This window comes from Hoplias malabaricus, chromosome 17 (assembly GCF_029633855.1).
Source record: "Hoplias malabaricus isolate fHopMal1 chromosome 17, fHopMal1.hap1, whole genome shotgun sequence".
NCBI lineage: Eukaryota > Metazoa > Chordata > Actinopteri > Characiformes > Erythrinidae > Hoplias > Hoplias malabaricus.
This window is the reverse complement of record NC_089816.1, coordinates 11,120,264-11,244,050: the sequence shown is the minus strand read 5'-3', so window position 1 is coordinate 11,244,050 and position 123,787 is coordinate 11,120,264. Positions and strand designations below refer to the sequence as shown.

At 40.7% G+C, this 123,787-nt stretch overlaps 3 protein-coding genes across 3 annotated transcripts; 2 read left to right on the top strand and 1 right to left on the bottom strand.

Moving 5' to 3' along the window:
* Positions 1–37,583: 37,583 nt before the first annotated feature.
* ppargc1b (peroxisome proliferator-activated receptor gamma, coactivator 1 beta) lies at positions 37,584–85,073 on the top strand. The gene is made up of 12 exons (XM_066649723.1): positions 37,584–37,699; positions 70,078–70,263; positions 71,056–71,268; positions 74,529–74,642; positions 76,919–77,834; positions 78,858–78,903; positions 79,360–79,424; positions 80,157–80,625; positions 80,999–81,068; positions 81,187–81,305; positions 81,404–81,528; positions 82,132–85,073. Exons 1-12 carry the CDS (start codon positions 37,619–37,621, stop codon positions 82,221–82,223), a joined length of 2,496 nt encoding a protein of 831 aa, XP_066505820.1. The 5' UTR covers positions 37,584–37,618; the 3' UTR covers positions 82,224–85,073.
* A 3,145-nt stretch (positions 85,074–88,218) lies between these two features.
* On the bottom strand, positions 88,219–104,816 carry pde6a (phosphodiesterase 6A, cGMP-specific, rod, alpha). Its single transcript, XM_066649598.1, has 22 exons — positions 104,340–104,816; positions 101,735–101,887; positions 101,345–101,434; positions 101,116–101,256; positions 100,785–100,859; positions 100,602–100,666; positions 99,387–99,453; positions 99,119–99,166; positions 98,531–98,680; positions 98,155–98,298; positions 96,742–96,807; positions 96,507–96,653; positions 96,158–96,265; positions 95,044–95,153; positions 94,563–94,650; positions 94,283–94,383; positions 93,991–94,098; positions 93,060–93,123; positions 91,822–91,896; positions 91,312–91,395; positions 89,795–89,963; positions 88,219–89,188 (listed from the first exon to the last, which is right to left on the bottom strand). Exons 1-22 carry the CDS (start codon positions 104,814–104,816, stop codon positions 89,142–89,144), a joined length of 2,577 nt encoding a protein of 858 aa, XP_066505695.1. The 3' UTR covers positions 88,219–89,141.
* A 1,176-nt stretch (positions 104,817–105,992) lies between these two features.
* slc26a2 (solute carrier family 26 member 2) lies at positions 105,993–114,947 on the top strand. Its single transcript, XM_066649682.1, has 4 exons — positions 105,993–106,139; positions 108,065–108,669; positions 110,467–111,206; positions 111,380–114,947. Exons 2-4 carry the CDS (start codon positions 108,088–108,090, stop codon positions 112,155–112,157), a joined length of 2,100 nt encoding a protein of 699 aa, XP_066505779.1. The 5' UTR covers positions 105,993–106,139; positions 108,065–108,087; the 3' UTR covers positions 112,158–114,947.
* Positions 114,948–123,787: the final 8,840 nt, after the last annotated feature.

Here is a 123,787-nt window from a genome sequence, read left to right as displayed (position 1 = left end):
TACCACAAAACGTTATGCATTTCCTTGTATGATGAAATGTCTTTGAGTATTTGCTCACTCTCATCGTACTGTACTCACCTGTAAAAACTGTTGACACAGAGGCAGCAGAGTCATAATGCAAGTTTTAGCTTACAGCTACAGTTTAACAGAACAGGAAGTGGTTTGTCTCAACAGGAAACATATATTTTTTTACATTCTGTGGTAACATACTTCGAAATACATAAGTGCTGCACACTTGCTTTATTGCATTTTCTCTTTGAACTATGCAATTATCTTTATATTATAAAGCACAGATGGTAAACCTTTTTTATATTTGTAAATCTTGAAACGTTTTTACATAACCAATTTAAATCTGCCTTCACTCATTATAATTATAACAAACTGATTTGTTACTTTTCCTTTAAGACTGGTAACTGCAATTGATCACTATTATTTTCTTATTTATAGTGAAAAAATAGACCAACAGGCAATGTAGCATGTTATCATTGTAATTTAAATGTATACTGCCTTTGTCTTTTCAAAAGGAACAGGAGTCATTTACCCAATGTGATTTAAATTAGGCCGCAGTGCTAGTGCTAACAGTTTAACATCAGATAAACTTAATTGTATTATATATTTAGAATAGTTTTTGTTATTTTTGCTCAGTGGAAGTTGTGGATTATTTTGGCTCTTTGAGGTAAGAGGCCGGAGAAATGTTTTCTCATGTCAGCTATTAGTAAGATATTAGTTAGCTTAGCCGCACTACTTCACATGTCCCACCCTGTGTTTATCTGACAGCTGTTTAGCCACAAGCAACAAGTGTAAGGGTGATGATTTTCTGGACTCCTTGAAAATTAACTATGCAGTGAAAAGTGACTTTCAAATGACAAAAAAAAAAAAAAAATTCAGTCATAGACACTGGGGTCCCAAGGCTCTTCTCCCACAAATTTTTGTTCTTACCTTTCATTCCTATTCCCAGCAGCATGAAATGTGTAAATGTTTACAGCCATTCTGCAGTCTACAGACAGATTTTTTTTTTGGTAGCACTGATTTACCAATTAAGGGTGGCATGGTGGCGCAGCAGGTAGTGTCGCATTCACACAGCTCTAGGGCCCTGGAGGTTGTGGGTTCGATTCACGCTCTGGGTGACTGTCTGTGAGGAGTTGGTGTGTTCTCCCTGTGTCCGTGTGGGTTTCCTTTAGACAGTCCAAAAACACACGTTGGTAGGTGAATTGGTGACTCAAAAGTGTCCGTAGGTGTGAGTGTGTGAGTGAATGTGTGTGTGTGTCTGCGTTGCGGTGTATTCCTGCCTTGCGCCCAATGATTCCAGGTTGGCTCTGGACCCACGGCGACCCTGAACAGGATAAGCGGTTACAGATAATAAATGAATGAATAAATGAATGAATGAATGATTTACCAATTTATACAGTACACATATATTGCATATACACTACAATTTACATATATGTGTATCACACCAACAGTCTGCTAACTGAAACACCTAGCATGTTCCTAAGCTACACACTGAAGTGTAACTGGAATTATATGCAATACATTTTGTTATGGCTCTAATTTTAACATCTGCAGTTTTACTGTGAAAACCTAGTATAATTTTTCATCCCAAGAAGGCAATAGGTTTTGATTGTAGTACAAGCTTAACAGAAATGTATGTACAGTAAGAAACAACCCGGTCTCACACATACTCATGATTTAGTCACATATATAGGAGACTGCAATTGGTGACATAGTTGCATATTTTCAGCATTTTATGCGACAATATCACAATTGTGAATGGGTAATTACCAAACAAACCGTCATACCAGTGCCCTGTGTTATGTGACAGTAACACGACAACTCTTCCTCATTACAGGCATCATTACCATCCATTAATACCACGGTCATGTTTTTATTTATGGAAAATATAACGTTACTAATTCATTATTTGCTAAAATATCGAAGCAAATGATGGCTAGAGAAATGTCCTTTTCAGTATTAAATTTTTGAAAATTATTCAAAATTATGTTAAATGAAAGACATGTTCTTGTTAGAGTGAAAGCTAAAATAGGACACCAATAATAAGCATTGCTTAGGAGAAATAGTATAATAAAATACTTTTATTTATAAATACCTTTGTTGGAATAACAACCTATGATGTGTAATTCACATTATACCTTTTTCTATGTTATGAGTAATGACGCCCGTAATGAGGAAGAGTTTTGGTGTTACTGTTGCATAGTGTTTTTATGGTTATTACCCATACACTTATGATTGTGATATTGACTCATGTCATGAATTGCACTCTCGTATATATGTGACTATATCACAAGTAGGAGTGAGGCCTGGTTATAAGAAAATGGAAATGGAAGAATAACTGACAACATAGGTTCGCTTGACTGGTATAGTTTTATGCAGAAAATTGAACTTTTTATAACTAAATATAACTAATTTATAAATGTAAAAAAAAAGAATGAATTAATTAAGCAATGTCAGTTTCCTTGTGTATTTTTTTATACATAAAATTAAGTCTCAGGTTAAGAAAAAAAATGCTTAAACAAATTAAACTTTTGCAACAGCGTCCAAGCTACTACACACCATGTAACTTAAACATGGATGTGTGTGGCTACCTACCATAGACTCAATCGAAAGATATGGAGAATGTATGGGTGAATAAATAATTGAGACAATATTAATATCTGAAAGACACTGCGTATAATGTATCAGATTATATAGATTAATTACAGGGGCCTCAAACTGCAGCATTATTTTCATTTCCTGTTCATGAAGAGGCACACTGCTGAGTTCAAGAAACTTGAGCCCAGCAGATAATATGACTACTGCTCTTCCCAAAGATCCACTTGTTTATTCATTTATTTTACTTCTTTATTTGAGTTGGCATCTTAATTATGAGTCACAAAGCATACGGCGACTGCTTGGAGACATGGCCAAAGCATAGATGATTACCCCATCAGTAGCTTGTCCAGGCCGCTCACTAGATCAATATTACACAGCCTTTGGTGATTGCTTAGCCCTCTGAGTCTTTCAGTCACATGTTTCTGTCATGTTCCACAGCAGGTTCTGAGCGATTCATTGGTCAGATTGAGGTATGTGTTCTGTGCCATTGTTCCACAGCTCTCAAGGGAAATGATGTGAGTAGGGCTTCTCTCTCTCTCTCTCTCTCTCTCTCTCTCTCTCTCCTACACCTGCCCCTGTTCCTGTCTCTTTCCATCATTCTCTCCTTGTCTCTTTCTTTCTGTCATCTGTACTCTCTCTCAACCTGATTCTCTTACTCACTCCATCTCTTGTCTGTATTTATATTTCGTTCCCTTGCTCTTCTACTTTTTCTGCTTCTTTGTATTTCCAGATCTCTTTTAATTTGCTTACTCCCTCTACTTCATTTTCTCTCACCTTTTGACTCCCTCACCCTTTTACTCTCACCTTATCATCTCCTTCAAATTTTCTCTCTTTTACCTGCCTATCTCTTATTTCTATCAGTATTTATTTCCCTCCTTCCTCTTCTCGTTCCTTTTCATTGTCTCATTATCTCTCGCTCAAGCCCTCTTCCTACACCTTTCTCCTTCTTTCCATGTGTGTGGTGTGCTGAGACACACACACACACACACACACACACACACACACACACACACACAGAGAGAGAGAGAGAGAGAGATGTGCTCATCACTGCTGAGCGTTTAATCCCAGGAGATGGAGCAGCCTCCTCCCCCCCAGGAGCCGAATAAAGGATGGCTGGCTCAGCGCCTTGCTGCCCACTCGTCACACACAGCCGCAGGCCCCCAGCAGAGCACACACACCAGCTCTCAGGAGCCCAAGCCGAGCAAGGACAGGGCACTGTGTTCTCATGCTGTAATCTGGCCTTAAGGGAGGGAATATGGTAAAACCCTCATTGAGCATGTGCACTAATCAGAATCACTGTGCAGCAGACAATTACCTGTGGAAGGGTAAAGCACCCATATAAACCAATGTCATACTCACAGGTCTACCCCAAGTCTACAGTACATGAACAATGTCTTAGCAGGTTTTGATTATGCTGGACTGAATGTGTAGCCTTGGAATGTATTTAGATGTTACGATGTAAACAAGTTTATTCTAAGAGGTTTGGCATGACATTTTAGAGAAATTCACATTCAGACCTATGGATAATTTTTGAGTCACCTATACACCTACCAACATGCATTTTTGGACTGTGGGAGGAAACCCACGTGGACACAGGGAGAACATACCAAACTCCTTTCAGACAGTCACCTGGAGATCTCTGGAGCTGTGTGACTGCAACACTACCTGCTGTGCCACTGTGCCATGCCACCTTATTCTGTTCTAAAATATTTCTTTAATTGCATTCATAGCAGGGAGAACATGCAATGAATTCAAATATTACCTCAGGAATATTTCTACTACATTTATTGTCCTTTACATACAGGTAATTCTAAAAACGCCCAACGGTAAATTCATTATTTCATTTTTTTTTTGTCTGTAACTGCTTATACAATTCAGGTTTATGGTGAGTCCTACCTGGAATCAGCAGATACAAGGCAGTAACACACCTTGAATGAGCCACCAGTCACACACTCACACATTCACAGCTGTGGACAATATCAGACAACCAATCCACCTACCGGTATGTGTTTTTAGACTGTAAGGAAACCCATGCAGACACAGGGAGAAGACACAGCACACAGATAGTCGCCCAAGGTGGGGCGGAACTGTTGCAACTCTCTGCTACCCCAAAAGTTAATTAAAATTGCAGATTTAGAATATGCAAGTCTAGCTGAGATTATCTTAACTTAAAATGGCGTGAAGTATGATCTTTGTATAGTAGCAGCTGGTGGAGCACAAGCAACTATTGCATGTTAGTTACATGGTCCCATTGCATCAGTGCAAAACTAAAGAAGTAAAACTCAGACTCCAGAAATATCTTGACTGGTGGACTACTTTTAGGTTAAGGGGAAAAGTGTGTACAGCTACTGATAATACATTATAACTCTCTGCCTAAGAAACCTCAAATCAAATCCACTGCAAGAATACAATCACTAACAGAACAAAACCTTGAAAATAATAATAATAAAAAACCCTTTACATCATAAAGAACAGTTTAAATGTATGTGAGTGCAATGTTTTGACACCATGTAAAACAGGTAGTAGCAGGTACTAAAGGCAGCAAATTATTTATAAGGAAAAACAGTAAAAATAAAGAAACATGATTTTATCCTGACAATGACAAATCTCTTTAAGGTATAGTATATCTATGATGCGTAATGTACCCATTGGTGGGTGCCAGCGTCATCATCCCAAGCATGTGTTCAGTTTGATTTGTAAGCTTTGATGGTGCAGGATTGAAAGACTTGGAAAATATTATTTATGAAATGTAAAAACACGGCTGAAATGCTGCAAGTTAAACACATTGCCAAACTCACATTTTTTTGCCTTCTATCCCTGTGTGCTAATCTGCTAAGCAAGCCTGCAGATGTTACCCTGCCCCAGCTGCTGCTGAGTATAATCCCAGAGTGGATTCTGCTGTGACATCAGATACCAGCTCACATGCCATGCAGCACTGGCCATATTTTGAGGGGCAGCAGGGTCATTGCTGTGTCCTACTGTAAACTGCAGATACCTCTGACACTATCTCAGTACAGTTTCTCAGCAAAAGGCCGTTCTCCAGCGAACTGTAACCCAGGAAAAATCAGAGTTAATGTTTGATGGTGCCATTGTTGGACCTGTTTAACTCCACTGTGCCCTTCATGCGTACATTAGTTAGCTCTGTCGCCCTTTTCTCTGTATTTGCTTACAGCTGCAGCTCGGCGTGAGGCAAACCATTAACAGAAAGCTGCACTCTGTTAGCCAGATAATTCAGACTCACTTAATCTGTCTGCTAGAATGTTTAAAGATTATTTCCCTGAGATAAGTCTGACCTCCAGTGTGCAAAGTCACCTGTAAGGCATGTTTACAATTAGCTTTTCAATGGGTGTTTTAACTCAGATGATGACTAGCCTGAAGCTATTCATGCCTAACATGAGTTAGCAAGCTTAGCTATCATTAACCTTCCATTGATTGAATGGCTGAGTAACAATTAGAACACTATTCAAGCCAATGTTTTTTTGGTCTAAACCTCATCATTCCTAGACAACATTCTGCCCAAGTGAGACAAGCTGTGAGGAGATAGTAATTTGGCAAATACGCTAGTTGTGTACATGTGCTCATTCAAATATACTAGGTAGTTTTTCTCCCCTTTGATGCAACATCAGCTTCTGCTGTTGGAAAGTATCTGTGAGGATTTGATGGCATTCAGCCATGAGAGTATTACTGAGGTGATGATTAGTTTTAGATCACAAAAGCCATTTAGCTACACAGTCTGATACTGGGGGCTTTTTACTCTATCAGCAGGCACTTGGCATCGACAATAGTCAACTTACATGCAGCTGCTTCAGAGCATCAGAGCATCCCAAAATATGTCATGCTGGAACAGAGATATACTGCACAAATGCACATAATATATATAGTTTATAGTTCTATTGTCTGAGCTGTGAGCTGCACACTGCAATATTCTCAATTACAGCTTGTATCTGAGCTTCATTTTGTTTGATGTTATCACTCTCTAAAACATTTATTCTACAAAGTGAGAGATTCTAATTCAAATTTCAAAGAGTGGACAGCTGTGTCTGTTTCACTTGTATTAGCACCTCATACACAGCCATATCAGTATCACTGAAGTGCTGAGAAATCCCCACCTCCCAAATGATGCCTGCTCCATAACAGCTTGTGAATTAAAGAACAGGAAGATAAGGGGTGAACAAGTATGCAGAGCAACAGATGGACTACAGTCTATAATTTTAAAACTACATAGTACATCTCTATTTGTGTGTATTGTGACTGATTGTGTGTATCATGGAAGAGTGTGCATTTCAGTTGTACATTCTGAAGAGATGACTCACTCCTTTTTCCTCCAGAGACAGAGAAGGCAGTTGGGGTGGTGCTGCAGGTTTGAGAGAGACATCCTGCTGCACGTGTGGCCTGCTGAGAGCTGAGCAGTGTGCATTCTGACCGCCGGCTATTTCTGCTCACTCTATTGATGGGGATGACCCTGAAGCCATGGCCTGAAGCAGTGCTGCTCAATAATACATTAGCGTGCTCTTACAGAAGTGGTGCAGGTACACTAGCAGAGCGTTTGAAATGAGTGCGGGTTTTCAAAGCCCACTCTCATGTAACCACGCCTCATCCATTTCCCCGTTTCCCTACCCCTGTTTTTCTTTTTCCTTTTTTATTTGTACAGGCTGCTAGCTGTTCTATCCATTAGTCATCTGCATTTAGGCTAGTGTTAGGCTCTCTGGAGCTGTGAGTCAGTGCCGCCTACACATGCACATACACATACACACACACACACACACACACACACACAAAGAGGAAGGTCTACTTGTCTGAAAAAAAAAAACAGCTGTGGAGTGGCAAATATTATTCATAACCAGAGACAGAAATGCTGGAGTTTGAAACCTCAGTTACACTGTCAACAATTTCTAACACATTTTCTACAATAAATATAATATTTTCTTAAATTAAAGTATGCTATTGTACTTTCTTTTTTTAATTCTGGGAGTTGGCATACTGTCTTTACCTCAGTTCTTACTATATCATTTACAGTAAAGCCAAACACCAAATGGTTTTTCAAGGGATTTCTGTAGGAATTCCAGAAACAGGAATTTCAAAATCATCTTGAACCTTTTGTGTAATTTTGTCAGAATAGCTATATGAATTCAGTCTATTTATCATCTTGACGTATCCATAAAATCACTCATTCATTCATTCATTCATTCATTCATTCATGTTCTGTAACCCCTTATCCAGTTCAGGGTCACGGTGGGTCCTCCGACACACACCCTCACACATTCTCACACACACACACACACACACACACACACACACACACACCTATGGACACTTTTGAGTCGCCAATCCACCTACCAACATGTGTTTTTTGGACCGTGGGAGGAGACTGGAGCACCCGGAGGGAACCCATGCGGACAAGTGGCTTTAAAATAACTATTAGTTTTTAGACTTGGCTTATGCAAATAGCTTATGCAAATTACCCTCCAGGACCCCCAGTCTTTGTTAAACCTTAGTCTGTGACTAAAAAAGCATTGTCCTTATATGTGAAAGACTGTCAGCCTTTTGGATTTTGAATGAGACCAGCCACAAATAACTGACTGGGTTTTCTTGTTTCATGGTTTGTGTGTTGGCAGCTCCTGCAGATTAATGTTCTGTTGTGTGATTAATGTCCCCAAATTAAATAGCAAGTGCAATAAAAAGGTGACTCTTTTTTTCAGAATTTATGCCCATTAAAGTCTTTTCAGAGTCTTCTAGTGTATGGTTTGCATATGTTCCTGTAAAACGAACTATCCCAGCATTCCCTACAAGTACAGGAGTAAAACTGGAAAACAATTACCAGAGCTTAATGTCAGACTTCACTCTTGAGCTTGTTGTCGGCTCAGTTCAGTGAAATACTGACACAGAGATGTTCCTACTTGACAAACACTATAAAGACCTTGCAATGTCGCATATGCTGTGGTTGTGGTAAGTCCACACAGAACTACTGGGCCTGAATATGCATTGGGTCTAGTTACAGCCGTGCTCAGCAGGGAGACCAATATGGATTAGTGGGTTGTATAGTGGATTGTTTAAAGGCAATGTAATGTGGCTGAAACGAGTGGGGTGGGCTCCATGTGTAAACTAATTAATTATAGGCATGTGATTTGTCAGCTTAATCGGTATCATTTCACATTCCACAATATTAACCCAAGACATGAAAGAGCTCTTGAAAAACACATATGAATAAAAATGGAAATATATTACAAATAATAGAGAAGTGAGATTCTAACTGTAAAGTACATTATGTTTATGATGGTCTATATTTAAGAGGAATAAAAATAAGTAGATTATTGAAAGCTACAGCATTTACAGGCTGAAGACTCTAGAAGTTAGGTCTGCGTTGCTGGGTTTGACTGGATAGTATTCAGTGCTCTAGTACACTGCTCACACCAAAATTACTTCTGAATTTAAGGGTATTAAAGAATAGATACCTTTAGAATAGAATAAAAAACTTTGCTTCATTGACCACATCTACTTTTTTGGGAACGCTAGAGTTAATGTTGAAAGATTTCTGTAAGAAATAAATGGCATTCAGAATTTTGTGAGGTCAGATACTGATGTTGATTTATTTTGTAAATTACTTTTCAGCTCTGTCAGTCCAGAGGACACAGCTCCACAACCCTTCTTGCCAGTTCTCATGGCTTAGGCTCATGTGTAGCTGCTCCAAAGCATCACATTTCATTTAATACTTTTTGTAATATCATTAAAAGAGGTGTTAATATAGGCTCTGTGCATTTAATTATAAATTGTTTCCCATGTGAGTTTTCCTCTTCGTCTTGGTTTGGACTGACCTAATTTAGCCAATAAATCTTCAATGCCTTTAAACTGTTACTAGTATTTACCCGCACTGGTGGCTGTTGCCAAAGAAACATAGTAACAATAGACACACATACCTCTGTGAAACAAAATATAAGAATTCCTCACCAAGGTGGGCATTAATATGTTTGTTGAGTGGTCCTCAGAGCAGGTTTGTGAGAATGCTAGGTGGCGCCATAACATGCAGCTCTGAGTGCTGGCCCTAAGCATGTGTGTAACAGGATCAGCTGCTCTCCATGTTTACACCAGGCACATGTATGTGAGAGTTGCTCTGGGGGAGATATGGTATATGTCATGCATAAACATATGCTGGAAGCCTCTGTACCTGCTCACTTCCGATATGCGATTCACATCTGCCTGCCTTCTGCCCTCGACAAATCAGCTCCGCAAAACTGCTAATGTTTTATGTGACCTTTAGTTTCTGATATGGCCATAAGTCACAATGACTTGCAGTATGGGTGTATGCATGTATGAGGGAGAATGCAAGGCTGTGGGCTGTAGGACCTGACACATTCTGGACCCCGCAGGGCTCTAATGAGACGTGGAGAAGTGTAGAGGTGTAGAGTATAGAGGCAAGTGTTTAGGGGGCTGAGGGTGCTGCGGTGACACTGCTCTTGCCTGATTGGACACAGCTGAGCAAAAGCAGAGAAGCACTGTTCTGGAAAAGTGTTAGACTCCTCCAGAAAAGCAAAGGAAAGGACACAAATATCTCCATGGTGCTCTCTCTCTCTCTCTCTCTCTCTCTCTCTCTCTCTCTCTCTCTCTCTCTCTCTCTCTCCCTCTGTCTCTGTCTCTGTCTCAACCCAAATTCTTCTGAATCCTCTTTTGAAATAAACCTGTCACTGCAGATTCCTCAGAACATCAACACACTTGCTGCAGAATCTCAAAATACTGCAGCCAGTGTGTGGAAGATTTGTGTGGATGTCAGTGAGAGATTTTGTAAAAAAAAAAACTCCTTTGGGTTCTCTTAGACACAACTATGATTTCAGTTTCAGGTGGAAAACTGTCCTATAAATCTTCACACAGTCTATGAGCAATGCATACATGCAAGAGAAAAAATGCAGAAGTGTCTCCAGTTCAGAGTGGAAGCCTGAGTATGTGATCTTTGCTGTACTGTGTATTCTAGCTGTGTGTGTGGTGAGTTAAAATGCAGTGAGCTATCCCTCCACACACACACACACACACACATATTTAACAAATTATTCAGAAACCAAATCTATTCTTTTCTCATTTACAGCCCATCTATACCCCACCCCCCTCAGCCCACCACCTAACCTCACCAACTTCTGTCTCCTGTCTCAATCTCCTCTCCTCTTTTTACCTCTCTCTCTGTCCCTCTTCCCTCTCTTGGCCAGTGATATAGTAAGCTTTATTTTGGGTGCTGCTGAGGTAGGAATGAGGTGAAATCTAAGGGGAGCTGAGGTTCACCTCTGAGAGTTGTATTTCCACCATTCCAGAGAGGACACTGCGATCCCTGGCTTCTTTGTGACATGATGCTATTTCTAGAGCCAATCACATGGCCACAATAGGCCACCATGTCTGTGTGTGTGTGTGTGTGTGTGTGTGTGTGTACAAGTGTGTGTGTGTGTGTGTGCGTGGTTGCTCCTTCACTGCTCTGTTTAATAACTGCCAGAATGGTGCTCCTGCACTTTGATATGTTCAAACGTTAAACAAATCCTGCTTGTGACATGCAGAATACCCCCCCCACACACACACACACATATTCACACACCATTAACAGTGAAGCTGAGAGTTCTTAGTGTTCTCTCTGCTGGATGAACAGGGTTCTCTGTGATATGTGATGTGTTCTCAGCTTGCTCTGACTTCAGAGAGAAGTGAACTCCTCAAATTACCAACCAGAATGCTGTTTTATGAGCTAATCTAATGAGCCTGCATCTGTCAGAGACACCTGCTTGTGTGTGTGTGTGTGTGTGTGTGTGTGTGTGTGTGTGTGTGTGTGTGTCTGTGTCTGTGTTCAACATACCGTATTTGTTTGTTTATACGTGGCCCAACACTGAATGGCCCCGATTTTGATTCCTAGATACAACATTATTCTGGAAAATATGGGATTGTTTATTGTAAAATGCAATAAAAACAAGCATCTGGGATTTGTTATTTTAACTGAAGAACAGTTTTCACACAACTTGAAAATATAAAAAATAATATAATATTTGATGTCTACAAACACTACAAAAATAAGCAATAGGGTAAATTCAAAATTTGTGGTAATATATATATATATATATATATATATATATATATATATATATATGTGCTGGGTCTGGAGCCTCACCTGGAATCACCTGGAGTCCTTCACAGGGCGACACTCACACACTCACACCTATGGACACTTTTGAGTCGCCAATCCATGGTTTTTGGACTGTGGGAGGATACCGGAACACCTGGAGGAAACCCACAAGGACACAGGGAGAACACACCACACTCCTCAAAGACAGTCACCCAGAGCAGGGCTCGAACCCACAACCTCTAGGTCCCTGGACATAACACTCTTAGATTGCTTCTTCTTTGCTTGTTTTCTATAACTTTGCAAATTCTCTCATTCTTTTCCTCTCTCAACTTGTCATTCTCTCATTCTTCTCCATGTATTTTTGTAGCTTGATCTGTCACAGCTGAATCCCCCCTGCACATGCACCCAGAGGTGGAAAAGCGAATGAAAATATAAAAAGTTCTGGCACCCCTAAGGATGAGTTGAGGCCATATACAAAAACTCATTTCTCGTAGGTGGCTCAGCTTTAGAACTGACTATGTCTCACCTCTGCACCAGCAGAGAGGGTCAAAACGGCAGCCCAACACAAGCACAGCTGCCTGAGACGACCAGCCGTCAACACACACTGCTCACTGCCACCTGCAAAGGGTTAAAGAGCATGCGAGGAGGTTTGCTTTCCACGATATGATCCTTGTGTGTATGTTAAACAAATAAAGCCGGACTTAACCTTTGCACGCAGTTATGAAAACAAGTAACCGTGGCGCTTTTTGTGGAGTCAAGAGGGGGCCGTGGGTGGCGGGGGTTGTGGAGAGATGGGGGAGTGATCACATGAGCCCGGTGAAGGAACACCACACTTTTGTTTTGAATTCCGGTGTTCCAACTGTCCAAATATCCTTGGAAGCGAGGCCCAAGCTTTTTCTGGAAGCACAATTCCAAGACAAGGTAAAGTAGAAGTGTGACATATCCAAAGACCGGGGCTGAAGAACTGGGCGGGGCCTTGGGAAGATCAGCCAAAAGGAGGCCTTGTTCTATTGAGTACTATTACCTCCATTGTACCAGAGAGTGCATCCTGCCCACAGACTAGACTGGATATCTAACACCAACAGTCTACAGGAAAAGACAGAGCAGACTCTATTTTTTGTGAAATGCTAGATCCTTTAATATATGTAACAGGATGCTATGGCTGTTCTACCAGTCAGTTGTGGCCTGTGCCATCTTCCCCTTAGCACTGTTTCTGTGTAGAAGGAGAAGGCACCAGATGCAAACAGTCTATGTAAATCTTTTTATCTGCCTATCTATTTATATGTGTATCTGTGTATATATGTAGATTCAGCAGTGTCATCCTTTTCCACATTGTTCTAACAAGTCTGGCTTTTCTGAATTAATTAACTCTTTAAATTCCTTTTAATTCTCAAGCCTATCACATTCTTCTCTCACATATTTAAGGAGCCTCTCAAGGGGTCTTTTGCCAATTCATTCAAGGGACTATATCCCCAAAGAACAATTGTCACTTTTCAGTTTCTTCAATTTGTCTCGACACTGCTGCAATGACCTCTGGAAGCCTTGCTCTCGCATTAGCTCAGACAGATCTGTATATTTTTTCTCATTCCTTGTTGCACCACCTAATTCTGGCTGGATTTTTTGTCGGCCATAAATTCAAGGAAAGATACCAGAGTTGGCCAGTGGAAAAGCAAAAGAGCCATGCCGAGTCGAGTAGAGTCATGTAAGTTTCATGTAGTGGAAAAGCGCCAAAAGTACCTGACTTTTCTGGAATCATCTTATCCCCAGCCCATATTTAGAGACTAGGCTACTTCTGTTTGTGTTTTTGAAGTTGATGTAGGAAGCACGAAAAATGGACAAGCATAAAGACCTGCATGTACAATCCGTGATAGTCATATTGTTTTAGTAGGGTGTCCCCAGCAATGGTTAATGTCTAAAGAAGACACCACGTACTGTGCATTCAAGCCTTCACCAGTTCATTCATTGGTCATGGTTGGCTACCTGGTGGACCAATTTTGTTGGACACTATCCTTTATATAGGAGGTATAATGATATATTTTATATTTACGTGTACTTAAATAAGCATGTTTCATTCTAAAGAATAAAGAAAGGTCGGACGTTGTCATGTTAAAATGAACAATGACTGTTTTTGGCCACACCAACGCCAGAAGTGGACCTCAGAGAAGAGCTAGGATAGGCTAGCAGAAAATTGCAGGTTATCTGCCCTTTGTCTTGTCTTGGTCTCTGCTGCCTACACAGAACCTTCAGATGTGCATTTATCCCCTGGGGTAACGTCAGCTTTCCTAAACAATTCATTTCATTAGCTAAATATATTTTTCATTCGTCTGGGTGTGCTTCTTAAACATGCATATTATGCCTATGTATATTCCTAAATATATGTAATCTCATTTAAATAGCATTCATTATTTGAAGTCATTTCCCCTCTCACTGAGGTTCTGTGTAACACATGGCCTGAGGTGGTTGTTTGCCTTCCCCAAGTGGAGAAACCAATAAGCAGGTGACATGGAGGTGTGAAATGACCGTTCTTGTTCCATAAAGGTCTCACTGTCCAAGCAGAAACACGTCTGAGAGGTGGGCTGGAAATAATTCTCACTTATCACAGGCTCTCAATTTCCATTTCAGTGTTTACAGCCCTTCCCTTTAAAGCATTGTGTTTTAAAGTAGAGCTCATTTGACTTTAAGACTTCATGGCAATGGAATGTATATTGATTCCTAACGGGGAAGCTGAAATGTAGAAGAGCATAAATGGCCTTGAAACAGCCTTGCTCCGTAATTAGATGGGAGCTTATCACCTCCACCATTTTCTCGTTGTTCCCATATCCCAGCACAGCCATTGATCTGTGGCCCAGAGTCTCACTGCCCTGGAGTTGGCGCTGCAATGTTCCTTCATTGACCTACAAGTAAGTCCCACTCAGCTCTCATCCCTAGGGAAAGCTGGAAGAGGATCTTCAGAGATGCAGAGGGTGTCGTCAAATGGAGATCCCAGCCCTGACCTGCTCACAAACTCTTGGCTGTGTGTCACTTGCATACCTCTCAGATGTAAATGGTGCTTGGAGGTCACCCTGACAAAGCCGCTGACTCCTGGATATGGAGCAACACCCCTGGAATGTTGTGGCACTGATGTGGAACTAACCGTCCACCAGACTCTGTTTGCCCTTGAGTTCCTCTGGTTGAGTCTGCTGACGAATGTTTTCCTTGCTGGGCTCAAAGAACTGACCAGTATGACCTTTGACCTACTCAGTCCTACTAAGAGTCCTAAGTGAATAACTATGTTCGAGCACACTGTGCCTTGAACAGTTTATAATTTGCTACTAAAATAGGTGTCATATTCCAACACTTGGGCACTACACCTATTGGAGCTATTTTTGGTTTACACCTGGCAGGTCTTGTGCCCTTGACACAAGCCAAAGTCTCCGTTGGATGGGCCTTGTTTAAATAAGTTAGAGCTGCTATTCTAACTCTGGTGCACACCAGATAAAGGGATGAAAGTTTTGTCTACTTCTACACAAACATTTTGCATATATGAAAACACAAGGTGAATAGACATCTAGCCTAAGGTTTATTATACATTAATTATAAAGAAAACAATGTAACCAAGTTATGAGATTGAATATTAGAAGACTAGAATCCACCAAGGTACAAACTTTATCTTGCATCTTTTTTTCTTCTGTTTTCTGCTCCTCATGTTACTGCATCAAAATGTCTGTATCATGGAAAACCAATCTTCCCTCCTTTATTTAAAAGAGAAGATTTTTATGTAAACATTGTTTCAAATTACAGCATTCAGCCCCCTGTGGGTTTAACCCTAATTTAGAGACTAAGCTGCAAAAACCGCTGTTGTAATGTCATAAAAAACCCACATTTACATGTATTTACCTATTCCCACCAGTAAACAGAAGAACAGTGAGCAACTCTGTCAGAAAGACCTTTGAGATGCCCCAGTTACTACAAACAACAGTTTTATGAACTCCGCTTCTGCTTTGAAGTGCAGAATTATAGTATGAAGCATTCCCCTAAGATCTCACAACTTATCACTGGGATGATTTATCCCAGGCTAGATAAGATAATTAATGCAAACATTCCAAATCATAGTTGTGCTGTGAAGAGGGCAGAAGGCCTGGACTTAAGAGTCTTCAATTCCTTGCAAATGGACTCTGTACGTTTTGCTCAGCACATCAGTCCTGCCATAGATGGAGAGAGGAAATAGAGTCTAAAAGAGAAATCGGGTTGGGACTCACTGTATGTGGCTGGCAGGAGGGGGAGGGGCATAATTCATGTTTCAGTGAAGGCAGTGAAGGCAGAATCTCATCCATGGGGCACTACTGCCATCACCCCCACAACTACCACCCAAGCAGCAGCAGCTTGTTGAGAAACTATAGTAAAACAGAGTCTGGAGAAAAAATTGTAAACTGTTTCAAGTAATGACAAACTGTGAGAGAGTCTTAAGAGGTATTAAATGCTTTGGGTGTTTTTTCCCCCCTACCACTACAACCCGTATGATTAAGTACATTTTTCTTGAACTGAGCATTTCACATTGAACCACAGTGAATGTTTTTATATAAATATTTTATAGAAATGTAGAAAAAATGGTGGATATCTACATTAAATCCACATTGATGGATATAAGCAAGCTTTCTTCTACAAAGAGTGACACAGTGAACAGAAAGCAAAGCTATGTGTAACCTAGTAAGGAGCTGTAGAAAAACTGTGGAGTGAAGATTTAGGTTCTGGTCACAACACACAAACCAGAGTAAAAAAAAACTCTCCTGGGATTTAGGTAGCTTACTTGTACTTGTGTGGGCTGGGCAGGTCTTATGTCTCTCTGGATTGAGACTGATAAGATTTACTGCTCGTCAGAGAGAGGTCAGTGATCCACAATACACAAAGGTCAGCAGGTTCATAGTCCAGGACTAGCTTAAAAAACCCCAAATGCAATAACAACAGCAGCATTAAATCAACATATGTTTACCAGTTTTGAGCAGTTCTAATGTTCCTGGGAACAAGCTGAGTACATCATCTGGAAAGACTTCACTCTCCATGATTGCTGGAGTTGTTGAAGAGTGACCAGTTACAATGAAAAGATTAAGTCAATGAATAACAACACCATCCCATAGCTAGCACTGAAGTTCAGTGACGTACCTCACAGAGAAAGAGAAAGAGCAGTGCTCAGGTAAAACTACATGTAAATATAGATACGTGACCCTATATTACATTTAAGGGTGTGTCATGTGGATGTTTGTTGGTATTTTCTTCATAGGACGCTGGTTAACTATTATAAAACAAGAACAGGTCTTTATTTGATAGGCTAATCTTAATACTAACAAAACATGCAGCCAGCACAATCATAACTATGCCCATTTCCTGCCTGGCACACATGCTCCTAACCTTTCACCCTATTCTAGTAGTAATCTAATCCTTATCTCAGTCTTCCTGGGAAAGTATTTGCCAGTAAATTCGAACTGATTAGTGTTCCACGAAGCTTGAAGCTAACACATAGAAGTCAAAGGGTTTCTTGAAAAAACTGTGTGCCGATCTTCATTGTACCATTATTTTAATGGTCAACTTGAGTGGCAGGAAGCTTGGCCACACACTCCTCAGGGACTTCACTGGGACAATTTAAGCATATTCTGGTCAAATTCTGTGGTACCACAACACAGGCCAGTGTTCTCAAGTTCTCCATACTATCAGTGTGACAGTAATAACAGGAAAGGGACACAAACACACTTCTATTGAACAGCTAGCCCATTGTGTAGCAGTGTGACATTTCATCCCTTCTGACAACATCAACCTCAACTCTCTGTAGAAGTAAAAATCCTACTGTAGTAGTTCCAACTCCTTGTCCTGCTTGTCCTGTAGTCACCTTCCTCTGCGTGCTGAATTGTTTTGTCTGCTCCTAATGCTGAGTTCATGAATAGTGTGATCTCAGAATTTACCAACATTCAACTCCCACGTCAGCGCATCAATTAAATCCCAACATGTTTGGGATTATAAACCAACACTTGTTTGGCTGATTTTTATCTTTCAAGGAATTTGCACTCAGGCAGGCAGAGTATATCAGACCCCTGACGTCTCAGAGCTTTCAATATGTTACATCAACATGACAGTGCTTACAGTACAAAGAATCACAAAAATTCATAAAAAAAAATCAACAGTGCCTCATAAATTTTACAGTTAAGTTAGGTCTTCAGTTCAGAGAATTACCTCAGTCACAGGCAAATTAAAAAAAAAGCACCCACACCTCTGCAGTAATGCTAGTGGCAGTGTTTGAGCTAGGCTAATTACGATTAATATGAATAACCGGCACGGCGCAATATCACACAACTCCAGGGCCTTGGGGTGAAATTCCACCTCAGGTGACTGCCTGTGAAGTCTTTGGTGTGTTCTCCCTGTGTCTCTATGGGTTTCCTCCAGGTGCTACGGTTTCTTTCCACAGTCCAAAAACACATGATGGTAGGTGGACTGGCAATTCAAAGTTGCTGATGGATGTAAGTGGGTGATGCCCTGTGGGGTACTGAATTTTACCCAACTGAAATAACAAGAAAGAAGTGCATTCATAAACAAGATATAACTTTTTTATTTCACAGAAATCATTACGTGTAAATCCACTAAACTCACACAGCAGCCTGAAACTCTTTAGCTAATTGAGGGTGTCCATTATTTTTTTTCCCCCAACATCAGACTGTTGAGGTTGCAGGAGTGCTCGGACATGGGAAGTAGGACTTGCTGAGTGGGAAAATTCAGAGCAGAATGAGAAGCATTACCACTGCAGCACTCTACTGGCTTCTTGTTAATACAGTGACTGTTAAGATCAGGTGTATTAAAGAGACAACACCAAAACATGAAGGTTGACAGTACTGGACAGAACTGGCCTGTTATTGGTAACATTATCACAGAACAATTCATAGAAAAAAACTAAATCCGCTTCAGTTTTTGTTGTGTATGGCATCTTGTGATTGTCTGGTCTGATGGAGGAGTACTAGTCTGTAAACTCCTAAGACTTCCTCCTTGGTTTATGAATCAAGTTCAGTTCCTCCTCTGCAGGAATGTGTGTCACAGCCTTCAGCGAGGCCATGAATGCTCTGCATATTCTTCATGGCCCAATTGAGCTTCCCTGTTGGTCTCTGGAGGGAAAGTCCTAGTTTTCATATCTACATGGCTCCTTTGTTCCTAAACACAGAATTCGGCAAAATTATACAAACAGAGTCATCGGATTTAGTGTGATGCATTATTACAGCAGTGTACATGGTGTGGGTTTAAAGGCTTCTAAGTGTTTGGCCATTCTGCATGGTCATGCACTTTATATTCTTTGTGCTAGTGCCTTCTGGAAGCTGCTGTTTTTCAGCAGAAGGTCAGTAGGAGTGCTCCAGTGGAGAGGAGTCTTTCATTGGGAGTATGTATTCAGGGTTACAGCAGATGACTAATCCTTATTTTCACAAGCCCCTTCCTTTCTTCTGTCTCATTGGTATACTCTGCCTTATCCCACACTGCCTCTGTGCTCTCTGTGTCCCTTGTTTCTCTTCATCTTTTTCCCAAACCCTCAGTGTATGCCAATGGATATTCGCCTATTTTACTTCAAACTCTTTTATTTCATCTGACCACTTTAATTGCCACAGTTGTGTAGATGTTAATCATGAGGTAAAAGCATGTAAATGAAGGAAAGTAGAAAACACTGATGCAAGAGCACCTTTAGAGGGCAGTGGTGAGTAACATGTTTATTTGTCTATCCTGGATCTGTAAGCCACAAATATTTTACAGTTTTTTGTGGTTGTGACAGGCCTATGTTTTTGTAAATGAGATGGGTCATTGTGAAGAACCTTCTTGTAATTTAATAGCTGTATACTAAAAAAATAAAAATTTCTAGTATCCCAGGCTAAGCCTTCTTTGAATGCATAACTTTTAAGAACTCAGATTTGTAAACCTAAGCCAAGAGCCATTGCAGAACCTGTTTTTGAAAGTGCTTTTAAAGATGGGAAATGAGGACATGAAGAGCTGTAGTAAAACCCTTAACACATTAGCATGTGCATGGTGATGACTGGGAGATCCTCCGCCAACAGTTATATGCGCATTGAAGCCCCTCGCCCTGAGGGCTGTGTTCACATTAAGCAGATCCAGTAAGCTGGTGTTCTGGTGAGCTTCCAACAACAGCTGTTTGAGAGAGAGAGAGAGAGAGAGAGAGAGAGAGAGAGAGAGAGAGAGAGAGAGAGAGAGAGAGAGTCTGAGGCAAAATTAGACAGTAGAGTTTCATTAGACCCATTTTACATAGTTATTTGACATTTTTAGCCCTAACTAGGTTGCAGAAAGGTTCTTCTTGACCCTCTAGCTCTCCGGTGAGGGTCTGGGGTCACTCATACAGTGACCTGGTGCCTTTATGTATGTAGCACTGGACAGCCAGTAGTTTGACATTTGAGCCAGCAGAAAGCGAGGCATTTGTTTCGATCTGTGTCCTGGCTGTCTGGCACAAGAGGGTGTGTTGCATCAGTTGCATTTTTGAAGTACTACAGCTTACTGGAATTTGTGTGTGTATGTGTGTGTGTGTGTGTGTGTGTGTGTGAGAGGGTGTATCCGAGCATGTGTTTATGTGCATACGTGTATGTGGACATGTAAGTAGATTCTGATACACATACCGCATCATCCATGTGCACATATATTTATGTGAAAATGATACTGAATGATAAACATTCATTCATTCATTCATTGTCTGTAAGCTCTTATCCAATTTAGGGTCACGGTGGGTCAGGAGACTATCCAGAATCACTGGGCACTATGTGGGAACACACCCTGGAAGGAGCACCAACAGGGTGACACACATTCACACCTATGGACAATTGTTAAATCTTTGAGCTGTGGGAGGAAACCGAAGCATCGTGCTCAGAGATGTTGAGATTAGGAATCTGGGGCAGCCTTTCATTTTTTGAAAAGGACCAGACATTTCTTTGTTTGCAGATGTTCTTCTTTTTGTCCATTTCCTGTTCTCAGTCATGAGTTTTTGACAGCTCCACATCCGTTCAGACACATATGGTTGAGCTATGTTATAACTGTGGAAGGAGGGACTGAAACCCCTTTTGATTTTTTTCAGATCTGAAGCAAGTGTGGAGCTTGAATTTCTTGTGGTTCTCTACGGTTTAACTGCTGTTTATCTGATGGTGACAGTGTGGAGTTTGGGTGGTCTACCAGGTCTTGCTGGTTGTTTGGAGCCCTTCACTCTAAATATTTTGGTTGTTTTGTTGTATTGTAAACTATCATTTCTAAAGAATAATCTGAAAATTAGTAATTTGTGCTTAATGGCGCCCAATGTTGACTCCCAATGTTGCTTAGAGTCCCCAAACTTTGACCAAAAGTCAGAGGATTTCCCTTCGATTGTAGTGATTGTGTTTATTTATAGACATTGTGTTATTCAGCTGTTAGCATTATATGAGTGAATGGAAATATCCCACTGAGAAAGTTTAACATGGCTGAGTGTGTACATGTTCATGTGTGTGTGCACATGTGTGGAATATCTACAGTCCACAGAGCATGTCAGCATGGAAGTGACTGCTGAAACAGCTGTATTTGGCCTGACAAAGCTCATCTTGGAGCTAGTCACATGGGAAGGCAATTTTGATTCAAAATATCAGTTGTGAGGCTCACAAGTCAAAATGAGGAATGAGGAGGACTTCATTCATTCATCACTTCTTCTAGTTTCTTTTGCTTTTATAATTTTCCTTCTGCAGTGAGAAAGGCTAGGCGAACACACTTCGGGTGTTCAGGCAAAGCTGTCTTCAAAGCACCGCTCTCAATCTTTTTCTGCACAAAGGAAAAGGGGAAAGGAAAAGGAATAAGTCAACTGACTCTCTTTCATTGCCCATTTTTTCTTTTACACAAGTAGCTGTTTGTAAAGCCAGAGTCTGTCTAATGCTATAGAAAACACCTCATGGCCTCTTTCACTATAAACCGGTGCCCAACTTTTGCTATTTCCCTTTCATGTAAATGCACCGTAATGTAGCCGATTTAAACGGCTACAAAAGACACTTCCACCCGACTCTTTGATGCAGACTTTGTGGGAGAGAAAATAAATTCATCTTCAGGGAAGGAGGCTAATCTGTATAGGGCCACTTATGCAACAGAGTTATGAAAGACCCTGTATTTCCCCCATTTTGTGGGCTGCGTGTGCTGTGAAAGGGTCACGTTTGCGTGTAAAACAGCTCTTGCTGAAAGTGTGGCACTGGCCTTGTGCAGGGAGCTGCAGGAAAGATGCTGCTAGTTTATATTTAGCTTTTTTCCCCTTTATGAGAGTGAGGTGGAATGGAGTGAGCACCAGTAGTTGTATAATCTTCATATGACTAACCACTGCAGCACAACAGACACAGCATTCCTCACAGAGCCGAGATACAGACACACACACACTTCTTACTTTTTATACAATGCCAAGCTGTGGCACATGTTCATATGTATCATATATTTATGAAAGTGTAATGTAATAATAAAATATCCCACACACATATAATCATAACATAATAATAATTCTAATATATCTTACATGTTATATTTTATATTTTAGAATGTAATATTTAATATTTCCTGTAGCTTGTGTGCAAGAGATTACATTTATATAATGGTTGTCTTTTATAACGTGAAAACCTTTACATAATAATATGTAATAATAATATAGTCAAATATACAGTAGTATGTAGATTCATTTTAAATACTATTATACTATTAAATACTTCATTTTAATACATTTATACTGCAATTTTAGTTCTTCTTTAAGGTTCCAAAAAGATTGACATGTAAATATCAAAATGAAATAAGACATTCCTGAATCTTATTGCTAATGCTAAATTAACCACTGTTAAAAAAATGAACCAAAACATTTAATATTTGGGACATTCTTGCCCTGAAAATATAACAAACACACACACATACACACACACACACACACACACACACACACACACACACACATATACATATGGCCTAACTGTCCATGCAAAACTGTTCATAATCATAAAAATGGCCCTGTGCATAATTCTATTACCCAGGGGTTGGCCGTTAAAGGACTGTGTTTCTGTGATAAGCGAGCTTCCTTATCACATCCTCTGTCTCTGTCTGTCTCTCTGGGCACAGATGCACCTCGCTGCTGATGATGGTTGTGGCAGTGTTTAGAGAAAGAAAGGAATAGAGGGGCTATTGCCAGCATTTCCATAATTATTATTATGTCCTATTGGGACTGGCATGTATGCAGTCAATCATTGGCCATTGTGTGGGAACGGTGAGAGCAGCATGGCTGTAACCTGCAGGTCCAGAGCTAAATGTGCTGCTGTGGAGAGTGACCCCTCTCTGGGGGTGTCATATATACCTAAACTTCTGTCATAGCTCTTTAACAGATCTACACTCAGTACTTCCTCGTGGAGTGAAAGACAAACATTTGGGCTGTGCTCCAAACATGCTCCAGGGTTCCTGTGATGCACTGAGAAATAAAAACAAAACACCCACTATCCTTTTTCTCTCTCAGGAACACCTCTGTTACCCGTCTTTGCCAGATCAGGAGTAGTCATTGAACACCCACGCAATGCACTGAACAACGCCAGTGGTCCGGTGGTTTGTAAACATTCTGCTCTGGATTGTAGTGGATATACTGTATGTGTTTACAGACCCCTGTGCATGTGTGAGGGCACATGCCCATCTGTATCTGAGTGAATACATGTGAGTGTATGGTAGTGGTGGGGGAGGGCAGCAGTTTCTGACACTGTATGACCATTGTAGTTTATTAGAACACACTGTATTATAGAATAAAATGGTATTGTATTGTTGATGTAATGGTAATTATTCCATGTATTTGAAATTTATGAAAGTATTCATAAGCTGAAGCAGTGTCATATATCAATGTCTATCCAAAGAATTCAAGGAGTTTTCTGTCAATACTATATTTCTTGTGATATTTTGAGACTGTTTTATCACTAAGATTTAACTGCTACTACTCGTGACGGCTACCCACCACTTCTTTTCGAACTGCAACAAACACAACTCACCTGAGAAGCTTAACAATTCAGAGGCTTGTTGGGATTACCAGGGATTGAACTAGTGACCATCTCCTGACCATAGGCCCAGTGCTTTGATTGCTGAGTATAGAACATAATTTTGTCGATTTTTGTTAGAGGTGTTACCCTGTCATCAGTAATATTTTACCTAATATTTTACATTTTGCCTGAATTTTACCTGACAACAGTAACTCAATTATGCCAGGGCACTGCTTTAACAGCCAATGTGTTTCTTCAATGTATCAATAGTTGTTAGCCATTAAGTCTTGCCAGGGAGGGTTGTCAGGACAGGAGTCTGGTTTTTTTTCTTGTTCCTCCTTCCCAGTGCTACTGCCCATAAATCAGAGTCTCTCGGGGAACGCCCAAACGGCACAGGGCTGGGACGTAGAGAAACTGCTAGAGCTCCCGTAGAATCTGGCCTAGTTTGCCTGGGTTGCATCTGGCAGTGCACTCAGCATTTCAGCAGGTGGGCTGTCAGCACACACTCCAGACCTCTCCCATGCACTGATATCACTAAATCCCACGCTAAACAAAGGCCCAGCTGAGACCTGAACTGGCCCGACGCCCCATGCCTTTACAACAGCAAGATTCTGAAGTCAGGAACAAGAGTCAAATGGCACTTGGGCACAAAGGAAAACTCCACACCTCTTGTGAACTGAGATGAAGTTGGTCTGAAATCTGCCTCAATATTGCCTAAGGTTGTAATATCAATAAGTGTTTCTCAATATGTACATTACAAATATCAGTATTGACCTAAGAAGACAGGCTTCTCATTTTAATAATTCTTTGCTACAATCTTTCATACTCAGTTATGAGTCATTCTGTTTCCATTAGGATTGACCTCAGTTTAAACACCCATGCAGGCATAAATAGGCCTGCATATGGGCCTGATACCATCTCAATATTAAAGGTTTAACATGTTTGAAGGTTCATAAAATATAAACACACTTGTGAAATGTTGTCACTACAGGGAGGGCTCCCATTTCACTACTTATTACTCACTAGCAGCTCAACAGAGTGTCATGCCACTAATTGTGTTTTTCCCCTGCATGGTAATTACACTAGTCTAATCAACTCTAGACTATTCTAGGTTCTGAAATGCAGACACCCAGCACAAACTAGCCATTTGTAAAATCTCCAAGCTATAGTAGTGATCACAACTGTTCTTATCCTACTCACAACAACAGCTCAAATGCCCTTTCAGTTGGTGACCTGTGAAAAAATGCAGCATGAGCTGGAGTGTGCAATAAGGAACAAAAAACCTCAATCTGTCCAATTTGTCTGAACTGAAGCTAAGTTGTGTTCATCCTCAAAAAAAAAAAAAAAACCTTGCAACGTCTCTGGTTTCACCTGTGGTAGTGGAAAATAAACCAGGCACCATATACCAAATAGGAACTGAGTAGAGTCGAGTTGTCTAGGTACCATGCACTGAGAAAATTCCATAAGGGACTAAGGAGCCTCTGCATTATTGAATTGTATTTTTTTACTTATGAAAAGCTTGTTCAGGAATAGTTTGTCCAGCTTAAGAGCCATGACATAGACTATTTTTGAGTATACAATATGGCAAGATGTCTTCACAGATAGTCCTCTTTACTAGCCTGTTGGAGATATGAATCTGCTGGACCACGATCATCTTCCAGCCCTGACCTGCAGCCGTTCTTCATGTGAGAGTCAGGTCATCAGGTCAGAAAGCCATTAGACAGATTACAGTTCAGCATCTGAAGTAAAGACAGTCAGTCTCTGGTTGTTCTCAAAAGTGGTGGCCTTGACTATACCCATTCCGGGACAAAGAGTGGTTTACACAATCAGGTTACATTGTGCTAGACACTGTAACTGTAACCTGGCACAGAAGGAGACAGGAATGTGCCAGAGGAGACACTCAGGCTGGTCTGTACTTCTATAAGCTTCAATAAAAATTGCGCCACACAATGTATGCAGAAAAATGACCTTTGTTAAATTAAGACTTCCATTGTTGGTGTGGTCTCCGCTGTACTCTGTGTGGGCTAGTTGCGTCAATCACATTGCAGTAGGTGGGCATTTAACATGGGTGATTTTGTACTGTGAATAATCACATTTCTCTTGTGCTGCTGTTTGCACAAATGCGGATGACTATCACTGTGTTCTATTCTGTTATGAAAACTTTTTATGTTCTTACTAAGGCATAAGCTGGTAAATCTTTGAGGGGTCTTTGTCGATTCAGTCCCTGGCTGAATGGTGAACAACATTGGCGGGAAATGAAGTCCACCAAATTAGGAAACAAAGGCAGGAATCTCACATATGCAGCAATGTACACACTCTCAGTAGCTACTGCGATATGGTCACTCTTCTGCATTGTACACAACCCCACAGGTCACTTGCCCAAAGGCGGCTCCAGCAGTGAGGCCTCCGGCCTTTGTCCAAACCACTGCCTTGTTTTGATGTGCACCGAAGTAACATTGAATTCCAGGTCATGTCAAAGATAAAAGTGAAATTATGGAGGGTGTTGTTCGTAGTTTTGATAAGGTGTGTGTGTGTGTGTAGGCCGTTACATAAATAAGATGAGGTTAGAACCCAAATAAATATTGTCTAATAAACATTTCCTTGAAGGAGCGTGTAAAACATTCGTGAATATGTTGCTTTTTCCCACTTTGGTTTCAGCACTGTACCATCAGTGTGGTGTGAACTTTGTTTTCTAGGGGAGGAGTACTGACACTGTGCACCAATAACTCCAGCTTTTCTGAATAAACATAGAAACAAACATAAAACATAAAATTCGTCAGACGTATGAGTAATCGTCTGCACATGACAGTTTGTGGGTGGAATGATCCTTGAATTTTATAAGCTATTATTTATAGGCTACAAAAAACAATGCATAAATCAAAACCGAGGGGTTTGTTAAGATTTGTTCAAAGACTGCAGTATTAGACACTGCCTTGAACAAATCATAAAATGATGAGCTCATAATATGACAAGTCTAAACTTAGCAATGAGCATTATTATGCGAGTAGTATTGCCTGGTCTTAAAGGGGACATCTACAACTGAGGTGAAACACAGTTCTCTCTGGTGGTTTACATTCAGAAGTTCCGTGACTGTTGTGTGTACGTGGCTGAAGTTGAACTAGACTGTAAGATTTTATTCACTGTTTGAATTGGTTTTTTAGCACTTTCCATAATGTAGTTAGCCGTCTCCCGAGTTTGGAGACATTTAGACCTGAAAGAATCTGAAACAGCAAAATGAAGTAAATATTACCCACTTATGGAGAAGGAATATAGCAATATCCTCATCTTGGTTTGTGCACACATTTCATCATATACAGTTCTCTCCATTGTATAAAAAACTCCAGATGCATTTGCTCTACCAAGAGCAGAGAGAGATAAAGCCGAGCATACCAGGCCATACTCGTTTACAGACACTGGGTGTTTGTAAATACATTAGACCAGATTTGAGCAAGCAGACTGACTCGAGAGCAGCAAATGTTGCGGAAACATCTATTGAATTTCATAAAACATGTTTTTGATTAGAATTGTGAATGTCGCATTTAAGAAACTGAGTAAGGGTTGTGTCATGTTTAGAGCTGGATAACTTTAGTTGTTTAACTACTGAAATGGTGACAATCTGCCACAGCTACTCTGCAGCTACATTCACTTGTTCAGAAAATCGTGATTAGATACACTAGGGAAGCCTGTTAAGTGCAGGTAGAAACAAGACTCTGTAGGCAATTGGAAGAAGGGCTGGTCACCACTGATCTAATGTAGTATGAACATGCTTGTCCATCTGATCTCAACAAGCTGTGTTTAAACACTTCCAGTCCTTAAATCCAAATAACGCTCCACGCCATAAATTCTTTCCAAAATTAATCTTTCTCATACCAGTGTGATGAGAAGTGATTTGGTGCTGAAATCTGTGGCTTGGAGTTTGAGGGTGATGATGACTCAGGAGGGAGTGATGCTTAGAAAATCTCTTGTGGTTATGCTTCTTGGTTAAACTGGGGTTTTGACTGGTTGATGTAAATATGAATTTTGAATGTCATACATACACTGATCAACCATAACATTATGGCCATCTCCCTGTTTCTACACTCAGTAGTGTCTCTGAGTTCCAATGACCATACAGGAGCACTCTGTAGTTTTATAATTGCTCTGTTAACGTAATTTCCCCATTTTCACCCTGGTCTTCCATGGTCAGGGCCCCCACAAGACCACCACAGACCTTGGGGTTGTGGATCAGTCTCGCTGCATGTGTGATGATGTCTTAATGTGTGTTGTGCTTGTATGGGTGGGGCAGACACAGCAGTGATACTCGAGTTTTCAAACAATGTGTCCACTCACTATCTACTCTGTTGGACACACCTACCTCAATGGTCCACATTGTTGATGTAAAATCAGAGACAGTAGCTCGTCTGTTGATGCACAGTTGGTGTTGGTCGTCTTCTAGTCCATCATCAGTGAACACTGGACTATTTTATAGTTAGTGGAATAATATGCCTTCCAAATCATACCTGCTCTGTGGGCTCCTGAACATTGAAGAACAGGGTGTAAAGGGGAAAGCAATGTATACAAAGCAACAGATGTACTCCTGTGGACAATGGAGCAGAGAGAATGGAAAGTGAGTTTAGAAATAAGGAGGTGGTCATTATGTAAAGGCTGACTGGTGTATAGTAATGGCATTGTAGGTTTCTACGTTTTTGATTATATATATTCAGGTTTATTGGATGTCTACCATATATTCTTCTCTATGTAGTTGTTGCCAGTTCCACAACAGTCACCCAGTCACATAATGTTTCCCAGCTGTGAGGGCGAAGGCTAATAATGCTTCCACACAAGTGTCACCATATCTTCTACTGACCCAGAGAGTGAGGTCAAATACTTTCTTGATCCTAGAGTGAAGGTGATGTGTCATAGCAGCGCAGTAGAGAAAAGATTAGCATAAAGTAACCTAACATAATTAGAGATAAACTAATGATGTAGGAGCTGTATAGGAGTGCAACAGGTAGTGTCGCACTCACACAGCTCCAGGGACCTGGAGGTTGTGGGTTCAATTCCCACTCCAAGTGACTGTCTGTGAGGAGTGTGGTGTGTTCTCCCTGTGTCCGTGTGGGTTTCCTCCGGGTGCTCTGCTTTCCTCCCACCGTCCAAAAACGCACATAGGTGTGTGTGTGCGGGGGGGTAGGCTCTGGACCCACCGCGACCCTGGACTGGATAAGCGGCTACAGATAATGAATGAATGAATGTTCCGTGTATCGCATAATAATTGTTACTGAATACTGATATGACATATTATTAAAATATTGAGAGTGAAGGCAAACTTAAGTGGTCTGTTTGAATGGGCCAGTGACAGAAGTGGGTGGGCCTAGGCTCCCAATCATAGGAACACCACTGAGCATTAGTTCATTTCACACTAATTAATTTATTTTTTACTATATGCGCTAGCCAACCTGCAGCACACCAGGGAATGTACATCCTCTGATATCACGTACAAACTTTCCTCAAATCTCGGATGATCTCTGGCGCTGATCTTTGTGTGAGCGATCTGAGTGTGTGGATTCTCTCTAGTGTGCACCTTCAGTAATCCAGAGTTGTCTTAGTTTTTTTCCCGTTTGAAAATAAACATATTAAACAGCAGAGAGCAAAAAACAGATGGCAGTGTGGAGAAATATAAATATAAATCAACTCAGTCTCCCCCTCCTCTTGCTCTGTTTCTCGTTCTATATCCACCGTATATCGGTTTCTCTGTCTATATCTCTTCAGTGTATTTACTCTACACTAGCCACTCTCTGTACAAATATCTCTTCATCTCTCCCTCTGTATACTGTGGATTTAATTTTCTTTCTGTCCTTCAATATATTTAGTATATCAAACTTTCTATCTCTGTATATATACACTATACAGTTCTCTCTCTTTATGTATATATATATCTCACACACACTTTATATTATGGATCTCTCTCTCTCTCTCTCTCTCTCTCTCTCTCTCTCTCTCTCTTTCTCTCTCAGTGTCCCGCCATATATTCGGCACATCAACCTTTCTATCTCTGTACTCTGTCTCACAAACACACACACACACACGCTGGCAGCTCCCGCCTTTTTCACTCTCTCTCCACCTCTCTGTCCTTCAGTGGGGGCTGTGGGGGGTATTAAACATGAGCACGCGAAGTGTCCAGCGATAGACCCTTGTTTCCGTGTCCGAAGAAAGCTTGTGTAAAGACCAGATGACTTTGAGAGGCTCCAGTGACCTGTCTGACCGTTCATTTATTTAACGAGCGTGACAGACGCGCGCGCGCGCGCCGACTCGGCTCTCGATCCTCGGCCAGCGCTGTGAGCACGAGTCATGTGACGGGCGCGCACGTGTTGGCTCGAGGAAGCTGCTTTTCAGCACTACACTACACTACACACTAGCTCGACTCTACTCCACACACACACACACACACACACACACCCTCTCTCTAGCCTCTCAGAGAGCAGCACGCGCCAGCCAATCAGAGTATGGCTCGCTACGCATGCTTTGCATATCAGTAGTACGCCTTGCTTCTCGTCCAATCACAGCGCGGCTTGCTTGTTAGCCCCGCCCCCAGTTAAATATGTTGTGAAGGCGCCGTATCATAGTGACACTGTGTAACTAACTTGTCCTGTGAAGTTAAAGTTCACCTTCCAGGACACAGGGAAGAACACGCGTTTCTGCAGTAAACGGTTCATTTCTCTCAGAGCTAGCTCAGCTTGTCCTTCAGAGGCTGATACTGTAATGCTCACAGGGCTCAAGGTGAGGGTAAACAACACCCCCCTGTACCCTTAACATGTTTTCATTACACTGAGTAGACCTTTCAAATACAACAGTGTGCACACTGACAAAACAAAGCCTTGTATCTCCATTTTTATCATTATAATGTTTATTTGTTGTATTTTTTCTCATGTAAAAATGATGTAAAATGGAGTCTTCTTACAATTCATTTAATAGAAAATTCAGATGCATTTTTCTTTTTATCTAAATTTATTTGTTTTCGATGTAAAATCCCTCACTCACTCACTTTCCCACTCTTGTACTGACACACATTCACACTCACTCACTCAAATACATCCTCACACACATTCACTCACTCAGTCACTCTCATTTAGCAAAATGCTCCACAGGCGAAACAGATTTTAAAAATAATTTGGAGTAATTTAATCTTTTATTATTTGTGTCCTTTATCAAACATTATGTTACACAGTGAATTTCCACCAAAGTGAAAAACTTACAGCCTTTATTCTAACAGAGACAGTATACTCTTAACAGTGGGAGAGCTCACTGTCCCAAATAAAAGAGATGTAATAAAGATATACATACAAGTATAAAGTTTCAGAAATTTCCTTCCTGCCCTCAATCTTTCAAAGTGGAGTGGTACCTGTGAGAAATTGTGTGTCAAAAAAATTCCCCACAGACTATTTTGTCTGAATTACCATTACTTTAAATGACAGCAGACTATTGTAAGTTCACAGGTATAAATCATTTTAAGTGTTTGCAAAAAGAGCCTGCCTGCAAACAGCCTCTCACTTTAGAGCACATGCACATGAGCTTAAGGTGATACCAAAAACCTTCAGGACTGGGCTGTTGAACTGTTCCACTGCATTGACTGTGGAACTTAGCCAGTAGAGTGATCCAACATCATTACCAAATTCCACTCTTGCTCTTGTGGCATAGAGCTGCCACATTCAGTAATTATAAAAGGTGTGAACCCAATGATTTGGCCTTAACCAAGTAGATTTGTTGTAGATGCTTCAGGCCACCTCTGTTACCTCCCAGGTTGTTTGTGATGCTGAGCTCAGCACTATGTTCTTGTTTCACAACAATGTTTGAAAAACCAAAGTTTGTTTTTGACACAGCTCCTGTTTTGACTTTGTTCCTTGATAGTTTGTAGAAGCAGGTTCCAGATGCAAAACCCACATGTTGACAGAATAAATGCTGGCCCTTTTACTAGTTCTCCTGAACCAGTGGTACAGAGACAAACAGCAGAAAACAGCCAATTATCCATCTCCTAAAATGGGAGAACCATGTATTTACAGTGCTGTTGTTCCTCCACAGTACACTCTGGGCACAGATAAACTCATACGAATAGTTTGTAGTCTGTATATTTTTGTTTTATATTAAGAGGTTTCTGAATTTGAGAAGGGCAGCACATTGTCTGTGAGGAGTTTGGGGTGTTCTCCATGTGTCTGTGTGGGTCTCCTCCGGTTGCTCTGGTTTCCTTCCACAATCACAAAGCATATGTCAATGGTCAATTATCTGTGTGGAAATTGCTCACAGGTGTGAATGTGTGGGTGACTGCGTGGTGCCATGTGATGTACTGGCACCATGTCCATTGTGTGTTCCTGCCTTGTGGCTAGTGATACTGGGCTCTGGGATCTGGACCCATTGTGACCCAGAACAGGTTTAAGTGAATCAATGAGTGAAGTTGAGGGCTAAAGTATTAAGACCTATAAGGGTTACAGACTGTACTGCACATGATCAGCAAACCTGCCAAGCATACAGTGATAGCATTGCACCACTGTGGGTTTTATTTACCGCAATACAAATGGATGTCCATTTAAAATGTCTTTAAAGGCCTGTAACATCCTGTTATAGAGTTTCAGATAATCTATATATGCATTTTAAATTTGCCAGACAACATGATTCCAGACACAGTGCCGCTATTTACAGCTGGTATTTTAAGTGTTGTCAGCATCTGAACGTACTGTGTACTGTACATTACCATTAAGCACAAAAAATTCATAAATTCATAAAATCAGGGGGGAAAAGCCATCACAGTCTACAGACTGAAGCTTCACACACTAAATATAATGTAATTATTTTCAGTACTGAATGTGTCCACACTTTGTCTTATTACAGATGCAGTACAAGTCAGAACAGTAAGATAGATTACTTTTTATTAAAACAGACAGGAAAATGTTTCCCACTTTACATTTGCATCACATTCCAAGTACTTTCCAATAGCTGTTCCTGAAGGACGCAAGCTTTGAGTACAATTCATCTGATGATGACATTTTTGGTGGTCTTCCAGATCTAGCGCTGTAGTTAGGAGTTTTTTAATCATTTTTTTAGATGAATAATTTCACTTCTTTTCCTTTGACTTCAGTTTTCCTTGTGCTGTTCCTTATGTATTTTCAATCTAATCTCCAAAGAAACATCCTCAGTCCTCTCATTTGCACATGGACTGGAATTTTAAATAAAGAAAGTGCTTCATTCATTATTCCACATGAAGCTGTACTGGGGACTGGAGACAGCAACAAACAAAATTTGCAAAACCATAAGCTGTGATTTAGTTTTTGTTCCCAGTGTCTTTATTCAATCATCATGTGACCAGGAAAATCCCAGATAGGTTCTGCACTTTTGCAACCAGATATTGTCATTCTGAAAGAAGACTTAACATTTCCCTTTTTTCTTAGAACAGGAACAGCATTGGTATTCATCACCTAAATTAGCCTTCAGTGTTGGACTTGGCAATTCACTGCTGGTAAGTGGAGAGGGGATGATCGGGGAGGATGGAAACTTCTCTTTGATAGATGTCGTCTCTCAACTTCGGTGCCTTCGTTCTAGAGCCTCTATTAAACCTCTTCAATCTGACAAGCACTTCTCCAGTTGAATGGGGTCTTAAATTGGCTGTGATAAAAGATCACAAAGCAGCACACTCTAACCCCAGCTCTTGACCATAAGGTAACAACAAAGTGTACTTTACTTAGTGTGTGGGCATCAGCTTTGGAAAACAAAGTGTGAATCATATTGACTGTTGCCAATGGGCGACCAGGCCCGGACAACACTATTGACCTCGACGAGCCGAGGCCTCCTAGGCTAATCAATAAGATAATGTGACTGATGAAATGGGGTATTCCACTGATTGATACTTACAGACAGGGTTGAGTTCTCTACTCCAGCAGCTGTCCACCACTCACTCCACTAACCTTTCACACCCGAGTAGCAGGTGGCATGTATAAGTAACACTCACTCAGGGGGGTTCTGGTGCAGTGGGCTGTAAAAAAGATCTTGAATTCCTGTCGGTCACTGGCCCTTTGTTCTCTTTAATTCAGTTGCATCAGCCAAAATATGTCATCCAATCCCTCAGCCCTTATGACTGATCTGCTTTATTATTGTTTCTCTACAGCTCGAGGACCAACAGTTCTCATGGTCCAGTTATGTCACAACAAGGAGATTAAAGTTCATCTGCATCATTCAGAGGTCAAAAGCCATCAGATCAGGTATTTCACGAGACCCACAGGCAGTGCTTGACAGTGTTTAAGCGTCTGTCATTGAAATACATTAGCAGCCACCTGAAACAGAGTTCAGTTTGTTAAATAGTGAAATTGGTAACAAACTGATTTTTTTTTCAGGGCATAACAGAAACCATTGATTTAGTACAAAAACAAACCAGCACATTATTTATCTTCAAATACCCAGCCATCAGATATTTATTATAGACCATTCCTATTTGCATATGTATGTGCCTTAAATTATTTTTATTTAGATAGATATTCACTCTTCTAATCATTATATTGGGCGGCACGGTGGCGCAGCAGGTAGTGTCACACCTGCTCCGGGTGACTGTCTGTGAGGAGTTCTGTGTGTTCTCCCTGTGTCCGCATGGGTTTCCTCCGGGTGCTCCGGTTTCCTCCCACAGTGCAAAAACACACGTTGGTAGGTGGATCAGCCACTCAAACGTGTGAATGTGTGTGTGTGTCTGTGTTGCCCTGTGAAGGACTGGCGCCCCCTCCGGGGTGTATTCCCGCCTTGCGCCCAATGATTCCAGGTAGGCTCTGGATCCACCGTGACCCTGAACTGGATAAGCGGTTACAGATAATGAATGAATGAACGAATGAGTAATCATTATATGATGGTGCATTTCTTCTTCTTCTTCTTCTTCTTCTTCTTATTATTATTATTAGTAGTAGTAGTAGTAATAGAAGTTCTACTACTACTGCTACTACAAATAATAATGTGTTCACTCGGCATCTGTATTTGTTTGCTCTGTTTGCTCTCAGAGTCCAAAAACACTCATTGATAGGCTATTCAAAATTGTCCATAGGTGTGAGTGAATGTGTAAGTGTGTGCTGCCCTGTTATGGACAGGTGAAGTCCAGGGTGTGTTCCTGCCTTGTACCCAGTAAATCTAGGTACGCTCTGGACACACTGTGACCTTGAACATGATCAATGGTTATGGAAAATTAATGAATAAATGAGCGAATCATTCATTCAATCCATAGTTGATTGATTAATTCATTTGTTCATTCATTCATTTGTTCATTTGTTTATTCATTCATTTCTTTTAATGGTGGTAGGAACCTGTAAAATATGTACAACAGAAACACAGCGTTGTGTCTCCTGAGGTTTTATTTGGAATATTAACAATGATAAAATTGTCCTAAATCTGAAATTTGCTTTCTTTGGGAGCTATTTTGACCATTGGTTGTGTATCAGGCTGTGTTTTTGAAACCTGAGATTTAATTTAGAGGAATTAAACTCCTCAAACATCTGGTTCCTATGACCACAACTAGAATGGAGCAATTTTTAAAACCACTTTGAAAACTTATTTATAACATATTTTGTGAAATTAGTGGAATTCCCTCTTAAGCCACCCTGGATTACTACATTAAATATCTTTCATTTCAATTCGATCCTTTGTAGCAGACAAAAATATAATATTTTCTAAAAACTGAAATGACAGGGCGGCATGGTGGTGCAGCAGGTAGTGTCGCAGTCACACAGCTTCAGGGACCTGGATGTTGTGGGTTCGATTACTGCTCCGGGTGACTGTCTGTGAGGAGTGTGGTGAGTTCTCCCTGTGTCTGCGTGGTTTTCCTCCGGGTGACCGTCTGTGAGGAATGTGGTGTGTTCTCCCCGTGTCCGCGTGGGTTTCCTCTGGGTGCTCTGGTTTCCTCCCACAGTCCAAAAACACAAATTGGTAGGTGGATTGGCGACTCCAAAAGTGTCCGTAGGAGTGAGTGTGTGAGTGAATGTGTGTGTCTGTGTTGCCCTGTCAAGGACTGGCGCCCCCTCCAGGGTGTATTCCTGCCTTGCGCCCAATGATTCCAGGTAGGCTCCAGGTGACCCTGAATTGGATAAGCGGTTACAGATAATGAATGAATGAACTGAAATGACAGGAAATTATATAAAATGAAGATTTTGGCAACGGCCCCTTAAAATCCCTTAAAGCATGGTGTCCTGCCAGTGAACACCTTTCTCCTACACTTACAGAATGTTATAACTTTCCTAACTTGTTTGGCCAAATTAATTAGTGTCTATAATAAAGTTGTAATATGCTAGGGATTTTGTGCCATTGTATAAACAATGTATAAACACTTATTAACGATAATCACTAATATATCACAATCACTAGGATGTTTAACAAGGCCTCCAAAATGTTACTTTTATGTTAAAATCCAATCAATGATTTTTTTAGAAGCACACATTTACCTTCAAGCAAACTTTTAGTAGCTGGATTGATAGAACCTTCATTAAGTGCTGTTTAGCCTACTCCACTATTCTAGGCGTGTTTTTGAATTACTCCCTCTGACCTCAAACATTAAAACAGCATGAGTTTGATCAATAGCTGGGTTGTCAGAGTGCTGTTCAATAGACTATAGGCCTGAGGGTACTTCTGATTTGTCTGAGAAGGTGTAGTACTCCTTTAAATTCATGTTGAGTCACATATATTGCATTCCACCATATTCAAATTTTTCCTGTATATGGTTTTCAATTGTTTGGCAATTGTTTCTGCAGTGGTGTGTTCTACTGTCCTGACAGACGTGGGGCTAAATCGTTTGTTTTGGTCTGTGCTGAAACAAGCACTGGAGTAAATAAGTGAGTCATTCTGATTACAATGAGTGGATCAACAACATGTCTCTAGATCCTTAAATTCTGCAGATAAGGGACAATGAGTAAAATAACAGTGTGCTTCAGCATCATTACTGAAAGCCTTTCAGCAACTCCTATATTTTACTGACTCCCAAATGATGATGACAATAACACAATTGAAGAATATGTCTAATGAATGGCTTGCAACTCAAGGAAAATATTTATAAGAAACAAATCCTTAATGGTGTGTTTGTAAATGGTAGTTTCATGAAGATTAGTTTTACTTTGTCTGTTCTTATGAGAACATGAAAAAGTTGAGGCCACTAATGTCACCCATTCATATTCAACAAATATGTGTTCATGGCTGCTTCCAGAATATCTCAAACAGAATATGGGTCTTTTAAAAAATGTCTAAAAATATAATTTATCACATAATGTGAATCTGGGGCCACCAATTTACCAACAAATTCTATATATTTAATTGATTTTACTCCTGGGCTTTTAAGGGGATTATTCACAATGGTGCACTGTAAGTTTGGGTTGTGCAGCACATCTATAACCTTTAACAATGTTTACATACACAGAAACAGGACAGTTGGTTATGGGTCCTTTAATCAGGTGCAGGTCTGAGGGCCTATGAACTGGATAAGTCTAAATGTATGCACCCTGCAGGTGTTGGTGAGGACAATCTGGAGAGCACTGATGTGGAATTAAGGGCCAGGCAACGCTTGCCGTAGAAATGAGTCATAGACCGTGCGCTGTTGGAGACAGCAGCAGCATCAGGAGTCTGACTGCTGAAGAGAGATAGAGTTGAAGGAGTGGATTTGGTAGGAAGAACTAAAGTATCCCTCATATTCTGTAGCCTACTGTGTGGAGCAGAGAGAACCGTTCAGCCAGAGACTGATAACCCAGAGGGCGCTTTGGTAACGGTTAACGGTGACAGTTTGGTAACTGCCGAGAGAGAGAGAGAGAGACAGAGAGAGAGAGAGAGAGAGAGAGAGAGAGAGAGAACGAGCCCTGTATGCTGCCCCCAGGCGGCTATACGCGCTCACTGCGCGCGAGCCAACCTGTATACCCCCTCCTCTGACTTCTCGGATCTCATTCTCTAGAAGATGGCGGACTGCGTTTCCCTGTTAGATGAGGAGCTCTCTTCCTTTGTCTTCAATTACCTGACAGAAAGCTCTGGGAGCCAGGTAAGGGATGCTCGTTTTCCGCGAGGACGGGCTTGCAGCTCTTGGAGCTGCGCTGTGTTTTTGCACGTTACCCGCCGTGGCTTGTCGCAGCGGCGCGAGACTAGAGCTCGATGCCGGGTCTGAGTCTCCGCTGCGCGAGCCGGTGTCTTCAAGCCCTGACGTGTGGTCTTCACGTGGATTTGGAGGAATTGTCGAGCAGTCTTTCATTCTTGATTCGCCGAGTGAATAAAGCTCCGTTTAGACTCGCGTTTTTGAGATACGCGGCTGAAACGAAGCATTTTCTTTGGAAATTCGCATGGATGATCACGACTGCAAAACTTCAGGGAAAAGAGCGGAGTTTGGCAGAAAGAAAATCAGAAATTGCCCGGCGAGTCTGACACGTGGGTGCTGGCCGCGTGAACTTGAATCGCTTTGTATTGACCTGAACTGTGTTCGCGTGAGGTTTTATTGCGAATAAATCATGAATCGGACAGAAATATGAGAATGCACAGTTTTTTTTTGCAAAAAAGGCTGGTCTTTTCTAAGTATTCATCGTGCGCTTATATTACAAGTATCGACACATTTTAAAAATGTGTTCATAAAGGATGCTCTAATATTTATTATGCAGCTCTATTCGAGTAAATGAATGAATGCTGTTGACCATTTTAAGGCTGCACGAGTGGTGCTTTAGTTGTGAACGCTCTCAAACCACACTGCTGACTAATAAAGGAAGTTTAAAAACTTCTAAGGAGGAGGGTGATGGTGGTGGCCTGTGAGTGCACAGAAAAAATAATGTTGCGTCGGTTTTAATCGAGTGAAATTTATACGACTACAAATCCTACACCATTATAACCCATGTATCACCAGAATATCGTTTATAAGACAGATAGATTAAACATGACCGAGAATGTAGACTATTTCATTCATTTGGTTACTGGAAACCAGTATCCGGTAGCTACATGTGCTCTTTCCAATCAAATCCATACAAAGCAGTGTTTCCCCACTCTGGGCACTGCATGTGGTGCTCTGAATGCGTCGTTGTGGGGCTAGAAAGAGTGCACACTCTTTAATTGTGTGTCGTTAGTTTGCGTAACCGTGGAAGACTTGAGTTTGCGTAACTGATGAAAGTTTTGTAACCCATTGTGAGTCTTGTAACACTTTGATGTGACGTGGAGCAGCTCTAGGCTACTTTCATTTGCCTAGTGATATATGTTGCTGGTTTATTTATTTACGCAAATCCTATAAGAGATCAGACAAATTCAGTACATTGTTTAATGCTGCGTTTTTAATCGATTTACTCATTATTCAGAACAGTGTTGGGATGAAAGTGACGTGTTTACTAGCTATTTCAGAGGGTGTTTTGACACGATCCGCGTGCACAAGCGTGTCCAGTGAATGAAATGAAGGCGACTCATTTCAAGATACCATAAATTTCCATTTATGGTCAAGTTTTTGAAAATACAGTATGAGCTGAAATATGATGGAAAACACGTTTATTATTGAAATGGTGATTATATTATAATATATTTGTGATATTTGTTTCATGTGTGAAGCCCACGCTGATGAAGGGTTTGGTAACAGTTTGATGTGACGTGGATGTGCTTTGCTGTCACTGGGCAGCGGCAGATATCAGTGGGCTATAAACAGGGAAAGAGTGCGTTAGGGCGCGTACTGTAACTGAAAGTATTGGGATGAGTGTCACGTGCTTAACGGCTATGATTTGAATACAGTAGAGCGGGAGAGGACGGGCTGTTGGCGCAAAGTTGAAACACTGCTGAATTTGACGTGTGATCCCGATGATGATGATGATGATGATGAAGCTGCTGCCGTGTGCTGTTTGTGATGAAGCTGACGTGTGTGTGTGTGTGTGTGTGTAGTCTTGTTGTCGGTGTACGGCGGTTACTGAGTAAACCGCTGTTTGTTCTCTATTAGTTTCTCCGTCCTCGTGACCGGAGCCCGAGCGCGCGCTGCCGCCGCCGCTGCTGCAGTCATGTGCTCGCCGCCGCTCCACGTAGTAGGGAAGGGGGGCGGGGTTGGTGGGTGACGCGCGTGCCCCCCTCCGGGCTTGCACGGGACCACGCGTGCGCAAGAGCGGAGAGCCTTACATCACGACTCATAATTCACCATTTACACGGAGAGTTTTCATGTGTGTGTGAGAGTTTGTATGTGAGTGAATGTGATATAATGTGTTTGTGTGTGTGAGAGAGAGTGTGTGTTTGTGTGTGTATATGTTTGTATGAGAGTATTTGTGTGAGTTTTGAGTGTGTGTATGTGTGTTTGTGAGAGAGAGGGTGTGTATCTACTTGTATGAGAGAGTTTGTGTGTGTGTGTTTGAGAGAGTATGTGTTTGTATGTGAGTGTGTTTCTGCGCACAAGAGAGTGGGTGTTTGTATGTGAGAGTGTTTGTGTGTGTGAGAGAGAAGCTGCTCACCCTCAAAACTTCCACTTGTCTCGTCATCAACTCCCTGACGGAGTAATTAATACCAGCTCAGCCAGAACCCACCTGGGACTTAAACTAAACCAAGCCTAGATTCACTTTACTGTAGGTTTGAACTAGAATGTAGAACCTCTGGTGAAATTACATGTTTTTGTTGTTGTTGGTTGGTTGTTTGTTTTTTTTTTTTTTGTTTTTTTTAGTCAGAATTGTTAACATATGCTTTACAGGGAACATAAAATTCCCTCAAATGAAAATCATGACTTCATACCTTGTTAACATGTATGTCAAGTTTATGCACTAGAAAATGTATACAGGGTATGCAGGGTTACAGCTGGGCAGATTCAGACAGCCAGGGTTTCTTACATCATAAATCTAAAGATACACTCCCATCAAGTTGGCGAGATGGGACTTTCAAGCTGCAGGAGTGTAGCAGAGTGGTGAGTGGAGATAGAGACAGTGACTAATTACATATTCATTGATCCACCTTTACTAAATAAAGGTGAAGGTAGGGTTACATTTAAGCCCTTTTAAAGGTGTTATGAGACTTTCTTTCTTGGAAATAACTTTTAAATATGCCATTTTGTATAAAGACCAGAGGAGGAATTAAATGGCTCAGAAAGGGGTGTGCTATATGAGCATGTGTGTGGATTGGATGTTGTGTTGATTGTAAAGCGCCCTTGGGTTTCTATAAGGGCGCTATATAAGTGTAATGCTAAATGAAATAAATGACGATATCATATCGTGAAGGATAAAAATATGTGCGCTATACACCATCACAGGGAGACTGTTAAATCGTGCTACAATGCACATTCAGTCCACTGCAGTTTTAGGTTCATATATGCTAAGTCTCCAGTTTTTTTCCTCAGAAAAGCACACTATTTGCTAGTCCCCTTCATGCCCACCCTAGAGACACACAGTTAAACCAATCATAGCAAACCATTGTGTCTTGGATTGTTTCCCCTCCCCTTTTCACAAGCAGGAATCCATGAACAACAACAAAAAAAAATTACCTAAAAAAATGGATCTCTGTATGTTTGGATTTTCCCAAACCAAATTGGCCAAAATGGTCTGTTATTCTTTTTTTTACTGCTATATTTTTAAATGGGAGCTTGGTTTGATTGTACTGTGTAATAAGTTGGAAAAATAGTATTAAAAACCAGCATGAGAAAGAACTGTGATAAAATCGTGAGCCAATCAGAACAGAGCTTATTTACATGCAGGTAGTTTTAAAACTCAGTTGTCATAATAAAAATTGGTTATTTACCTATTGAATTATCTAGTCAGACATTGACCAAAGGATTGTGTTTAAGGCTTATGAGAGTCATACCCTGTACGACCTATCACCCCTCGCAGCAAATTATACCCAAATCCACCTTGAATAATATTTGTGCACAAAATGGAGTGAGAGATTTGATAAAGTGACTGCAGAGACTCTGATGGATGCTGATTTAGCTGGACATTATACTGCACTGGCTCTGAGGCTTAGACAGAGAGAGAGTTGTCGTGATGTGCGGCACTGCAGTGCTATGTGTTCTGAGTCTGTGATACAGGCTGAGTCACCTGTCCTCACAGAGTCAGGCAAATGTATTTACACCTTAAAATGTTTCTACCCACACGACTCGGTGTCACCTAACTTTTCCCCCATGCTCAGCTTCCCATAATTTTATGCTAATTTGCCGCCATAAATATACAGAACCGACATGCTCTTTAAAGAGGTTTCAGACAATGGCCTCTGTGTATACATGTTTAGTTAAGCACTTCCATATCTTATTCTCCCTCTCAGCAAGTGTTTAGTTGGAAAAATCAAAGCTGCCTCTGTAAAACCGCCAAAGGAAGAGCATGCTTAAGATGTTGCACTCAATATGATGTTGGGAAGCTGTCTCATTACGTCTAATTTCACTTCGATTTTCATCTTTAAGGAATCCAATATACTTGAGTGTATTAATTTGTGATGCGCCGATAATGAGCGCCTGTATTGAACATATGATTGCCCCTGGCACATGGATTTTTTTGTTGTAATGTAGCTCACAGGACTGAGCCCACCTCCCTATTAATTCTATAGAATGTTCTCACAGTCCCTCTTTCCTTGGTGAGCGATCATTAGAATGGCTGCTTCCTCTATCTGTGTCCTAGAGGGCTGTCATGCAGCTTTGAGGAGGGCCTCTGGGGATGTGAGTGATCTGTATCCGTTGCTGACTGCGTGGGGGTGGGGGGTGAGAATGGTCCCAGGGAAGATCAGATATCAATAATTAATACAAAGTAATCCATCATCAGATAATTGCTTAATTGACACTAAAAGTTAACTTTGCTTTGAGTTCCTAGACATGACTGGATTGAGAAGCGATATTTTTGCACCATGAACTCTTAAAAACCATCTTTTAGGCTTAAGTCTTATCTCCGAATATTCATAAAACAATGTCTCAGACATAAGGCAGGGTATTCATAACCATTTTACATAAAAGCCTATCTAAGGAAGCTTTTAGCAGCATTAAACCCTCTGGATGTCTGGTTCCTATTATCACAGTTATAAAAACGTTTGACTCAGTAACTTTTTTCTGATACCTGTGGCAATCCCTTTAAAACAATCTCTGAGTTGATCCGAACATCTCTCTGCCTCTTAACACATACTTTAGCATTCCTGAGCTAGTGTTAGTCACATTAGTATTCATGTAGGCCAGGCTCTTCTCAGTGAACGATGTATTAAGTCATGTGAGAGGCCATTTAGCCTATAATAGATGGCTGGGCCTCTATTGCCAGTCCTCTGACCTGGCCTTGGGTTGTGCCTTCATGAATATTTCTCATCTTTCAGGTGCAGAGTTGAGCTGCTATACTGTTCGCAAAGTGGGTTGCAACAGAGCAATATATAGGTTTTTTTTTGTTCCATGTGGTAAACCTTTGTTTTAAGGTGCGATATAATATTGTTATTATAGTGTATTATGTTTAAGTAAAGTGTAGTATTATAGTAGTGATTCACATTAATATTGATATCAAAACAATAGCAGATGATTGCCTAAAATCAGACATCACTGATTAGATTTGGCCAAGATTTCAAACCAGTATTTGATGTTGTATTTATTGTTCTCTGGAAGAGCTGAAAATAGAAGATGTCCATGCTGAGCTCTTGTGCTGAAATGTGCACGTTGTTTTCGCAGTAATAAATGTTAGATTTCTCTGTAATGCCATTCCAGGTGATTTTGGTCCACATTTTATGAATTTTATACATCAGCATTGTCATCGCAGATGTTTTTCATGTACAAGCACAAAGTTACATATCAACATCAGCCCACAGTTCCCACATCAGTACATAACTGATGCATGTTTTAAATTATTAATGAAAATGCTGCATTAGTATTCTTAGGCTAATAAAGCTGACCAGACTGAGTGCTCTCGCTTGAACCTGCCTAAGGATAGCCAGGCTGTTGAGGTCATTGTTTGCAGTGGTCATCATTTGCAAAACTAAACTGGCTTGGGACAGCACATTTGCAATCAAAACAAGGTCACAGGTGTGGCGTCCCCAGACTGTACACTTCAACACCTGCTTATTATGTGAAATAAATGCACACATTTTTATAGTGTTATTTAGGTACATGGGTTTGGTCTAATTGAGCGGAAACACTGAATATTCTGTGTTTAACTAAAAGCCAGATTGACTAAAGCTCTTTGTTTTGTTTTTAATCTGTAGCCAGTTTCCCCCTGTGAAATGGCGTTTTGAGAATAATGGAATGTTTGTAAATAAGTGAGCTTCATCTTGAATTACAGTCAATGTTGAGGGTAAAAGTCTGGTCTGGGATGGCCAGGCAGACAAATCCGCCCTGGCCTTTACGTGGGCAAATTTTCAAACAAATAGCACACTGCCTCCACTGACACTATCTTGCATAACAATATATGGGCCTACAGTTGGGTCATGAGGATTTCAGGATTAAAGAAGGGACAGTTTATAGTTCACATTCAGAAACTGAATCAAGTGCTCTTCAGAGTCTGGTTTGTAATTTCTTCACTTGACCTGTGTATAGGACCACCTCTGTTACCCTGACTATTAGAATACCCTGCAGTATGGTGCTTGTGGAAGGAGCTAAGTCCCAGAGCTCTGAAACAGTTAAAAGTGGAAAGAAATTTCCGCATGTTTTGCATTGCTAGAGGAGGAGTGCACCATGCCCCACCATGGCAATGTACAATCAGGGGAGGGCAAGTTCAGACTGGTATAGACTCTCATGAGACAAAAGAAACCTGTTAAGTGCTTCATTAATATGTGTTGTTTTAGTTGTAGCCTTGATACCATGTGCCATGATCTTTTGACCCTGTTTTGATTATGGTATGCCCCATACTCAGTAAATTGTATCTGATTGGTGAAAGACATATAAGCATGTGCAAGGGACTGGGTTGGACTTTGGCATTAGACTTTCTTGCTAATGTTTTATGTATGATTCTGTCAGTGGCAGATGTTAAAATAGCATACAGCTGTTGCCAAGAAGCATCTTGAAGCTAATCAGTCGTGACACAGACAAATCTCAGATCAGCAATCAGCAGGATTATGTGAAAGCAGAAAACTAACAGGCTATCTTTAGTGCACAGCGTTGCTTTATGTACATTTCAAAGCTGTTTGCAGACGTAAATAGAACCAGAGTGAACTTTTTTTTTGTTTTCTTCTATTCAATATCACATATTGAATATGAGTCACATTCATCAGCTCAACCTGATACACCTGCAGCACAATAGCTGGGAATCTGTGAAGTTGAAGGTCCAAAGCTTTAAACCGTTACTTTCTATGTTCTCATTTCATGCTGCCCCCAGTTCAGTGTTCTACTTATCTTATCAAAATGGGATGGGTATGAGCTTGTTTCTTTTATCACTCTTCAAACTGACCATTTATCTTTTGTTAAAATGTACTACTCTCATTATATTGGGCGTAATTTAGGTCCCGTCACTGTTTGACTTTTTACGGAGTGTTTCAGCAGATTATGAACAAGAATCTTCTCACCCAGGGGAGTGCAGCAGGAACAGGGAGTGAAGATCATGAACTGGCAGATAAACATGCCATTGTGGACTACAGGGATTTACTAAACGCTGCTACAGAGTTTATGGAAACGGGCAGCGTTCATAAGGGTGCAGGCCACTACTCACACCTTCTACAGACTTTCCTTCCACCACAAGTAGCACAAGGGACAGTATAGGCGTGGGTACCCGTGCCTCTCCCAACAACAAAGCACCAGTGTGTTCCTCCACATGGAGTTGTGCTTGGGGAAAACAGCTAATCTGGGGAGGACTTTTCAGTGGGTCACTCTTTTCTGTGAACTCCTGACTTGCTGGGCCTCTTGCCAAGTCCTGCAAAAAACTGTACAGTTCTGTTATCTTCAATGAGGAGGCCTGGCAGGAGAAAAGGTGTTCACCAGCTCGGCACCGTTACAGGTGAATGGAATATCCCTCTCTGCTTCACCGTGTTGGGGCCTGTGACCTAATTTGATAGTGAACTTCAGCTTGGCAGGCTTAGCTAATGGTAGCGTGACCACAGCTCTGCAGTTTGTCACTTTCGTAGCCAGTCTGGACTGGCTTTATTCTGTGTGTACAAACAATTGAGGGACAACAGGAACATTGAAAAGGAGGCCCAAAAGTTTTATTCAAGTCATGCTGGAATCAGATTCTGATATTACTGGTAAATCCAGGCACACCACTGTTTTTTTCCTCCCTGTCCTATTCCAGCCATAATTATGTATGCTGCGTTTCTGTTGTGCCCTAGCAGGATATGTGCTGACTGTGATGACATTGTCAAAATGTGCTCCACTCTACTACTAGGGCCTTGAATAACATGGCCATGCTGTTTACAGGATCACGACAGAGATTTTGAAACAGTAACATGCCTTACTGGTACAGACTTGAATGTACCTGCACGAGTGTTTAACAATGCAGAAGGCACGTCAGATATGTAGGGTGTTGTGACAGACCTGGAAATGTATAGAGAAAGATGTTGTTCCTGCTGACATCACAATTCAGTAATAACATGCGAAGCAGAGAGATTTCATAACACTGTTATTGTTGTAATTCTGATGTTCAAACTCACTGAGGAACACATGATAAAAACAGACAGACCGCCCCCCCCACCCACATTGTTGCCTTTTCTTGTTTCTAGGTGATTTCACTTGTTCTAGCCAGGCAATGGAGTGATGGGAGAAGCAGCCTTTGAAAGAGACGTAACAGTGACCATATTTAGACATATATCTCAGTTTGATCAGGAGCTTTTATAAATAGCACCATACTTCTTAGACATCTATGGCAAATTCACATTCTCCCTTGCTAAAGCACAAGAAGGACCAGCTGACCAGCTGATGGGCAAATTTAGCTAAACTCTCCAATAAAGGCTTTGGTTTCAGTTGATGTTCTTTGCCACAAGGCAAATTTTGAGCAATCACAAGAGAAAGTTCTGGAGTCAGTTTTATTCCTTGTCAAAGGCTTGAATTCTGCACACTCTACAGTCTTTTTTTTTCTTCCCTTCCATTAGTTCTTTCATGTACTCTCTCAGTACTCCTTGTGCTTTTCAGTGGCTCCCTCATGCAGCTAGGCTGCACGTGACCCTTTTTCTAGTCGCTCTCTGCCTGTGAGAAAGCATGAGGGATCTCATTGGGTTGTATTAGCATTTCAGTGCATAAATTTGAATATTTGGCTTTCCCACATGATCACAGGGACAATATTTCATATTCCTCTTGTGATAATTGATATCAGACTCACGAATTTGTCTTGCCAGAGTTGAAATTGACATGCATTGTTAATGTTTAAAACCCAGTGGGAGTGTAGTGCTTTGCATTAAGGTATTATTTATCTTCTTCTTGCAGCCCTTGTCACAGATGTGGTGGAGGTTTCAGGGATCAGACTACTCAGGCACACACTTGTGAGGAAGACAAACATTGGTGGAGGTTCAGATAGGGATCCAACCTGGCTGTGATGGCTTATTGATTTCTTTGGATGTATTTCTCTTGAGGTTATTTCGCAGAAGGAAAACAATTTGCACCTCAACATACTTTCTTGACAGTTCACTGAAAATTTGTTTTCTGCTTTCGGTGGGTTACAGAATAAAGAATAAAGCAGTTTGCTACTTTCACACCTCTTGACAGGTGCTCTATATATGAACCCTGCTGGAATTCTCTGTCAGCCGGCCAGATGAGAAAGTTCTATGGATCATGTTAAACTGTTCCCTTTGAAGCGGAAATCACTCTAATAAATGTCTCTTAAGTCTGCCAGCATGTTGGAATACCAGTGGCCAGTCTCATGGCAATGAAACATTATCCAGCTTGTGTTGTGGCTGAAACTCCCGCCTACTTAGAAGTAAGTTCATGATGAAAGTGAAGTTGGGCCTTTTTTTCTGGAGATCATGGCTTTGTTTTGGTTGAACCACCATAGAAGTCCCTGCTGATCTGGTGAAGCACCATTCAACAGTGAATTTTAGCTTGGCAGGTTTAGCTAATGATAACGTGACCACAGCTCTGCAGCTTGTCACTTTCATGGCCAGTCTGGACTGGCTTTACTCACATGGTACTTTTACTTTGAACCTAGTCTCAATTAAATGAAGTGGCAGCTCTGTAAGTACACACACCTGAGAGGCAAAGAATAGAGAACTCTACTGTTGTACCCTTAATTACATAGCCAAGATGTGTACAGCATCCAGAGAGAGCTTTGGTAACATATGCATACCTTACTGGTACAGACCTGAATGAGACAGGCTGTACCTGCCTTGGTGATTTACAATTTAGATAGCTTTCCAGGTACGTAGTAACAGGTAGTGTTGTAACATACCCGGAAATGTGTAGTGAAAGATGTTGTTCATGCTGACATGACAATTTGGCAATACCATACAAAGCAATGAGGTATCACAGTGCTAATTATTATGATTTCCATCTTCAGACTCATTGACAAATACCTGATATAAACAGACAGACTTTTTTCCAGATTTCTGCATTTCCTTGTCCTAGGTCAGTGGTTCTCAAACTGTTTGAGGCACACTTAGCAGGCTTTGGTGGTATGGCAGATGACATCTGAAAATGTATCATGTTCACTGAAAAAAAAGGATTAATTGAATAATTGAAAATCCGAAGTTTTGTTGTATAAATAATAATCGTTTTCAGAGTTGTCATCATTCGGTTAAACTTAAATAAAACTAAAGCATGTTTAAGGGTGGCACTCTGGTGCAGTCACACAGCTCTAGGGACTTAGAGGATGTTGGTTCAAGTCCCACTCCAGGTGACTATCAAGAAAATACTATCAAAATCAAGAATACTGTTACCCCACTCTACAAATCCCAAGAAACATCTTGCCATGCTAGTTTGTGGATTGGTGTTTCTGTGATATGATTTATAGTTGGTATTTGGTAGTTTTGGTTTGAATATGGTTGGCACTTGGTCTAAAATGTTTGAGGGCTGCTGTTTTAGCTGAATAGAGAAGCGGCTTCTAAAAAAATCAAACATATATTGAGACAGAGAGAGAGATATGGGAAAGTTGCATGTATTATGAAAATCTGTTTAATAAATATCTGTCAGCATGTTGGAATACAAGAGGCCAGTCACATGGCAGTGAAACTCTTGCCAGCTAGTGTTGTGGTTAGAAATTCCGCCTACTTAGAAATCTGGTCATGATGAATGTGAGGTTAGTCTTTTATGTGGAGAGCATGGCTTTATTTTGGTGGTACCGCCATAGAAGTCCCCGTTGATCCAGTGATGGACCATAGAGCCAAGTGAAATGCATTAGGGGAGTCTGTTGCTAAAGGGTCATTAAGATGGGAGAGGCATGCTAGAGTATTTGTGGCTTGCCAGTAGCTCAAGGTTGGCACAAAGGCCAAATAAAGACAGAACTGTTAAGACCTGCTGAATGGGCTTTGGAGGATATTCTGGCTCCATTTGTGCCTGTGTAGACGACAAAACTCTCAGACAATGGCTAATATAATAACTAACACCGCTGATGACGATTTCCTGTTTGTATTCTCCAAAATAAACGGAAATGAAATCCAAGGACAATGGTACAGTACATTAAAATGAAAACAATAACCTCATCCCCATAACTTAGGGCCCCTTTTATGTCTTTACACATAGCTGGACAGACAGGAAAAAGCTATGAGAGAGGAAATGAGGGGATAGTGAATGAGTAAGTCATTTTGTCTCCACTAGCAAGCCAGCGACTTGCATAAGTGGTTCCCACATCCCCTGGCAAACACCCACTAATTCACACTGACAGAAGCCCTAAAGGTGTAAACTCCCACTCGATTCCAGAAATATGTAATGGGCTGTGCTTATGGTAACATACAGAACTTACATCAAAGGGAGTTTTCAGTCAGACAACTAGAGGTTATTCTCAGCTAACCAAGACCTCTTTCTCCATCACATATAACAGTACAGCCCTCTGTGTGTAGTTAAGCAACAATGATTTTCTTGAATCCAAGGCACGAAGAATGCAGGGAGTAGATGTTCATGGTAAGTTGCTGTCAATGAAGAGTGCCTGAAGCAGCCATTAATGGAAAGGCTAGGCTGTTAGTGGCACAAGAGTTACTTTACCACCCGTAGGCTTCTCTCCCTCCTCTGTACCGAGCCTGCTTGAAACAGGGGTTGCGTTCAGAGGACAGCCAGTGACACAGGGACCTCCAGCTGGGTCTGCTAATCTGCTGATGAGTGGGGTGAGAAAGGACAAAGATGGATTACCTGCCAGTGCCTTCCACACTTTGACGTTTGGCACAAAGTCCCAAAGGACTTTCACAACTGTGCAACTGTCCTCATCTTTGATATGGACATGGGAACAGAGCCATAGAGTTACACAGTGCCTGAGCACATGCTGTAAAAAACTGCTCAAGGAATGAGGATTACATAGAAATATTGGGTAAAATGGTCAGGGCAGATGGAAATTTTCAGCCTTTCAGGTCACTCAGTTGAGACAACGACAAATGATTGCTTCAGCATGTGATCTACTCTCAGATTGATTCTCTTGTGAGAAGACGCTTACAGTGGCGTGTTCATCAACCAGGAGATCTTAGAGATGTTCAGTCTGTGGTGCATGGACACAAAAGTCCAGCAAGTATATTGTTGCTGGAGAAAACTTGATCCAGCTTGTACCTGAGCTATCTGAGATTAACTGCAGAACTGCTGGAAATGAAGCAGTTTCCCAGCTCAGTGCCAGTTTCATTGAAGGCCTGAAATCTAATTATTTGTCCTGTTCATTTTTTTAGGACAGAAGAAACATACATATTATTTCCTGTCTGGATGAACCTAGATTTCATCAAAAAGGACTAGTGTTCCATACCCATTTTACATTTATGTGGCAGATTATAATTTACATGCACTAGGTCCTGCTGTATCAAGATGTCCCGCTGTAACCTGGTGCGATTTTATTTGAGCGTGGTGGGTATTGGTCTGACAGAACGAGGGATTGTTTGTTTGTGGAAAACTCAAAGGAACATCCCTCTTTGATCTGACAGCTGTGAAGTTCAAAGTAGCCTTGCTTGTTCAGAAGAGCACATGTGCGTTTGTAGACCCAATTTGTGTGCTATCAGATACCAGCCGCATTGATTTGATACACTGCTTATCGTCCGTGTTTTGTGAGATTAAATGAGGAAATATATTGTCAGATTGTACTTTTTCTCCAGGCCTGAAGAGGTTTGTAGAGTGATATATCATGAAATATAAGAAAAAGCTTCCTCTAACGCCCTCTGTTTGCCTCAATCCAGCTTTTATTCCAAATATGGCTGTGCTGCTGTGTGAACTGCGCAGTCACGTGCAGTGCGACCACACAGATTTGTGACATGATTCTCATAGTTGCTGCTGCTACAACAGGGTTATTCTGCTGTGTAAACAAGTGTGCTCTGCTAATCTCTTCCCATCGTTTCTGGAGGCTGGAAAAAAGAGTGTATGTGGGAGCAGACGGATTTGAGGTTTTGTGCTCAGGCCTGGGTTGGTGCTTTTGCAGGTTCCTTTTTATCTGGTTTGCTTATGAGTGACAAAAATATCTGATTAAGATTTGCTTTCTGTCTTGTATCTTCTTCTTTCAGTTTACTGAGTATTTAGAGAAGCTCTGTGGAGACTGTGCTGACATATTTTACCTGAGAGGATAATGACAGAGTGAAGGCCAAGTCAGGTAAACAGTAGTGTAATTCATTACGTATCCTAACCCCGAGAGCAGCCAGGGCTTAAGCCTTAAGCACTGGTTATCTGCTCACATTTGGTTAATCTTCCCTTACAACTGCTATTTTGACAGACTCCCAACCTGCCCTTTCGGTGACTTGAAACATAAAGTGACATAGTTTATTTCAAAGTCAGTAACACTCCAACAGCCCTTGCTTTAGTTTATTTGAAGTATTAATAATGCATATTTTGCCTACCTTGTTCCCACAGCTAAATCACAGCAATATTGCCGGTGTTAAAACTAAGTACTGCCGACATTGCAAGATTACATTAATCTGCTGATTCTGCTTTATATCTTCAGCTACAGTAGAACTGTTTTTGGGTAGCAGAGTCGTTTAAGGTGAGCAGGCACACCCAGGCAGCAACTCTCTCCTCCTCAGCCCCTGTCCGACGTGTCTGGCTTTGTAGGCATTGCATTTCTCTAATGAAAAGAGCCCAAATGTCAGGCACTTGAGCGAGAAAAGGAACCAACAGAGCCACGATTGCTGTCAGCTGCCTCGCGGAGCAGGCAGATTGTCAGCCGGCATCCCCGCTCCTCCCTTATCAGTCAACCCAGACGCCGCAGGCACGAATCACTGTAGCCCAGGGTTGGAATCTTGCAGCTGTAAGTCAGCCGCACTGCCATGGTGTAAATCTCCAGCGGATGTGTTTACATGTTGACCAAGGCTCGACCGCAGGAGACTGTGGTACACCGATGTGGGAAGCACACTGTCTGCTTTTGTATAGGTGCAAGGCAGGTGGTGTTTGAGAAGCTTACGGTTGATGACTGCAGTGCTAGGGGAAGTGAGTGATGGGTTGGTACAGTAGTGATGATGTGTCACAGAAGTAGTGTGTGTGCGTGTGTGTCTGCCTCTCAAGGACGTCCCTGTGCTGATTACACTGACAGAAGCCCCAGACAGAGACTGACCATCAGCTAGTGGCTCCCTCTTAGCAACTGTTTGATGTTTCCAATTTTCAGGCAGCACACCAGCAAGTTTGTACCATTTTCTCATCAAACTGGAATACGTGTATAAAACGCATTTGTGAGTGAATGAGAAGCCAACATATGTGCAGGGGCTCACGTGACTGAGGCTTCTGGCTTGTGCAGATGCAAGAGTAACAGACATGTGATGGTTTCCCACGCAGAGTCGGGGGAAGCTGCATAATTATGAACAGAAACCGAGACTGAAGACTTAGTTCACGGAGAACGAGTAATTACAGCCCTCGGCTAATAACTACTGATTTGAGACAGACCCTGGGATCCCCAAAACGGCAGTTACGGATCGGGAGGGATTAGCCACGCAGATTGCCGTTGTGAGAGTGACGAAGGCTCGTTGTAGCCAGGGAGTGGGTGGTGTGGCTGATGATGCCTGCCAATGGAGCAGACCTTGACTGTCATAAAAGGGAGCACCAGCGAAGAGGGAACAGCATCTGAAGTGACCTCGCAATACTCTCCAAAGATGGCTCCCCTTGGATTTATTACACCCTGGGCACTCACGATCATCACTGTTTGTGTGTGGGAGAAAGAGAGGCATAGTAAGCAAGAGTGTTTTTTGTGTGTACTCTGCTCCACTGTTATCAGTATGTTTGCATGTCAGAAGAGCCCAAATACTTGACCTTTGTGTTGTGGTGATCAGAAATTGCTGACGATACTACACCACTACATTTATTGCCACAATTTCCGACTTTGAAGATATTGATACAGCATGGGCAAAGTCCCCCAATGTATGAACGAGGGCTTTAGAAAGTGAAAGCAAGTGATAAATATATGAAATATTAATATTGGGCTGCTGTGAAGGATTTTACAAATACCGGATGTCTGTTTATTTGTACATCTGCACTACAGCAAGTTAATCCATGTACCAAAGCATGAAACACTCATTTCCAAAGAAGCTGTGGCCTTTACCCCTGGCTTTTAGGGGAGGTGGTCATGAGTAGAAGGGTATGAAATAGCACTGAGGTGAGAGGTGGATATCTGTTTGCCTGGAGGCCTGGAAGAGCACTTCAGCTAATTAATTGCATCAGTAACAAAGAGAAGACTCCATAAAGTGATCAGGGCTAATGAGCGGTCATAGTTACACAGAGGACTGAATTCAGTTGGATTTTAAGACAAATATTGCAAGAAACTAATATTTCAAGTTGCTTGATTACTCATGTACATGGTAATTAGGGATCATTATGCATGGTGTAGCCGTGGTTCAGACTTTGTCAGTGAGTTGAAAGCCTTTTTTTTTTCTAGCAAAATTCTGTTATCTCAAATGCCTTGAAGGGCGCTCTGAGCATTGTCTCTGTTTTCCTGTGCCTCGGTTAACATAGTGTTTCAGATGATACTTTTTATGAATGTTAATCTTGTTAATCATATTGTCTGTGGCTTCCTCAGCATCGTACATTGAGGACAGGATCATTGAAAAGCAGATTACATGTACAGAATCATAACATAAGGCTTTCACGTTGCATAGATATGGAATGGATTAAACTAGAATTTAGCACATTTAGTTTTTGCCATAGACACTAGCTCATTTGTTCCTGCACAGTTTGTGTTGGTCATCTTCCAGTCCTTCATCAGTGAACACAGGATGCTGTTGGCTGGATATTTTTGGTGTGGTGGATTTTTCGTAGTCCAACAGTGACACTGCAGTGCTGAGAATGATCTATATCATATCTGCTCGGTTCTTGACATTGAAGAACAGGGTGAAATGGGGATAAGAAATTATTCAGAGAAACAGGTGGATTGCAGTCTGTAATTGTAGAAGTACCAAGTGCTTCTTTATGGTCAGTGGAGCTGAGAGAATGGACAGTGAGTGTAGATACAAGGTAGGTGTTCCTAATCCAGTGATCCTTCAGTGCAGATAGTCTATTAACTGCATGTTTAGAGTATGAATTTCGTATGAGTTTCTCCTTTCGTTTCTATAAACTACAGGTGACCAACTACAACAAATCACATTCTGAGCTAAAATGAAGAAAAGGTGATGCATCTCCAGGATTCCCAAGCAGCTTTATCTGGGTCATACAATTGCATGAGGCCTTGTGGGACGAGGACCACTTTTCTTAGTTTTTTTCAGTCACCTTGCTGAGGAGGAGAGTTGGTGCTGCAGCTTCATATGGCCTCTTGTTTTTGTCGGGCCCTTGCCAGGGTGCGGACGTCAGCAGATTTTGTCTGAGGGAACAGTGTGGTCCTGCAGCGGACCTGACGCCTCTGTGAGGTGGGTGTGTGTTTTAGGGTGCCAAGGGACATGGCTGTCTGTTAAACACGTTCTCCACACTGAGACACAGAGCCGTGGCTGTGATACAGAGGCAAGGTGCAGGAGGAGGAGGATGGGAGTGGTGCGTTAGTGCTGCTGAAGAGGGAGGAAAGGCCAGGCAGCAGGGGCAGTGAGCTGTGAAAGAACAAACGTGATGCACCTTCCAATGGTGCTCAGCAGCACTCAGAGACAGCACTATGCCAGAGTAGAGGAAGAAAATAGCCTTAGAAACAAAGCATCTTTTCTTTTCCTCCCATCTCTCATGCTCTGGTCCCTCATCTTTTATGCTGGCAAAATTTTTGCAATGTGCTTTCACTGTTATTCTCACTGTCCTAACCGTTCATCTTTCTCTCTCTCTCTCTCTCTCTCTCTCTCTCTCTCACTCTCTCTCTCTCTCACTCACACATTCTCTTCTCGCATGGTTGGCGCCTCAGTCACGTTTGTGGGTCGGCTGAGGACAGGGGTGCAGTCTCAAGACTCTTTCTATTTTGCCACATTGAAATTATTCAAGACTTTCAAAAGATGAACCATTTGGTTGAGCATTGAAGCAAACAGAGCTTTTCCATGCCACAGTACAGTTGGTCTGATGATGGTCGGATAGAGAATGGAGTGGGTTTTGTATCCCAGTTGCTGTGCCCATCTGCCTATTTGGGATGAGGCAGAACTGAGCAGTTTTGTTCTTTACAGACCAAGTCAAAATCATAATTCCCTCAGTAACCACAGAACATTTGCTCAGTTTTTTCAAAATGTCAGCATAATTCAGAATTACGGTTAGTTTCCTTTGAAATGAGACATTTGTAATGAATCCTGTTAAGATAGATTTCATTATGATGGTTGTGGTGATAGGTATCAGGGACAGTGATGGCTACAACCTTGCCTAAATGGTTGATTAGATTGTAACATTCTTTGTAGCTATACAGAAAGATTTCTAAAAGGTTCTTTATTGAACCAGGGCCCCTAATGTCCAAAATAACATACAACGCTTCTAGAAAATCCTTGTGTAAGTTAACTACCATTCATCAATTCATATATAAAAGCCTGTTCCCCATGAGCCATTTAACCAGGCACAGAACCATTTAAACCTTAACTGGTTTAAAGTTTATTAAAGTTAAAGTTAATTTAAAGTCTTAACTGAGAATAGTTTCAGACCCGTTTAAAGGGTGTTCAGCATAAAAACAGCCATTTTACGCCCTACTTTAAATGAACAGTGGCCCTAAATGTGTGAACCATAATGGAGCATTTCACATCAGACCACTCTGAATGCTATTGTTTACACTTCAATCATTTAATTATACAGAGATTTAGAAAATTCCACATTAATAGTGTACTAACTTTTGCATATTTTCCAAGTAAATTTTCTTCCACACTCTTAATGAATCAGGGTTACGTGGGCAACCTGTTGTTGGTAGGTAACATGTAATTATTTTATGCTCAGTTGGCCACACTCTTAATCTTTATTGAATGACTTTGTAAATCTGTCATCAAGCTTGGCGTGGGGTTCCAGTTTCTCAGCAACAACCAGAAGCATTTCTATAGCTGTAAGCACAAAACCTCATTGAAAAACAATCAGACAATGAATGGTGAAGGTGCTTTGGTGTGCCACATAGTAGGTCTCAGTTACACTTCACACTACAGTGCAGCAAACCGATCCAGATTAAAAGGCTGCCAAAGAAGCTCAAAGTCACAATTAAAGCCAATAACAAGTTTTTCTTTTCCTTGGCTGCCTTATTGTCGACCCGTGTTTAATGGCGTTAGAGTCACAGAGAAGCAGGTTGCTCCAGTCTTCTCATATTGCTCACTGGACAAAAAAGCATAACGAACTAGTTAGAGAACAACTCTGCAGGAGAGAGTGAAGCTAATGATTCCCACCACATCTAATTAAATCTCTGCTATGATGAGTGGAGGGCATTTGCCATTCTTGTTTTCATTTTACTGCTTAATCATATATCAGTGCTGATGTATTGCGGAATCCTGAAAGGCATTTTTGTGAACAAGGTATATCTTATTAGAGATCCTGACAGGTGCTGTTTTTGAGTAACACATTTTTGGAGGCTCAGACCTACAAACGTGTTGTTAGTATTTGTGTACATATGAAGGATGGCCTAATTCCAACAGAAATGTAGTGTAGTTTATTCAGAAATACACTGAATTCTAATCTAAGGTGGTGGATGCTATAAATGCTATAAAAGACTGAAAAAACAGTGTGTGCTTTGTAGTTGTTGTTTTTTTTTATTTAATCTTAATTTTTAATTAAATGCTACAAAATAGATCTGTTGCATGGACCTTTACACATTGTGGTTGATTAACTGTTGTGGTTACTAAGGAATCATCAGTTTCCGTTGGGTTTCATGCATCCATTCCCCTGCTGTTCCAATCTCTATTATTAATGGGTCCTGCTAGTGTATGAGACAACGTTAATTTGATCCTTCCTGGAACAGACTGTAAAATGTAGTTGAGTGGGTTCAGGTATTTGAAGGCAGGTACTGCTTCTCCAGTGCTGCAACTGATCTCGGGACCACGCAGGGAGATTTGAGGAGTTCTGTTACCCAGTGTATCCCATGATGAAGCTCCTGATATTTGCACCAAAAAGGCCTGACCTTTCAGGAAGGAGGAGGGTGCTAGGATTTACCCAACGGGAAGTCCTGGGATGTGGGACCCACATCCGATCTTCACCCAGCCACACTGAGAAGACCCCACGGGTGGCTAACAAACTGTCTGCTGTCTAAAGGATGCAGAGTGGCTTTTGAGCCACAAAGCTCAACCTAAGACTTAGAACATATTGGCACTCATTAACTCTGATGTTTGTGGTTGTTGTTTTGCTTAAATGCTTTAGAGATTCATTAAAGAGGTCTCGTGATTAGAGGTCTGGGAAAGCCAAATGTGACTGATAAAAGTGGTCAATAAAAACACTCAACGTTAGTGAACTCAATAACATACCAATGAAAAGTGTGGATGTCTATTGTCACAGTCCAAAGAAAAACATGTACCTAGTAGTGACTTTACAGGAGAAGGAATAAATCTTGTCAATGCAAAAAAGATTCCAATTTAAATTATGTTTGAACATTTCTATTGGTCCAATAATCATGACATTTTCAAACAGCATGATGATTTTAGTTTTGAACTGCCGTGGTTGGACAGGCTATGTTTAAATGCTCTGAGGAATATGTGATCAGACTCTGCTTACTGGGCAGCTTGGATCTCGAGAAATGGGAACAGTCTGTTTCAATATCCAGCGTCTGCTGCTGCTCTGGTAAATATAAGGGATGCAAATAAATCTTCACCCTGTCTGTGTCTGCCTTTGCTCCTAGAGAAGAATACTTGCCACATCTTTAAATTGACTTTTTGGATCTTGTCCTTTGCTACTGGAAGGAAGAATATGACAAAGTGGCCAATTTCACATGTATTCAAACTTACACTTAGAGCAGTCTTTCATTTAAACTGAAGAAGTGGGTGTTTATATATAGAACAAAAAAGCTGAATGTAAGAAATAGAGAAATTATGTTCTTTTATTTGAAAAAAAATATATATATATATAAGTGAAAAGAGCTGTCAAGATAACAGCTGGATCTCTGCAGATTTTTAGGTCCTGCTGCGTAAGGGAATGGAATTTGCAAACAAATTTAGGTTGGCTTTAGGAAACCGATTAGCCTTGCACCATCAACGGGTTCCCGGATGGAGAACATGCCATTTCACCTAGTGAGACAAAACGAGAAAGAATCAGCGATATTCCTATGGGCTAATTCCCTGCAATGCAGCTACTCTGCCATGACCTTCAGTTCCCTCCAACTATCTGAGCTTTGCGCTCAGCACATGGTCTAAGCTGCTGCGATGTCCTTGACATGACAGCTCCCTCCATAGTCTGGGTGGGAAACTGACGTGGAAAAGAAATCACCCCTACCTTAATTACTCCTAATGACCTTAACTGTTGGCTAATCCTGGCAGATTTATTCAGAGTCAAATACAGGTTGTTGTGACTGTTCACCCTTTCCAGAATCCTGGAGCATTGGCAGGATGACTGCCATTCTGAACAGGGTAAGCTCTCTTTAAATAACATTTGACACAGATACGGTCAGGGTCCATGGTATTCTAACTTAATTATTACTATAGGAGAAGAAGAGTTCTAGCATAAACACCAGGTTGGTAAATAATGGCTTCCTAGACCATGCTGGAGACGAAGGGCAAATGAAGGCCAGGAAAATCTATGACTTGGTTACGCTTTATGTGGGACGCCCTACAGTTACGCTTTCCACGGCAATGACTTGAAGATGAGGCTTGGCAGATGGCACTGCCTTCTGTCTGAGCATTAGGAATTCAGGGTGAGTCATATCCTTGTTTCAGAGCTCACCTAGAAAGCCAGCACCATCCCAAAGATCACTCATGATATGCCCCAAGACCTAAAACAGTGCTGACTCTGAAATATCACTTAGGCATATGATTAAATGTCAGACCTTTATGGGACAGGGATAGATATTCAGGGGAAAGGTTATGCAGAAGCAAGGTTTCTTCATCAATACATGACGGGGTGTCTGTGACATTACTCTTGGAAAGTGATTCGGAGAATTTCCACAAGTGGTTGAAAGGTCATGTGTTAGTACTCTGCAACATTTTGGCCTATTTTGGATTTTGGAATACTTTTTTAAAAGACCAGTTCAACACTCAAAACACATACCTTCCATGCTCTTCAGGAAGTTTGTCACTGTAAAAATGCAAGAAGTTTCAAAATTACATATATGAAAGGACACTGGTATGTTTTATTTGTAGCCATGGCATGTGCTGCTGTTAATATTTGTCTCCTTCAGTAGACTGCTGCCATTCAACTTTGAGTGCAACTTGAACAGCTGTGTCCAAACGCTGTCCTTTCAACCTTTCTCGAAGCAAAGGTCATTTTGGCTGTTCAGTTGATTCTCTGGTTTCAAAACAAACCCCCGTTCTCTCATGGCACCCCGAAAATAGAAACGAGTATATTGTGTGCATCGATTTCTGGGCCACTGCCGAAAAGCCAGAGAAGCTTAAGTTGAAGATAAATAACGAGAGTTTGGAATCTGTGGCTGATTTGTATTTCATCGCAATCCAGTGAAAAACCTGCACCTCTGTTGTTGTTGATTTTTAGTTTGCAACACCATTTGAACACAACATTGTCCTTCACAATGTGTGAATATTTTATGATAAATGGGTGTTTTTTTTGACAATTTTTTTTTTCAAAATGTTTCACTTGCTGGCAAATCCTTATCAGAAATAACCTCAGAGAACAATCTAGGTTTAATAGGCCAGGGTGCTAATGCTCATGACACTTCCTCTTAGGGACGACTGGATTCAAACCACCATATCACTGCAGTATTAGCTTTTCCACAAATAGGTTTATGTTCTGTTTTCATAGGCCAGTCTAAGAGAGTTTGAGAATTAGAGCTCCTTCTGCAAGATTAAGAGACCCCTGAGAAAGTGCTTCTGACGGTGACCCGTGTTTCCCCCTTTGACACCATACGCAAGTTGATGTAGTCTATGAATACTTGCAATCTATATATAGTAACTGCGATTAATACACATCGTGTCAAGGAATTCATGACCTACAGCGTTCAGTGGAGGTTAGGTTCTGTTTACTGCAGGAACTTTGGAGTCTCGACTGACACCTTGTGGTGGTCTTTGACCACCTTAAGAGGTTGTTAAAGTTGGTGAATTCTTGGCACTGTGCCTTGGGCAAAAGTTGGAAATCTGTGTTTATAATCCTGTATCTCACCGATCTCACACTTTTCTGCCTGCAAGAATCATGCATCATGCTTTTACAGTACAGTGTCCCTTCAAACCTCTGTACGCTGAAATTGTAGATTGCTTCTATCTGGTTTTATACTGTGGGTGGTGCTTCTGTGGAAACACACCTCTAACCCGTGTTTAGGAAGCTGAGCTATGGCTCATAGAGCACAGCACAAGGACACTGTGCCCTCAGGTGTATTTTACTCTCAGCTCACTGGAGAATGATCATTTAAGAAAAAAAAAGACAAAACAAAACAGTGCCTTCTGCCCAATGCATAAGGGGAGCCGGCAACAAAAGCATTTTAATTTAATTACTCCCTTTCTCATTCGCAAAGAGCGAGCACGAAGACGGACACTATCTCAAGCATGTGAATTAGAGCAAGCTGGTCTGATGCCATCTTCCTTGACTGTCCTGACTTGGGATCTGTCTGCCGTTACCTCAATATGAAGCAGCTCATTTCGCATCTGGAGCCCTCTCTCCGTTGTAACTTCTCCCATCAGCCAGAGCAGTGCATGTCCCATGGAAGCATGTCCCCTATAAAAACTACTCAGGCACATATTTAGCAATATGCTATGGTTTTGCTCCATTTAAATCTCTCCCTTTCATTCATCATAACATTACAGTGCAGCTGAGACATTCCTCCCTGACCGCTTGAGACGGCAGCCTCGTTTCTGCCCAGAGACAGCGCATGCATTGTCCTGCGACTCCTCCTCTGCTGTAGTCGTGACTGCAGCAGGTACAATTACCTCAGTACCTCCTAGGAGCCTCTGGCCCCTGATGGCGATAATATGGGACTCAGGCTACAGCTTCTCTGCCAGGCCTGCAACACTGTGCAAGGAACATGTGACTCGCAGAGGGCAGCCAACAGTCTTACATGAGGCTCGGAAACTGGAGAAGTGCTATAGTGCAGCTCCCCTGAAACAGATCTGGCCTGGGAAGCACAGGAGTGCTGACAACCTTTCGGATCTCCCGCTGATCCTTCATCCACGTCTTTTAAGTAACCTGCAGGCCAACGCTGGCTGCCGATGCTTAGTCTTACTTTTTATTCCTCAGTACTGTCATGTGCTTTCTGCCAGCTACATATTCTGTTTCCATATTCCAGAACTGTGGCTGACATTGGGATGCTGTGGTTCAAAATGATTGAAAGCTGTTTATTAAAAGCACAGATAAGGTTCTTGTTAGTGTTGACACTTAAGACTGAAAAAGTATTCTACAACCTTTGCTTAGAGGTTCCTGTAGAGTTCTGAGGTTCTGATGATGTATCCAGTTCTTGAAGGGTTGTTCCGTTTTGAAGGGGAAGATTTTAAACACTCCGACATGTAACTTAGTTCCAAGAGGCAAGATTGGAAAAAAAAGGTTTAGGAGTAAAATTAAGAAATAGGATTCACCCTTAAGACCAATTTACAGTGAAGGCAATGCATCGACATGATCTCCGAACACCTGACATGCACCTCTCTAGAAATGTAACCATGTGTCACACTGGCACAGCACAATGACGGTAATTGGTCAGTAGTTCGACGAACATTGTTTAAGTTGAACCGAACTGAAGTCCAGAAACATGAACTTCTCTTCTTCACACTAAAGAGATGAATTCAGCAGCAAATTTGTGGCAAGAGATTATCCTTAAACATGGTGTGGATGTTGGGGATGAATAAAACATGGACATCTCTGGGGAAAAAAATATTTCTAAGAAAAGCGGGACCACACGGAAAAATGTGCTGGCTTTGTATATGTTTCATTCCTAGCACTTCATGTAAACTATGCTCTGTCCCAAAAAACGACCTAATTCATAAATAATGCACTTTAAAGATTTATAAAATCTGCTTGAGACCTAGTGGTGTGGAGGTGTAATTGCAGACAACAAGGCGGAAGTATAAATACTCACAATGGTGTAGGGATCTTCGTAGCCTACAACGCTGGCTCTGCATTGAGTCAACGCAGTATAAATTGGTCTTTAGACACTTGCCCAGATCGTTTTTATCTGCAGTTCACTAAGGCTACAAAACAGGAGTAAAATCTTGTCTGTAATTGGTGCTCTGACTATCCTGAAGAAAGCTATTTTCTGTTCGTAGCCTCTGGGGTGCTGCCTTTGTCATGCTGTTTTTAGCTAGCATGTCTGGCTTGTACTGCGGCAGGTTCTGTGGACAGATTTAGCCTGTGGAGGAGGCTGATAGGCCTTGACAGACCACTGTTTAGATATGATGAGCACCAAACCTTTGATGAGCATGAAAGGAATCATGAATTAATAACCGTTTCTGACTATTTTTCTGTTGTCTTATCTGTTATTCTCCTCAGCTGACCGTTAGCATTAACACTTCTCTCAGTATATATGTATATCAGGTTAACAGAGGATCTGTGTCAGCTAGCTGATCCTTATTGGCAGCGTCCAGAACAAAAGGAATTATTTTTAGATAGCAAGCATAATCCTAAATTAATTAGACATAAGAGCTGATGTGCAGTGGAGGTAATGCCAGTGAGATTGCATGTTATGCATTTAAGAACATCCTCTGGGGATTCACCCTCAGCACTTCCATGAAAGCTCCATGCATCAGGGGCTTGGGGAAAGAGCAGTCCTTTCCTTTTCTCTGCAGCCTTGTGACTGCCTTTCTGTTTTCTCCCTCCAAAAGACTTTGGTGACTTTTATTTTTTATCTAGTCATGTCTTTCTCGTGATCTTCACACCCCAGAAGATAAAGTAATGACTCCTAATTAATTAGATATTATCAGTATATAACTAATGTTGCCAGGCCTCTGAGCTGATGAATGAGACAGGTTATGCTGGTGTGTTTATTAGAACCAGATGCGCTAAACAGACATGGCTATGGATTTTTGACAAACTCTTGTACTGAGATGAAAAAGGCCGCTTGGGCTCAAACATTGATAGCTTTTTTTTAAATAACTTCAGCTAAGTCAAAATTGAGGTCACTACACCTTCACAGGAATTGTCTCTTGGTTTTACAATGAGTCATATTGGGGAGGGGGTGCTAATCTCTGCAGGAACTTAATAAATGTGGCCTGACATGACCCCTGTCTGAAACAATTCCTCCAGAAAACCTACTTTTCTGTATCTGGATTCTTCTCTCATTAAACTTTGTCATTTCTCATCTCTTGTTACCCTTATACGCTTAAAAACATGAAGTGTCTGTAGTTTGTGATCATTATTTTAAATAATTACACTACAGTAACAAGCATCATACTTAAGACATGTGTCAGGAAGGATGTAGTGATTGGGATTGTGTAGAGTAGAAAGAAGAGCTTAGAAACAGAGAATGGAACACAATAGAGCCAGATTGGTTCACTTCCAGCTCTTGGCTCAGGATGCTTCACTGACTGTTTTCCTTTGGGAGTCAGATCAGTAAAGAGCATTGCCACGAACCAGATCAGTGTTTGAACAACTAGTTAATCAGAATAGTAAGGAGACTTTGACTTTGTTGATTTAAAATTCATGAATGGATAGAGGACCACTAACTCTTATCTATTTCTCTTTATTGGGCTGCATTTATTTTCTTGTTCCTTTCAGATGTGAAGTCTACAGAAATGAATTGGCAGTCTATCAAAAGTGCTTTTTTCTAAGAGACCAGTCTTCTCTAATCAGATCACATTGTTTTGCAATATTTGAGGGTGCAAGGGCTCAGGGATTGACCATCTTAAAAGCCTACTTACCCACCCACTCAAGCCACTGTTCATGTCCTTCGCTCATACTCAGTACGCCTCTCAACTTCCAAGACACAGACTCAGATTGACTACTAATCTGAAAACAATTAAGCAGGATTAAATCTGTACTTCCTGAACCTCCCATGTCAGATTTATCAACCTTGATATTGGAATGTCATCCAGACTCTCAGTGAAAAGCAATACTTAGGACGTTAGGAGAGTTAATGAAGATTAGAGAAATGGGTTTGTGTCCCACTGTCTCTTTCTTTCAGTTAGTAGATTATCCTGCTCTGTGCGTCTGACATAAGTGTGAATGGTCTGTACTCTGGGGTGAACAGAGGCCAGAGCAGGCAGCCAGCCCAAACACAACTGAATTGTCCTAGTTTTAATAATCAAAATCCATCAGAGCAGGTGAAAAATGGAAAGCAGCAGTGAATAATTAATGTGCATTTAGGCCATAAAAAAGTATTTGATGATGAAGCTATCGTTAGCTGCTTTTATTTATATATATATATATATATATATATATATATATATATATATATATATATATATATATATGAGAGGGGGGGGGGCATTTTGAACTGGAACACTAAGAGATATGCTATTTTTAATCACTCTCTATCTATCAGTAAATTTAAAAAGACCAAGCCAGGCTTTAGATAAGAGATATATGTAAAGCACCCTCCTGATAGCATACCTGTGCCCAGTTTGGGTAGAAGCATTCTTAAACAAGGGGTTGTAGCTGCCAGCAAATCATAACCACTGTTAAGGCCTTGTATTCATTCGACTTACTTAACATTCTGACAGACTGGATCCCTCCTCCACCGTACACGTCTGCCCCAGATCATTCTTTAACTGCCCTACTTCCAACAATCCGCAGTTAATTTAGACTTCTTTTCACGCCTGTGCTGGTGTGCTCCTTGAGAACTACCCAAGAAGAGCAAATTTAATAAGTTAGCCCTCACTTAAAGCAGGTAATGGGATGTGCCATCAATTTAGCATTTTGTCCAATAGAAATGCATTGGCCAGAACCACCTTTGCTTAAGACAGGCTAACGTCTTTTCCACATTTGCTGTCATGTGGTCTGGGTCCATCCTGCTGGGGGAAGTCAATGGACAGGATGTGCGCCACCTCAAGGCTTCGCTGCAGGAACATTGGCTGGCCCCATGTGGCCCTTGCACATGTAAATCCTGGAAACATCTATCTCCTAAAGAAGAGTTGTAGAACTCTTCCTGTCCGGTGTGGTCGGCCGGCTTTTTCTGGACAGGGCCAAGAGTGAATCCATTTAGCAGTAGCGGCAGGACTTGTCTGGGAGTAAGCTGGAGGGCTTTGTGAGTTGGAGGATGGTGTGTGTATGTGTGCGAGTGAGAGGCACTCAGCCTTGGCCCATCTGCATTTGGCATGGGCAGCATTTAAAACCTGGCCCGTCACAAGCAGCTTGTGTAAGAGCCAGTCATAAGACCAAGGATAACAGCTATATATAACGTACCTCAGATAACAGTAGGCTCAAAGGGAACAGGGCACCCAGATAAGAGCCTATTAACTTGCAGGACATGAATGAACCCTGCATACATTTGGTCAATCAGAGCTTTTTCTTTCTTTCCTGTCAGTGACAAAAATTCCAAAATAAGAGGGGCTAATATTGTGCTGCTCATGGCATTTGTGGAAAAAGATTGCTCTCGAGTTTTTATTTTACCTTTGCTCCCTATGTGGTAATCATATTTCAGCACCTTCAGAATGTTCTGAGCGGCCTCCTTTCCTGCTTTTGTCCAGTAGATATTAAGTGACCTTGCTGCTGGTCAGCTACCGCTCTTTGTCTCTGGTAATTTGAACTTGTATGACTGTGTGTTCAGTGCTGGTTGTAAGCCAATGGTCAGTGTGTTTTTTTTTCAGCATGTGGCTTGACTTTGTTCATGCTGCAGTATAGCTGACATGAGTGTGAATGTCCTCACAGGTCGTATGGTGGGTTGTCTTTGTGCTACTTATCTCGATGCCCTTCAGAGGAGTGTTGCTTAATGTACACACTTAGCAGCAGCCCTCACTTACTGGTGACGTTTAATAGCCTCAGACTCTAAATGTTAATGACAAAACACAGATGGATTCGACATTTTCCCTTTTCAGAGAGGGCAAGAGCTAAAGGTCATCATTAGAGCCATCGCAGACAGCACATATAAATAATTCATTATTTCTGACAATCATCCAGTGCATTACTGCTTTACGACAGCTAATTTTGAGCCTCACTTTCTATAAATTTATGTCTACACAGCAAAGAAGAGCACAGAGACGTGAGCAATAAGGGACATAAATGGAATACCACTGTTTTAGGTAAATTAAAATAGTTCACTGTAGTGAAATTGAATTTTTTTACATGTGTTTTAACCAGATATCGACAATGCAAATGTCTTTTTTTTTAACCATAATCATAAAAAAGCAATGCTTCTCTATGATGACTTTATAAGCATCTACATAGAGTATTTTTGCCGGACTGCCTACCAGGCTCATTTTCGCATACTGACTGATTGACTGGCTGACTGACTCCTAAATTTGAAACGTGCATGTGTGAGTAGGAACTGTTAGTTCAGACGTTTTTCACAGAACTTAAGGTGGTGTTACTACACTGTCTGGTGTTAGCTCAGCCATATTTCACATTCCAGTTTGTGAACTAAATTTGGAACCGTTTGGCACATTCCCATCGACATAAACTGGTTTGCAAAATTTTTTTCCAGCTGGAACCAAAGAACAGTAGGTTCTTCTGAGCGAACCATGACTGAATAATAGGAAATAAAACAGGAACACACTCCATTTGTGTGTGTTTCTGGGATTGTGTTTGGCTTTCTGCAGGAAAGCTTGGAACTTCGCCAACTTTACACATGTATTATATCTCACAGAGAGAGGAGGATTGCTGAATTTGTCTTATTTCACGTGAGTGTGTGTCTTTGTGGTTGGGAGACATTTTGTGGCATAAACTTCACGTGTTTTACTCTAACCTGTTACATTGAATAAAAAAGTAATTGTAATTCTTAAAATCAACAAAATGTTCTTGGTCTTCTTTGTTCTTTGGTGGTAAATCATTTAGTATTTATCTTTAAATAAAATGAACAAGAAAAACACTGATGCCTGTGTTATATATTATGAACAAAACTTTTTTTCCTTTCTGCATTTCTGCATGTAAACAAAGACATTGATATGAAGCACCAAAGAGAAGGTTATGTATTTTGAGCTTTCCTGTTTTGCCAGAAACACCTCTGTGACAATGGCTATATTGTTAATGGTAATCTGGTTAAACTAGGCTTGCCTAGTTTCTCTTTGCTCCTGTGTTAACCAGCATTTGAACTTTTGTGGTTGGTGTTCTGTGTCTGTGCAGTTCCTTGTGTGTTGACCTTAGCTTTTTGAATTATGGCGCTGAACCTGTAATTTGTAATTGTAATGCCACACAAACGTGATGAGCGGTTCTGGACAAAGGCACTAAGCCTGTTGCTTTACTGGGGTGAGATAGTGGCTTTATCAGTCTCTTAGTGTATCGGTAATGGGCAGAATGGGAGGGAATCCACAGCTTCCACAAATAAGGTCAGGCAGGGCTGTTGGTATGTGAGTCACACCTCGGCCGCTTGCTTTCTCGTGACACATGGCTGATGCCAGCTTGTCTGATATGCAGGAGACACCTTTGAAACACTGAACACTGAGAAGCTTTGTATTTCCAGCATGTAGTGTGAGCGAGAGTGGATGTGTGTATATGCATGCATGTGCTACCGTGTGTGTGGGTGTGTGCATGCTCACTGAGTGACCTTAAACCTACAGAGCCCAAGGAGCTTTTTATTGATTGATATTGAGGCTCTCCATAACAGACAGAGCATGGTGGGCTAGAGAGGGCGGAAGAGGGAGAAAGTGGAAGGAGCAATGAAGAGAAAAAAAGGTCAAAAAGAAGACAAAAGTGAGAAAGGAAATGCGAGGCGCTGAGGGTATGTTGAGATTGATTAGCTGGGGCTTGGCCACTCCAGTGAGCTGGGGATAAGGGTTGGGGAGAGGGGGGTATGGGGGGTTAGCGTGGGGTGGGGGATGACTCAGGGGCACGTGAGGAGGATGTGAGGAGAGTACTAAATGCAACAGCAGCAGCAGCAGTGGGATTGAAGGTTTGTGTGTGAGAGTGTGTATGGAGTCGGTAAAAGCTGGATGAACACCTGCATCAGCTCCATGCTCACAATCAGGATTTTCACACACTGCACTGACTGGAACTACATGCTTACGTACAGCTGATCCAGAAATGCTATCATCCCAAAGTCACATCTCAAAATATCTTTCCCCAGCGCTCTGCATTAGTGTCAGATTCAATCAGAGTTATGTTGAATGGCTGATTACAAACAGAGATAGTTGTTAGAAGGCTTAACAGAAGCACCACAAATGAGTATAATAAAAGACCACTGTTGGGATGATAATCCATTAAACTAATAAAATCTTTTTTTTTACTATTTACCTGGAGTACACACCATCTTCCACATTTTGGAGTATGCCAGGACCAGAACCTGAACTGTAACACCCACATACATATGTCAAATGTTGCTTTTCCACTGCATGGTACTACTTGATTCTACTCGACTCTACTCAGCTCTACTCACTTGGTTCCTGGTTGGTTTGCAAAGTCCCCCAGCTTTGGAAACTACAACAACGGCAGCAGTGATGTGAAGAACTGTTTACATGTAGCGTATTCGCGTGTTGCTTTTTGAGACCACATCTCTTTTACGTTCAGAGAGATCTGCGGAGTCTTTCGAATTAAGACCATGGCTTAATTGTTTGAGCTGCTGTTGTGAGTCTGATTAAAGAATATGCTCGCTACTGTAGTTTGGAGAATTTACAAGCAGCTAGTTTCTGCTGGATGTCTGGATTTCACTGACATCTCTTGCTGGCCAATCAGTGCTCTGCAATGTTTACACTTCACATTTAGTCCAGTCTGGTCATGTTCAGCCTAAATTAAAAAAAGTGCCTTCCATAGCAGTGAACATACAAATACAGAAAATACAGACGCACACATACTAGTGATTAGGGTCAGTGAACGTACGCACCTGGAGCAGCGGGACCTGTGGATGTTGAGGGAGGAAAATGTGCTGTTCCTTCAGTCCCCACTGCCCTGAGGTTTACTCCTACTATCCAGGCGATCGAACTTGTGACCTTTGGGTCCCAAGTCCCAAAGTGCTTCCCTAACCTTCAGGTAGACAGGCAAGGAGATTTCAAAGAAGAAAATTCTGTTAGAGTCTGTAAATGTAATGGAATGTGAACTATAATGCATTAATCTACTTCAGTACAGGGAAAAAGTATTTACATTGCTTTACCCCCAGTGCGGTAAAAGCATCGCCTTATTTAATCATGGCCTGATAGCATATGGCTGCTCTGTTCAGTGCAATTTCAGGAGACAGCCACTGGTAAACAGACACTAACACTGAGTGCCTCTGTGTGACTTCCTAACCACTTGACCAAAGCTAGTCGAATTGAATGGAATTGGATTTGCTCCGTGGTCGGCCTTGTGAAACAGAGAGGAGTCAGTGTAGTGCAAGAGCTCATCAAGAATGCATCCGAGTGGCCCTATAGAATATTCATGCTTTGACCTCTTGTAAAGGAAAAGTGGCTGCAGGTTCACCCCACCATCACAGAGAATGGCTTGTATGATGAAAGTGAGGCCAGCAAAGCATCTACTGTACACATCAGGATATAGTGAGAGAAGATGTGTGGTTTTTCTTGTCCACCCCTTGGGGTTTGGAGCACTTCCCTTCTCACAGTACTTACAGTCTTGCACACATACAAACATGCACATACACACAAACCAAGACTCTTGCTGTTTTACTGCTTGTTCAAGCCCTGTATGTGGTGTGGTGTTCTTATGAAAGTGTGGGTTGGATAATTTCGAAGGTGTGTTTTAGTCCGGTACAACACTCACTTCATTAGTGATAATGAAGTTGTGCTGAGAGTGCAGGCTGGCTCATATGACTCTTCAGCGCTGATAATACCCACTGCACAGCCGTTACTCAAGGCAAAAATGATGCAGTTAACACACCACAGGGCCTGCTTATTGATTCCTCTTAGCATTCAAAGCCAGTGTGTATTATTAGAGATGGTCTTAAGGGAAAACGTCCTTTTGATCTAAGCCCAGTGACCTTACTGATTCTCTCTCTCTCCTCTCTCTCTCTGTCTCTTTTTCAGTATGGGGAGGAGGAGGTCTGCTCTGACCGCCTGGACACCGACTTCCCTGACTTCGACCTTTCTCAGCTGGACGCCAGCGACTTTGACTCAGTGAACTGCCTCAGTGAGCTGCACTGGTGCAATGACCATTCAGACAGCTCCCCCGCCTCCATCCAGTACAGTGCAGGGGACCCAGAACTTTTTGAGGTCAGACCCCACACTCTCCATCCTCAGAAAGCTCTGATCTAATCTTAGCATATTTCACAGCTATTCCCACCAGAAGAAGCCTGGCTGGTCCAACTACTATAGTTGATATGAGAAACTAACCGTGCTTGATCTGGCTCAGTGTAATTACATTTGTTAAACTAATAGTGCTTGATCGTGTTTTCGTGTAGTTGATACGAGATCTGAACCCAAGCAGTCAAACTTTAGATAGTACCTTCTCAAATGTGAGATGATGGAGGTCACATCCAAGTGCACTGGACTGTTCCTAGCGACAGCGATTGATCCAACGTTTGTTGTATCCAGTGCTAATTCACTCATCACGTCATGTAATTCTGTGCTGCAATTGATTTTTAGGCACTGAGCAGAGAAGATCCCTATAGAGGTTTATTTTGAGATGCAAGGGAAGTCATTGATCTTCAAGCCAAGTTCAATTAACCTTCAGGTGGGGCAGAACTCTGTAAGATGAGCCCTCAGTGTTTCCTGTGGGACAACCCACCAGAGCACACTCAAAATGAGCATGAGCAATGCCCCAGACAAGAAGAGACTATACGGGGCAGATCTCAGGAACACAGAATTTGTAGGTACAGACATGAGTTTAACTCAAAAGAGGATTTCAGCAGCTAGTGCTTTGCAAGCCAGGGGTCACCTGACCTTGAGATTGATCCGGTCATTCATGATAATATAGTCCCAGAGACAAGTCTCACATGAACTTTGAGTAGAAGTCACCCACAGCAGATGGCCTTATACCTGACCTCTCTCTTTTGCCTTCTACAGATAGAAGAGGAGAATGCGGCACTGCTCGCTGCTCTCACAGACAGCCTGGACGGCATTGTGGAGGATGGGGTGGGGGGTCTGTCTGTGTTCCCCTCACTGGGGGAAGACCCCGAGGAGGAGGAGGAGGAAGAGGCGGAGGAGGAAGATGACCTCCCATTTGACAGTGAGCCATTTCCAGGCTCGCTGAGCCCAGAGACTGAAGACACGTCTCTAGTAAGAACCCTTCCTTCCTGTTTAAGGTGGATTTGGATGGGCCTCTGACTACCCCTCAGCATGGGTATGATAGGCAAAAACAGGTCTGAATTTTTCTCATTTTGGGCTTTTCAATTCTCTTTAGAAACCATTTCTAATAAAGAATACTCTTCACATGCAGGGTGTCGGAGAACAGCCACAACTTACTGCTGTAGTCTGTAGACTATTCTCTTTGTTTCATCTCATACTTCTCACTCTCTTTTTCTCTCTGAAAGGGGTGCACCGATATATTTATATAAGTGTTTTGAACACGAGACAATATAGTACACTTAAAAAAGGATGGGCTTGGCATATCTATAGCTATAAAACCAGACATAGCTGTTCTAGTATTTAATAAATGGAGGAATTAAAACCTCTGATCTTCCATATGTGGAGTGGTGATGTTATCCACTTTTCTGTTTATTTCAGCGACTACATTAGTGACTACATGTGCATCAGTGCACATACAGGCTAAAACCATGGAATATAGCTTTAACAATCGGTTGTATTTACGGACTGTAATTCCAGTTAAGTTTTCCCCCACCTCTCAGTGAGAAACCACTGGTATATCGTGCACCCCTCCACTCTTTACACCCCCCTTTCTTTCTTTTAATCTCTCTCCCACTCCCACCCTCTTTCTTCCCAGTCCAGTCCCCCTCTGCAGTTTTCACTCCTGTTTGTGAGAGGCTCCACTGTCCTTTCTGTAAAATGTCACTTCCAAGAAAAAAAGATGTTTTTTTCCTCTTTTTTACTGCTCCCCACAGTCCACTCCAGCCGACCTGTCTGCTTCAAGTGCATTAAGAAGCTCCATGGACCCATTTTGTTTCTATTCCATTTCTGTGTTTTTGAATCAGCATGATGTTACACTCTGCCGAGCAACATTAGGGCATTTTTTTTCAGTCCATTAAATGAATTATGAACTCACAGTAGAATACCTACTTACATTTACTGCTTTACTGGCTCTGGTTTCATTGAAGCCAACACAAAGCCTTAATTTCACAAAGTAGGAGTCCAAATCAACCGCTGGATTCAGACTTTATTAAAAGGCCTAAAGAGGACTCGCTTTGTTGAAGGTTACAAAGGTCTTATTGTTGCCTCAGTGAAAGCAGCTAACTCAATGCCCCATACCTTGGCTACTGCCACTATTTGGTCTTGAACAAAATTGGACTAAATTACAGGATGGAAATTGGAACAAAGTACCTTAAGTAAGAGAAGCCTAGGGGAGAGGGAACATGTTCTTTAACTGATAAAAATGGGCCATGTTCATGTCTTTTTACTTCCCAAAATGATATTGTTTTAAATAATATAGTCATAGTTTCACTTTAGTTGCCCTGTTGAAGTAGTACTGTAGTAATGTACTGTAGTAGTAGTGTTGAAGTAGCATATGTTTAAGTCTTCATGTTTTCCAAGTTTGAGCTCAGCCCCCAGAATGCACTTCTTGTTATTATTATGCTTTAATTTAGGAGCATATCAGCAGTACAGCCTCATAAATTATGAAAACATTGCTAAACAGCCTGAAATTTCTAATAAAATGAAGTGGACGTTTTAAGGTAATTATAATATGGGGATGACACTGAATTGCAGGATTAAGCCAAAATAAATAGAACTCAATTTGTGTGCAGCATTTTTTAATACAGCTAGTAAATCATATTCATGTGTAGAACAGTGATGATACTAAATAATGTGAGCTCATAAGGCACAGCATGTACCATCAGTATTTATTATCCTTCTCACTTTTTCATGGTTCATTTGTAAATTGTGCCCTGAAAGATGGAGGATTATTTCTATGTATATCATAAAAATGCAAAACAGCTGCTCCTCCCATACCTAGCCCAGACAGATGTGTTTCTGTGGGTTTATTCATATACCTCTGTGGCTTTCATCTTTGGTTCTGTATATTCTGTATATTCCTGCCATGGATATTTTGGAGTTTTACTTAGTCTTAAAGTTGTTGATACATTAAAACTTTTTTTTTAATTTGTATATTAATATAATCTTCCCTGTCTGTAGGGACAAAAAAATACATATAAAATGTAAATGTATCCTCTACAAGAAATAAGCATTATATATTGTTCTGAAAATAGTAATTTAAAAAAATGATACTCCCTATATTTCAGTTAATTAAATCCAGGAAATATACAGTAATAATGACTTTTATTCTTTTTAAAACATACGAAAAATGATTACATGGGGGGTGCTCAAATATTTGCATATGACTATTAAAATATATTTCTATTTCAGAACATCTTGATAAATTATGACTTTCATTATCATCATATTCAACAACAGATCTAATTCTGCATCCCCATGGATTTAACACTAGGGTTAGTTTTGCCTGTGCAGGTGTAGTAGGGTCCAGCACGCCCTCTGCTGACCAAAGCCACACGTGTAGCTGGACCCCATGAATGAGGCCGCTCTGCTTTAGGAACAAGGGGTGCATTGAAGACCTAGGGGCAGCGAAGGGAGGGAGAGAGCCAGGCGCATGTTTTCATGGCATAGACCAGGCCATGGTGTGCCGGCAGTGTATTGTATGGTGAGATGGAAGCCCCTGGTGCCTCTTCGCTTCCTTCAATGGGCCCTGAGAGGCATCTCAGGCAAAGCTGCCAAACTGGCGCACTATCTGCAGCCACGGCAACTCAAGCATCACGAGGGGGATATTTTCCCTCACTGGTTTCATCATCCCCTTTCAGCATCCCGGATGTCAGGCTATACTTATTCAGAAAGAGAGCAGGTCGCTAACCTGCTCTCCATTTCTCTCTCCCCTGTGTTTTTCATGTTCTAAGACTGGTACAAGCAGGGGATTGCTGCCACCACCAGATTTGTGTCAGCTGTTGATTCATATGCAGTGTTATGTTTCAGTGATGAAATAGAAAAAATGAGAAAAAAAAAAACCATGAAAAATTCCTCCAACACACAGCAGCTCAAACGCGTTGGATGCCCAGTGGAGCTCGGCATTAACATTGCTGTTTGATATCACTTTCCCACCTCCGTGCCTCCTTGCATTTTGATGCTGTGTTTATGATGCTGGCTTGTTTTTGGCAGGAATCAGGGAGAGAACGCTCCATGTGTTGATGTTGTGTTGCGTGGCTGTGCTGAGTGGCATGCCTGCTAATTAGTTGTCCCCTCTCTCTCTCTCTCCCTCCCTCTTTCTCTCTCTCTTCCTCCTCTGCCCCTTCCCTTTCTCTTGTTCTATCTCTCTGTCTTTCTGTACTCTCTCTCTCATTCACTTTCTCCATCCACAGCTGAAAAAGCTCTTGCTGTCACCCCCAAATGTGCCTGTGGGCCTGGACTCACACAGAGAGAGCAACACGCTCCGCAAGACACAGCAGTACAAGCCTGTCCGGCCCATCCTGAAGGTGAGCTGAGGAAAAGCTTTTAGTGTGTTTTATGAAGATTAATTAATTCTATCGATTGCCATATTATTCATTTATTTATTGAGCAATTTTACTTTTCCTAAGTTTCTTCTCATTGCCCTCATCACAGTCCTGCCATTATTCAAAGCAAGAAGCAAAGAAAGACACAGTAGCAGCACATTATAACCACTCAATACACACCACAGTCTTCACATTGAATTATATAATATATGGCCAAATGTTACAGACACTTGTTTGTCCAAAATTTCCCAAACGAAGACTTATTATAAGGGCTTTGTCTCTCTTTATTGTAGCAACAGCTTCTGCTTTACTAGATAGCCTTATGCTAGTTGTTGGAACATTTATTGTGAATATCTGATGGCATTTATCCATGAGAGCATTAGTGAGGTCAGGTGCTGATGCTGGACTATTAGTCCTGGATCATAAAAACCACTCCAATCCCAAATGTATTGAGTGGAGCTCTCTCACTGCAGAGAAAGCAACTACGCCAAAGCCTAATGCTGAGGAAGCTTTATACCTCTCTAGCTGCCCCTTGATATTGAGCATGCTAACCTCAGGCTCATGTTCAGCTGCTCCAGTGCAACCCATTTCCTTTAAGATCATACCAGCTGTGTGTGCACAGTTTAATGTATTTGTCCACAATAGATGCACACTAAAGTATGTGAAATCACAAATTATAAAACTAATCTAAAGAAATGTAAGACATGTCATGTATTTTAGCTTCCCCAGCAGATTCTCATACACATGATGTGAAAAGGCAGCATATTGCTGCCACCAAATTAAAGCCTGCATCTGAAGGTAGAACTGTGGAACAGGGGGTTTTAGAAATGCAAAATGTCACGCCACGTCTCTGAGCCTTGGTGTATTGTAGCAAGGCTGAGGCGAGCACAGCATTAGCGCTGACTGTGGCCATCTGTCACAGCAAAGCCACGGCCCCCAGCGGGCTAAAGGGCAACCCTGCCTCAAAACGGAGCTTACATAAAGTCTGGTTCTCAATCCAGCTCCTCCTAGCCTGCTCCCAACATTGCCACATTTATCACTGTAATTTCTGGGCATGGCAGACACCGATGTGGGGTGCAGAATAACTCTCAGAGTAATTTAATCCTTTTGATGGTTTGAAAACTGAGAGGATGTGTTGGCTTTACTAAGTTGCAAAAAATGATTCAGCACAATGAACAAATGTGATATTCTTCTACTAAAATATTGTGTAGTGATTGGATTTTAGACCAGGTAACACATTTATTGTAAACTATGTCCAATAACTATTTGGAAGCTGGGGCTAAAATGGCATAGTTGTATACTGTGCTCTGGTGATCTACGTTTACTAATGTGTTTTCAGTGGTATGCTAATAATTTTAAAGGTATATTTCCTAGTTGTTTCTATTTGTTATTATTTTTACATATTAAGATTATTCAGAAGTCCTGCTGAATTTAAAAGGTACTGCTGGTGTTAAATGAACAATCTGCACCTAATGTCAGGTAATAACATCAGCTCGTCAGAATACTGAGGGTAGCTTGTGCAGTTTTTTCTTGGTGCATTGGGTAAAGCCACTGACTGTGCAGGATCCTAGGATTCAAATCCACATAAATCAGTAAGAACTGATGACTATGGTTCCCCTGCTGAGGTAGAGCGCAGATCTCTAAGGACTGATGCATTCAGATCGACTCAGCTGATGTGGATGCAGGACATCACAATGTATCTAATCATTTAAACACACAACAATTATGAAACCATTAGATGAGTATTTTACATCAGAGCTCATACTACATTTAGTAACAACTATAGAATTTAATCAAATGGGAATTGGTCCAATTTTAGAAAATATATGGCTACTGTTCATTCATCTGTATCCACTGTGTTCTAGTGGGCAGACAGCCCAGATGACTCTGTAAATGTAGAGTAAATAGGACCTTGGCCTTTACAAGGTATAACACAGCTTTAGTTCATAACACTAGCTGAAGTTAAAATAGTGAAATGGTTGCAAAGCTATTCAAGAGTAACACCATATTTTGTTTTAAAAGGTTGACTGCATTAACTTTAAACCCTAAGGGCCTGTCACCAAGTCCAGATCTCCTCTAATCCCTCTTATAACTACATATATCACATTGTAGATTTATAGTGGTTATGGATAATTACAGTTATTTTGGCATAACTGAATAATAAGCCCAGAGTTTAAGGGGTTACATTCTTGATTGAGTGATTTAAATGTATTTAAATGTATGATGTAAACGATCTTTGTCCCCTCGTCTTTCTGCAGAATGAGAGGACGTGTCCAACAGAGAGAAAGCAACGAGCAGTCAGACCTGCAGGCCGTCTCTGCACTGAACTGCACCGCCACCTCACAACCACCCCAGAGGCTGAGCACGAGGGCACTCCCTCGGCTGACACTGAGGAAGAAGAGGAAGACGAAGAAGAGGATGAGGAAGAGGACAGTGACTCGGAGGAGGAAGAGGAGGAGGAAGAGGAGGAGGAGTCAGGATCCAGCAGTGAAGTGGAGACCCCAGCCTGCCCTGAGCCTCCCAAGCCTCAGTTCACTTCTGAGAAGGAGCTGCACTCTGTGGTGGAGCTGATCAAATACATGCACACGTACTGCCTGCCCACACGCAAGCAGGCCAGCTGGGACCGCAAAGAGCGAGAGGCTCGCAGGGCCAAGGCCGACAACCACCAGGCTCCTCGTAACGGACCCTCCAACTGCTCTAAACCTGCTGCCCAAGTGGTGGCCCCTGTGGTCAGCATTAACGGAACCAAGCCCAGAAATCCTTTCGCCCATCGGAGGGAATTCAAGACCCATTCGCTACTCAAGGAGCTGCTGGAGGCTGTAACCTCCTTTGACGTCAGCAAGCCTTACAGACTGAACAGTCCTCCCTACAGCAGAGGGGCTGCAGTAGCCCTCCAGAGGCCCAAAACTGAGCCCAAAGAGTCCAGCAGTGAGGGCTCGCAGGCGCCCACCAAGCGACACAAAAGCCCCGAACCCGAAGAGGAGGGCTCTTTTTCTGTTCGCCGTTCTCGCCGTCTGGCATCCTTTCCCAGCCGCTACGCCAAAAAACCCAGACCCAGCCGTTCTGAGCCCTCCAGCGAAGAGGAGGAGGGCTCAGTGAGACCCCCTCCTGCATTTCCTGCTGATGACAACACCCAGAAGACCCCCGACAACCCTAACTCCTGCTGCACTAATGGTACAAAATAAATCGCTTCTGCTGTTTTACAGTGTGATGGGTAATGTAAATGTTCTCTCTCACGAGCACTGGCTCTCAGACCTGGCACACTCTAGATTTTCCATCTGAACATGACCTGCACTTTTGGAAGGGCTTAAGTTTAAAGATGCAGTAAGAGTGTTTTAGTGCTATGCAGAAGCAGAAACACTGACTTTCACAAGAAAACCTTTCAGTCCACGGTTCTTAAATTAATTGATTTTGTAAATATGATGTTAAGGTGTGGGATATTTTGTTACATTTAAAGCAGCAGTGTCCATACACTGCTTCTAATGTAAGAATTGGGCTATTTAAGGCATGCTGACACAGGTGTTGAATTGCATACCCACCACCTCCATAGAAAAGCACTGACAGCAGAATGGGGCACTTTGGAGCACACACGCCAACCCAAGGTCCTCAAGTGGTGTAAAGCTCTTCAGCATTGGACTCCTGAGTGGTAATGTGTCTGGAGTAATGAAACACCCTTGAACATCTTTGGGATGAGCTGGAGCACTATTGCTTGACCTCACTAATGCTTTTGTGGCTGCAAGGAATCAACCACATTCAAACACCAAGTGTAAAGCTTTCCCAGAAGAGTAGAGGCTGTTAAGTGTGGACTAGCTCCTTATTAAAAGACCCATATTGTACAATTCACTTGTAATTTATCATTACACTTCAACATTTCTAGTCTAAAATACATGCATATAGCTTCATAGATTTAGTGTATATAAATATAAAAACACATGTCCTAGGAAAGGAAAATTAAATTTTGCCTGATTTTTGTTGTAATGTTGGAAGTGTCCACATACTTTTGGATGCATAGTGTAGCTGGTAAGTTGAACATGAAAAACCTTGACATGTGCAGAGCAGGGGAGCTCCTGTACTAAGACTGGGAGCTTCTTCATTAAAAAAAAATCAATACAGCTAAGTTTGTATCGTGTTTGGTGAGCTGGCTGATAATCTGTGGTGTGTCTGACCATGCATTTTGTTTTTTTGTTCTGATTGCAGAGAAACGGGCCTGCCTCTGTCTGCCGCTGACTCCTAAATCCACAGGGTGCGTGTCCCAACTCACTCATAATCTACTCTATATTGCTGGAGGCAGTCCCGCCCTAAAGCCTTAGAACGCTCCTGGACGGCTCCCAAATGACTTGTGGGAGCCTTGCAGTAACACTACTGCTTTAATATCCTGAAGCGCTCATGGTTACACTGCTCTCTATATAAGTCAGTGTCTGTTTGTTTTGCTAATTATAGTGCATTTTTTGAGTCATAACTAGTAATGCCTAGTTCAGATTTGACGATAAGTAAATTTGGGATTGAATGCTTTCCAAACATGGGCCTCTTCAGTCACTAAATCTGACATTTGTCTTATGAGTCAGCTGTTCAGACTTTCTCTCTCTCTCTCTCTCTCTCTCTCTCTCTCTCTCTCTCTCTCTCTGTCTGTCGCCCTTTACAAAGCCTTGATTTTGACTCTGCAAATTCTTTTCTTTCCCTCTCTCTTTGTCATGATCAGAGACCCTCAGTACGCCAGCAGACACTTTGAGCAGACTCTCTGTGTGGAGCTCTGTGGCACAGCAGGTAATATTGTGTTCTCAGTCAGTGGGACTCGAATCGTCATGGCATTAGGAAGACTTTGTGCATGTCTCTAGCCCTACGTTCAAACGCATGTCATAGGGGGAGGCATGTACACATGGGATTAGGTGTGTGCTCCGGAAGATAGCAAACTAAATGAATAATGAAGCAAAGCGTTCAGTTACATGACTGACAATCCTTTAACTAGACCCTTTCAGGTCATGGCATTTACACTGGAAAAATCTGAGGTGCTCATACTTAATAGGCAGAATTATTTAGATATTTCTTGTGTAGGATTACAGTTAAAATATTATTAATATCAGGAGCATGACTTTTTGGCCAATAAATTTCAATAAACTGCTCCTATAACTTAAATCATGTACCTTACATAACTGTACTGTAGCGGGGTTAATATGTTTATCTAGTTCTCTTGACTATCACACAATTATAGACTGCATTGGTAGAATCGCTATTTTCACATATTCAGTGATATATTGATGGAGTCAGACAGGGTAGGATGTAGAATTGGGAGCTTCTGGGGTTTTGAGCCCTGGTCTCTTGTGCTAACCGCTTTATCCGTGTTAGATCCAATTTGAACATTCTCAAACATGCTCCATCCTGCTAAACTGTAAACATGCCTCACATTTGTAGCGTTCAGATATGTACAGTATAATCTGTGAACCTGGCTGATGGTCCTGTGCGTTGGTGGTTTATGAGCATGTGTTGTCTGTCTTCCAGGGCTCACTCCTCCCACCACACCCCCTCACAAGCCTGTGGAGGAGGAGCTGTTCAAGCCTGAGAGTAAAGCAGAGCCCGCGGGTAAAGGCCTGTGTCTGGCGCGGGCTCAAATACGCAAGCTTCCTGAACAGACTGAGCTGTATGCGCAGCTGAGGCGCATGGGCCAGGCGGGCGAGAATGTGCCCAAGCGCTCCTATGGGGACCATGACTACTGTCTGCTGAACCTCGGCCACAGCTGCAAGAGAGACACAGAGACTCGGGACACCCAGGAGGAGATGAAAGGCAGACAGGGCGAGAAGTCAGAGAGCAAGACAGGGGAGCAGCACGTCCATACGCCCCCTGCCTTAGCCCTCCCTGACCAGGAGGAGACAGGACAGCCCTCGCCCGCCTGCTCCCCAACTCCAGAAACACAAGCCCTGTCTCCAGACTCCTGCCAGCCCCCCTCCCCGTGCCACCAGCTCACCCTCAGGTACTCACACACTCCAGCACTATCAGGGGAGATACTTATTCTTCTCAATCAGGTTTGGCTCCAATCCCAGTCTGGTTCATTTAATACTGAGCATCTGCTGGTATTTGTACACGCTTACATAATGCAGACGCACAGTGCACACTAGTACATTACACCTAGGAAAACTGTTATTCTAATTGAATTAAGATGCAGTATTTTTGTGTAGGCCAGCATTTTATTCCCCAGCTTGTAAAACTCAGCACAAAAACAGTTTTTTAACAGAAGTGCTGATCAATTAAATAAGCCATGTTCCATTGTGATCACTCACAGGGCATTAGGACATGTCTGTCCTTCTCCTCCTTATAACTCTTGTTTTCTGATTTGCTCTGTGTAGCTGTGAGAGCTCTGAGTCATGCCGTCGAGACAAGCAGAGGAATAACACTAAACATGGACAAGAGGACGGGGTAGGTTCACGATATAAGACAGGTGTAGACATTGTTAAAGAATTTATTTGTAGGTGTTATTTGTAGTTATGCTGCAGTAGCTTCAACAACACAAACCTGAATGTTCTTGGTGTTTCAGGACAAGTGCCAAGTGTTCTACATTCACAACCTGCCGAGCAGCGTTACCCAGGCCATACTGCGCAAACGATTCCAAGCTTTCGGCGAACCTAAAGACTGCCAAGTACTCGTCAAGAATGAGTATGCTCAGATTCTGTCCATTTTCTCCTCTTTCAGTTACGAAAGTCTGACACGAGAACACACAAATTTGACCTGTGTGTGTGTGTGTGTGTGTGTAGAGAGCGCTGTGGAGTCATCACTTTCAGGCAGAATGAGCTGATTCCGAAGCACAGGAGAGACTCAATGGGTCAGCATGCAGAGAACAGTGGACGGAGGTTCAGCAGGAAACGCTACATAGATCTGGGTAAGAGCTCAGAAATGGACTGAGGAATGAACTAGTGCAAATGTTAAAATATTTTTTCTGTAGTTATCTATAAAATGGAAAAAAAAAGTATCATCATTGATTACTGTTTTGTAATTTTTATCACAGCTCCTTTTTCCACTTTCACATTTATTTATTGGTATTTTGTTATAGGATCATTTTAAATGATAAAATACACTTCATCTGCATTCCTTTTGTTTATGTTGAGTATTGAGTTAAATATTTACATTTAATGTATTCTCTAATTTCGAAGTTGGGTATACATAGTAGCTTCACAGTAATTAACAATCTGCAATTAATAAATAATCCCAGTTTGATACCAATTACCACTGCCATTTGTAGTCAGGAGTCCAAATGACTGTAAAACTAATCGTGTGTTTGTGGCAGTTTGGGAAAAAAATAAAGGCTGGTTTCCCATATCTCAGTGTTGTGTGTTTTGTGGAGTCCTAGCTGCTGGGTGGATTTAGCATTGACCTATTTGAGGGCAAAATGAATAAAATAAACATACCTAATACATTTGTAATCTAAACAATATAATATTCCTGTGGCCAGGAGCTAAGCTAACTGTTCTGTTTGTCTGTTCAGATGAGGCAGGACCAGGCCCAGTGAAGAGCAAGTATGATGCTCTGGACTTTGACACTCTCCTGAAGGAGGCTCAGAGGAGTCTACATCGCTGACACGCCTTAGGGAGTGCGCCCTGCCCCACAGCGCCTCGCACCTCAGCAGAGACTCCAGCTCATGTTTACATTTTCAACATTGGAATCAGTAAATTAAAAAAAGAAAAGAGAAGAAAAGGACTTATCTCTTCTTACTGAGGATGGAAGGCCACAGGGGACTGAGGATGGAATCAGGCAATGAAACAACAGAAAGAGCTGCGAGGACGGAGAACCCAAGCGTTCGCAAGTCATTGCTGACTCAGAGCGGCTCAGGCTTCTGTAGCAACCCCTTTCTCTCTCTCTCTCTCTCTCTTTCTCTGAAGCTCTTTCTGACTCCCTCTCTCCCTTCGTTTGGTCGTCGTGACGTGTGTATGTGTGTGTGTGTGTGTGTGTTGTTTTTTTATTTTTATTTTTTGTGACCCTTTGTCACTTTTTTCAGTGGCGCTGCAACTCTCACCGTTTTTGTCGTACAAGTATATAAACAATAATTAGTAAACCTTTGTGGATGTTCAAATGTGTGTGTTACAATGACAAAAAAAGAGAAGAGAAAAAAACACAAAAATATGGAATACGCAGAGTTTACAAATCAAAAAGGAGAAAAAAAGGTGTCTTTTAATTTTAGTGCTTCCTTATTTCATCTATGCACTCAAACGAGGTAGTAGCGTAGTGGTTTCTCGCTCTCCCCTCTTCTGGCTGGGTTCTGCTGCTGGCTGCCACAAGATTAATAAGCAATGGAGCCCCAAGTTCCAACCAGTTTAGCTGCACTATCCATATTTCTCCCCCCAGCAATAGATTCAATAACATTCAGTATCTTTCAGCATTTCTCAAACATAAATCCGCAGCGGGATGTCAGCTGCAGTGCGTCCCATTTAGTCTGAAAATGTGAAACAATCTGTGTGGACTGGCTTAGCGTTTTGCATTGTTTCTGGGTGGAATGTATCCCTCACAGATCTGAATGTAGTCTCCCCTGTTGATCTGCCTTGGTTTGAGAGGTTTTCATCCAGCAGCACAGCCCATGACACAATTTCTGCATCGAAAACTGTTGGAGGTTAGCGTTGCTAATACTAGTGCTAGAGAGAAGGGCGGTGGAAACCTGGGAGGACGATATTTCCAAAGCTCAATGTCCCAAGAGATACAAACGTATCTCTACCTTGTTTACATCTCCCTGTCTCTCTCTTGTTCTTGTGCTCTCTCTCTCTCTCTCTCTCTCTCTCGTTCAGTTTTTCTACTCCCTCTCGGCTAATAGGGGAAGATTTTTCTAGTTCTTGCCTCGTTGTATCAAACTCTGATTGTTCTCAGTGTGTTTTTTGCAGTCTAAAATCTATATCCAAACGTGCTGTCTCTGTCTTTTTGTCAGGTCCCAGGATGGGCTTGGCCCCCATAAGGTGCGAGGGGACGTGAAGTCTTTTCACTCTGGCCTTTGCAGTTTGATTTTTCATGTGGGGTCCTTTTACCTTTAGCCTGTGGATCTTGTACAGTGGAGCTGTATGTGTGTGTGTGTGTATGTATGTTTCTTACACATTATCCCCCCAACCCACACCTCTTTTTATCCAATCTCCTCCTCAGCATCACACCAGGAAACTGAATGTTTACATCACTGAGAATCCTCCTTTGACTTTGAACGCACACTAAGTACAACACGCCTTATTCAGTGTTAAGGCTATAACCCAGTCAGGACGTGCCTTCTCGACCTACCCTTCTAGGCACCAGATGCTGATCGGCTCGCTTGTTTCAGACAGCAGAAGCGAGCACCGCGTCATCTTAAAAAAACAATAAAATAATAAATCATCCCACGCAGATCCTAAAAAAACCTGAATGAGTGTTTGTGCTTAGTATGTTACTACTGGGAGAATGTGCTGGTTTACATTATTCTATATAGATCTATATATATATATATATATCTAGGTATATAATGTGTACATAGCACTGTGTCTAATGTAAACATGAGAGCTCATGTGTTCACAAGCAGGTGTGTCTACCAAGGCAGAAATGAAGTGATGATAATGATGAAGCAAGTTCGAGCAATACAGGGAAGTGTAGAAAGGAATTTTATACAGACATGGCTTCATAAAAATGCTGTTGTAAAAAAAAAAAAACTATCCCTTTAGAAAAAAGTCAGACTATATTTTATTTTCTTTCATTTTGTTTTTAATAATAGTAATTAGGTAATTTCTTCTTTTGTAAAATAGAACTGATGCAATACATATTATCTAAGAGAGCCTTTCTGATAGACGTAAAGTTTTATTTAAGAGGTTGGTCCTTTGTAACTTATTCGGGGCAGTTCTTGAGAACATGAGTGTACTGTTCTGGTATAAAAATGGTGGAGTACGCAGTGGTTTAGTGGTCTGTACAATTGTCCACAAGTTGAAGTGCAAACAAAGCTATGAGAGCTGAAGTATGCTTACTAATTTCAGTATAGTATTGCCACTTTCTACTGGTACTCACACTGACGACACTTGACTGAATCCACCTGCACTGTCATGCAGTATTAATGAATTAGCATGAGTGTGAACTGTGTGACAGCTGGGTCCGTGTGTGTGTGTGTGTTTGTATGTGTGTATGCGTGCACTGTAGACCTACTGAAGCCTGAATTTGTTGAGACGGCACTAGGTTACTTCTAATGAGGAATAAACTGACAGCCCGATCTCACAAGGAGAGCCTTATAAAACAATAGAGGAAACACAGCTATTCAACTTTTATTAATAATATCTACTGTCCTTTAGAAAGTCCAACATTTTTTCTTAAGTAACCTTTTTCAATACAGCCATATTATGAAAGGTGTATACATTTTATATATATATATATATATATATATATATATATATATATATATATATAAAATGTGTGTGTGTGGATATATATGTATTTGGGTTTGTGTAGATATATATATAGATATATATAAAAATATTTAAATATATAGATGATATAATTTCTTATGAAGAACTATGATCATTTTGTTCAGCATTTAATAGCACTTCAGTACATTTCAGTGTCGATTTTCGAATGTACACTCTGCGATGATCCAAATGAAAGGAAAACATGAATAAAAACTTCCAAAGGGAACCCTCTACAAGACAAATGCAATACATCTTCATTTCAGCAATCGCTCTACAAGCTGACCAAAAAATAAAGATATATATTTGATGTTTGTACAGAAGTGCAGTACCACATCAAATCCATCCCATGAATGAATGTCTGGATCAGCCTAGTTTGTGCAGCTGTGTGTGTGTGTGTGTGTGTGTGTGTGTTAATGTATGGCTGGATGTGGGTTTGAGTGTATGCATTCATTGTTATTGTAAAAAGTAAGTATAAGTAAAATGATAAAAATGGATAAAAAAAAACAGAACATGTCACTTTAAAACATCACCTCTATTACCCTATGAGCTCATCTTTCACAAAGTGTATCGCAATATTGGCAAGAACTCGCCCACTCAGTCACCACAAACATGTACTGAGGAGATGTGTTTATATTGTCTGTACTGTATGATGATCATAAATGTGGAAAAGTCCACTTCATCCAGTGTGATGTTAAAGCCGGAGCCTGGGCTAACAGACTGCCTCTGATGTCTTTGTGTTATCCATGAAGCCAGTGATGGTCGTAGTCTTTGCTGCTTCAAGACCTTGTCTTTGGTGGAAACAAAATCAAACATCAAAGGGCATACATTGATTTCTTTTGTTGTTTCATTTCTTTCAATATCTTTACATATAATGGCTATGAATTTCACTGATTTTTCCCCTTTTTTAACTTAGTTTTTTGGTATATGGTAAATACTGCTAGTAAGATTTTATATTTTTACATATATTGGTTTTATTTTGAGTTTGTTCTTTTTTTATTTATATGCCATTTAGTTTGGATGTCTTTTAATGGTGTTTTATTTCTTTATTTTCTTTGTATTGTGTGATTTCATATGTCTTGAGAATGGAGACGTAATGCATTTCAGTATTTTTGAACTGTTAAAATCTAGTTTCAGAGATGATCTATACAGTGGAAATGATCTGATGTTATAAATTATATTTTAATTCATGTAAATAGTTTCAAGGGAAAAAAAAGACAATGGCTTCCTTTTAAAAACTGAATACATTTCTCTTCTGAGATTGTTTACATTATTAAACTGTAGAAATTGATCCTCATATACTGTAAAAGGTACATATATTCATTGATTTGCCTCCAGAAAATAAAAAAAATCTTAATGAACAACATACAATGAATATCTGAATCTCTGCACTGAACGCATTAGATACTGAGGCTCAGTTTCACAGTCGGGATTAAGGTTAGTCTTAGAAGAATGCTGTGTAGTTCAGGACTGGGCTTAATCTTTGTCTGGAAACCAACCCAGAAAATCTAGCCAAAGTGCGTCGTTGGTGTGACAAGGGGCAAAATGACAAACATACAAATAAGGAAGGTTTTTAAGTTATCAAAATAACAACACATTGTTCGCTGTTGTTAAAATACCGAATAATACTGCTTCGAAAGAGTAAATGGTTTATATATTTATTTCAGCCCTGGTCTAAATACATTTTTATGAATTTTTTAAATATGTTACAATGTTATTTACAAAAACGTAACTTAAATCTGCTCAATTTCCTCTTATCTGAGATCAGCAAACTAAGACAGTAATGTGGTCTGTGCAAAGATATGACATTTTTTGTTTTATTTCATTCTTTCCAGTGTTTTTTTATAGAGGCGTGAACTAAACACATATGTGGGCATATCGTTTGCAGTAGGGGTTTAGTGTATGCTTTCAGGGGCCACACTTTTGTTAACCCTCTTGCAAAGCATTTCATTCGAGTCTAGTGCTGAGTTCTTGCCCAGTGAGAATTAATATGTTGCCTGCTACTGGGAGAGTTCAATACTTCCCCAGAACTGTGAGTCAGTGTTATGAAATACTTCCTAGAATGAGTGTTAGGGAGCAGTGTTGTACAGATTGGAAGGGGTTTTGGTGGAGGGGGTGGGGGTGGGATTGTCCAAACCTCAGCAGCAGCTGTTCTGAAATCATCTCCTCATCCCTATTATGGGCTGCTGTGTAAATAAGAGTTGTGTGATTGGCTGCTCTGTTGAAAAATTCAGTATCCAGGCAAATGTTCCAGCTTTTAGATTGGAGCATGCTAGGCTTGCTGACCTTATAAAGGCATAATAATAGCCCACCCTAACAATGCAGCACCCAGAGGAACCAATCGCAAATTACCAGTCCACTGTATTAGGGTAGGGCTGATGCTCAAATTGCTCCATTCTCCCTATGTAGTGCACTTTGTAGGGCACAAAAAAATAAATTCTACATCAAAATACTCCATCAAACGTTAATATGAGACTATGCTGAGACTATAAGCAATGCATTTTTAGCACACTGCGTAGTTTGTATGTATGATTTGGGTCCATTTTATATAAAATAAATTATTACATATCTAATAAAAATCACCCAAACATTATATTTTATGTCTAATTTATGTCTTGCAGATATCCTTTTATATTTTGCCATAAGCTGCATGACTCCACTTATAACATTAAGTGCACAGTTTGATGCGTTGTACGCTGCTCTACATAAAAGCTATTTGAGACAAAGCCCAAGTCACATGCATGAGCGTGAACCTCTAGATGTCACAAGGCTCGTAAGACGTGCTTGTGACTGCAGTTCTGCAGTGAGGTAGATACAGCCACAAAAAGCCATGACATCAGAGCCTGCTGACGTGCCCTGACTGCGTGTGTGAGATGACGTCAATGCTGTAACTGCTCTACCCCTCCACCCCTTCGTGATCAGCATGCTCGCCTCTCCACTCAATTATGCCTACTGCCCTCAGGGCATCATCCTGGCTTTTGTCTGCTGATTATGCAGTGTCCCTGTGGGACAGTTAGCACGCACACAGGCTCAGCCAAGTGTGCAGTGTCCTCTTGCCTGAGCCGCTGCTGTGGAAAATCTACAAAGCACCGCTCGCTTACACCACCCCAATAAAAGCAGAAAAAGGGTGTCATGTGAGTCGGTTTATTTTTAGCTTGGATATCACACAGTACATTGTTACATCAGAGAGGAGCCCAAAATAGAGTGGGTCAAAATATAGCAGGTATCTTACTCTTTATGTGCATATTAACCTACATTTTGTACTTACATTCACTGGCGATTAATTCAGAAACACCTATCATACAGAAACACTATACACTATACAATTCTATACAAGTCCCATAACAGTTCCAGGTTCCTGGGGTTTTGGGTTCAAACCCTGCCTTGGGTCACTGTCTGTAAAGAGTTGGGTGTTATCTCTCAGTGTTCTCTTGGGTTATGTCCGGACACTCAGGATTCTTCCCACATGTCCATATCTGTGAGTGACTGAGTGTGTAATGCCCTGTGATGGACATGTGATGTTAAGTTCAGGCTGTGTTCCTGCCTTGCAGTCAGTGACTCCCAGTAGGCCATGGTCCCACCGTGATTTGAACAGAACGAGGTGGCAGTGAGTGATTTGTGGAGAAAAAGTGGATAAGTAGAAAATCTTGTATTTCGGTTTTTTTGTTGAACGAGTCCATTAACTTCTGTATGTCTATGTAAGTCATTTTGGACTCTTTCTATTGTTCCATTCTGCATGACTGGTCCCTACCAAGTAAACAACAAATCGTTTTGAAATAATAAAATAGAAAAAGATATTGATATGAAACTGCCAATATGTTGTTTGCTCATTTACATTAGAACCACATTTGTAAAGCATTAAACAGTCATTAACTAATGTTGAGTACATCTCAGTGTTATCATCACACTGTTTTTACAATCTCCCCTGAGCCCAACAGAACAGTCCATTTCACACACAGCAGAGCTCTTTTGTAATCTTCCACAGCTTCTAATCTTAATGACAGCATTTTGAAAACCTAAATGTGAAAATAATAAAATATGACCTGAATGTGAATTAACTCATTTCCATTCATATGCAGTGCGCATGGACTGGAGCGACTAAGCTCTAGCTGAGGACACAGGTCTTGGAATTCGATGCTGGAGCAGCGTTTGCTGATGAGAGAAAAGAGAGAGAGGGGGGTGGTGGTTAGCTGAACATACACAGGTTAAGGTCAATGTCCCTCAGGTACAAATTGTCAAAGGTGTGTGTCAGATCTGCCCCATTAGCCAAAAACCTAAAAGAGTATTTGTCACATTTCTGTTTTGTAACATACACATGAAGAAAGGCCATTGTAAGGAACCACCACAGGAAAGTCACTCTAAAGCTTTTCTTGCTTTCTGGCATTCGGAAAAGGTCTTATATGGAATATGTCCAACACTCTCTGAACATACCCTCTAATTAGGGAGCTTGGCTTCTTTAAGCTGCACCCATTCCTGACAGAGACATACAATTCTGAACACCCAGTGTGTATAATATCCCTCAAAAAGCATGGAAAGAATTAGGATGCTTTAGAGCAGCTACACTTGAACCAAAGGTCAGCATACCCAATGCCAAGTGTGTACTAGAAGGGTCTATTTTATATGTGATTAGATTTATTTACATTTTTCAATCAAGTGCAACTCACATGAGAAACAGAACCAAATGCTTTTGACGTCCCTGAATAAACAAGATATCCTGAAGAGTCAAGGTATTCTTTAACGGTTTAATGGAGTTCTCACCATGGTTGGCAACAGATGCAGCTGCCGAAGCCTCCTCTTTAGCTTTCTTGGCCTCCTCAATCTTAGCCAGTTTGGCTTCATATTGTTCTTTAAGAGCGTTCCACTCCTTCCTGTTGTTCAGCAGTCTCTCCAGCATGGGTGTGATCTCCACATGGAATCGAGAGAACTCCTGTAGGAGGATACAGAGGAGTGAGGGCTTGAGTAAGATTAGGTTAATGAAGCAACATACATCTGGGGGGAACTGACCTCCTACACACTGAACTGTGGAGTAATACTGCCATTTTATTGGTCAACAGCAGACTGTAAGAACTTAGTGTATCTCTAGTGTACCTTTTGTGCAATAATTTCTTGCTGATCCTTAAAATTTAGTAGTTTTATGAAGTTCAGGGTCATTTGTGAACAGTTCGAAACAGTACGAAATAGCTTATGTGGAAGGGCCTTAATGAAACCTGACCATGTCATCCTGAACCCCAAGAAAGATAATGAATATTTTGTTCATTTTTATATGAAAAATATCACAGTAGGAAAGACAATTAAAAGCTAAACACATTCACATAGGAGAAATATAATTTGCCAAATTGTTGTGCATGGAACCAAACATTATATGCATGTTTGTTGTTTTATACAAGAATTATACACAAATTGATTCATTATATAAATCATACATCTTCTGTAACAGCCACTGACACTAATACAGAGAAAGTATTGCTAAATGTCAGAATGTTGAAAGCAGAATTCAAGGCATAGTTGAACTGTGGGTGACAGGAAAAATTCAACTTTCTTTGACCTGAGCTGGAACACTGCATCATTAGAGCATTCAGCTGAGTCTGAGAACCAAATTTCTGTATGAATAATGCAAGTCACATTCTCCCTCCATGTCTGCAGTAAACTATGGGTGGACCATCTGGCACAAATATAAGAGTCGCAATACAGCAATAAATAAAAGCAGAAAAACCTAGCATTGACACTATTGCACACTATAATTTTGTTCAATGTTTTATACACAGTCTGATACTTTCAGTGCTCTAAACTGGCCTCACTGCCAGGATTCTGCCAGTTGCATTCTGATTGGCCCTCTGTACATCCACATATATGCAACATGAGGCTGCAGCATGTGTGCTCACTGCCCCCTAGTGTTCACTTGTGTGTGTAAATGTGTATTTCACTGCCCGGATTGGGTTAAATTTGGACAATTTACTTTGTGTGCAAGCACAATGGCCAATAAAGTGATTCGAATTCTAATATGTATGTGTTGTATTATTAAAACATATATAATAATATATGGGGAATTTTATGCTAAGTATGCTAAAGTGTCGTTTAACCCTTTCCATCCAATCTGGAGTCAGTGTGTTCTCCTGACTACCTCACTACATCCAAAATAGTTTTCTTTTGTGCACAGATTTTTTCACAATACTGTCACTGTGAATGTCCGGATGTCTAGGACAGGTTTTTTTTTATGTTTGATGGAATGAAGGCTTGTGTGTGATGTGTGGGCTCATCAGAATGGAGCAGCTCACCTTGTACACAAAAGCGCAGACGAAATCAATGAAACCACACTGCAGTTTCGGTAGTTCATCTGCTTTGTTCCTGTCCATCATGGGCTAGAGCGCAAACAGAACTCGGTTAGCTTTGAGTAAAAAAGAAGCGCAGCCATTTAAAAAAAAGCAGAATTCCCACCATTTCAGCAGGAATTGTTGGATTTGAAGAAAGCTAGTCGCCATGGGATGGCAATTTGAAGGGCTTGACATTAAGGGATCTGGAGTCAGAGCTGTGTAAAATGGGGGAGTTAGGGAATGGTGCGGCTGACTGGGCCACTACGACCGCTCTTTCTGATTCACTGCACCACATAATAGGCAGTACATCATTACGTGGCCCATGGGAAATTTCTCCCTTTTTCACTTTCTCTCTCTTTTCTTTCTTTCTTTCATAACCACCGCCACATTCTGTGATCTCTCTCTCTCTCTCTCTCTCTCTCTCTCTCTCTCTCTCTCTCTCTCTCTCTCTCATCACTACTCTAAATATCTCACAATGGGTTGCTGCTCCAGTACAGTCCTCTCCAGGTCACCCTGCTCCCAGAACTCTGCAGCCACAGACAGTGCCACCTGTAGGACCAAACACATGTCTGAATTTTTTACCTATATTTGTTGACTTTGTAAGTGAAGATGGATGAACACACAAAAATTATAATGAGGCATTTTCAGTTAATTCCAGTGTACAATTTCTATTTACAGGCTGTTTGCATCACAGTGACAAAAAACAAAATTAAATGTGCCATTACTTGTGCTGCCATTTACTACAACTCTTCTCTTGTAAAAGCATAACATTACAATGCTGTTATCACATTTATTTGTATATTTAAGTCAAACAGTCTAAGAAACAGATCAATCCTGGATTTTTTTCTTTTATTTTTTTGTCATATAAAACCATGCGAGTGCCTTTTATTTTGTAATCTGATCAATTCCCCTACTTATTTAAAATCTATGATACATTTAGGGATGTAGATGCATTTTAAATATTGGTGTTTATTCACTTAAAAATGATCACAGTGCACCCAACAGTAATGAACACATCATTGTTTTTTACTAGGACCACTGCGGACATGCACCTGTCATAAATACATTAGTATTTAGATTTTAAAAACTGATATGAGACACAGACATGCAGGCAACAAATTAGGAAGGTCATCGTGTAAATTCCAGCATACCAGTGTTCAAAACAACTAATGATTCACCACACTGTGAAATATCTTAAATGTTAGTGTTAGAATTCAAAGTAACTCTCAAGCTGCTCTCTTATCATTTTTTCACAGTGTGTAATCTTTTAGCCTAGGACAGAATTTAGCGCAACAGGACAGAAGTAATATTGCTTGACCTCAAACAAGCTCATCTGCTGGGGAGTTCGCACATTTCAACTGGAGCAAAACATCATGCTCAGTCATTAGCATTTTTCATCTACTTTTCCACGGTTTGGCGACATACACTAATGCATAAAAGAGAATGAGCATAAAAAAGCAACATGTTCAGATAGTTCAATCCCATTCTAGATCGCCTTCTGTACAGAATCATCTACAAAACTCTGGTCTCCGAAATGCACACAATAATACAGTGTGAACAAACCATCACATTATCATATGAATAGAGCACGAGTCTCATTACAGTATATTGCCTAGGAGCACAACTATTTCTTTTGTGCACTCATGGCTTGTTTCCAATGCAGGGCCCAATGAATCGGGCCTGCTACTGTATTATGCACAGGAATGCCATACCTTACTCTGGATCTCCCAGGGCTTGGCAATAGCAGACAAATCACAGGCAGTCATCATCATAGCCCTGAGAAAACATCATCAACACCATGCTGGCACTCACCAGGAACTTAACAACATCCATATGACATTCGCAAAGCAATTTGGTTAGTTCTAGATTGAATGCATTTAAAATGATTAAGATAAATGTTAACAATAAATTAATTGTAATTACATGAGGATAATGTATGATTTAAAGCGTATTGGATGAATTCATTTATATGCATATTCTATTGTAGATGCTATGCAGTCCTGTTGCCCTGTGAAGGACTGGCGCCCCCTCCAGGGTGTATCCCCCTCCTTGTGCCCAATGATTCCAGGTAGGCTCTGGACCCACCGCGACCCTGAATTGGATAAGTGGTTACAGATAATGAATGAATGAATGAATGAATGAATGAATGAATGCAGTTCTTGGACTGGATTCTTGGACTCATTCACTCATTCACACAGTCTCTCTGGTATTCACTTATTCACACTGTCCCCGCCTCATTAACTCTAACTTAGTAGGTGGACGATTGTCCACAAGGGGAAACTATTTAATGCTATTAAAGTAGCTAAGGTGATTGGCAACAGTGATACTGAGTGTCTAATCAATCTTTTTATAAATGTTTTTCCCCATATACCCTTCTCCAATAACATATTTAGAAACTTTTGAAAGGTAAGATATTGCTTAGTTTTCAACTCAAAATTGTGCATTGCTTTAAAAATAAATATTTTCACCTGTTTTAATAAATTTGAACTAAATTTGATCAGGATTACTTGATTACTAATATAATCTCTATTTACCGTATAAGGCACAAGGCAGTCTTTCAGAAACTGCATTAACACTGCATTGCACTGGACTTAATGTAGTCATGACAGATTTTACTGGTGTACACTACAGACCACTACTTACATGACTATCTCTTTCCTGGTCGATTCCAGCATCATATATTTGGTCCAGTCGTCCCAGTTCTCATATGTTTTTGACTGATCCACAATCTTTTGAAACATGGTTCTTTTCCTGCAAGTGCACATAATAATTAACTCAGCGTCATTCACAGTGACAAACGATTGACAGCTCAGAAATGTTCTTGCAGTTTCTATGGTGATAAAGCCTCCATGTGTGATCCAGAGAAAATGAGAGAAAAAAAAAACAAGCCAACATTCTTATACCATACGCACACTTTAACATGCAATACCCTTACTTGAAATACAAGGCCAGGTCTGTAGCAATGATAGCTATGTCCATCAGACGGATCACAATGTCGTGCTGCCGCCGGTTAAGATTCTGGTAGATGTTCAAGGCCTGAAATGATGAAATCACAGATGATGAAGAAACATTCTGAGAATAATGAAAACAGCAGCCATTTTAGTGGGTAACTCTGGGTGGCCACTTTACTTCAGGCAGGCATGCAATGTTACTATTCCATGAAATTATTATAAGAATTTTGAGTGTCTGAAAGGCATCTGAAATCTCAGGCTTACATCATCTCTCAGCAGAGTTTTGCCAAACTCCAGATGGTGCCTCTCGAGGATGGAGGAGCCATGTAGTTTTGCCAGTGGGTTCCCAGACCTGAGAAAATAAATTATACAATAGAGATATTCCAAATCATGACACATTTCTTAACTAAAGCTTTATGAGCAGTAACAGGGTTTGGGTCAAATATATTCTAATAAATTAATCTAATATGTCTGTATTTGCTTTTATTAATTTGATGACATTATTAGGGCTTGGTTGATATTAAGATTATATTAAGCTTACATGATGAACATCATTCTGCTCTTAGATATGTTTGCAGGTATTGAACAATAGAAATATTGGTTGATTACCAGTTTTTATATCATCTTTTACAGGTGACAAACTTTTCATATCTGTCAAGCCCAGGTAAATTGTAACATCAGTTCAAAGCTTTGTGACAATAAAACACAGATGGTTCTTGGATGTAATAATGTGAGCAGCTCGTACTTCATCTGGTAGAGGTTATTGGTGCCACGGTGGTCGATATCATGGCAAAGGCCGGCAGTCAGCATGGCCATGGCCTCCAGGTCCGTGTAGTAGCGCTTCAGGTCACCTGTCTGAGAGCATGTTAGAGTCGTGGTTAATGGGCCTCTTGGCAGATCTGCGTGAGGGGACCCGCCCTTGGCCCGCTCAATGCCTGTTGCAGAGGAGCCTGTTGACTCCAGAGAGCTCATTAGGCTCATTGGCACCTGTGTGCGGCACTGAAGAAGCCTCATTAAGACCCGCATTCCCACTGACTCCACACCTCTGTCCTGCCTCGCTCACCACTCGCTTCCTGTGATCACTGATGAGGCAGTGTGGAGTATTTTCATGCTTGGCTGCCTCATTAGCTCGCCTCACTCTCCATTTTAAGAGCTACATGCTGGAGGAGGTGGGTCCTATAACAGTAAACATTACCTGCACACAGCCTACACACTGAAATGTTCACAACACAGATGGGAGGAATCTATCAAAGTCTCAAGCACTGCAGTCAAGAGGGGTCATTTGCTTGTTTCTAGACTCAAATGAACTGAAATCTATTCATAGGAGCTTTGCCATCACCCTGATATTTATTCCTAAAGCTGCAAGGGCCCATATGTGGGTTTGCAATTCAATTTCTCATGTTTAGAGCTACATAATCTGCATTGCAGTTACAGAATAATGTACAGAAATCACTGAATATTAGACCGTAAATATCACATATCATGCAAGAATGAAATGTCCTTCCTTGCCTGAAAGAGCTTAATTATAATATGTAAATACATGGACTATATGTAAATCAATAAATACAGCTCATGACTAAAAAAACCCCAATATTGACATATCTACCTTTTCAGCCTGCTGCTATTTAGCCCTACATATTCACTCTGAATTCATAAGGTGGGAGTTACATTTCCTTTTGATTTTGGGCAGGAAATAACAAAAATGTACTTAAAAATGTATTATTGTAAAATGATCAGGCAAAAATGAACAATGTCTATTTTGGTAGTGGTTCTCTTAGAAAGTAAATCATGTTGGATACAAGGACTTTAACATCAACACTGCTGAAATAAGCAGGCAGTTTAAGAGGTAAACCTCTCACCATGAGTAGGGTGAACATGGTCTGACCCACGTTAAAACCATGTCTCCAGTTGTGGTACGTGATCTTCCTGTAGCCCTTACTCAGAGAGTATACAAACCTCACCAGCACCTGTGGACAACATAGAACTAATGACTAAGTAAATTCCACCAGAAAAAGCACAATTAATCCCATATGACTTAAGTATGTTGTACCAATCTCTGACCTGCATAGTTTTTAACAGTGTACAGCGATAACGGGACTAGTACTAAATATCAGTTAACTATAGAAATCCATTTCTATTGTTGTTCTTTCACTGCAATTTTACAGCACTGAATGCAAATCAGCAGACAGCTTGTTAACTCCTGCTCACCTCACGAGGAATATGGAACTTGTCCACCACTCCCAGCTCATAGTACATCAGAATACCACACTTAACCAGGTCCAGCTCAGAGTGCTCAAAATCGCAGAAATGAAACTCAAAGATCTCCACCTGCTCTGAGTCTGGAAGTGCCTCTACCTGAGACGGAAGTAAACAGCATTGAAAATGTGGTTCATATAATATACATGAGTACAATATTCATACTTTAACCATTATTAGATTTTACCAGAATATCTTCCAGTTCTTCTTCTTCACATTCGTCTGGTTCTTTTCCATAAACCTCGCGTGTGTTCTAACACAGTAGACAGAGACTGGTTTGAGAATTAGCGATTATTATTCTGTGTCTTTTTCATACAGTACTTTTTTAAATTCCTGAGAAACTAAGCTATTAAAGCAATGCTCTTCCAGCAGGTTCCTCCACTTAAATATATAATTATTAATGTGTTTCTTTCTTTAATGCGATTCAAATTCACAAATAACAGACATAAAAATGCATAAAAATATAAAAATTAAATGAAATAAAAACAACATGAATGTACCATCAAATAAACAGCAGTACGCAGTTTCAAAGTTTACCTTAAATATTACACTTCACTCACTTTCATAGAGGAAAATGAGCATGTTTGGAATTTTTTCATAACATTCGTTTATTCATTCATTCCGCTTATCCTGTTCAGGGTCATGGTGGGTCCAGAGCCTACCTGAAATCATTGGGCACAAGGCAGGAATACACCCTGGAGGGGGCACCAGTCCTTCACAGGGCAACACCCCCACATTCACTCACATACTCACACCTATGGACACTTTTGAGTTGCCAATCCACCTACCAACATGTGTTTTTGGACCATGGGAGGAAACCCACACGGACACGGGGACACCACACCAACTCCTCACAGACAGTCACCCGGAGGAAACCCACACGGACACAGGGAGAACACACCACACTCCTCACAGACAGTCACCCGGAGGAAACCCATGCGGACACAGGGAGAACACACCACACTCCTCACAGACAGTCACCCGGAGCAGGACTCGAGCCCACAACCTCCAGGTCCCTGGAGCTGTGTGACTGCGACACTACCTGCTGCACCACCGTGCCGCCCATTTTTCATAACAAAAAAATTAATTTAAAAAAAGCATAGATTTAAGCTGTAGTGTATGAAAGAATTAATAGAAAGAAAAGTGTATGAAACAATTGTGAATATCCTCACTGTGGGACTAATAAAGGAGTATCTTATATTATCTTATCTTAATGTCTACTGGAGTTCCATATACTTTACAATGTTCCAATCCACAAACCCTACATACCATATATGACACTCTTCTAATTGCACTCTGCTCATAAAACAAAGTATGAGATCAAAATATACAGGAAAGTCACTAATTAGTGTTTACAAATGCAAAATCTAACTAAAGATTAATTCAAAATTTGACATTCTCCTGAGATTATAAATAAAAACATTCAATGCTATTAAAAAAAAAAAATTATTTCAATGGAATATTGTACACCCCAGCCTCGTGAAGGACCCACCTCAGTGACAGTGCAGTACATTTTTGAGAATGCGGGGTAATTGATTTTCTTATTTTCATGGTACATTGTTTAAGATTAATGGCTGATGTCAGCAGTGCAGAAACCAACCAGGACATTCTGGATCTCATCCTTCCTGCACTTGACGTGGTAGAGGACCATGTCCTGAAAGATGTCTTTGCGATTCTCCAGTTTGTTCATCTTATCATAAGTATCAGTGTTCAGCACTGACCAGCCCAGAAACTGAGTAAGAGACTGAGGAAAAAAGAACAAGAACTATAATTAACACTAGCTTGTGGATCACTGAGATTCAACTAAATAAACCACTTTGCAGTAAAGTATAAGCATGGTGCGGTTCCATCATACATGGATACAAGGACGCCTCTGTATAAATACTTCATAAATAAATAATGTAAAGGCTGTTGTGTAATAACACAAGTGACTCATTGCTTGAACCCTCGTCGGCCAAAACGGAATCCACAAATACCTCCATTAACGTTTCATCCATGTCATCAAATGGCTTCCCGTCTTTCCTGTTATAGAATGTTGCCACACCTACTATTTCCTCTTTTTTGTTCACAATTGGCAAGGACAGAACATTCTTTATAGTCCAGCCTGATTCGTCCAGAGGCTCTTTCTGACAAAGAACATTGTAGAAAACAAATCAGAATATAATGTTAGTTTAAAGCAGTTGTAACTAATAAAATCATTACCAGTCAGCATGGCCATTAAGTACACTATGCATTGTTAAGGAGACAATGAGAGACAAGAGACAATACATAAGGTAGCCCACTTCAATATAGAAGAGGAATGTCAAAAAAGAAATATTAATTAATATAGAGAAATGAGACTTCTAACAATTATGTTTCTAAGCTACTGGAAAAGATAAAGGATGGGCACACTAAAACTGATCACTGTTTTTAGTTGTGTTGTTCAGATATCTGTGTAGTTTATCTATCTGTTGATTTCATACACAAAAAATATGTTTGAAATTTTAGTGAATCAATACAAATCTGATAGATGTTTTGATCTACTCATTAATTCTGGTACTGTTAAAGTCCGAACTATAGCTCACTTGAAATTCAAAGAATTCATCTTCAGCAGCATTCATTATGTTACAGATCTGAAAGAAAGACAGAGGGAGAGAAGCCATGAAACTCACTGGTACAGAACACCAATATTTCATTAATTACACTGTCCACACAATTCCACTTCTCCAACATTTCATTCACATCCCGTTTCCCATCACTGTTCACATGAGAGTTATACAGCCTTGCATGTAATGAGTTTCTGTTTGTGTGACTGCAATGGCTAAGCTGTCAGGGAAGACAGAAGACACTCACCAAGCCGTTTTCAGCCACGTAGGTGGGAAGTCCACTAACCAGTGCCCAGTGTTCAGCAGGGGGATTCCTATAGAAAACAGTACAAATGTCTGCTTTGCAAAATGTACTTACATATTTTTACCTATCTGACTTTGCACATTAATACATCTTGGTCCTGTGGTTGTGGATTCAAACCCCATCATGGGGCAATGTCTGTGTGTTTTCCTAATGTCTGCATTTGTTTCCTATGGGTGTTCTGGTTTCTACCCACAGTCAAAAACACATGTTGGTACATGGATTGCCTACTCAAAACGTCTTCATACATGTGAAAGTGTGACTGCAGGGTATGGGTCAATGATGCCCTGTGATGGACAGGAGCCCTGTCTAAGGTGTGTTCCTGCCTTACACCCAGTAATTCTGGGTATGCTCTTGACCCACTGTGGGATAGGATAAAGCAGTAACAGAGTAAAGGTTCATGAATTAATCTAAGATCCATGTATGAAACATGATGGCTTCTACAACACCAGCAGGACAGATTAAGATATGTCATATGTTCACTAATTATTATTAAACATAATGGCACTGTGTAACCACTGGGACTTCTAAGCTTTCATTAAAGGCTTGTAGACATCTGTGAAGTAACATGTTTGTCTGGTTTTGTTTAATTACTGAAGCTATTGTGCAAATGCACATCTTTTGTAAAAAAAATGTTCAATCGTTTTTTACATTTGTGGCATCTAAATACATACAAGCAAGTTAACTCCCCCATTACATAGAGCTTTAGGAGCTAAACAGCATGCCAGATTAACTACTAACTATTTAATAAATTGATAGTGAAATCAACTAGTTGTGTCTTGAATTGAAATGAGTGGGACCAGAAAAACACTCATCCAGAAGGGGATTCTGGATGTCATAGTTATATCAATGAGTTTATGACCTGCGCTGAAGGCCACTCTCTAATAATTATGATTCAGCATTACATAATGGTAATGATGAGAGTTCAATCTAGTATTACTGTCGTACCAGCATTGCAGTGGTTCCTGACTTTGAACTCTGGATTACTGTAGAGTAACATTCTCTGAGCAGTTATACCAAGACTGAAATTGTGCTATGCTTCTGGCTATTTAAAGCAAGCCAAGACAGAGGCAACTAGTTTCACCTTGTCTATATCTGATATGTTTAAAATCCAAGTAATTAAATGCTGAGCCTCAAGATCATAAATATGCAGCGACTTACGGTATTACTTTAATGTCCTCCTTTCCATGTAATATGTAATCAATCACTTTGTAGAAGATAATTTCCTGAGGGGAAAGCAATTTCGTAATTTACTCCTGAAGCCAAACGGCATGTATTTGTTATAAAAAGGACTGGCTTTATGAATAATGGTCTGATGGTCAGGTAAATCCATACAATACTTACTCTGCCATCAGGCGTCTTTGGTCCTGCATATGGTGGTACCTCCCCCATCAGAACAGGCCAAAGGTCAAAGAACTCCTGAAAGCATGAAAAAATATTCTTTCATTCTTTTATTCTAAGGCTTAAACAGAGCACTGTGTTACTTACCTAAAGACCTAGGATTTAAATATTTGCAGCCCGTTTAATGTCTAAATGTCTACTAAGCTGAATCTGCTTGTAAAGACATATGTTTGACATGTGATCTACTAGAGAGGCAATAGCATCCATCGCTAAAAAAGGTAATACATTTTAAAACGCAGTAGCTCTCGACAAACATAAATTCAGAGAAAATCACTTTTGTTTTCGTCATGTCCAGAAGGCCCACAGAGTAGCGGTCACAGTTGAGGAAGGCTCGGACTGTGTACAGGGCTTTGTGGAACTGCCTCTCAATGTCCGTCAGTTCTTCAAACACTTTGCTGGCTGACCAGAGCAGCACCTGCAAGGTGGATACAAATATGGGTGTAAAATCTAATAGCCCAAAAACAAAAATATTATCTGTATTTGACACAAGAACAGCATTTCACCTGTCCTCTTCTGGTTTCACAGTTGTGCAAGTAGTTCAAGTGGAATATTCGAAGAATCAGATTAGCAAAGTTCATGTATTTCTGCAATGCCTAGAAGAAAAAATGTATGCATTATGGATTACTATTACCTTCACCATTATAAGCAATGAAGTTGGGCAGATACGATGGACACAGAAATGTCCACATGATGAGTGCCTAAATCTTTCAATATTTCAAGTCTCAGCTTGAAGCTTATAATATAGTGTGATGCACACCATCACAGAGACTGTTAGATGACAGGAAGGATGAGAGAGAGAGAGAGAGAGAGAGAGAGAGAAAGAGAGAGAGAGAGAGAGAGAGAGAGAGAGAGAGAGAGAGAGAGAGAGAGAGAGAGAGAGAGAGAGAGGACACCTCCTCATCCTGTGCGTTGAAACTGGGGCCGTCAATCTTGTTCACTGCCATGATTATAGCCACCACGTCCTTGCCGTTCATGATGGGCGTAGCCAGAACATTCTTGGTCTTATACTCAGTCAAAATGTCCACAAAATCACTGTAGTGTGAGCTCTGAAAAGAGAACCAAATTTAAATAACAATAATAATGTTACAAACTTATGAGTGTTGTGTATGACATTTCTTCAACATGTTATTTTCAGTTGCTTGGCATGCAGTATGTTTTACTCTATAAAAAGTTTTTTAAAAAATGCATGCACAATTCCTCTCAATCTATCCGTATCTGTCAAAGTACGTGTATTAGATGAAAAAATTAGCACAGTCAGCAGACCTTAAAGGAACATAACAGAGAAAGTAATTGTCACATCTGGCCTACAAGTCCTCTAACAGCAGCACATTCATAGTCTCTAAGGTGAGATTTCTTGGTTTGAAAATTAGACAACCCCCTTTTAATAATGCATCTTGAAGGTGAACCATTATTTTGCAAGAAAATAAGTGCTTTTGGGCTCAATATGTGGGGTAGGATATATATTTATTGTTAATATGGGAGGTGCTATGCTACACTACACACGGAATATACATAACAACAAATAATATATCAAATGCTAGTTTTAGTCTGGAATGCCCCTTTGAATTTCCATTGGCTTTTCAGAATTCATAGCTGGTCTCTCCTGATAGGTAATAACTTCTGTCAAATACATTTGATGAAAAGCACCATTCTTTTGGTGATTCGGGGCTCAATACTGGCTCCAATGTCATTTTATTTTTCTTTACCCAATAGGCTTTAAATATCCAGAGGACTGCATATAAGGGGTCGTTATGGTTGTACTGAAAAATGGATGAGATATGGGGTCATGGTAAGCTGCTGCTATTCCGCTGACTTGGAGAACAAGGCTTTAGGCACTGACCTTTAGATTTAATCCAGGATCGCTCTAATTCAAGTGAGATTAAAAAGCTTTATTCCCAGTGCCCAGTAACACCCACAGCCAGGGGAAGGAAAGAGAAACCTGGAGTAATCTGCTCTTGCCACAGGTATAAGAATAGTGAAGCTTCATTTTAAAGCCAAATTACTGATTGATTTTTGTATGTGACATTGGGAATGTAAACCTTGGCTTTTAGAGGAATCACCAGTCTCATCAAGAACAATTCACAGTAGCAACATGTACTACAAGCTTACTCCAAACAGTCTTGGAATTCAAAGCTTCTGAACATCTACCTGCTGGTCAGCTACATAGAAGATGCCTTGAGCAATGAGGGAGTGCCACTGCTGCATTCTGAAGACTTTGTATTTTAGTCACACGTTACCATCGACAAAGATAAAGGAAACCAATTTGTTACAAGTGATTATGTGCTCTGGAGAGGTCGTGTTCTACAGAGGAAAGTGTTTTCCAGGCTGAAGAGTTTTTGCTTTTCATGCTGATGGGGAGAGAGAGACAGTCCCTCTGAAAATGATTGCTCCTTTCTAATCAAATACAGAGCAAAATTTCACAGCTTTCACCCAAGACCATTGTCATGCACATCTGGTTTGGGCTGGTTTCTGCAGCACAGTGATTCGGGTTGAAATTAATCCTGGTCCTGTGAACAGTCTTAACAACATCCTTCAGAAACTGGGCCCTGTGCCTCGCTTTTAGCCATGGAATACATTTTGCACATTGCTAGCAAACAGATTAAAGCCTTTTGAACTAAATGAAGGTATTATCACAGGGTGTGAAACACATTATAGTCATTGTGAGCTGTGTAAATAAGTTATGAAATGTATATTTTTTGTGAATACTCATTTATTATCCTTCCTGTTTTGCTAACTATCTTTATGTGGGCTAATTAGCAGGTATTAAGTGTTCAGTCATACATATAATAATCTTTCCTGAATTACTTTTTAAAACTTGATCTTGTTACATTCTAGGGTACTAAATTGTCCTTATATTGACAATGCAGTATGGAACAGCATGTACTTTATAGCCATGGGCTTGGTGGAAATGGACGAGTCAAATTCATAATGTGGTATTGTGCAGTCGGCCACTGCACTCTGCTGGTTTGCATGTGTATGGACACTATGTTTGTACAGCCATCTTGCAGATTTCACAACATGTTTTATTGCTCCAGTCCTTAATTAAATTACAAATATCCCCATACATTTTTGATATTGTCACAAAATCACTAAGGAACAAGTCCTCAAGAAAAATTGGGCAGAAATCCTTTGTCAGAATTATAACATAATGGTCCTTGGGTAAGACTCTAAGCTTTTCATTCACTTACCTTTGAAAAGTGATGAAAATGGAAATCTGAATGAGAGCAACTTACATAAGTGTAATTGTAAAAGGAAATCTGATTCTTCTCTGAAAGACATTGGATGGCAGATTTACAATTAACCAAAACGTGTGCCAAAGTTTGAAATTTGGCCCTCAAGATTCAAGAAGACATAGGCCTCCTGGACATAAAACAATACATTATGTACACTGTTATTAGTATGTACTCAATAATGTAGCTCTGAAACCAAGATGCTGTTCATAGGAAGTGCATATTTGGAGAACAGATCTCTCATCCCACATCAGAATCGATGGCCTACCTGTGAGACATCGGGGACATTCACTGTCTTCTTTACGCTGGCCACATGACCCACAATTCCTGTGTCCAGTGGGTAAACAATTTCACTGTCTGGAGGTACCAGGCACTCCTCAAGAACAGCATCCTTGTGGACGTTAAAGAGGCGAGTGGCCAGCTCTGCTGTGCCATTCCTCTGCCTGTACATGAAGAGGCTCATGCGATCTGCTCGTATGATGAAGCACAGGTGGCGCATGAGGTTGAACATAGCCCTCTCCATCTGCAGATTCTCCTGCATGTCTCTCACCATGTCGAAGACCACCTCGCTCTCTTCTACAGAGCTCAGGTTATGATACTTGCTGATGTCCACCTCTGTCTTCTTGGAAGTGGACAGCAGCTTTGAGATGACTTGCGCCCTGAAGTGGGTGTCGTAGTATTGCTTGGCGAAGGCTGGATTGCTGTCCAAAAATTTCTCAGCCACATCCTCATTCACCACAGCCATTTGGCTTTACTTGAAAACTTCTTTTTCACTTATATTTTTTCTTATTTAAAGCAAACAAACAAACAAAAAAACCAACAACAACAACCTAAAAACAATTTTTTTGACTGACTGCAAACGATGCACACCTCAGGGGATTGTGCAGAGTTGTGCACCTAGGATGAAGGTTGCACAGGCAAACTGGGGATTACAGGGATTGCTTTAAGGGGTGTGTGCTCCTAATCCTACATTCAGATATAACTTGGATTATGTATATAACATGATGGTGCTCATACATCAGATACAGCATCCATAAATATCAGTATTCTCTGAGAGAAAATGCAGAACTGCAGAAACACACACACACACACAGAGAGTTTACTCACAATTTAAATTAAGGCTCAACTCCACATCCTATTTTGTTAAAGCAGAGCCCTTGTTAGATCCAGTAAACCAATGACAAAGGCTTGTAGCCACCCAATCTGAGCAATTATATTCTGTCCTTCTATATGTTACACTGTATCTGAGGGAACCACTAACGGAAAACACTCTGACCTTCACATCAACACATAACACCACATGCCAGATACTGCAACTTGCTGGATCATCAGAATACCACTGAACTCCTGAGCCTACAGCATGTCCCTGTAGATGTATATATCATGCAGATATCAAATATCATCAGTTTATATTGTTTCAAGACCAGATAAACACAGAGTACATGTTTTTTTCACATTTGCAGATGTTTCTATGTTGATTATTCATTAGTTAATGTAGCATGCTCTATTATGTTAAGTATGACTGTCACGGAAGTCAGCACAGGTCACATGAAACTGAGTCGGTTTGCATGACTGAGAAATTCTACTGCACAAGAGAAAGAGGATAAGTAGGGTAAGCATGTCTTGTGTATTTTTGACGCATTTCACTCATGTTACAGCATTTAAACACACACTATTAACATGTATACAATATTAAATAAATGTCTTTAAGATATTTGCATTTTGTTGTTTGGTTGGTGCCTTTACTTTTCTCCAACGTTGTGTAATATATGAAATTGCTAATCTTTGTGTATATTGTAAACATTATGTGTACTTAAGTGTATACAATATACATCATATGTATTACGATAACACGTTACATTGTTATTTTGTCAGTCACGTGGCAGCGTGAGCCGCCTGAAGTGACCACGTGACAGTGAAGCTCTATAATGGCTGCTGATGTCATCAGTGGAGTGTAGGCTACTGAAAGGTAGTTTTAGAGGGGTCAGTGTGAGAGAGCTGGCCGGCGGTGAATAATGAATGTGAACTGAAAGAAGACTACACTGACGGACCGTTTGATCATCAGGAGGTGAGTATCTGCGCAGTTAAGTAACTTTCTCTGCGTGTTTCTGAATTCCGCTTCGGCTGTTAACACACTTGGGCTGTGTCTCAAATGGCTCATTGATTACTCTGTAGTGTAGTATGTATGTCTTACGAAAAACAACTTTTACGCAAACCTAGGACATTTGAAGCACTCTACTGTAAGTCATAATCTGTACGACTCACTTATTAACCATCATTCCACTCGGGTAGTGTAGGAGATAGAGTTTAAAGACCCGTGTAGTGCACTTCTTAGGGAGTAGAGTGCCGATTGAGATTTATCGGTTGTGTGGAGAAGGAAAGTTACACGTTGCAAAAAACTCAACTCTTAATCAATGGTACCATTCATAAACTTCACAGAATGTGGTTGTATTTACGCGCCAACAGTTTCTTAGGGGCGTTGTTCCAAATGTGCATTATAAATAAGACTGTTTTGGGTTTAGCTGCTCTATGTATGCGCTTTACGAACATTTTAGTTCTGTGTTTGTTCAACTGTAGACTGACTTGCCCAGAGGGGAATAAACGACAATGTTATGTTTCGTGAAAAAAATAATACACGGTTGATTTAATATATGCTTTGAAATGCTTCTTATCAGAAAGTAATTATTAGCTACGTATACTGCAGAATCTGCGGGATTTAAGTGAAGTTGTAATTAGACTTTGAATAGTAATGTTTAAATGTAAATGTATGTAGTTCTCTTTTTCAGTTTGAGAGTATGGAAAAATACATGTTTAAAAAAAAAAGATTTTAAACGAAATAACTTTTGCATTCCGCTCTTAGCGTTTGATGCTATTTTACGTCACAGAATGCCATTCAGTTATATGGCTATAGATTCATTAATTAAACAAATTACAGCCTAAGGCTCGTATTCATAAACGAAAACCACTTATTATGAAATATTAGGCAGTGAAAAAGTTTCAGAAAAAATGGAAGGTCAAGCAATCCCTTTAGCTCTGTCGTGGCTCATTTACACAAAGTGCTGATTGTTGTTTCATGAGGGAGTGGGTTATTTGGTGGAGGTACTGAATTTGACCTCAATTTTAATGGCTTTTAGTAGGAGAGGAATCTGGATTAACTTTGTGTGGTCTTACTTGCATGTCGCCATCCCAAAACCTAGACCACACACTTCACCAAATGATACATTAAGTGGCACACTATAATATTATCTTGTGTTGACTGTAATCAAACAGCCCACAATTTACAAAATGGTAGGCTCTTCGTAATGTTAATGTTTTAGGCCATTTCTGCTGGTTAATTAAAAATTACAAATGTCAGGGTGTAAAAGGCAGTAAATGGAGATGCATTTTTTTCATCTTTCTTGTAGTTTTTAGTTTGTAGTTGATTTTATACCATCGTGGTACAATATTTCCGTTGTCATAGTGTTTTCTAGTTGCATCATAAAAATTCAGAAACATGACACTTCCTTTAAATTGAACACTGTTCTACATGAATGATTTTTTTTTTCCAGACTGAGATACTTTGCTTGTTTATCATGCTAGCTGTTAGAATGGCAGACTTATTTATTTGCTTACTTTTATGTGTGCACCCAACCTTTTTTTTAAACAAAGTATTTAGCTGTTCTTACCCTTTGAAAGTCATTGGAGGCTTGCTGAGATAATGTTTGCTTGATGACTTATTGATTTCCCTGCCGTGTAGCAAATATTGACTGTCTTTGGCCTGTGCTAATGAATACTTAGCCCTTGATTTAAAAAAAAAAAAAAAATATATATATATATATATATATATAATTTTTTTCTTTGCTTTAAAAGGCCCTTATCACAAACAAAGGTGGAGACCTTCCTTTTGGTTCATCGTTGTCTTAATATATCAAACTGATATGTAGAATTTATGGCTGTATGCAATGCAAATTGTCTACTGATAAGCTTATTTTTAAATATCTGCCTTTCTCTAAGGAACATCTTTAGGTCAGTGCACAATGGCTGGGGAGAAGGACAATCGGACTGCTGCAGAAGGTGGACATGAGAATGATCTTCACATTCCCTTTATTTTGGAGGAGTGTGGACAAGAGAAGGAACCTCTAAAAAAGGTGCTTCGCCGAAAGTTGAAAAAGCATTGCTCTTGCAGCCCAGCTCGAGCCAAAGCCCTGCTCGTTGACTGTGTACCAATTCTGAAATGGCTGCCAAAGTATCAGGTCAAAGACTGGGTTCTTGGAGATTTGATGTCTGGAGTAATTGTGGGCATACTTCTAGTGCCTCAGTCTATTGCCTACTCCCTGCTTGCAGGACAGGATCCAATATATGGCCTTTACACATCTTTCTTTTCCAGCATTATCTATGCTCTTTTAGGGACCTCCAGACACATATCGGTGGGAATATTTGGTGTACTATGTCTGCTGGTAGGTCAGGTGGTGGACAGGGAGCTGGCTGTGGCTGGATATCTCCCTGATCATCAGGGCAATCTGAGCAGCCTGGAGAACAGCACCAAACCTTACTGTGATCGCAGCTGCTATGCCATTATTGTAGGGGCCACTGTCACCTTCACAGCCGGGGTCTATCAAGTAAGTGTCTGTCTAATCATTAGAATGCGATTATAATAATAATAATAATAATAAACTGTTCTAAATTTTAAAATGATTGTTCTTTTGTTTATGGATAATTATGTTTTTGCATTGTTATCAATGTGTGCATGTGCAATAGTGGCATTGCAGGATTATGTCACAGAATTGTCACATTTCTGTCAACTTCTGTGTAAAATGCGGGCTTTAGATGGCATGACAGTTTTTTCCAATGTTGACACAGTGTAGATAGGATTGGTATTGCATTTATCTGCATATCTCCATAATTTTTGTCTTACTGACAAACAGAAAAAAAAACAAAACTGGAAATTGCAATGGAGTTGACTCTACAGTCTGAACAGAGTTGACAAGGGGGAGGGTAAGTGGAGAAAGTGGTAAAAACTGAAATATTTGATCTTTTTTAAATAATTGTATATAGCTTAATTTTTACTTTTTGCTGCTTGACAGAAAAAGAAACTGGACATTGACAAAATAGTATAGTATAATATAAAATATTGTACAAAAGTTTTATACAGAGGCTATTGCACAATTTTGTGACGTTTGAGCAGCTGAGGTGAACAGTAGCCCTGTTTCATATAGTGTTGAAACAAGAGGAGATCTGAGGGCATTTGGTCAGTCTGATTTAGTGCAGGGCTGTACAGTGGTGCAACAGGTAGCGTTGTTCCTTGCCGAAATAGCAAACAGAACCCCAGCTAACTAAACACATGGTTCCTAACCCAGAACAAAGTTCAAATAAAATGGTGTTCCCCATTGGTAACCTGCCACCCCTCCCTCAAACCAGAAAAAGTGTGTGTGGTATTCAGCCATAACACATCACCCTATAAACCCGTACGCAAAATTTAAACATTAATATAGAAGTAAATGACTAAATTCAGTGTAAAGATACATTAAAGATGTCCCTTGCAGAGAATGAAGCCACACATTTTCAATGTTGTGTTGTTCTTAGCCCCTTGTTTTCATAGTCAGGATGGCCACATGGCACGCCCAGTGGAAACTTTGGCCTTGTCCAACTTTTTCTTTTGCCCTCCTTGGAGACGACACAAAGCATTGTGCATATAAGATGGCAGAGTGTGCTTTGGCTAAAAATGCCTCTTAACAGAAAAAGATACAACAATAATGAATACTGGTTTGGCTTTTCTGAGATTGAGAACACTTCACCTGAAAATCTGGGACAGGCTTCTAATCAGAGTTTGTGTATTTGTTACAATGTATATATTTAATCCTGTAAGATCCAGCTCTGAATACTAAAAAACACAGAATCCCTGGAAAAGTTTTATATCTGAATATATATGAATGTTGTCTGTGTTCACGACAGCATGATATGGTTGTCGTAATGAATTTACAATTAAATCAAATGTTTTTACATATTTTCTATGTCAAGACAGACAAACTGAACCATTCAGTTCGATCCAGACAAGATACCGCTTCAGGTCAGACCAAAATTTGGTCCATTGGTCTCAGACATATTTCATTACTATTTTGACATGGACTAAACAAAGCAGGTGTTAAGCACCCCAAGAGCTGTGGAAAGCCTTGAACGAGACTCTGAACTTCTCCAGTTTAAATGACGTGATGGCTAAATAATATTGTATTTTCTTTTTTTCATTACGGAGTGGCAATTTGATAGTGGCTGTCATGTGACAGGGACATGTGAAAATACCTTTTTTAGGAGGTATTCCAACACAACACACAGACTAAAAAAAAGAGGTTAAATAGAAACAAAATTGTATCTATATGTTTTTTACAATGTCTTCTCATTCTCTTTTCTTTTGATTTCAGGTGTTAATGGGTCTCCTGCAAGTTGGGTTTGTCTCAGTCTTCCTCTCTGACTCTCTTCTGAGTGGTTTTGCTACTGGTGCTTCTCTCACTATCCTCACATCCCAGCTGAAGTATCTGCTGGGCCTGAATCTGCCTCGTGCTAAGGGATGGGGCTCATTGATCAAAACCTGGATCAGTCTGCTGAAGAATCTGGGCCAAACCAACATCTGTGACCTCATCACCAGCCTCCTCTGTTTGCTGGTGCTAGTTCCCACCAAAGAGCTCAACGACCGGTTTAAATCCAAGCTTAAAGCCCCCATTCCCTTTGAACTATTTGTGGTCATTGTTGCTACGTTGTCCTCACACTTTGGTCACTTTAAAGAGAAGTATGGATCAGAGGTAGCTGGGGCAATTCCCACAGGCTTCATGCCCCCTCAGCTGCCCGACATGTCTCTTATCCCCAACGTAGCAGTGGATGCCTTCTCAATAGCTATTGTCGGCTTTGCGATCACTGTGTCTTTGTCTGAGATGTTTGCTAAGAAGCATGGCTATGTGGTGGACCCCAACCAGGAGATGTATGCTATTGGATTCTGTAACATCTTTCCATCCTTTTTCCACTGTTTCACCACTAGTGCTGCCCTCACAAAGACTCTGGTAAAGGAGTCCACCGGCTGCCAGACTCAGCTCTCAGGATTAGTCACTGCTCTGGTCCTGCTGTTGGTGCTTCTTGTTATTGCTCCACTCTTCTACTCACTTCAGAAGTAAGTGCTTAATTCATTACAGCACAAAGACAGAAAAAGAAACATGAAAACTGATTTAACTCCCTAGGATTTTATTTAAAAAATGATAATATAGGCCTATATGGATGGCTGACTCAGCAATATTTTCTTTGATCACACATTTGTATGTTAACCACACTCCTCCTTATTTTTAGATGTGTCCTGGCTGTCATTATTGTAGTGAACCTGCGGGGAGCGCTTCGGAAGTTTTTGGACGTTCCACAGATGTGGCGAGTGAACCGTGTAGATGCTGCTATCTGGCTGGTGACCATGGCCACGTCTGCACTGGTCAACACTGAGCTGGGGCTGATGGTGGGGGTGCTGGTGTCTGCATTCTGTGTCCTTGCACGTACCCAAAGGGCTCAGGCTTTACAACTGGGGCAAGCTGGAGACTATGAGATCTTTGAGGACCTGGCATTTTATAAGGGCCTTCACACACAGCCAGGGGTGGCTGTGTTCCGCTATGAAGCACCTATCTACTATGCTAACCAGACTCTCTTTAAAAAGTCTCTGTACCGGAATGTGGGTCTGGACCCACTGAAAGAGAAAGCCAAATCCAAGAAGCTTGAAAAGCAAAGGAAGAAGCAGGGAGCGTTGAAGGATGGGTCCAAACAAGTCCCTGATGTTTCCACTGATGTCTTTCTCCCACAGGGCCCTAGCTTTCACACACTGGTCATAGACTGCTGTGCAGTTCTATTTCTGGATAGCACTGGTGTTTCTGCTCTAAAAGAAGTGTATAAGGATTATAAGGAGTTAGGAGTGCGCTTGCTACTAGCACAGTGCAACACTTCTGTGATTGATTCTCTGCGGAGAGGTGGTTATTATGACCTCAAGACAGGAAGTCCAGAAGTGATTTTCCACACTATCAGCGATGCCATCCGTTACGCTCAAAGTTCACTGTCGCAGAATGGTGACTGTGAGACTCATTTCTGATAGAAAAATGTCTTGCTCTTTGGGCTGGGAAATATGGCAACAGTGCAGTATTGTGATAATTAATTACATCCTTATGATACACAATATGCCTCATGATGCATAGCTTCTCAGAACGGATACAGTGCACAAGCAAACAAAGCAAAAAACACTAACCTATCGTTACATGTTTATAATTTAAAGTAGTTTTTTTCTACAACAATCTATGGAACAGAAACTAAACTAAAATGGAACAATGGAAGCTTGATGTGTTAAAAGAATGGTCCAGTGAAAAATTTATTTTACACAACTTTCCATTTACACCATGTACCCCAGATCACCCCAAACATGCAGTTTGTCTTTAGCTGAGCACTGGAGCTACAAGGCTAACCTTGCAAACACTTTATCCTGATAGTCACCCATATCTTTTCTATAAATACATTCCCTACACTTGTCTTATCCTGATTGAAACACATCTAGAATGTTATGGTAAAAAAAAAAATAAACGCAAATAACTTTACATTTGTTATAATTTACAGTTGTAGCACCCTGAGAGTTCATGTACCTACATTTATATGACATTCTTATCAGTGTGGTTCAGGGCAGGGGCTGAGTTTGTGATTAAAAATATGCAAAACCATGTAGCTGAATACTTTGGGCAGCCATTTTACAAAGGTGTTATTCCAGATCCTGTCTGCCCCACAAAAGCAAGCAAACATATAAATTCAATTTCCTTAATTTCTATTTTGGAGCAGCTTTAAACTATTAAAGTATTTATTTATGAAATCAGAAATTGTGAAAATAAACAGCATGCCATTTGCTTTGTGTTAAATCCATGCAAAACTGCATATGAAGGAAACTTTGACATGTCTTTGCCATGTCAACTGGCTGATCTCTTTAGATTTAACAATAATATGGTCAAATTGTCCTCAAACCCCACAAATCTGGAGGCAGTTTGAAGATGTTACAGGAGTTACAGGAGTTGTGGGAGTACATACTTCAGAAAACTTTAGGGTGACCTTTGACATCTAGTGAGTTTTTTTTTTTTTTTTTTGTAAAATCAAGTTTAAAACTAAATCTAAAATGTAAGTATTGGACAACAAACATGCCATGACCAAGCAAATATATCTGAGGTAAAATTTACATTTAATTCTTTACCAAATCTATTAAAAGCCAGGCAGCTCCTTGTTATTGTAGTAATATTACTTATAGTTGTTTACAGACTTTTATTGTTCGACAAATACAGTAATTTGCTCATGGAAGCATTAAGTGAATGATTTATCACAAAAAGTATAACATTGCCATACATTGCCTCTACACTATTAAGGAATGCTATTTAATCTATAGATCTATGGTTACTACTTCAGTCAAACGTTTGTGCCTTACTGTGATTTCAGATTGATAATCAATAAGATCATTTTGTAGCTTTACTTTTATTATTATTATTGGGACTTAAAATATGCTAAATGGTGGAAGAATGAACTGGATTTAAGTGCCTTGTTTCTCTGTAACTTATTGAAGATGCATTGGTCAGAAGGAATGCTGCTGAAGACCAAACAGTTTATTTTTACAAAGCCCATAATTATTGTGAATTTTTGCAGCACTTTAGAGTTGTATGTGTTTTTTAAAGTCTGGTACTTTCAGTTTCAGCACCCTTTGTCTCTCAGGGCTTACGCACAATTTTGCTGGTCAAACGAAAGCAAGTAAATAAGAACGATGCTGATCTGAGCAGAAAGGGTTTTTTTTTTTTTTTTTTTTTTTTTTTTTTTTTTTCCCCCTCAGTATGACTAATATATCTATGCAAAAATCACCTCGGGCAAAGTAGTCCAAACAATGTAACTTGTCTAGTTACTGAAAGCCATATTTAATGACCGAAAGATTTGGATATTTTTATGTTATTTACAAATGATGCTTGATGATGTTATATTTCTGTTGCTTCCATTGGTATAAATGTCTTTTCAAGGGACTTTCTATTGAGCAGCAGTACATATACATTTATACTGTACCATCCTGTTATTGGTATTTGTTTATAGCATTTGTCTAGATGCAAACAAGTTACAGGTTTTTAATGAAGCCTCTTGCCTAGAAACCAAATCGAAAATTTTCACTGTGCCTCTCCCACTGCAGGAGACTATGGCTTATCGTTGTACTTTTTTACAAACTACTGGCAGAATTCCTCAATCCTGGCAGCTGGAAAAGCGAGAGATTATGTATTAGTTCTCTGGAAAGAATATATAATAAAAATATATTTTTAGCCATTTATATTGGTGAGGGTGGCACAGTGGCCTGTTGCCGGCGTGAGTTTCCTCTGGGTGCTCTGGTTTCCTCCCACGGTCCAAAAACACACGTGGGCAGGTGGATTGGTGACTCAAGTGTCCATAGGTGTGTGTGTGTCACCATGTGAAGAACTGGAGCCCCCTCCAGGGTGCGTTACTGCCCAGTGATTCCGAGTAGGCTCCGGACCCACCGTGACCCTGAAGTGGATATGCGCTTACAGACAATGAATAAATGAATTATATTACTGATCATAGTATAGTAAGTGATTTTATTTTTCTGTTCAAATGTATTTTTCTGCCTTTACATGTGAATAAGATGTATTTATATAAAAATCAGGTTTTGTAGCTGTGCTAGTGCTACATTACTGTATTTTCTATTCTTTATTTATCTGTTATGATCGAAGAGCTAAATGTTCTTTTTCTGTTCTGTCACTGTTTTTGGTGGCTGTTACAGTTTTTGTCCACCTTGTCTATTTAAAAGGGAACAATTGTTTTCTATCTGGAAACACATTTAAGAAGACCAGAATAAACAACTTATACCTGCAAACCTGTCTTACTTCTCATCCTTTATCCAGTTCTGTGTTGAAATAGGACAGTTACAGCATCTTACTCTTGCCAAGACTACATTTTCTCTGCTCTGTGTATTAGATTGTTCCAGAGCACATTAAAGGAACCTGTCTCCAATTCCAGTGAACTGCTGCCTGAGTGAAGGCTTGTCTCTGTCTCTGCAGAAGCCTGATGTGAACGTTTAGATAAAGCAGCTGCAGCCTGCGTTCACATTCTGGAGCTGTGTCTATTACTGTGTACTGGCAGATTATGACTCTGTATGAAGCTCTGAATGCCAATCAGACTGAAGCAGGCATCAAGCCCTGCAGGCTGACCAGTAATTAAGTCTACTTTATCTCCTCCTTAATTCATTTATCAGCAGGAATCCTCAGTCTTACCACTGAGAGTCGCTGTTCAGTCCTGTTACCACTCTTGGTTTAAATGTTTTTTTCTAACTTGTGGCTCATAGTGATGGGAATTTCGGCTCTTTTTGGGGAGCCGGCTCTTTTGGCTCTTTGGGCTCCTAAATGGCTCTGTTTCCCACTTATTTCTACTGGTACAGAACAATATTACCTACATTTTACATGACTATATGGACAAAATGTTATTGTTCAATATTAAAAATAATAGTGTTGCAATGGCCAATTGTTTTTATGGCTGTCTTGTAATAACTCTCAGATTGCACTCACATTCAATTGTATAAATAACTGGATTTTTATTTAAACACCTTAATAAAAAATCACTTGTAAACTCTGAAATATAGCCAATGGAACTCAAAAGGTAGGTATTACAAAATAGCTTTTTAAATTAAATAATCAATTTCTGGGTAATAAACAAATGCTCTGCAAAGTGCAAAACAGCAGCATTCAACGGTAGTGATTAAACAATTAAAACAACTGTCAACAAACATTTAAATGATTTAACATTTTCTTCAACTATTTTTTGGAAGGCAGGTTGGCATTCAGGAAACCCAAGTGTCTCGGCTTTGCTTGTTGTTCTCTGATTGGTTGAATGACAAACCTTAGAAAAAAATGGCTCGGACTTAGACGGGAACCGGCTCTCATCGTTCACTTAAGAGAGCCGGCTCTTTGAACCGGTTCGTTCGCGATCGGCACATCATTAGTGGCTCAAAGTCATGCTCTGCCAAGAAGGGGATGAAGAAAAGCGTGAAACAAGACTGACTTGATTTAGTGGTGTATTTGCAGGACAGGTATGACTGTAGGTATGACTAAGGTACTGGAGGACTGGTGTCCAACAGAAGTTAAAAATTGGCAAATTATCAAAGTACCATGCAGGAGTAAAAATGTACCATGACTGTAAATAGTTCTCACCAAAGCTGAAAATATTCATCTTACTTATTTTTGGGATGTAGAGCTTTTACCAACACATGTACATGGGGTAAAATGAGTCCTTCCGAGGTATCTTTCCAATTATGGCACTGGACCCGTGTTTATGTGAGAGTGAAAAGTTAAAAAGAATAAAAGAAACAAAATGGCTGCGGAGAAAAAATGTGTACTGATTAAATAAGGCAAAAATAAAGACAGAAAAAATAGAACTAAGAACTAGAAATTGCACACACAAAACTTATTCAATCATTATATATATATATATATATAGGGGTTGGACAATGAAACTGAAACACCTGTCATTTTAGTGTGGGAGGTTTCATGGCTAAATTGGATTGGTGGCCAATCTTCATTAATGGTACATTGCACCAGTAAGACCAGAGTGTGAAGGTTCAGTCAGCGGAGGGTAAGAGCACAGAGAGAGAGTTACGGTGTGGAGAAGCCCCAAAGAAGTGTACCACCAGACTGTCGCATGCCCAGAGTGAAGCATGGGGGTGGATCAGTGATGGTTTGGGCTGCCATATCATGGTATTCCCTTGGCCCAATACTTGTGCTAGATGTGCGCGTCACTGCCAAGGACTACCGAACCATTCTGGAGGACCATGTGCATCCAATGGTTCAAACATTGTGTCCTGAAGGTGGTGCTGTGTATCAGGACGACAATGCACCAATACACACAGCAAGACTGGTGACAGATTGGTTTGATGAACATGAAAGTGAAGTTGAACATCTCCCATGGCCTGCACAGTCACCAGATCTAAATATTATTGAGCCACTTTGGGGTGTTTTGGAGGACCGAGTCAGGAAACGTTTTCCTCCACCAGCATCACGTAGTGATGGAGGCCCTACATCATACTAATAAATTATTGTGATCTAAAACCAGGTGTTTCAGTTTGTCCAACCCCTATATATATAAATAACTATATATTAGCAGGCCTATGTATCTGAAGGTGCATTACCCTACATTCTCCATCAGAGTGCAGTATTGTTCTAATTACAAAATCCACCCATGCTTTCTTGATGCTTTGGTCTTCGGTGCTTGTGGTAAAAGTTCATGGAGACCAGTTCAAAGATTTCTGCCAGTTCCATGATATCGCTGACAGGAATCTGAGATTGAAAACCCTGATGGAAGAAGAGTCTGTCAGCCTGAGGTTTGGCCGCAGATTAGGAGACACCGCGTCATATCTGTACTTCATGATGCCTTTAAACTGTCAGCCTGGTTTGTCTCCTGTCAAGAAAATTTGTATTCTCGCCTCATCTCCGAGGCTGCCTGGGACACCACTGTCTCCAAGGCATTCTGTGTCCCAATGACATTAGCAGGTGTTGAGATAGTCGAAGTGAAAGCAGCCTCTTTAATTCCTTCCCGTCTCTCTCTCTCTCTCTCTCTCTCTCTCTCTCTCTCTCTCTCTCTGTCTGTCCTTTTTGCTCTGTTTAAATCAGTTCCATCTGAGTTCAGGAGTATACGTTAAAGTCCAGTTCATTTACTCCTTATGTCAGAATATCAAGCCTCAAAGGTAAATTGAAATTAAATACTTCTTAAATCTCACAGTCCACAACAGTCTGACCAAAGCCTAAAACACATCTGAGATACAAGCAGACATTTATAATATTCTGAATGAATAAACATGGCTATTAGAGCTTAACGATATGGCCATAATTTATATCACAATATGTTTCTTAATTTTACTCAATTAAGATAAGGATATAATTCAGATATCGATATAAACAATAAAAAAACACAAAAATACTGCCAAGAATTGAAAGAAACATGACATCACCATTAAACAACAACCTCTTAGCTTTGTCAATGTTAATATTTTTAGCCTAACATTAAAATTTAGTTGCAATGAACTGATGGCAGCGCCATGTAACGAATTTCAGACAGTGACAGATGCTGTAAATAATGTACAGTACTGTGCAAAAGTTTTAGGCATCAAAGAATATGAGATTTAAAAAGCTATTTATCTCAGCAGTAAGTGTTAATTTGCAAAAACAAACAAACAAACAACAAGTAATGCCCAACATAACAACAAAACCAAGTAACATTATTCCAGTGAGTGTGATATTCTGTGTGTGAATGTGTGGATTTAACTTTTTACAAATTTTGTGGAGTCCGTATTATTTGAGGTTATGCTCCAATACCTAGTTTTAGCGGTTAATAATTAATGATTTTAAATAATATGTGCTGTCGATTTAACAAATTCATACAAATCAAGGAGAATTTGAACAAAACATTGTTCTTCAAACTCACTCTCACCTACTACTTTATAGAAAGAAAAATGATCTTTTATTTCTTATTTGTTGATTTTATTATTTTTTTTTTTTTACATTTTCTTGTATTTACTGTGATGATATATAACTTTATACAAGCACCACACTTACTGAGAAGGCATAAGTTTAAATATATATCATTATCTTAGGTGCTTAAGACATCTGCACAGTATTGTATATTGGAATTGAAAATATTAAAAATGTGTATAAAAATCATTTTATAGTTATTGAAACATTTAAATTGAGATATATATTGATGGAATAATTGTCCAGCCCTTTTTAGTAATAAGTTGTTGTACATATTAATAGTGTTGTACATTTTATATCTACAATTTGAGATTTCCAGCTCTGAACAAATCTGTTTGCTCTTTGTAGTCATTTGTTTGCAAAATAACTGTGTGTGTGTGTGTGTGTGTGTGTGTGTGTGTGTGTATTTTGCAGATGAGTGGCAGAGCCTTATTCAAGCCTAGTGGTACCAAATTGGCGGACGGCAGTCTTGACTTCAATTGCAATCCATCAAAATGATATGTTATCTCCTTTTGTGGTCCAATCATGGAGCTTGTAAAACTATTTCCATGAATACCATTACATCACTCAGCCTGCAGTTGGATTTGCACTTGTGCAAGTCGATAATTCATTTGAATTCACAGTCTGGAAACACACACTGGACAGGCCACCAGTTCATCACACACTTACACACACACTCCAGTGGAAGACTTTGAATAGCCAGTCCACCTACGAGCCCGTGTTTTCATGTTGGGTGGATTGGTTAAATGCTGTGGGAGTGACCTGATGTGAGGTTTGAACCCACAAACCTACAAACCTAGGTGATGTGTGACACAAACCACAATGCCACCAAAGTCAATAATGCATTAGCAAACAAAGATACACTCTCAGAAAAAAAGGTACGACAGAGGTACATTATTCGTCACTTTAGTTACAAACAGTGTAAATATATCTAAGGAACAACAGTAGTGTTAGGGTCCAGTTGTGTTCCCTAAAGGGACAAAAATAATCCCCTTTTAAAGAAGGAGAGATGAAAATGTATACTCATTCATCATAGAACTGAGTAAAATTAAAGAACATAACTTAAGTCTTAGAGATTAAATGTGGCAAATGCAATCAACACAATGTTGAAATCTACAGTAATAATAGAATAAAGTACATTTATGTTTCTAATAAAATGAACATACAATGTACAGAATATGTGCCCTTGAGGATACCATATCAGTGACAGTTTTTCTGGCAGTGTATGATATACGTCATGTCCAAAACTAAAACGAAGTGCACAGAATTGCTCTGTACAAAGAACATTGGACAATGATTACCACTTGTTCATTGGTTTTGCTGTCATTGGACATTCAGTTCTATGGTAATGTGATAAACTGAAATTCTCAGGGTATCTTCAGGCTGTAAGTAAATCGTGTTTGTTTCCCAAATCAGTTTGTTTGGGAGGACTAGCTGCACAGTTATTTGTAAATGGTCAAATTGGATTTGCGTGTCCATACCTCACCAACTTATCAGCATGGGCTACTGTGGTAAAGATGTCACTGTGTAGCTTCACAGGTCACGGAATTCAAATGCAGTATTCAAATGTGGATACAGGAGAGAGGTGCTTCATCTCGCCCTAGAAAATAATCAGTTTCTCAAATCATAATAATGTAATGTAATAATGTGCAGTTATTTGTCGTTGAGATGTGTCTTCTGCATTTAACCCATCTGTGGCAGTGAACACACACACACACATACTACTGCACTAGGGACTGGGGACACGCACCCAGAGCAGAGGGCAGCCATCCCTGGTGGCCAGGGAGCAGTTGGGGGTTCAGTGCCTTGCTGTGGAATCAGGGAGGAAGATGGTGCAGTTTCTTTACTCCCACGGCCCCCGATTTTCCGGTTGGTCGTAGAAATTCAAACCAATGACCTTTCAACCCTCTTCTATAACCATTAGGCCATGGCTCCCATGGTTCTGAATTCTGAATTCCGAATAGGTTGGCATTCACTGTAACATCCTGTGCTTATTCATGGTGTGATTCACCATGGTTCATGTTTTTTAAAAATTGCACATAGTCTATTGAATAATGTGGTATGCCTCATTCTGAGTAACTTTTTTAATTTCCATGTAACTACAGATGCTTTAAACGGTCCCAAATTACACCCACGGTCTTGTGATCAATTTATATATTTATTTATTTTTGTCACTTACATTGTTCAACTACTTAAACCTCCTCTTTTCCTCTAAACAAACCTACATAATATTCAAGAAAGATTACAGAAAACTGAAAAAAGAAAGAGATCAGGTCAGTTTGAAAGTGTCCTCAAACATTAGACTGACTATTATTAATGTGAGATGATTTATATAACGTTTACCAATATTGTGAATGATGTGAAGAGGTGAATGTAAATGTATATACACAGTACAAAAGGCTCATCTTCTCTATTTCTAAGGATTCTGAGTGCTGAGACTGAAAAAGAGTCTGCGGGGTCTCTGCTTTCCAAGCCGTCTTGTCGATCCCCCCTTAGATCACAGGTGTAATTGCATAATGGTGTACATAACTATGTAACTGAAGGACTAATTGAGGGCCGTCAGTTGTCAGCTTCCATAAAACTCCTCGCTCTGCTTTCTGACTGATAGCACACACGACAGCAATCTCCTCTCTAGCATAATTCACACTTACGCTCTTATATAAACTCCTTCGTTGCGTCCAAATGATGTCTCCTGAAAAGAACTGGAAGGAGGGGGAAAAAGTAAAGGAAGGAGAATGTCCATTTTCCCAGCACTTTCAAAGCTCAGCATGTGGCTAAGGCTGTGGTTGAAAACACCATTCCTTCAAGCGCACGGCTTTGTGTTGGTGCTAGCTTTTCTATTCTGTATGCATTGTAGAGCCATGGCTTTTGTATTGAGGGCTAGTGTTCTAAAGGAGTGCGCGACCAACGATAAGGGCATGTTGTTGGCATCTCCATTCATCTTCTGCTTCAGAGTTACGCTGCATCTGCATAATCCAAACTGGAGAAGTGCCATTTAAAATCACTGGAGCGCTTTGTGCTGTAACTTCTACAGTACGTGGCCTTTTATTTATATTCATGAGAAAGCAGGAGCCTCCCTTTTTTTTTACTTTTTCCATGCGGTAGCTGGAAGGTGCGTCCTCACTGCCTCTGGTGACTCACCTTCGAAATAAGCAAGTGTGGCTTTGTGCTGTGAACTGTGATCAAAACAAAACAACTGCAGCATGATGAAAAAGGTGGTGTGTTGCAGCATATTCATCAATCATTTCTTGCATCTCCTGTTGCTCTTTTGGCGGAAGTGAATGGAGCACAGATGATAGACAAAGCTGAAGCTGAGTAGGTTTATGAAGTGTAATATCAGAACCTGAAAATGCAATAATGAAAAAATAAGGAAATGTCATAAAGTCTATCATGGCCATTGGTGACACCAAATGCGTTCAGTGGATAAGGCGGGACAAGCACACGTCTCATTTAATCTGGGAAATGTGAAGTTTTAGTATTTCTTATAACTGCATGTTGAAACTCTTACTAAATTCAAATTGTGTCCTTTTTACCCTCACCATTCCCATAAAGATTGGGAAGAAGCAGTTAGAGAAAATGAATGAATGAATGGATTCATTAATGATAATAGGGCCAGTGCTGACATCATTGCATCACTCCACATGTAAGAGTTTGATTTTTAGACTCATAACGGTATGAATTCTTTCCTGCACATTCCTTGGTGTTTTCCCCTTTAGAGCACACTTGATTCTATTGCTTAGCTGATGTTCTAGAGCAGGGAAATGGCCAAATTGTGTTGGAATCTAGCCTACAGTTTCCCATCCTACTCTAAGTATAGACTAGTCTAGGTGGACTGCAAATGTTCTCTTCTAAAGCTATACATTTCCTCAAAAACATCAAAAAGGAAAAAAACAGCCTACATTCTAACAGTTTTAAGGATGCTTGCAGAGTGTTATAACCCTTTGGGGTTTCTTCAGGCACATCCTTGACCTAATGAAAATTTAATAGAAATGTCTGTGGATGACACCAAATGCAATATGTATAAAACCAGTAAAATACACAGTACACTATTCAGCTTGCAGGTTGCTGTCAAGTTAACGTTCTGTCTGCCACACTGACCATTCAAATCAATGATTGCCTTGACAAATTATCATCATTAACATCCATGATCAAATTTCATGCTCCAGTTTCTGTCTGACCATATGAATAAGCACACTTGGTTTTCTTTTTTGCATTATATGAAATAAATGAGGGGTTGTGGACTCGCATATCTTCGACTGGAGCTTATATTTTATAATAAAGTTATTGGTTGGTTGTGAAACCCCAAAAGTAAAATTTAAAAATTGTACTCTAAAAGCTAGCATCTAGCCTTCATAGGACAATGCTACTGCTTACATAATTGGACCATTGTTTTCTATAGGAGGTCATAGAAAACTGCCATAAGCTTGTCCAACCAAGAAACAGGACTTGGCCCGGTCCAGTGAACTGGCCAAAACTGCAGCTTGATCCACTAGCTTCATCAGTGCTATATGACACGTCTACTCTGTGTGTGTGTTGTAGTCTTGCTGCACTGTTGGGGCCCAGATAGCAGCAGATGCCCTGCACTGACCACTGACATAATTCTGCCATTTATCTCCCCAGTGAGGGCCAGATGATAAACTAGCTTATCTCAGCCGGTGGAGGGTCATTGCCCCTCTATTCCTACAGGGTCTGACCGCCGTCTGTCTGTTTGCTGCCCTCAGCGTTCAAACTGGACACATCCAAAATCTCAACCATTCTCTCTCTCTCTGGTTCAAGTTCTTTCAAATGGCTTTTTTGGCACAACATGTAACCATCAGCTCTTACCAAGCAAAGAGTTAAAGAGTTAACATTTGTGACATGCTTTGGCCAAAATACCACAAGGATCATACATCACATTACTCTTTGCCATCTAAACAGCCCTGTTCAGAATGAGCCAAGGCACATTGCAGTGAAGCAGAAGGAGCAGAAGTGCTGGACATAGGTCATTATTGCTTTGTTATCTTCTTTCTCCGTATCAGTACAGTTACTTCTTCATGGCCATGTTTATTTTATTTTGTTGCTCTTATAAATGCAGGTACAAAGCTGTAATGGGAGAGACACAGATGAGGAGGAAGAACCATTTTGAAATGCCTACCATCTATGTAAGACACAGCATAAAAACACTCATTTCATCCATGTTCTCTGACTT

Excerpts from the sequence above, each read along its gene's own strand:
- ppargc1b (XM_066649723.1), top strand. The coding sequence starts at position 37,619 with ATGGCGGACTGCGTTTCCCTGTTAGATGAGGAGCTCTCTTCCTTTGTC. Across the intron at positions 71,269-74,528 it reads AGACTGAAGACACGTCTCTA|CTGAAAAAGCTCTTGCTGTC; the intron begins GTAAGAACCCTT and ends CTCCATCCACAG. Across the intron at positions 74,643-76,918 it reads CTGTCCGGCCCATCCTGAAG|AATGAGAGGACGTGTCCAAC; the intron begins GTGAGCTGAGGA and ends GTCTTTCTGCAG.
- pde6a (XM_066649598.1), bottom strand. The coding sequence starts at position 104,816 with ATGGCTGTGGTGAATGAGGATGTGGCTGAGAAATTTTTGGACAGCAAT. Across the intron at positions 100,667-100,784 it reads CAAAGACGCCTGATGGCAGA|GAAATTATCTTCTACAAAGT; the intron begins GTAAGTATTGTA and ends CTTTCCCCTCAG. Across the intron at positions 93,124-93,990 it reads ACCAGGAAAGAGATAGTCAT|GGCTATGATGATGACTGCCT; the intron begins GTAAGTAGTGGT and ends ATGTTTTCTCAG.
- slc26a2 (XM_066649682.1), top strand. The coding sequence starts at position 108,088 with ATGGCTGGGGAGAAGGACAATCGGACTGCTGCAGAAGGTGGACATGAG. Across the intron at positions 108,670-110,466 it reads TCACAGCCGGGGTCTATCAA|GTGTTAATGGGTCTCCTGCA; the intron begins GTAAGTGTCTGT and ends TTTTGATTTCAG. Across the intron at positions 111,207-111,379 it reads CTCTTCTACTCACTTCAGAA|ATGTGTCCTGGCTGTCATTA; the intron begins GTAAGTGCTTAA and ends CCTTATTTTTAG.